General features: G+C 39.9%; 3 protein-coding genes across 4 annotated transcripts; 1 reads left to right on the top strand and 2 right to left on the bottom strand.

Annotated features, from left to right (window-relative positions):
• Positions 1 to 27,646: 27,646 nt before the first annotated feature.
• On the bottom strand, positions 27,647 to 79,337 carry CENPI (centromere protein I; the record flags this gene model as incomplete). 2 transcript variants are annotated; one of them, XM_079727775.1, is made up of 21 exons in its annotated part: positions 27,647 to 27,748; positions 28,433 to 28,474; positions 35,440 to 35,658; positions 35,788 to 35,836; positions 36,849 to 36,973; positions 37,865 to 38,000; positions 40,883 to 40,974; positions 44,247 to 44,311; positions 44,395 to 44,512; positions 46,399 to 46,490; positions 47,624 to 47,744; positions 47,894 to 48,061; positions 48,297 to 48,419; positions 48,766 to 48,855; positions 53,051 to 53,097; positions 53,363 to 53,411; positions 71,925 to 72,032; positions 72,319 to 72,437; positions 76,796 to 76,933; positions 77,555 to 77,790; positions 79,246 to 79,337. In XM_079727775.1, 21 exons carry the CDS (start codon positions 79,335 to 79,337, stop codon positions 27,647 to 27,649), a joined length of 2,331 nt encoding a protein of 776 aa, XP_079583901.1. The 2 variants fall into 2 exon arrangements, with proteins under 2 accessions (XP_079583901.1, XP_079583902.1); XM_079727776.1 differs by lacking the exons at positions 28,433 to 28,474; positions 79,246 to 79,337 and having other exon boundaries at positions 77,555 to 77,777.
• Positions 79,338 to 82,734: 3,397 nt separating this feature from the next.
• TMEM35A (transmembrane protein 35A) lies at positions 82,735 to 92,707 on the bottom strand (the record flags this gene model as incomplete). The annotated part of the gene is made up of 2 exons (XM_079727097.1): positions 82,735 to 83,148; positions 92,588 to 92,707. The coding sequence occupies 2 exons, from the start codon at positions 92,705 to 92,707 to the stop codon at positions 82,735 to 82,737; spliced, it is 534 nt and encodes a 177-aa protein (XP_079583223.1).
• A 14,311-nt stretch (positions 92,708 to 107,018) lies between these two features.
• TRMT2B (tRNA methyltransferase 2 homolog B) lies at positions 107,019 to 142,361 on the top strand (the record flags this gene model as incomplete). Its single annotated transcript, XM_079728074.1, is given in 18 exon segments — positions 107,019 to 107,061; positions 110,445 to 110,628; positions 111,329 to 111,383; positions 112,705 to 112,713; positions 112,717 to 112,839; positions 113,646 to 113,690; positions 113,694 to 113,745; positions 115,345 to 115,415; positions 128,714 to 128,860; positions 130,265 to 130,359; positions 130,624 to 130,804; positions 130,806 to 130,839; positions 131,010 to 131,044; positions 131,048 to 131,111; positions 132,500 to 132,604; positions 132,607 to 132,618; positions 132,848 to 132,947; positions 142,235 to 142,361. Coding segments are annotated over 18 exon segments (1,482 nt in total).
• Positions 142,362 to 144,179: the final 1,818 nt, after the last annotated feature.

Below are 144,179 nucleotides of genomic sequence, written 5' to 3'. Positions count from 1 at the left end.
TTTTTACAGAACTAGAACAAAAAAATCTTAAAATTCGTATGGAGACACAAAAGACCCCGAATAGCCAAAGCAGTCTTGAGGGAAAAAAGTGGAGCTGGAGGCATCAGACTCCCTGACTTCAGACTATACTATAAAGCTACAGTAATCAAGACAGTATGGTACCAGCACCAAAACAGAAATATAGATCAATGGAACAGGATAGAAAGTCCAGAGATAAACCAATGCACCTATGGTCAACTAATCTATGACAAAGGAGGCAAGGATATACAATGGAGAAAAGACAGCCTCTTCAATAAGTGGTGCTGGGAACATCTGGACAGCTACATGTAAAAGGATGAAATTAGAACACACCCTAACACCATACACAAAAATAAACTCAATATGGATTAGAGACCTAAATGAAAGACCAGACACTATAAAACTCTTAGAAGAAAACATAGGAAGAACACTCTTTGACATAAATCACAGCAAGATCTTTTTTGGTCCACCTCCTAGAGTAAAGGAAATAAAAACAAAAATAAACAAATGGGACCTAATGAAACTTAAAAGCTCTTACAAAGCAAAGAAAGCTACAAACAAGATGAAAAGACAACCCTCAGAATGGGAGAAAATATTTGCAAATGAATCAACAGACAAATGATTAATCTCCAAAATGTGCAAGCAGCTCATGCAGCTCAATATCAAAAAAACAAACAACCCAATTCAAACACGGGCAGAAGACCTAAATAGACATTTCTCCAAAGAAGATATACAGATTGCCAACGAACACATGAAAGGATGCTCCACATCACTAATCATTAGAGAAATGCAAATCAAATCCACATTGAGGCATCATCTCACACCAGTCAGAATGGCCATCATCAAAAAGCCTACAAACAATAAATACTGGAGAGGGTGTGGAGAAAAGGGAACCCTCCTGCACCATTGGTGGGAATGTAAATTGATGCAGCCACTATGGAGAACAGTATGGAGGTTCCTTTACAAACTAAAAATAGAGCTACCTTATGACCCAGAAATCCCCTACTGGGCATATACCCTGAGAAAACCATAATTCAAAAGACACATGCACCCCAATGTTCATTGTAGCACTATTTACAATAGCCAGGTCATGGAAGCAACCTAAATGCCCATCGACAGATGAGTGAATAATGAAGATGTGGCACATATATACAATTGAATATTACTCGGCCGTAAAAAGGAATGAAATTGGGTCATTTGTAGAGATGTGGATGGATCTAGAGACTGTCATACAGAGTGAAAGTCAGAAAGAGTCAGAAAGAGAAAAATAAATATCATATATTAACGCATATATGTGGAACCTAGAAAAATGGTACAGATGAACCAGTTTGCAGGGCAGAAATTGAGACACAGATGTAGAGGACAAACGGATGGACACCAAGAGGGGAAAGTGGGGCGGGGGGGGTGATGGTGGTGTGATGAATTGGGAGATTGGGATTTACATGTATACACTAATATGTATAAAATAGATAACTAATAAGAACGTGCTGTATAAAAGATAAAATAGGATTTTAAAAAAGAAAGAAAGAAAATGTCCCCCGCCACGTGCAACACACCACTCCTTATTTTAAAACAGAATCTGTTAACATTCTTTCCTAACAGTGTTCTGTGGAACATCGGTTTGGTAAATGTCATCCTAGAAGGATTTATCTCACTTGCTCTTTCAGTTGCTGATGGAGGTTTAGAATCTTTTTTAAGAGTGGAATGTAGTCTCCTAGTTTAACTTCCACAGAGTGGGTTTCCTTTGAGTGAGTGCTCCTGGCCAGTGTAGAAGGCTATCTTCTTAGGCTTCATTAGTGAGAGCCCATCCTATCTCACACTTTGGCAGATTTAACATGAGAAACTTCTGAGTATCTTTGGTTAGAAGTGCTGCATCCCAGATGTGCCCTCTGCACCTGGCTCTTGGGTCTTTGCTAAGTTTGCTGCTTCAAGCCGTGCTCCCTTCCTTTGGGTGACTGCAGAGCTGAGGAGTGCTCTGGCCCGGAGCTCAGGGCCGAATTCCTGGGGGACAAGTCTCAGCAGAAGAGGAGCCCTAAGTGCCTTCATTGCCCAGCACTGGTTTGCAGTAGACAGGACTGCAGAGCCGAGGCCAGTCCACCCAGGAAAAGAGGGGCTCCGACTTCTTTCAGGGACAGGACACTTATCACTTCCACTGGCAGCACTGCCTTTTGGGGGGAGGGGTTCCTTAAAAGATCCCAGGGTTCTCTGGAACTATCTCCCTATCCAAATCCCAGAGGGGAAATCTCCTGAGGTTTGTGGCTCCCACAGGGCCTTTTAAAAGGTGATTTACCTGAGGGCCTTTAATCTAGAAACAAGGATTCCTTTGGAAAAGTCAGATGCTAAGGTGAATGAGGCAGAGAGATTTTTTTTTAAAGGCTTTTGTTCTTCTGAACAATCAAAAAGAAAACATGAGAAAAGTATGTTATTTTCCAGGCAGCTGCTGCTGCTGCGCTTCCTCCTTCTCTACCCGACTCCACCCCAGCCCGGCCCTGCCCAGCTACCTGCTTGGACCGAACACCTCTGAGGCCTGGCTCTCCCTGCCTACCAAAGGCAAGATAAGCCTTAACTACCCACACAGTGTCGGGCCCACTTACCAGGCTGGGGCATTGGGCCTGATGCTGCGGAAAGCTGAAGAGAGCAAAAGGAACAGGGTGTTTGATGCCAGAAGGGGTGAGCCCCATTTCAAAGCTCTCCAAGCTCTGCTCTCAAGAATGGAGAGGAGCCTGCTGGTTACAGGGGGTAGAAAGGAAATCAAGGGAAGCAAACAGAGGAAAACTGCAACGGGGGAAGTGGATTGAGCCAGGAAGTAAATGCAGAGATTAGGATGCGCCTTCAACCCCAGGCTCCTAGGTCAGAGCCCGGTTTGCTCCAAGGAAGTGCTCCTGTGTCCTGTCTGCTGGCCAGACACTCATTTGTTCAGGAAACCTGCTCCGAGGTCCCGCGTTTCCTCTCTCCTCCTTTTTCAGCTAATGCTTTCCACACCCCTTCCCTTCCCTCCCTCCAGGAAATCCATCCATGGACAAAAAGCCTGTCATTGAGAACAGACATAAATAAATAAACAAACATGTAAATAAATAAATACCCCTCTCCTCTCAAAGCAGCAAACTGTGGACCTTCCTCTCATTCATTTTTAGACCATAGTTGCTCAAATTGGATGGAGTTTCTATTCCTGGGCATCTTTTTTTTTCCTTCTATGAATCCAAGCGGTGGCTACTTCATTGTGGGCATTTTTTAAATGCAAGTTTTCCCCTAAAGGCACAAGCAGGCGGCAGGCAGGCAGGCAGGCAGGTGCATACACACATACACACACACACACACACACGGGCACACACAGAGTACCTCTGGAGCTTCCCCTCCCTCAGTCATTTCCCCTCAGTGGGCTGAAAGAGGGTGAGGCTTGGAAATCATTTCTCTGTGGCCTACCTTCTGATTCCAGCAGGTCTGAGGAGCAGGCGACAACCGGGAGCTGGGCGGCCAGGGCTGGGTTGCCTGTGTGAATCAGCAAAGAAGTCCCTGAGACAGGGATGCTGACAGCTGCTGTATGCACACTCTCCCTCTGTTTCTCCCACCTCCCTGCCCTCCTTCTCCTGCTCCTCCTCCCCTCTCGGAACCGCTCTGTGTTGCTATGCAATCATATCACAGGACTAACAGCATCACTCCCACCTCAGGCAAAGATACCCTTGACTGGGCAAATGCAGGAAGAGCAAGGACAGTTTTGTAGAACTACCGGAGCCTTGGCAGCTCTCTCGGAGATTTCAATTTATTAGAAGCAGAGAAGGAAAGCGGAAGACGCTGAGAGGCAGAGGGGGAGAGGCTTCCACTGGGGAGGAGGAGACAAAAGAGGCTGAGAGATCAATACAAGCTGCTGAGCGAGGAGCCTGGGCCTCAACTTCCACAGATCTAGCTCAGAGCCAAAGCCAACTTCAGAGCCAGCAGCTGGCAGGGCCCCTCGTTAGCCAGTCCAGGATTCAGTTTCTGTGTTAGAGGTTGAAACACTCTGCTCTAGAATCATCACTTGTACCCAAGGTAGAGTCCTGGGCCCAGAGCAGTCTGCCAGTCACCCGTAAGTTCCATCCTTACCTCCTCTTAGATTTAAATGTAGAGAAAGCCTTGACAATGAGAGCAGCAAAATGTACCTTGAATGATTTAAGAAAATACAGCTCGGGCTTCCCTGGTGGCGCAGTGGTTGAGAGTCCGCCTGCCGATGCGGGGGACGCGGGTTCGTGCCCCGGTCTGGGAGGATCCCACGTGCCGCAGAGCGGCTGGGCGCGGGAGCCATGGCCGCTGAGCCTGCGCATCCGGAGCCCGTGCTCCACGGTGGGAGGGGCCACAGCGGTGAGAGGCCCGCGTACCGCAAAGAAAAAAAAGAAAGAAAAGAAAATACAGCTCCTCCGTGCTTCCCCTTACCCACTACCCCAGTCACTCTCCTTCCTTCTGTCCATACCAGCCCTTACAAATTTAACTGTCACCCCTGTTAAAGAGAAGAGGGTATGAACGCCAAACACACTGAGAGACCTGGGAGAAGCCACTAAAGGGATGGAGGGGATTATACCCCTTTACGGAGTGCCCAGCACACAGTACGTTAACTCAATAAATATTTGTTGAATGAGTAAATTGAAAAGATGGATGGATGGGTGGATAGCAGTCAGAAGGCCCCCATCCCCATCTTCCTACACAGACATACTCATACTTAAAGCCCCAGCAGCTCCAGGCTGGGGCAAAGGATAAGAGAAGCATTCTTCTTTCCTCTCTCCATTTCTGAGAACAGGGTGTGTATGAGAAGGAGGAACACGTTGGTTTGGGGGTGGGTTGCTTAACTTTACTGATTTGCCTCTAAGAACTCTATAAGCTCTGATGGCAATGGAATTTAGAAGACAAAATACTTCCTGGCCCAAAGAACTTGGGACTAGTGTTTACAAATTTTCTACAAAGACTGAGAATTATTATTATTATTATTATCTTTATGGAAAACCCTCAGGTAGGAAATAACTAGTGTGTATGTGTTTTCTTTTGAGATAAAAATGTTAAAAACTTAAGCTGCTTGTTTCAGTAAAAGATTAGCCATAAGGCCTGATCTCCTCTTTAAAACGAGCAAACAAAATGGGAACCAACTGCTCCCTCCCCCAAAATGAGGCTTTTAGAGCTGTGTGAGTGGCCCCCCCTGCCCAACCCCCATGCAGGCGCAGAAAGGGCCTTTGATTTCTGAAGGGGTTTTGGAAGCACATCCGGCTTCTCAGTCTACACACCCCCGACAGAGCAGTTCTGAGCTCCCCAGCCTCACCCGGCCTGGCCCCAGTCTTAGCCCTGGCAGCGTGCAGGGTTTCTCAGTACCATGCAGATCCAGGGCCCCAGGAGTCCTTTACTACTGACTCAGAATGACTTGGAGGGGGCAGTTGGCTAGAAGAAAGACCAGAGGAACGCTCTGAGAAACTGTTTGGGCTGGCACAGCACAGAACACACACCAAACACATGGGGACCTGACTCCATGCTCACTCCTGGCACCAGTGCACTGGCACACCAAGTCAAAGCCAAACCTGGGTTTCGAAGGAGGAAGGAGAGTGAGCCAGATGGGGTACTTGCTGCCCACTTTTTTTTAAATTTATTTATTTTATTTATTTATTTTTGGTTGCATTGGGTCTTCGTTGCTGCGGGCAGGCTTTCTCTCTAGTTGCGGTGAACGGGGGCTACTCTTCGTTGCGGTGTCAGGCTTCTCATTGCAGTGGCCTCTCCTGTTGCGGAGCGCAGGCTCTAGGCATGCGGGCTTCAGCAGTTGTAGCACGCGGGCTCAGTAGTTGTGGCTCGTGGGCTTAGTTGCTCCGTGGCATGTGGGATCTTCCCGGACCAGGGCTCGAACCCGTGTGCCCTGCATTGGCAGGTGGATTCTTAACCACTGCACCACCAGGGAAGCCCTTGCTACCCACTTTGACTGCACCTGGACTGGCCCAGATCACCATGAGCAGTCAGAATCCTCCTTAATATTTCTATCTCTAGAGAAATCGTTCAGGCTGCTGTTACAAAAAGACAATACCAGCCTCCAGGAAAATAAACCCGCAGAGTTTGTTTTGAGGGATACAACAAAATCTTTCCCTAAATCTCTCTCCCGTTGACCCAGTCATGATGGAAAAGACCTCCCCTCCTTGTTCCTTTGCTTTAGGCACTCAAAGCTCTTGTGTAAAATGAGGGTATTACCAGTGAGACAAAAAACGTTACGCTATTATCAGCTAGCAACACCTAAGATTTAATTACTAGATTATAATTATGGCTAACATTATTGAGCATTTACTCCAGGCTAGGCACTGTTTGAAGTGCTTTGAACATGTTATTAGCTCATTTCATCCTCATAGCAGATTAAAAATAGCTTCTATTATCCCCCCACACACTTTATAGATAAAGCACTGTAACACCGTGAGGTTACATGACTTGCGCAAGGTCACACAGCTATGCATTATGGAACTAAGACTTATCCTAGATCTCTCTGGGCAATGCCCACATGATTAACCATGATGCTATACTGTCTCCATCTATCTTGTAGTGGCCTGATCAGATGTCAAGCCTAGGTAGGTCATTGAGACAAATGTGACTAGGGCAGAAGTCCCTGGATAGTTTTTCTAATCTTTTGTGTCTTTTCTCAGGCTATTTCCTCTACTCAAAATGTCTCCCTTCCCTTTAGAGGTCAGAAACACAAGGGACATTAGACGTAAGATTTCTCTCTTTGAGAAGTCCCAAGTGAGCAGACTCCACACAAATTTTGGTTAAGGCTATGAATGGAGTATGAAAGGGAAAAGACAAATGACCTTGAGAAGAGGTGGAGTGCTCCAGTTTGCTATGGTTCCTACACTGCCCACTGTACTCTAGTCGTTTATATTACCTGTTCAGCTCCTGTGGCTTTTCAGTGGGTGCCGTCTCATAGGCTACCGAAGGTACATTCCTTACTGTCATTGGTCTTCTGGTGTATTTAGAAGAGGATTGTTTGGTTTTTGTTTCCTGGAGAGTGTCAGGATGGGTAGAGTCTCTAGCTGTGTTTCAGGAAAGGTAATATCTTGGCTGGAACATAGCAACTGGATAGAAAAGTTCACTCTGACATTTAAATCCCAGGGAGACCCATTTTCACCCAGGAGACATCTCAACAAACCAGAGCAAGCACACAGGCTAGCTTCAACTAGTTTTCTGATGAGGACAAAGAAAGATGAGAGGGGGTCAGGCTACAAGCTTTGATTGTATCTCCACCCTGGTAGCCTATAGGAGGATGTTTGAGACCCATCCTAGCATCACTGAGCAGGACTTTGCTCAGTGGACAAGGATAGGTGGGGTGTTTCAGGCAGAGAGAAAGCATGTGCAAAGGCACAAAGCTGAGAGAACACAGCTTGCTAAGGGACTGTAAGTACTAACTCATTTTGACTAAGCTAAGATGGGGTTACAGGTGGGAAATGGCAGGATGTGGCAGGAGATGAAGCTTTGGAAGCACACACAGAGGCACTAGGGTCATTTATGTTTTTGTTGTTTTTGTTTCCAGCAGGGAAGTGGCATGGTCAGATTTATGTTTTAGAAGTATCATTCTAATGGCTTTCATTGAAAGAAAAATTTTTTTAATTGAAGTATAGTTGATTTACAATATTAGTTTCAGGTGTACAACATAGTGACTCAATTTCTTTTATAGATTATACTCCATTTAGAGTTATTACAAAATAATGGCTATATTTCCCTGGGCTGTAAAAGATATCCTTGTTGCTTATTTATTTTATACATAGTAGTTTGTGTCTCCTAATCCCCTCCCCCATCTCACCCCTCCCACCTCCCCACTGGTAAATACTAGCTTGTTCTTTGTATCTGTGAGTCTGCTTCTTTTTTGTTATATTCACTAGTTTGTTGTATATTTTAGATTCCACATATAGGTGACATCATACAGTATTTGTCTTTCTCTGCCTGACTTGTTTCACTTAGTATAATACCCTCCAGGTCCACTCATGTTATTGCAAATGGCAAAATTTCATGAGCACTTAGGTTGCTTCCATATCTTGGCTATTATAAATAGTGCTGCTATGAACATAGGGGTGTATGTATCTTTTCTTATTAGTTATTTTTCTTTTAATGTATACTCAGAAGTGGATTGCTGGATCATATGGTTGTTCTATTTATAGGTTTTCGGGGACCCTCCATACTGTTCTCCATAGTGGCTGCACCAATTTAGAATCCCACCAACAATGTCCTAGGGTTCCCTTTTCTCCACATCCTCGCCAACATTTGCGAAGAACAATTATTTATCGCCTGCTACATGCTAGGTCTGTGCTAGACCCCAAGAGCACAGAGAAAACTTGAAAACTACCTTCAAGTTGCTCAGTCTAATGGGTGAGACAACTAATGAAACATAAATACAATCGAGTGCAATGAAGGATGAATTGGAAGGGAGGAAGGCTGGAAGCTTGGACACCTAGTAGGAGGTGGTTGTAGCACTCATCTGATGAGGGCCTGAGCAGAGCAGTTGGTAGTGAGGGTGGGACACTGCCCCCATCCTTAATGGATCTTCCTCATATTCTCCTTTCCTTTTATCATTTCTTCCTAGCCTAGCTTTACTACTTGCCAAGTTGCTAAAAGAGAAATAAACTGTGAATAGCTTTTTTGTCCTTGGTGGGTGGGGGAGAGGTAGTATAGGTAATTCCCATTGTCATTCCACAACCTTATTCATTGCCCCCCGACCATGTTTACCAAAAGTATTACTTCAAATCATTTCTACTCTTCTCAAACACCCAACCCATGCCCACCTACCTCAGCAAATAACCTCCATTCTTGTTTTGCTGAGAACGTGAAAGTTATCCCTGCAAAAGTCTTCTCTGCCTCAGAAATTCTTTCTATCTTCTTCCCCTTCCATTATCCCCAGACAAAGGACCTCCCCCTGCTTTTTCCTCACCAAGGTCTATACCTCTGCTCATGACCTCACACCATTCTCTTCCTATCTTTTCTGGGAACTTCATAAATTTTTGTCTCTCTCTGGCTTTCATCTTCAACCTTTTCCTTGCTTTTGACACTTTTCCCTGCTTTCTAAAAACATGTGAGGAGAAGGATGTTTGCTGACTCCTGTGAGCTGGGAAGTGGGAAGAATGTTCCCCCACTAGAGAAAGCCCTCCCCTCTGCCCTATAGGAACCACACACACACACAACCAGGTCAAAACTGTCTTACCAACAAGTTTGGAGGGAAGAAACATCATCAGGGCAAAGAATTCCCAGGTTTCAGGTAAGGCTAGGGCATAAAAAGTAGAACTAAGAAAATGCAGAGAATAAGAATAATAAACATTTTTACCAAAAGGGAAAGGAGGGAAGGATAAATTGGGAATTTGAAATGAACATATACACACTATTATATATAAAGTAGGTAAACAACAAGGACCTACTGTATAGCACAGAGAACTGTATTCAATATCTTGTAATAACATATAATGGAAAAGAACCTGAAAAAGTGTTTTATATATATATATATATATATATATTTATATATATATATATGTATGTATGTATAATTGAATCACTTTTCTGTACACCGGAAACATTGTAAATCAACTATACTTCAATAAAAAATTAAAAGTAAAGAATAATAAACCTTTGCCAGTTATTTGAAGAGTGCTTTTTGCCACATTGTTTTTTATTTTTATTTTGGCTTTTTTTTGTTTTTAAATAAATTTATTTGTCTTTGGCTGTGTTACTGCACATGGGCTTTCTCTAGTTGCGGAGAGTGGGGGCTACTCTTTGCTGCAGTGCGCGGCCTTCTCATTGCGGTGGCTTCTCTTGTTGCGGAGCACGGGCTCGAGGTGCGTGGGCTCAGTAGTTGTCACATTGTTTCATTTATCTAGCAGAGATTGCTTCCAACGAATGGGAATTTCATGTAGCAAAATAGAAAGGATTAAGTAGAGGGGCAGACAGAGGTGAAATGCCTGAGAAGTTGGGATTGTGAGAATGAGTCAGAGAGTAGGGGGGAGGGAGTTTCCCCAAGTGTGTATGACATAGACAACGGAGCAGGAAATTGGGTGATAAGTTAGAGGAACATATTAGGAATATAAGGGTGCACTGCTGAAAAGGCTGGATTTTGTCATTGAAGTTGGTAAGGAATAAGGCGAAGCCACAACAGAGAAGGGCTGAAGAATCAGTGTTGTCCCAGTCAATGTCCTGAGCACCCTCTGATGTTTCTGCTGAACATCTCAAAATGTGGAACTCATCTTACACACTTGGTTACCTCCCACCCTCTTCTCCTGCTTTTCGAGCTTCTGCTACACCAGACCCAGCAGCTGGGATGTTATATAACCAAATATTATGTTCTATTTATGTTTTAAATATATTCCATTTAGATCAAAACCATTCAAGCTACAGTAAAAATGGTACAGTGGAAAGAACACTAATTCAGTGTTCTCCTAATTCAGGAGTCAGAAGACAAAGGTTCTAGTCCCCATTTTGCTATTAAATTGCTGTTAACCTTTATGAGCCTTAGGGTTTTTTCCTCCACCAGAAAGAGGGTAATATCTGCCCTATTCACATGATTAGGTTGAGAATCAAACAGGATAATGGATATGAATATATATTGAACATACTGAAGTTATAAAATGCTATTTAAATGTAAGAGATTACTATTTCCATTGCTTCAATGTCCTGGTGATTCTTCTATCTGCGGAAGACATAAAGACCCAGAGTAGTTTATAGCAGCTAAGGAAGCAGAGCCAAAAAGGTAATTAGCTCCCTGTTTCCATGATAGATCAGATACTATAGTGCTTTAAGCAGACATACCAACAAGGCAATCAGAGTCTTAGTCACATCCTTCACATTATCAACCTTCCCATCCCTCCTTCCAGCCCAGAAGGCTAGATATACACACACACAGTAACAACCTTCACATATGAGATTCTAGGCTAGGATGTACAACCCGATAAGATTGGTTTCCTAGGCTAAAGGACACTGCTACTGACTTGTACCTTCATTGTGTTTAGGTTGCTGGGCCAAGATGAGCATTTCTTGCTTGTAACTTGCATTGAGAGGAGAAGGGAACTAACATTTTTGGAGCTCATCCTCTGTGCCAAACACAGTGTAAGACACTTGACAGCTATTACCTCCTGTAATACTCACAACAACTAGGTGAGGTAAGGATTATTGTTCCCAACTCTATAAACAAGGAAACTGCATCTCGGAAATGTTAAGTAACTTGTTCAAGTTCATTAAGCTAATAAGACATGAAAGCTGGAATTCCATCCCAAATCTATCTGACTCCAATGCTGATGCTCTTCCCACTTCTCTCCTTCTTCTAGGCAGGACATCAATATTCAAAGCAGGGCACATCCTAGAAATTACCGCTTCTTGTTGCACTCAAAAGTACATATTGGCATAACATCTGGCAAGTACCTTGGCCAACAACAGGTAGAGTCCCCTTTCAGTGATGCCTCTAAATCCTAAAGTTGTTTTGGAGTCTAAAGAAAGCCAGGACCTGGATTTCCCTGGTGGTCCAGTGGGTAAGACTCTGCACTCCCAATGCAGGGGTCCCAGGGTCGATCCTCAGCTGAGGAACTAGATCCCACATTCATGCTGCAACTAAAAGATTTTGCATGTTGCAACTAAAGATCCCTCATGCCACAATGAAGATCCCACACACAGCAACAAACATCCCACGTGCTGCAACTAAGCCTTGGCACTGCCAAAATAAATAGATAAATAAATATATTTTTAAAAAGAAAGAAAGAAAGCCTGGACCTAACAGACAAGAGCTATCTTTTACATCAAGTAGTGAGCTCTACACATCTCGCAAGACAGGCAAGATATTTGCTTGGCAGGCAAAGTGACAATTTCAAGGTGAGACTGTCAGTGTTAAAAGGATGCCTCACACAGTGTTCTCTGGCCAGTAACCAATCAAACTCAGAGCTACCACACTGGCCCCTCCTTAGATTCAACCTTATAGAGGTGAATAGAGTTGGTAGGTATCTACCTGGTATGATATGAGGAGGACTGAAATTCTATCACTAATCAAAATGATTTCCCCTGCTGGCCTTGCCATGAGACCTGCAATTTCCTACTAATCACTTCTTTCAGGTTAAGGCATCTGTCAAAATGTAAGTGCTATCTTCAGTCATGATATATTATAATCATTCGTTTATCACTTTCATTCTAATCATCAGACAGGTATGGGATACAGGGCAAATCATATTGAAGGAGAAGGCAGAGAGGAAGCTTCAGTGTGATGTATAATGGACAGCTAGAGTCGAGCAAGTCCAGATCAAGACATTTAGAAACCCTAAGCACCGAAGAGCTAGTGTTACAAACTGTATAAACTAAACATAAGATGTAAACCTATAAACTAAGCATAAGATGGTTCAACAGAATCTGACCTTTCCCGTAATTACTACTGCAATTCTTTTTTATTGCCATATAATTCAGTCGTTAAAAGTGCACAATTAAATGGCATATAATATATTCAAAGTTGTGCAACCCTCACAACAATCAATTTTAGAATATTTTCATCACTTTCCCCCCCAAAAAAACCCATATCAGTCACTCCCTTTACCCCCTACTCCCTCCCAGCCCTAGGCAACCACTAATCTACTTTTGGTCTATGTAGATTTTTCCTATTCTGGACATTCTACATAAATGGAATCATACAATATGTGGTCTTTTGTGTCTGGCTTCTTTCACTCAGCATAATGTTATTCTCAGCATAATGTTATCAAGGTTATTCTTTGTTGTAGCATGTACCAGCACTTCATTCCTTTTTATGGTTGAATAATATTCCCTTGTATGGATATAACACATTTTGTTTAGCCATTCATCGGTTGATAGACATTTGGGTTGTTTCCACTTTTTGGCTATTATTGAGTATTGCTGCTATGAACATTTGTGTACAAGTTTTTGTATGGACATATGTTCTCAATTCTTTTAAGTATATACCTAGGAATGGAATTGCTGGGTTATATGGTAACTCTCTGTTTAACTTTTGAGGCACTACCAGACTGTTTATCAAAGTGGCTGTACCATTTTACATTCCCACCACACCAACACTTGTTATTGTCTTTTTGATTATAGCCATACTAGAGGGTATGAATTTGTATTTCATTGTGTCAATTCTTTTTTGAAATACCAAATATCCAATTCTTTTAAAAAAATCTTTAATGCCTCTATTTAGTTGGTTTCCTAAGTATATGCTTGATCTGCCTATTATTAAAGCATCCAGGACTGGGATCAGCTAGAATTGATTTGGTTCCTCGGGTTGGAGGGCTATAAGGGAGGGCCTATCAGGTAAAACATTTCTAACACCAAACCAAGACACAAAGATGACTAAGCCACATCTCCTGTTTAATAGGGGAGCCAGTCACCTACCCAAAACAACTACAAAACAAAGTAGAATGAGGGAAGTGCTATAATAAGGCAAGGGAAGTACAGAGGGGTATCAGGGCAAACCAGGTGCAGTTCTCTCAAAATGCAGTGCTAAGCAACCCCAAACATCACCAAAGCAAACTGGCTCTCCACCCCTACCCAGCCACAGCATGAATCCAGTCTTCTTGGAAACAGTTACAAGAGCAGGGAACAGGGCTCTTAGAGATATACTGTACTGAGCCTGAGAAGTATATTTGTCATCTTCTCATTTCAATTACTATTCATACTTACTACCCACTGGCTGGCTCTTTCAGACTTGGCCTCATTACTTTCAGTCTTACATCAATTTGTAAGACTGCACTGAAGAATGGTTGTAAAGTACTTTGTAAATCTAAAGTGCATTATAAATAATAATCTCCTATTGCACCCTTCTTAGCGACAACAAACAAGTCCTATTCCGGCAGTTCCTCATTGCCCTCTCCCCAATCTACAATTTTACCTGAATTGTTCCCATCACACCTCTTTGCACCAGTACACCCCAGCTTCTGGAGATGATGCTTACATCAGCTAAGCCTTCAGAGAACCTTTGCAGTCTTAGAAGCATTTTGATTCTGTATTTTGCTTTGGAAATAGAAAGCAAGCCAAAGAGATTGCTCCCATTTCATCATGGAGAGGCTGAGGCACATGAAGATTAAGTGACCCAATAATTTTAAAGAAATCATGTTATCAGTTCTGATAACATGATAACATAATCTGTGTGTCCTCCCTGTTTTACTCCTACCTCTACCCATGAGAAAACTGCAGCTATTGGGGTTGTGGGTTTGGGATACATATTCCCCAGATCCCAAGCCTTTCTCCTGAGAGTAGCTAAGAGTAAGCAGGCTGCCTGAGCACAGCTCACTCATATTCAACAGACCAGAGAAGGTAATTTCACTTTTTTTTTTTTTTTTTTTTTTGCGGTACGTGGGCCTCTCACTGTTGTGGCCTCTCCCGTTGCAGAGCACAGGCACCAGACGCGCAGGCTCAGCGGCCATGGCTCACGGGCCCAGCCGCTCCGTGGCATGTGGGATCTTCCCGGACCGGGGCACGAACCCATGTCTCCTGCATCGGCAGGCGGACTCTCAACCACTGCGCCACCAGGGAAGCCCAGGTAATTTCATTTTGAACTGCTCTCTACTTTTCTGAAGTGGAACTCAATTGTGCTTGAAAAAGTCAAGCACAACCTAATTGCCCTCAACCATCTGTCTAAACCCTGCTCAGGGCAATGGGCCAGGGCGTTGTAAAAACACGTGATTCTGCCTGAGGGAGGACTTGGAGGAAGCTCTTTGGAAAACAGAGACCTCTAATCACTTCTTTGTTTATTCAAATATTTATTGAGCACTTACTAATCTGAATACTTCAGAGTAGTATTAGCAGAGGGGTCACCAGCACAGGTTCTGAAGGCCAACTGCTTGGGCTCAAATCCTGACTATAATGCCTGCTTACTGACTTTAGTTTCTCTCTTGGTAAAATGAAAATAAAATTACTCATGCCATAGAGTAGACATGAGGATGAAATGAGATCCACATGTGAAGTGCCTAGCGCATTCCTTGGCCCGTGGGAAGTTTTCAGTAAATGCTAGCTAATATTGCTATTCATGCAGAATCAGAGCAAACTTGTCAGGGATCAATGGATGAGAGTAAAATTTTACAGCCCTTCGGCCAGTTTCATGGGCCCATTGCTAGAACTGCTCTGGGGAAGAAGCACGTGCTGAGAAGAGTGGTAGGAAAAGTGTCATGATTGGAGGAGGTAAAGCAGAAACAACACTTGGATTTCAGGGAACTACTTGTTGCACTATGGAAGTTTCAGAAGAATATCAACACCAAAGAAGAAGTTATTGCACATCAATGCATTCTGCTCTAGGGTAAATGATTCCTGCTAACACAACCCAGCCCCTCCCTGTCCAGTTTTCCATCACATGACAAAGAGGACAATGCAGACTTAGGAAAGTGATTGTTAGGTGCAAAGCCCGGAACCTAACAAATTATTTTAACTTCCTCCCAGCAACACTTTTCCTGGAATTAGTCCTGTGAGTTGGGATACCCAATTGACCCCAAGGAAAGACAAATATGGCAGAGAGAAAATCCAGTTGATGAGCCAACTGAGGAGAAGACTGATTTAGGACTAACTTGAGGGAGTAGAGGGTCTTTTGCTGAGACAAGGCTCAAAAGGAACTAGGGAGAGTGGGGCATGAAGGTGAGAATACTGTTTTGACCATGCTAATGGCTGTCAAGCAGGAATCTTTAAAACCCTTTCCTGGCTTTCACGTTTATCGAGTGTTTCCTGTGTGCACAGTAATGCTGAGTATTGCAAGGGTCCCAAAAGTAGCAACAAATGTGCTTCCTGCTTCCAAACTGTGATTAAACTGAAGTGGGAAAAATAGTCTACACTTTCTGCCTGTAACTTAATTCCAGATTGGAGAGTACAGTGGTAACAGCTGCACTAACTGCTCTTATTTTACATACAGCGCTTAGAGTCAGAACCTCTTGAACTCAACTCACAGAGTGACATAAAATCATACGTGGGCACTTCTGTTTGTTATAGGATTGTAGCCAGAACTGTATTAAATTCTACGTTTATGTTCTCTACTGCACCAGTCTCTCATTGAACTGGCATTCCATAGTCTTTAAACAACAACCAACCCAGTGAAATGTCTCTGGACCTCCCAGGGAAGGGCTGGAGGGCCCCAAGGGCATACACACAGTGTGTTAACATCATTGGGCGTTCCTGTGCCAGGTCTGCTGTTTTCTCTCAATCCCTGTGCCATTTGAAGGCCCTGTTTTTGTTTTCCACTCATGATGGGCTGAACCTCAGAAACAGTGGGCTGGTGAACAACCATTTGTGACCAATCTAATTGTGAGGGAACGAAGGCAATGGCAGACTGAGCAGAATGAACCCAAAGCTCCAATGAGCTACCAACCCACGCATCGGTACACTCTCTGGATTCCTGTATCCCAGTTCCTCACACCTCCCACTTAGGGTAAGAAGGCTCACAGTGAGGGGGAGGTAGCAGGCAAGGCAAGTAGTTCGCTAGGATTATTTTTCTCTTCTATAGGACATTCTCAAAAAGTTCTCCTTTGCTTGTCTAAAGTGGGTTAGGTGTAGTTCAGCTGAAAGCAAAGAGGTGGCCCCTTCCAGCCATGTGAATCTCTGGTTATACTTCCTGACCCCCACAGAGATGAGCCACCTTGTTTAGTGTTCATGCTGTCTAGTCTTTTTTTTCCTGTTTAAATCTACCAAGGACCAAGCTATCCAAAAGATCTCTGCTTATTGAAAGCTTGCTGCTACTGCTATTACTACGACTTTTTTTTTACATCTTTATTGGGGTATAATTGCTTTACAATGGTATGTTAGTTTCTGCTTTATGACAAAGTGAATCAGTTATACATATACATATGTTCCCATATCTCTTCCCTCTTGCGTCTCCCTCCCACCCTCCCTCTCCCACCCCTCTATGTGGTCACAAAGCACCGAGCTGATCTCCCTGTGCTATGCGGCTGCTTCCCACTAGCTATCTATTTTACGTTTGGTAGTGTATATATGTCCATGCCACTCTCTCACTTTGTCACAGCTTACCCTTCCCCCTCCCCATATCCTCAAGTCCATTCTCTACTAGGTCTGTGTCTTTATTCCCATCTTACCCCTAGGTTCTTCATGACCTTTTTTTTTCTTAGATTCCATATATATATGTTAGCATACGGTGTTTATTTTTCTCTTTCTGACTTACTTCACTCTGTATGACAGACTCTAGGTCCACCAACATCACTACAAATAACTCAATTTTGTTTCTTTTTATGGCTGAGTAATATTCCATTGTATATATGTGCCATATCTTCTTTATCCATTCATCCGATTATGGACACTTAGGTTGCTTCCATCTCCTGGCTATTGTAAATAGAGCTGCAATGAACATTTTGGTACGTGACTCTTTTTGAATTATGGTTTTCTCACAGGCCCGCGTACCGCAAAAAAAAAAAAACTAGTCTTACGAAATTCTTAAAGAAACCTAATAACACAAAAATGCAAAATATGAAACGTTTAACCTGTCTAAGTTAAACCTATTTGGTGTTAGAATAAGACAAAATGCTAAGAAAAAATTAACCCTTATTAATGTCAAGGAAAAATCTGAGGTCCAGGGTAAAAAGAGCTAATGTAGTTATTAGTCAATATGTCTCAATATGTCTACTCTTATGTAAATGGCTGATAGGGGTAGGGTTTTTCAAGTGTAGGTCCCAGCCAGACTCAATTACTGTCTGACCCGTAGTCCCTAAGTCATAGGCCAAGAATCCTCAAGCTGAGGGAAGCTCAATTCCTTTCCAAACACAAGGGAAGTGGATCTTTGAAGTCGGGAAGGGCAGAAATCAGAAGAATTGTACTCTAGCTCCCCATTCAGCTCAACACACTCACTTCCTCTTTGCACTAGTAGAGGCTAAGTAGCAGAGGTCGAATTCTTAATTCCTTGTAGTGGGGTAAACGTCCAGCAGGGGGAGATGGTAGGTTATCCTAGATTCAATAGTAATAAGGAATTCTAAACACAACCAATTTTTTTTAGAGTTTTATTAGCAACTAATCAAGATGCTTTTTTTTTTTTTTTTTTTTTTTTGCGGTACCCGGGCCTCTCACTGTTGTGGCCTCTCCCGTTGCGGAGCACAGGCTCCGGACGCGCAGGCTCAGCGCCCATGGCTCACGGGCCTAGCCGCTCTGCGGCATGTGGGATCTTCCCGGACCAGGGCACGAACCCGTGTCCCCTGCATCGGCAGGCGGACTCTCAACCACTGCGCCACCAGGGAAGCCCCAACCATGAATTTTTTACACAGAGCATCTTAGAAACTCGGTTAAATAATTGAAATAAGGTTAACTTTTACAATTCTCACCTGAAATTAAATAGATTAATAAATTTTTCTTTACAATTATCCATATATAAACGTGAAAATTGGACTTCCCTGGTGGCTCAGTGGTTAAGAATCTGCCTGCAAATGCAGGGGACACAGGTTCGACGCCTGGTCCAGGAAGATCCCACATGCCACGGAGCAACTAAGCCTGTGCACCACAACTACTGAGCCTGCGCTCTAGAGCCCGCGAGCCACAACTACTGAAGCCCACGCACCTAGAGCCTGTGCTCCACAACAAGAGAAGCCACGGCAATGAGAAGCCCGCGCACTGCAACAAAGAGTAGCCCCCACTCTCTGCCACTAGAGAAAGACCACACGCAGCAACGAAGACCCAATGCAGCCAAAAATAAATAAATAAATAAATCTATTTTTTTTAAAAACGTGAAAATTTCCCATTTCTATTTAAAATATCATTCACTCTGGCTGTATCCTCATTCAGAATAAGGAAAATTAACTAAATATTTTGTTAGAAATTCAGTTGCACTTTATTTGTTTGAATACATCCATTATAGCTATATTATATTTTTATTTTTGGTAGAAAAATATGCAAATACCTCTAAAATTGATCAGAAACCTTTTTAAAGAGAAACAATATTACAATGATTTTTACCCACTATTTCATAACCTACTTCCTCTTGCCTATCTATACTTTAGAAAATTATGCCAGCCTATCTTTTTTCCTTAATGACCCTAAAATATCTCAAATAAACATGTAAATCTGGTATCTACCTTTAAAAATTCTTTAAAGTGCTTGATGGCTGCACAATTACCACATAAAATTCTCTTTGCATATTCCTAATTTCCTAGACTGGAAGAGGACAAGGTATGATATAGAAGAGAAGCAAATAATGATTTTATGACTATAATTATTCCAAATTTGTTATTATACAGTTAAGATAATCATTATACAAACATGCGATCTTTAAGATTACTCATCTCATCCTTTTCCAAAACAGGAGTTCAAGCAGTTCTTATAAGTTTTTTAAAGAGATTTAGTGATATAATTTAATAACATAAAATTCAGTGTTTTTTATTATATTTACAGAGCTTAGAACACTTTTATCATCTTAAAAAGAAACCTCATACCCATTAGCAGTCACTTCCCGTCTTAGTCCTTTGGGGCTGCTATAACAGAATACCATAAACTGGGTAGCATATACACTACAGAAATTTATTTCTCACAGCTCTGGAGGCTGGGGAGTCCAAGATCAAGGTGCTGGCAGATTCAGTGTGTCTGGTGAAGACCAGCTTCCTGGTTCATAGACAGCCATCTTCTTGCTATAACCTTACTTGATGAAAGAGGCAAGGAAGCCCTCTGGGACACTCAACCCATTCATAAGGGGTCCACTCTCCTGACCTAATCATCCCCAAAGGCCTCACCTCCAAATATCATCACATTGGAAATTCAGCATATGAATTTTGGGGGCACACAAACTTTCAGTCTATAGTACTCCCCGTTACCTCCACCCTATCCCTGTCAGCCCCAGACAACCACTTAACTACTTTCTGCCTTTATTAATTTGCCTACTGTGGACATTTTCATGTAAATGGAACCATACAATATGTGCTCTTTTGTGACTGGCTTATTTCACTTTGTATAATGTTTTTGAGGTTTGTCCATATTATAATATGTATGACTTCATTCCTTTTTTTTTTTTTTTGCTAAACAGTACTCCATTATATGGAAATAGCATATTTTATTTATCCATTCATCAGTAGGACATTTGGGTTGATTCCACTTTGGGGCTATTATGAATAATGCTGCTATGAACACTTGTGGTCAAGTTTTTGTGAGGACATGTTTTCATTTCTCTTGAGTATATATCCAGGAGTGGAATTACCATATCAGTCATGGATATGGAATACCATATCAGTCATATGGTATCTCTATGTTTAAAATTTTGAGGAGCTGCCAAATTGTATCCCAAAGTGGCTACAACCATTTATAGCCCAGGCAGCAATGTATAAGTTTTAATTTCTCCACATCCTCACTTCTGTCTTTTTTATTATAGCCATCCTAAATGGTGTGAGGTGGTATCTCACTATGGTTTTTATTGAATTTACCTAACGACTAATGATGTTGAGCACCTTTTCATGTTCTTATTACCCTTCTTTTCTGGGAAGAAATATTCAGATCCTTTGCCCATTTTTTAATTGAGTTGTCCTTATTAGTGAGTTGTGAGAGTTCTTTATGGACTCTGGATACAAGACATTTATCAGATATATGATTTGCAAATATTTTCTCCCATTCTGTGAATTTTCTCTTCACTTTCTTGGTGGTCTCATTTGAAGCACAAAGTTTTTAATCTTGATGAAGTTCATGAATTTTTTCTTTTATTGTTTGTGCTTTTGTTATCAGAGCTACAAAATCAATGACTAACTTAAGGTCATGAAGATTTACTCCAATGTTTTGTCTAGGAGTTTTATAGTTTTAGACATTACATTTAGGCTTCTTACCCACTTTAAGTTAATTTCTGTATTTGACGTGATAAACAATCCAACCAGACTCTTTTGCATGGGGATATCCAGTTCTCCCAGCACCACTTTCTTTCCCCATTGAACTGTCTTGGCATCCTTGTTGAAAATCAAATTGACCCTAGATGAATGGATTTATTTCTGGACTCTCGATTCTATTCCATTGATCTTTGTGTATCCTTATGCCAATACAACACTGTCTTGATTAGTGTAGCTTTGTAGTAAGCTTTGAAAGCGGGAAGTATGAGGCCTCCAATTTTGTTCTTCTTTTTCAGTATTGTTCTGGTTATTCATAGTACTTTTCATTTCCATTTGAATTTTAGGATCAGCTTATCAATTTCTGCAAAATGCCAGCTGGGGTTTTGATAGGGATTTCATTGAAACTGTAGATCAGTTTGGGGAGTATTACTATCTTAACAGTATTCAGTCTTCTGACCTATGATCATGGGACGTCTTTGCATTTATTAGATGTATTTTTACTTTCTTTAAACAACATTTTGGTATGGTGTATTACATTGATGTTAAGCCAACCTTGCACTACTGGGGTAAATTCCAGTTGGTCATGGATTATAATCCGTTTTATATGTTGCTGGATTTGCTTCGCTAGTATTTTCCCAAGCTTCTTGAATGTATAGAGTGTTTTTCATCAAATTTGGGGCATTATCAGCCATCATTTCTTTAAAGATTTTTTGTCCCTTTGTCTCCTCCTCTGGTATACCCATCATGAGTGTGTTTGTGTGCTTAATGTTGTACTACATTTTCATAAGGCTCTGCTCATTTTTCTACACTGTTTTCAAGTCCAGCACTTCCATTTGGGGTGTGGTGTGTATGTATTCGATTCTTTACTGGTATTTTCTTTTTGATGAGTCATTGTCATTACATATTCCTTTAATTATTTAAACATGGTTTAAGTTCTTTGAACACATTTATAATAGCTGCTTTGAAGTCCTTGTCCACCAAGTTCAATATTTGATCCCCCCTCAAAGGCAATTTGTCTTTTTTTCCCCTGAATATGGGTCACACTTCCCTATTTCTTTATTAATCTGAACAATTAGGTAATAATATTGTAACAGCACTGGATTGTCCCTGCTCCAGAGTCTTATAGCAACTTGGCTAGACTAATTCTGTGAAATCAGTTCCCCCATAGTGTGTAGCCTCTAATTTTCCTGCTTGGATTTTTTATTTTTCATCTTGACACCTGGGTTCCTAAGGGTAATCCCTGGGTCAGTATAGTTTAGCAGTCATCCACTGATTGATTGGAGTTGTACTTAAGCCCCTGAGCCAATAAGGTTTTCATTTTTTGCTGTTTGACCTGTGTGGCTTAAAGACTGCTTTCACACTTCAGGGAGCTTTTGTCTCAAGTTTGTCTCACATTTAGTCAAGGACTAATAGTAAAGCAGTTTCCTCTCCAGTTGCTCCTGAGAAAGTGTGGCCTTAGGTATGTGGACACTCTTCCTTATCGCCAGGCCTCCTTTGCTGGCTCTTTCTCTGGTCTGTTAAACTTCTGGCTGGTCTGCCTCTATTAGTATCATACCATGCTTTTGGCCTCCACTGATTGTTTGCTGATTTTTATTTTGGACAGTTCCTTTGAGGCACAAATTGCTCCACAATCCAAATAAAGTCAGGTCCCTCAGGCAGGGCCAGGGTGTTGCCAGCCTTTGAGGTTTTCTCTGACCCTGTTGGAACCTCTATATTATGGAACAGTATCTGGGGGAGATAGGAGCTGCCACATGGCTGCCAAGCTCACTGTAGTACCTCTTCTGCAACGCAGAGTTGGGTGGGAAAATGGGTGTAACCTCTATCTCACATGTTAAAGACTCCTACTACTATTACTGAGTTTTGTAGATTTTGAATAAATGATTTTCAATTTGTTGCAAATCCCTTTATCATTCATTCTCCAGAGACTTTGAATGACTGTTTTGACCAATTAGGTAGATATTTTTCTGGGGAGAAGTTCCATTGAGCTTGACTATGCAGAAACTGACGATCAAGTTTGTGAATTTAACCTAGTCCACAAAACTGATTACAAATAGAAAAAGGATTCAGTTCTATTTTTTTTAAATTCACATCTAATTAAACAATTATATACTATCTTCTTCCTCACTACCCCAGGTAATAGAAAGTTCACGTACAAATAGATACAAGGGGAAAGTACAGCATATTAAAAATTCAATCTTGTTCAATTTCATATGTGATATTAACTATGCTATTGTATCCAGGGCTGGAATACTCATAAATGCTTAGGATGTCAAACTATTAAGTAGGTGCTTATTCATTCATACTTTCAGCACTTTTCTCAGAAAGGCTCAGAAAACCTCTGTTCACACAGAAAGTAAAGTACAGAGAATGCGCATTACTTCAGTAAGCCAATACCTCCTGGGATAGTCTTTAATTGCATTTCTGTAAGATATACTTTGATCAAATACAGCTTCCAAAGTAGGAAAAACTTTTATATCTCTTTTCCCCTTTGTGGGTTTTCAATGAAAATTCTACAAATTTTCTATCATTTCATATGCCAAACCTTTGAAAGACAGACATCAGAATCTAAATTTTACCAAAGAGAGAATCAAGAGGCAAAGTATGTAAGTGACTTCCAAGGTCGTACAATTCACTAATGATGAATGATGAACCTAAAACTAGAACCAATTGAAGGACTCCTTAACATCCAGCCTCCAGTTCTGTGTACCAAATCTATTTAGATAAGCTAATATTCTTCCTGGCAAGCTGAAAAATGTTGCATTCCTGTTACATACTTTAAAATGGACTTTAATTCACATGTACTATTATGCTCCTTGGGAAGATATCCTCTTCTGAGTATTATAAAAATAAAGCACTAATGACTCTGGTCAACAGTATATTCTGTTAAACACGATTACGCATTGTCTTAGACAGATCAGGCTGCCATATAACAAAAATACCACAGACTGGATGGCTTTAAAAAACAAATTTTCTTCTCACAATTCCGAAGGCTAAAAGTCCAAGATCAGGGTGCCAGCATGGGTCCTCTTCCTAGCTTGTAGACAGCTGCCTTCTTGCTGGATCTTCACACAGTGGAGAGAAAGATCGTATATCTCTTGTCTCGTCTTATAAAGGCACTAATCCCATTAATGGAAGTTCCATCCTCACAATTGAATTACCTCTCAAAGGCCCCATCTCCAAACACCATCACATTGGGGGTTAGGGCTTCAACATATGAATCTGAGGGTCACAAACATTCAGTCCATAGCAACCATCTTTAATAGAAACAGATTTTTTTTACATGACAGAAACAGAGGCTCTCTATATTAAAAAGCCTAATAATTTAAACAAAGTGAAAAGTAGTATCAACTGAAAAAAAATCTTAAAAATATAATACCAATTTTAGAGAATAATTTTTCTTCTATCTAGTAAACCATTTTGTGATTAAAAAATGTATCTGATATAAAGAGAATTTCTACTATGTTAATAAAAGTTATGTGAGGCACCATAGACTTATCTACTTTTCTTTCCAGATTGTCCCCACGACCAAAGGAGAAGGTATGATAAAAAGAAAAATAAAATGTTAGAAATCTAATAGCAGTGTTATTATTGAATATTAAGTCAATATTTAAGACATAAACAATTTTACACAAATACTGGGTAAACAAAGTGTTCTTTTTGTACAATTGGGAAAATAAACCACATTTTCTATTTCTTTTCTTTTCTAGACTTGTTTGGTACTGAAACAAAATAGCTATTCTTATTTAAATTTTGTTTTTCTTTGCCATGAAGATTCTTCAAAAAAGACTTTTCAAATAACTAGATTTGGCATACTTGCATAGCTGTATATCTAATCTTAAGTGGGGTAAAAAATTGATCAAGAGAAGAATATGGTCAAAAAGGTACCCAGGGAATCATTATTGAATAAAAAGGCAAACTAAAGGAGAAAATTTTTTTCTCCCAGAACATAAACTTAAGTTTAGAAGTTTCTTCCATGATCTGAAGATTGTTACTGGTTAAATTTCCAAAAAAACTAATCAAACCCCTTCTCACAATTTAAAGTTCTACATGATCTTAAGGATCAAAATTCCATGTTCTGAAAAACAATATGGGAAGTTATTTGGAGTACAAACTTAAAAACAAAAGAGAATTCTCTAAATAGTTACCCATTGGGGAAGCTATCAGATTTACTTCAAAGCAGCTAAAGCTTCTTTTATCCAGGTATATAGGCTACATTCCACACCATTAAATAACCCTTCCTTTTTGAAACACTTTCTGTACTTGGCTTCCAGCACACCAGTCTCCTGACTTTTCTTTAAGCTCACTGGTGGGTCCTTCTCAGTCTTTTGCTGGTTCCTCCTCTTCTCCTCTACTTCTTAACATTGGCATACTCCAGGGCTCAGTTCTTTGCCATTTTCTTTTCAAGCTGTACTAAATGATCTCATCCAATGTCGTGGCTATTCAGTAAAGATTCCCAAATCAATTTTGTCAGTACCAAACTGTACCCTGAACTCTAGATTTGGATAGCCAACTACCTATTTAGCATCTCCAAACTAACATGACTGAAAAAGAACCCATTATTCCACATTCCTCCAAATCTGTTCCTCATCTCTCTGTTCCAGAATTCACCCAGCTACTGTTAAAAACCTAGGAGTCATCCTTTACTCCTCCCTTTCTCTCTCCTCATATCCAAGCTATCAGCAGATCCTATCTTCTTTACCTTTAGAGCTTGCATCCAGTATCTAACTACCACCCCCCCCACTCTCCATCATCCACCACACTAGTCTAAGACTCTTGCCTGGAACACTGTAATAACCTAACTGGTCTCTCTGCTTTCACCCTTAATCCTCTTCAGTCTAACCTTCACACTGCAGTTCCATACAGGTAAGTAAAATGATGCCACTCCTCTGCTCTCAGTCCTTCTAATGGCTTCACATTACGTATCCATCAGGCTATAAGGATCTTCATGAACTACTCTCTGGCTTTCTCCCCTATTTCTTTTCTTACCATGTTTCTCCCTTAATCACTATGTTGTAACCTTACTGGCCTCTGCTATTCCTCAAACACACCAAGTAAGTAAGTTAACATTTTTAAGCCTTTTTACTTGCCTTTACCTCTTCCCAGAATGCTCTTTCCCCAAATATTCACATGGTTCATACACTTATTTCATTAGGGCCTCTGCATATGTCACCTCTTCAAACAGGCCTTCCCTAACCATCTTATCTAAAGTAGCAACCCCCTCAAACATGTATATCTTTTTATGTATAATTTGGTGGAAGGCAGAGTCTGATGATGAAGTCATTATTCCCTAGTGGACTAAAGAATCTAGATCCTGAAAAAATAAAATTAGCCACATTGAGGCTCTCTCTCCTGAGCCATGGATAGAAAGACAATCCAAGCACTCCCTAAGGATGGCAGTGTATTGGTGATGAGTATGGAAACTCAAGTGGAGCCACTTGGCCTCTCTACCAGTGAGGAAAGAATTTAGTCCCATACGCTCAGTTTGTTTCTGTCCCTATTCCTTGCTTTTTCACCTGATATTGTACGTTTGTTTACATCTGTATTATCTGTATTCTCCAATGGAATGTAGTAAATTCCACAAAAGCAGATACTGTATAACCAGCACAAAGAAGAATACATGGTATATGGCAAGCTCAATAAATATGTATTAAATCAAAAATGAATGAAAAAAAATGAATGAATAAATAGTATTTCTAGTTTGAACACCATCCAATAATATAGTTTAGGGTTCTGTTTTGCTTTAAAAGAAAAAAAAAAGAGCCACAATGTGCACTTAAAAATAAAAATAGGGCTTCCCTGGTGGCGCAGTGGTTGAGAGTCCGCCTGCTGATGCAGGGGACACGGGTTCGTGCCCCAGTCTGGGAGGATCCCACATGCCACGGAGAGGCTAGACCTGTGAGCCATGGCCGCTGAGCCTGCATGTCTGGAGCCTGTGCTCCGCAACGGGAGAGGCCACAACAGTGAGAGGCCCGCGTACCACACACAAAAAAAATAATAAATAAAATAAATAAATAAATAAATAAAAATAAATTCAGCTTGATTTCTTTCAAATGATACGAATTTTATTAAAAGAGGGAGAGTTATTCAGTAGCGCTGAAGCAAAATTTTGTAGTCAATTTTCAGCAAGATACTCTAGCTATTATACAATTTTTAAAAGCTTCAGAATTATTCCTGAAAATAGTTACAGTTAGTTTATTTGGACCTAAACACTCAAAAATGGGATATATACATACACATACATGTGCGCACACACAAAATAGAGCAGTTTTGTGAAATCAAACTGGTATAAATAGGAACGTAGATTATCCCACAATCCTCTTCCCTTCCTTATCTCATCAAACTGCTATCAGTGCAGGCCCAGAAATCTACCAACTACTTAGAGCCACCTTTTAGAGCTAGAAATGTATCCTCTTAACTTGGTGTTGGTGTGGCTGTTCACAATAAGAAAAATGGAAATATCCACAGAGGTTTTACAGAGGCAGCTGAGTATTTTGCATGAATATGTCTGTAGCTTAAATGCCACCATATATTATTTACCTGCTCTCTTCCATCAAAAATGCAGCTCATAGTCCACAAGAATGTGAAAAATCCCACCACATAACAGATATGTCTCTTTATGTATAATCTGGTGGAAGTCAGAGCCTGATGATGAAGTCATTTTTCACTAATGAGCTAAAGAATCTAGATCCTGAAAAATAAAATTAGCCACATTGAGGCTCTCCTGAGCCATGGATAGAAGGCCAGTCTAAGCACTCCCTGAGGATGGCAGTCTGTTGGTGAAATGAGTATGGAAACTCAAGTTGAGCCACTTGACCTCTCCAGCAACAAGGAAGGAATTTAGTCCCATATGCTCAGTTTGTTTCTGTCAATATTCATTTAATGTTGATCAGGTGGTTTATGCTCTCTGCTCAGGGGACAGAAGAACGATGAATACTGCTTCTTATGAAAAGTTTCAAGCCTTGTAACCCCTCTGAAAATAAATAGTCCAAATACCAGTTCCATTTCTTCCCCTGCAGGCACAGAAAAGGGAAAATTACTTATCAAATATTTCGTTTGCTTATTCTCTACCTCCTCTTCTTTGCCTAGGAAAAGTTCCCAGCATCCTGGATGTACATACCAAGAGTTAGCTCGAGTGGCCAGGTTTGTAACTGAAACTCAGTCACTAAGTAACAGTCAAACCGGAGAGTACCCGAAGTTTAAGGGCTAAATATTCCTTTTATTATATTGGCAAAAAATTCAGCTGTTCAAATGAACAAGTACTGTGAAATGGAAATGGGTCATCATTCCCGCACTCTAGGAATTTAACATCTAAAACAGACAACACAGACATTATTATATTACTTCCTATATTAAATATATACACAGCAGAGTTTCTATACTGAGACAACTGTGCTTGGCTTTGTTAACTAAGATGCATTACAGTGACATTTTGACTACATGCAAGTGTATTATAAAATAAGACGATGCACAGACACAACAGCAAGAGTCAAACTATGAATAGTTTTATCTATGTAAAGGGTATGTGCCAACGAAGTCACATAAAAGTCACTGGAATTAATTCAGAAGGCAAACACTTCACTTTGACTTTGTCTAGGCATCAGACTTGGGATTTGGGAAAAAGTAAAGGTATACATTCTTCTGATGAAATGAAGCTTTACGAAATCCCTGTACATGATGAAAATAAATTTACTTACCCGAATAGAGCTCACGTTTACTTTCCTTTCTCTTGGCCATTGCTTTCAAAACAAAAACAAAAAAGAAAATGGAGAGAAATGGGGATGAAAATATTTGGTTAGCAAAAATTACCAGAAAATTAAGATGGCTCTTCACTATCTGATTCATTTGCTATGTTCTATTCCTACCAACACTCTTGGATTCCTTTTGAATGAGCACCCACTATAACCTTCCATATTTCTCCCTAGAAGCACAAACAGAAAAAAAATAAAATCACAGTGGATAAAGTGAGCACCATTTTGCTAATATTTGGCTTCATTTTTTAAAATTCTGTACTCAGCCACTGGGGTGGAGATGGAAGGTGGGCTTTTTCTGAGGAATATGATTAACTGAATTGAGCTTTGAAGGATGAGGATGAAGCCTGGTGAGGTAGTCTGGGTACCCAGTAGATTCTGTGAATTTGTAATTCTTTATAAAAACTCAGAGCTAGGTGAGCTAGCTAGTTATTCCCCGGCTTTAACTATCACCTACTGTACTTCACTGAAGAGCCATCAATTCTAACAACTTTTTTTATGTATCACTAAGAAAAAACTCTGCCTATTAAACTACATATAAGACAATGCATTTTTAACACTTAGAAGTTTTTATTTTATAATGATTGAAAGAGTTTTAGATGTAGGCAGATTTTGATCATATATCATTTTTATAAACATGAAATGGTAAATATAAACAAAATTAAGTGGTGAAAGTATTTCTAAAACTTCACATTCAGAGTCCAACTCTTGTGAATTACTTTTCTACTCAAGCGTTGTGGATATCTATGTTTTTTCACACAATATCATCCTCTGTGCCAGAGTATTGATTATGTAGCATTTCTTAAAGGAATTAATAAAGGCTATGGTGCTTGGGTCTCAATTGCATAAATCTAACCTACTTTTGGCCCTTACTTCAAGGAAAGTCCATAACATATATGGTTCACCACTTCCCTCCCTTCTTCTTCCAAGTCATTTGGTTTTGAGAGCTTAAAACAGTGCTCCAGCATCATCTCCAATCTTTCCCCCATGCTGCTGATATCCAATCTGCAAGGTCTGTTTCTGGCAATCTGCCTGCACACACTCAAAAACAGCAAATGACAACTATATCATGATTGCTGCCTGGATGACAACGATCACAAGATGCATCTTGATCTCTGAGAAGTTATAAAAAGTGGGAAAAAATGTGTGTTTTTGAAACAGATGAAGTATAGTCCATGCTGATGAATTCCATATTGATTTCTCTCATTCCAACCACTCTCTTGAGTTCTAAGCCCCTATTTCAAACTGCCTACTTACACTTCTTCTTGGATATCTAACAGGCATCTCAAACTTAAGTACGTCAAAACGAAACTTGATTCTCAACTTGTCCTCCACAAAAAACAAAATAACCTATCCTGTTCTTCTATCAGTATTCCTCTTATTAATAAATGGAACCACAATCAACCCCCTTGCTCAATTCAAAAAACTCAAAAGTCCTTTCCTTTTTCTCATTCCCACTTCTGATCAAGCCATCAGGCCCTGTCTGCTCTATCTCTGCAGTACATCTCCAATCAGTCCACTTCTATGCATCTTCACTACCACCACTTGCATACAAATCACTATCAATCTATTTTGTCTAGACCAAGAGCCTCCTAATTGGTGCCTCTGCTTCCACTCAGGTCTCCTCTTATAACTCTATCCTCCACTAAAAAGCCAAAGTGATCTCCACTAAACATCAACTCAAACCATACTACAACCCTGCTTAAAAATATTTCACAAAAGACCCTGAATAGCCAAAGCAGTCTTGAGGGAAAAAAAGGGATCTGGAGGAATCAGACTCCCTGACTTCAGACTATACTATAAAGCTACAGTAAACAAGACAATATGGTACTAGTACAAAAACAGAAACATAGATCAATGGAACAAGACAGAAAGCCCAGAGATAAACCCATGCACCTATGGTCAACTAATCTATGACAAAGGAGGCAAGGATATACAATGGAGAAAAGACAGTCTCTTCAATAAGTGGTGCTGGGAAAACTGGACAGCTACATGTAAAAGAATGAAATTAGAACACTCCCTAACACCATACACAAAAATAAACTCAAAATGGATTACAGACCTAAAAGTAAGACCGGACACATAAAACTCTTAGAGGAAAACATAGGAAGAACACTCTTTGACATAAATCACAGTAAGATCTTTTTTGATCCACCTCCTAGAGTAATGGAAATAAAAACAAAAATAAACAAATGGAACCTAATAAAACTTCAAAGCTTTTGCACAGCAAAGGAAACCATAAACAAGACCAAAAGACAACCCTCAGAATGGGAGAAAATATTTGCAAACGAATCAATGGACAAAGGATTAATCTCCAAAATATATAAACAGCTCATGCAGCTCAATATTAAAAAAAACAAACAACCCAATCCAAAACTGGGCAGAAGACCTAAATAGACATTTCTCCAAAGAAGATATACAGATTGCCAACAAACACATGAAAGAATGCTCAACATCATTAATCATTAGAGAAATGCAAATCAAAACTACAATGAGATATCATCTCACACCGGTTAGAATGGCCATCATCAAAAAATCTACAAACAATAAATGCTGGAGAGGGTGTGGAGAAAAGGGAACCCTCTTGCACTGCTGGTGGGAATGTAAATTGATACAGCCCCTATGGAGAACAGTATGGAGGTTCCTTAAAAATCTACAAATAGAACTACCATACGACCAAGCAATCCCACTCCTGGGCATATACCCTGAGAAAACCATAATTCAAAAAGAGTCATGTATCGAAATGTTCATTGCAGCTCTATTTACAATAGCCAGGAGATGGAAGCAACCTAAGTGTCCATCATCGGATGAATGGATAAAGAAGATGTGGCACGTATATACAATGAACTATTACTCAGCCATAGAAAGAAACAAAATTGAGTTATTTGTAGTGAGGTTGGTGGACCTAGAGTCTGTCATACAGAGTGAAGTAAGTCAGAAAGAGAAAAACAAACACCGTATGCTAACACATATATATGGAATCTAAGAAAAAAACAAAAAAAGGTCATGAAGAACCTAGGGGTAAGATGGGAAAAAAGACACAGACCTACTAGAGACTGGACTTGAGGATATGGGGGTGAGGGGTAAGCTGTGACGGGGTGGGAGAGTGGCATGGACATATATACACTACTGGGAGTGAGGTGGATAGCTGGTGGGAGGCAGCCACGTGGCATGGGGAGATCAGCTTTGTGCTTTGTGACCGCCTGGGGGGGTGGGATAGGGAGGGTGGGAGGGAGGGAGATGCAGGAGGGAGGAGATATGGGAACGTATGTATATGTATGGCTGATTCACTTTGTTATAAAGCAGAAACTAACACACCATTGTGAAGCAATTATACTCCAATAAAGATGTTAAAAATAAATAAATAAATAAAATTAAAAAAAAGAATTAAACAATAACCAAAAAAAAAGAAATAAAAAGTATTATCAAAACAACAAGTTCCTACTGTACAGCACAGGAAACTATATTCAATATCTTGTAATATACCATAATGGAAAAGGAAAGAAATTTTTATTAAAAAAAAGTATTATCAAGAAATTACATAAATGGTATAAAATAGAGAAATTTTAGAAAAATAAATGTTGAGAGTGACTCAAGAAGAAATAGAATATCTGAATAGACCTATAATAAGAAAAGAGGTTGAATAGTAATTTAAAACCTTCCCATTAAAAAAAGCTCATGACCAGATGGCTTCATGGTAGAATTTACCAAATATTTAAAGAAGAATTAATGCCAATCCTTCACAAACTCTTCCAAAGAACAGGAGAGAGAATACTTCCTAACTTATTTTTTGAGGCCAGAATTAACCTGAAACCAAAACCAGACAGACATCATGAGGAGAAAACAACATCCCTTATCCTCCACAATCTACTGAAAGACCAAATCTGCAGGAAATTATGCTAGGTGAAATAAGCCAAACACAGAAGGGCAAATACTACAAGATACCACTTATATGATGAATCTGAAATAATCAAACTCATAGAAGCAGAGAGAAGACTGGTCATTGCCAGGGGCTGAGGGGAGAAGGAAATGAGGCATTAAAAAAAAAGCACAAGTGATAAGAAAAAATTAATAGAGTTCATTAAAATTTAAAACTTCTGTGCTTCAAAACATACCAACCAAAAAATGAGAAGACACCCCAAAGAACAGGAGAAAACTTTGCAAATCATATATCTGATAAGCAACTTGAATCTAGAATATAGACATGAGTCTCATAAGCCATTAAGACAAATAACCTAATTTAAAAATGGGCAGGGCTTCCCTGATGGCGCAGTGGTTGAGAGTCTGCTTGCCGATGCAGAGGATACGGGTTCGTGTCCCGGTCCGGGAGGATCCCACATGCCGCGGAGCGGCTGGGCCCGTGAGCCATGGCCGCTGAGCCTGCGTGTCCGGAGCCTGTGCTCCGCAACGGGAGAGGCCACAACAGTGAGAGGCCCGCGTACCGCAAAAAAAATAAAATAAAAAAAATAAAAATAAAAAAAAATAAAAATGGGCAAAGGACTGTTGGTGGGAATGTAAATTGATACAGCCACTATGGAGGTTCCTTAAAATAGATAGTTCTAAAAATAGAACTACCATATGACCCAGCAATCCCCGTACTGGGCATATACCCTGAGAAGACCGTAATTCAAAAAGAGACATGTACCACAATGTTCATTGCAGCACTATTTACAATAGCCAGGACGTGGAAGCAACCTAAGTGTCCATCGACCGATGAATGGATAAAGAAGATGTGGCACATAGATACAATGGAATATTACTCGGCCATAAAAAGAAACGAAATTGAGTTATTTGTAGTGAGGTGGATGGACCTAGAGTCTGTCATACAGAGTGAAGTAAGTCAGAAAGACAAAAACAAATACCGTATGCTAACACATATATATGGAATCTAAAAAAAAAAATAGTTCTGAAGAACCTAGGGGCAGGACAGGAATAAAGACACAGACATTGGGCTTCCCTGGTGGCGCAGTGGTTCAGAGTCCGCCTGCCGATGCAGGGGACGCGGGTTCATGCCCCGGTCTGGGAAGATCCCACATGCCGCGGAGCGGCTGGGCCCGTGAGCCATGGCCGCTGAGCCTGCGCTCCACAACGGGAGAGGCCACAACAGTTAGAGGCCCGCGTACTGCAAAAAAAAAAAAAAAAAAAAAAAAAGACACAGACATTGATTGACATGTATACACTGATGTGTATAAAACTGATGACTAATAACGACGTGCTGTATAAAAAAATAAATAAAATTCAAAAATTCAAAAAAAAGAAAAAAAAGACACAGATGTAGAGAATGGACTTGAGGACACAGGGAGGGGGAAGGGTAAGTTGGGACAAAGTGAGAGAATGGCATGGACCTATATACACTACCAAATGTAAAACAGCTAGTGGGAAGCAGCTGCATAGCACAGGGAGATCAGCTCAGTGTTTTGTGACCACCTAGAGGGGTGGGATAGGGAGGGTGGGAGGGAGATTCAAGAGGGAGGAGATATGGGGATGTATGTATGTGTATAGTTGATTCACTTTGTTACACAGCAGAAACTAACACACCATTGTATAGCAGTTATACTCCAATAAACATGTTTAAAAAAAAAACAGATCCTGGATATCACCCCAGTTAGTAAATCAAAATGTCAGGGTGGAAGCAATCAAGGATGTATACTTTTGAAAAGCAGCCCGGGTACTTCTGCTGCTGAGTCAGGGTAGAATCCCTGCTCAAGCCGTATAATTCTGCTTAAATTCCTCAAACATAGCATGCTCTAACATAGGGGTCCACAAACCACATCCAGTCCAATGCCTGTTTTTGTAAATAAACTGTTGTGGAACACAACTATGCCCATTTGTTTACTCATTGTCTATAGCCACTTTCACGCTTCAACAGCAAGGTTGAGTAATCTTGACAGAGACCATGTGGCCTACAAAGCCTGAAATATTTATAGTCTGGCCCTCCATAGAAAAAGTTTGCTGTCCCCTGTTCTAGCTTTACACTTTTTCTCAAATACTGCTCCTGTCTTGACAAGCTCATACTCATCCTTCAAAATTCCAATTAGCATCACTTCTGTAAAGCCTGAACTGGCATTCCAGAAGCCCCCCTGTATATTTTTCATCATTCTCTGTACTTTCCCTATATTATTCATCATTCTTTATTGTAAGATGTCTGTTTAATGACTGCCTCCCTGACTAGATTCCAAGCTCTATGAGGGCAGTACTCAGATGTGTCTTGTTCACCACAGTGCCTGGTTCTTACATGAATATATTAAACATTTACTCAATGAATATCTCCCCCGTTCTATACACTTTTTCATTTTGTTACATTTCTCAGTGTTCCAGTCTGTTCAGGGAATTCTGAATCCAGATTCTATCAGTGTATTTGTAATCCCATCCTGTTGTGTCATCCACACATATGATATGCACACCATTTGAGTTCTCTGAGTCACTGATAATGTTGAAAATGACAGGGCTGGTGTAAAGTCCTGAGAAGACCCCCTTGCTTACATACTGATATCAACCCATTAAATCAGCAGTCTTTGGCTAAGACTCCAACCCTAATTATAACATCATCTAGCCTACATTTTCCATCTTGCCTAGAAGGATTTCACTAAAGCTTCAACTTCTCTGTACCCTTTTCTTACCTGGCACCACCTCTACCCAGGTAGAACTGAACTAATATTCACTCCCCCATCTTTCTCACAATTGTATCTCTTCTCACTTCACCTAACTGTATTGCAGTAATGTTCACAAATTTGTCTCTGCCACAAGCCCAAGCTCTTTGTGGGTAGAAACTAATTACTTAAGTTAACTTTGAATCCCCAGAGCCTAGCACAATGCCCAGAAGTTAGCTGATACTCAAAAAGTATGACTGAACACATGTCTTGCAATTCAGACACGCTAAATTTATGGCATTTCCTATTTCTGCCATCATAGTATTCTTATAGAAAATCTAAAAATCATTTAAATACTCTTACCTGTAGCAGAAAGAAAACAGCATAACCCAAAAGAGCAGGATGATGGACTAAATTTAAACTGTTTTTGTACTCTGCTACTGAAGCTTTTGCTAAGACTTTGGGGTCAATATATAATCCTTTCTGGAAGGGTTTGGATGTCCACAGGCAACCAACCGTGGCTGTCAAATAGTGATTAAATTCTTGATAGGTCTTGCTGCTGAAGCTGAACTCTGATTTTGTCTATTGGGAAAGAAAAAAAATTGTCATTATCACCTATTCTCCCTTTCCTTCTTATTCCCAACAGATCATATATCTCTACACTCAATTTTTAAACAATGGTGATTTAAAACAGAGATTCATCATCCATACCTTTCGTACCAACCCATTTTTCTTTGCAGCAGTCAAATTTTTACGATACCTAAAGACAGAACAAAGAGAACTTTTACCATTAAATGCCTTTGATATGTAAACATAAACAAGTTTACATTTTAAATGTAAATATATGCACATACATAAATATCCAGCTGTCTATTTACGTTTTTTTTTCCTTTTGTGGTACATTTTCCTCAAAGAATAAAAATTAATAGAGGCTCAAATATATTGAGTTGTACATTTAGGATAAATACTTGTAAATTTAAGATATGCATTTAGGATATGACTCTGTAAATTATACTTCAATAAAAAAGGAAATGCTTTTAATGTTTCACTGTTAAAAATTAACAGAGGCTCAAAAGCAGTCACTGATACAAAACATATTATAAAACATATTTTCCTAATGTGGAAAAAAAGGTGCAGTAGAAAGGATAAAGGGAAAACTTAGAGATGTAATCTTTTCTTGCCTGAGAACTATTCTAAGTAGCTTTTCAACATTTTAACCTTGGCATAGTCTCATAAGTTACGCCAAAAGGGTCTACACTTATGGGCTAAAAAGAGCAATTTCAGTCCATAAGTGAAAAAATTAGAAGAGATCAGAAATAATACTTACAGTTTCATATAATTGGTAATAGCTCCCCTTATCTCCCAGAAAATGTTCTTTTTACCAGAGAAGCTATGTAGACTTAAACCAGTTGTCAGTAAATGACTAATTATTCTTTGAGATACAGCAATGAGAATTAACAATGCTGAGTGCAACGGTACCACTGCACAAAAGATCCTTAACTGTGAATTCTTTTAATCCATATCCCCCACAGTGACATTTTAAAAACACAGTTAAAATAGTCCCATGTTGGAAGGTCATTCCCGAAAGAAAGCCATGTTTCCTTTTTCCAAAGGTCCTGGCAGAAAATGGATAACAGTTTTATTGTATTTAATATTTCACTGTATTATATACAATAAACTTATTGTAGTATATTCATAAATTATTGTATAGCTGGAAAATGAAGATGGAATTATGATGTATTAATTCATAAAATGGTAAAAAGGCTTTGTACCTGTCCATAATGTAACAGAGCTGGTTCAGGATACTGGAATCCAGGCTGAGGAGTGCGGGATAGAAGACCCCAGGAGGAAACAACACCACCAATGGAAGGTTATAATTTATATATATGTCACACACCTTTTGGGAAGAATGACAACACCAGTATATAAATTACTCCTCAGAACTCCTCAACCAACTTCACTCAAAGAATCACCACTAGAGAATAAGCAATAATATAACATCAGGTTTGGGCCTGCCTGATTCATAAATAGAATACGTAGCCACAACCTGCTTAAAAATGTACCTCACCAAACAGCAACCTTACAATAGAGGATTATTTCTGCAAGGTAGTTATTAAAATCTTTTATTTTCTTCTGGGGAGAGATCTTAGAGTTAGGGAGAAAGGGGAAGGGAGCATTTCTTTCTTCTGAAGTCCTATAAATACTGAATTATCATATTAGTTAGCTGTCAACCTGGAAAACAAAGGAGCATGCTTCCAAGCAAATATAACACAAGACAACTAGGTATCAATGAAGGGAAGAAGCCAGGAAAACTGAGATTAGTGGGTACTTCCTGGATAATAGTTCTGTCTAGGTTGAATACTATAAAACAATAGAAGAGGACCAGAATCATAGGTACTGGGAGAAATAAGGAAGTTGAAGGGTGGGGGTGGAGAGCTAAAGAAATAAAAGGTATTTTGTTTTTTTACCAGGGGTTGGAAATGTACCATGGATGAGCAAAAAGTGATACTAAAGACAGACTTCTGTCTAGGGCCAGCATTATTCAAGGGAACGTCTATTAAAGTGGTACCTGGACTTCAAAAAAAGCATTTGCTTTGCTCCTTTGTTTTATGCATGTCAACTATTCAGGCCAGAATACAATCATTAACTTCAAAATACATAGCTTATCTCAAGTATGCTAATAAGGTCATAGCCCAACTTAATAGCTGTGCATAAAATTTAAACAATAGACTAGTAAAGCAGACAGCCATCACAAAAATCTAAGTAGCGAAAATGGGATGTGTACTACCTTCTCATAGAAATCCAAAATAAAGTGCAGCAAGAAAGTACTGTTGTTTTCCAAGAGCATTGCAGTAGTGGACAGCCACCCTACATAGTGAATCAGTTTAGACACAGAGTTCATGGATCCACCTAAAGTTGTCTCTCTGCAATAAGAAACCAAGATCCATATTAGCAAAAGTCCTCACGTTTTCCAGGCTAAAGCTGGATTAAATATACAGCAGAAAGTCGGTGGGAATTTCAGAAAACAATCAGTGCTCCAATGTATAATTCACATTTTTTAAACTGCAGTAATTAATCATAAAACTATACAGCCCTCTAGGGAACCATTAAGATCGATTCAAAGAACATCCCTGAGCAACCATTCTACTAGTAAATACCAGAGAAAGAAAGGATTAAGCTCCAGACTTTAGATAATATCACCAATGTCCAGGGACCACAGCAGTCAGCAAATTAGTTTCTAAGTACACAAATCCAAACCCAGTTTTGCCTGAATTCCTGAACTAAAATGCTGTTAAAAATATTTTCACTTTAATCTAACTGGAATTCAATTCTAAAACTGAATGAGTAAAATTTTTGGCATCTTTCATTCTTCTAGTAAAAACCAGATCTAGATATTCTTCCCAAATCAATGAACCATGTCTCTTTAAATTACACATGGGTATAATTGGTTCAATCCATCCATCTCCCCACCCCTCTCCTTCAATCCACTGTTGAGTGGATTAGGAAAAGACTGGGAAATGTGATTTCATAGCTTTACCCTCAGATCTAGGTAGCCAACAACGGTTATGCACAAGGAAAAAGGAATAGCATATAGTCTTAGAGCCTGAGATGATGATAACTCTACCATTACCCACCACCATGATGATTCTGTGCCAGAGCAAGCAGGGAAAGATTAAGAGACCGTTCAAATAGGTGGGCATACATACAGTCAGCCCATCACTTGCAAAACTGTACTTTATGATTTCTGGCAGCACCTGACAAATATGTCTGAAATAATTTGTACAATGATGATTGCTCAGGTAGCATCTTTGAAAGTGTTTCTCCACAGGACACTACTGGCATTTTGGATGACACAATTCGCCATTCAGGACTGCCTCCTACTCCCCACCCACTACAGAACATTTAGCACCTCTGGCTCCTACCTACTAAAAGATGTTAGCACCCTCTTCCCAGTCACTGTGCCAACCAAAAATGCCCCCTGGAGAGCCACTGCTGAGAATGGTTTCCCACCCTTCTCTCCTTGTGATCTACAACTACAATTTACTCCTTCTTTGACAGTCATATGGCATATGGTCATATGATGGAGACATAGCATTACACTCATATCTCCAAGACAGAAAAAATTATTGAGAACTTAAGAGCTATATTATATAATGCCAAGTAGTATTATGACAAGCAAAGTTACCTACAATTATGTCCATTTATTTGTTTTAAGAATTTTAGAAAGCAGAGCCCCTTTGTAAGTGCCCTCTCAAAATTTATGACACTAATTAAAAAGGATCCTAGGATTTTTAGAAAGAAAATATAGAAATTATAAAGCACCTGTATTAGGGTACCTAAGACTTACATTGCAAATTGGCCAAAGATTATAAATGCAAACATACTATTCTTAATAGAATTGAGGTGTTTGAAGAGGTTAACTATTCAAACGAAATTTCTTTATGATAGTAGTTCTCAAACTTTAGCTTGCACCAAAATTATGGAAGCATTTGTTAAAACACAGATTACTGGGCTCTACCTCCAGAGTTTACTTCAGTAGGTCTAGGGTAGTACCTGAGAATTTGTATCTCTACAGGACCCCCGGAGATGCTGATGCTGCTGGTCCAGGGACCACACTTTGAGAAGCACTGCTTTACAAGATATTTTCACTACTCACTAATGCTCTATTTCCTTCTAAAAGTGATCAGATATACATGATATATGGAAGCACTGCAATAATGAATATGAAGAATAAAAAATTTCCAGGTAACTCCCAAGAAGCTTCTATTCTCCTAACAAAGTAGGAGATAACTATAGGGAAAAGAACATATAGAAAAATAGACCTGGGCTAATCTAACTAAGCCAACCACCAGCTACTTGTAGTTGGAGCTAAGGGCTCCTTATCTTATAAAGTAAGAATGTGACTGATAATACAGGGAATTTGAACATCCATTAGATATTTGAACATATTAAGAACTATTAATTTTTTAGGTGTTATACTGGTATCATTTTTCAACAGCTGAAATGATGTCTGGGTTTTGCTTAAAAAATATCTAGTACAAAGGAGGAGGAAAGTGAGGGGTGTTATAGATGAAAAAAAGTTAACCATGAGTTGGTAACTGTTGAAGCCAGGTGATGCGTACATAAGGGTAACAACTGTACTATTTTCTCTACTTTTGAATATGTTTGTAATTTTCTATAATATAAAAAAAATTAATGTTAAAAAAGAATACAGGAGAAGCAAAAGACTCTAGGTAGAAAGAGTCAAAAAAACCTGATCAGGCAGTTCCTTGAAATTCAGTCAGTCTTTTACTTTCACTTTGAGGTTTCACATTTAACAGTAATGAACATAATGGAAATTCAGGGCTCTTTTTTAATTACAAAGTGAAAATAAATTAACATATATAAGCAAAATACATCAGAGAAACATTAAAAAAAAATCTGTACAGCAAAATTACAGATCTTCCTAGCCATCATCAAAATTGACTTCACATATAAGCAAGAATACATTTTATAAAATGAGCTAAACTGAATGGAAGTCAAAGTTGCAAGTTCTAACGTCAGCTGGCCAATGTTTTGCTATATTAACTCTTGCAAGTGACTCAGAGGCTTGGGGGTTGCTTTCTGACTTACAGAATGAAACTTGAAAAATTAACTTTCCTCACAGGATTGTGGGGAAGAGTGAAAAGTAACAAAAAACATTTTTTTAGAAAAGTACAATTAAGCATTTACATGAAGCAATTAGGTTTTACGCCACACTATTAAACTCCATATGCAAACAGTTTTGTAGAGGTCAACTCTTATGGAGGGTTATAAGATAACTCACAGAGGACTGTTCACAGATTTCATGTGGATGTCCATAGAGAGCCACAACAGCCAATTCTGCAGTAGCTCTTTCAGACAGTGAAGAACACTACACTGTAGACACAAAACAAAAAAATCATCAGGCATACCATAGTGCTGAGAACTAACAGACTAAACCAGAGGCTTAGAGGTGGAAGGGACTGTGGAGATAACCACATCCAATTCAGAACCCAATAGCTGCTGCTCCAACCTAATCAGTCACCAAGAGACAGATTAATGCAAGTACAAGTTTATTTTACCATTTTCTCTACAAGCCTGCCCCCAGCTTATCAGTGAGTAACAGACTCTTGTTTCTCTAAATTACATTCATTCATAACATATATTACATCACCCACCCCTTATTATCTCCCCTCAGAGATCCTTTGAAGTTGCTACAAATAGGAGCTTCCCACCCTTTTCGCCTTGTGTCTACAACTGCAATTTACTCCTTTTGTTGGTCATAAAATTTATCTTCTGTGATTGTGGAAAACAAACAATCCTATAGTTTTCCTTTGCTAGGCCTTGCCTTGATTTCCCAGGGACTCATTCACATACAAAAAAATATAGTCTTGAAATAAGTGTGCCTGGAACACTTAAGGATAAATCATAATACCTATAAATTTGAAAGCAATCCATACCATCCCAAAACCTAACACAGGAAACCTTTCTTAAATATCCTTAATAAATGATGGTCTAGATACTGTTTATATTTGAGTATCTCCAGTGATAGAATGCTTACTGTTACTTCATAGCACAGTTCAATTAATATTTTTTTTAGGGACTTCCCTGGTGGCACAGTGGTTAAGAATCCACCTGCCAATGCAGGGGACACTGGTTCAATCCCTGGTCCAGGAAGATCCCACATGCCGCAGGGCAACTAAGTCCGTGCGCCTCAACTACTGAGCCTGCGCTCTAGAGACCGCGGGACACAACTACTGAAGCCCACGTGCCTAGAGCCCGTGCTCCTCAACAAGAGAAGCCACCGCAATGAGAAGCCCACGCACCACAATGAAGAGTAGCCCCAGCTCACAGCAACTAGAGAAAGCCCATGTGCAGCAACGAAGACCCAACACAGCCAAAAATAGATAAATAAATAATTTTTAAAATATGGTTTTTTTTTTTTAGAAATTGAGACCTCACATTCAGGTTATAAATATGTTCAAGTTGAAAGCAACCTTGGAATCACCTAAAACAATCTTCTATTTTGGTGTCAATTTAACACTTGAAAAGATATTCGATATTACTATGACATATTCAGAAAATCTCCACTCACCTACTCTACCCCATCCAGCCTCCACATTAAAGGAAGGCATGAGAGTCTTACGTTTATGAGAAGGGGGCATGGGCTTAAAACAAAAATGGTTGAGAAGCACAGCTCTACACTCCTAAGTTATGGTCTCCAACTTCATCTGGGCCCTTAATGAAGCTCAATAATCCTTTTACTATATTTCTCTTCAATTAGCTGTCTCTCTCTCCCATTCTTTTTAATGGCTAAGCACATAACACCGTCTTGAAGCCCCCTACTCAATTCTGTCCTACAATGCACTTCCTATTTTGAGAAATTTAACATTTTTAGGCACAAGTATTTCAATTTCTTGCTCTTTTTTCAAACTGTACAAATATATCTATATGTCCACCTATCTCTACGTCCTCATCCCCAATCTTAGAGAATAAGTAGTACCTCCCAACCTCTTACCACCCATTCAAGCAAATCCCTCTACCTAGTCTTAAACCAATACCTTCATGCTTTTTCTGAAACCCTGCACTGTCAATTATCCCTCATCTTTCCCCCATTTTCAACCTCTCCCTCTTCTCATCTGGCTCCTTGCATCCTATCTATAAACATGTGCAGGTTTTTCTCACTCTGGGGACAAAGAAAATTACAACCTTCCCTGATTCAAAGTCCCACTATAGCTCTCTCTCTCTCTCTCTACCTGTTCTTTTTAGCCAAACTTTTGGAAACACAGTCAATACTTATTGTCTTGTCTTCATTTCTCATCAACTCCTCAACCTCCACAATTTGGTTTTTACCCCCACACTCCACTGAACCTGCTCACAAAGGTAGCCAAGACCTCTGTATTATCAATTCCAAAAGAAACTTTTTTTTGGTCCATATCTTTCTGGACCCTCTTGAGATATGTAGCAACATTATCCCTTCACTCCTTCTTGATAGCCTGTATTCTCTCTGTTTCTTTGGCACTACTGTTCTCCTGGTTCTTTTCATACCTCTTGAAAAGGTTCCTTCATAGACACCTCCTTTTCAGTGAGAATTAAACAGTGAGCATTCCCCTGGTTTCTGTCTTTGGCCTACTGTCTGTTTCCCTTCCTCTCCCCACCCCCCACTCTCAAATATAAATATATGCATGTGTGTATAAATGTATATATACTTATTAGGCTGGAACATATGAAACTGCCAATTGTCAAACATCTTTGACCTATTAGGTTAAATCTATTCATATGGTTTAACCTAATATTTACAGATAAATAGAGCTCTAGATTGGTGGAATAAGAGAAGAAATAAAGAATAACTGAATAGAAGATCAGAAGAGAATCACAGAAAGTTGCAAAATGAAGTCTCTGAAAATGTGTTATCTGGGAGAAGCAGTGTGTATTGTCATGTGAATGACATGACATGGTAAGGTAGAAAGTTACAAATAATATAAATAAAACTTGAATCCAAGTTAATGTGATAGGTAATTATAAAGTACCACTTGATTATGACAAACACTAACCAGGACAATATATTTTTCCTGTAAATGTGGCGAACAGTAAGTGATTTAAGGTGAAAAAAAGTTATAAAAGAAACATTACTTATATTGTCACTCTTTTAGAAAAGGAATAACCATTCTATAAGAAAGTGGCTCTCAAACTTAGTCCTGGAAGCCACAGTGGTTTTTTTTTTTGGAGCACACCGCAAAACAGTAACAACTTTTAATTTTATTATATAAGGCTAGAACAATTTTATTAGCAGAAAATGACTATATTATAACACATAGTGGGTGCTCAATACACATTTGAGAAATGAATAAGTGTATCTACAGAATTATCAACCACAACAATCAAACTAAGTATGCTTAAGTTATTTCCCAGTTTGTTTTTATTAATACTCATTTGCCACCTGTTCATTCACTTTGTCATCTGTTACAGTTCAGGAAAATTACATGTAACAAAACCTTAAAAACAGAAGATTCTACACATTAACTTTGATTTGAATGATGCAGCACCTCAAGTCCAGGTCCAAGCAACTCCTGTTACAAAACACTGCTATAGTGTGGGTTTGAAACTGTGTACCACCAGCCACAGACTAATATTTCCTATTGAATCTAAGCAAGACAATTTTTTTTTACCTTGAAATAAATAGTTGATGTAAAGAAGAGCCGTGATAGGTGGTCAAAAAGAAGTGGTTTCACCTCTAAAAATAATAAAAAAAGTTATTCAATCCTTTTAATTAATATTACATTGAATTAAATGACTCCAAATTTTCGTGATACATACCAGAGAAGTTACTAAAAGGAATCCAGCTCACAAGTTGAAGGAACTGTGATCGGCAACAGAGGCCATCCCAGAGAGGAAGGCTCTTATACAGGAATGCTTCACAGGAATAAAACCCCTCCTATAACACAAGTTGATAGTAAAACCTTGCATGGAACTCTTCAGTCATAATTACTCTTGAAACAACCAGTTTACTTTGTGCTATAGTTGTTTTACCCTTAGACTAATGTTTTTTGTCATAAATATAATTAAAAGCCTTGGATTAGGTGCCAGACTTTCTCATAAAAAGGATCAGATGATTAATATTTGGATACATTACCATCTTTATCAACATAGTTTTCAAACACCATAAAACTTTACCAATTGGAAAAGAAGGTAAGAAGTCAAGTTATGGAATATTTTTAAAGATAAATGAAATTGTATTATTTTGGAGTACATGATAGTCAATAGAGTGTATACAATGTATACACTTATTATACAGTGTATAATAAGGCTGGAATTTCATTAGGGGCCATAGACCAAACCCAAACTCTGGGCAGCACCATCCGGAGAGGCCTGAATGTCTAGGCTGCCTCTGTTTTTACCAGAGTGAAGATCCAGGGTTTTCCCTTTTAACTTTGTCGTCCTGAGCCTTAAATAGTGGCATGCACCAAGACTCTATTCTGGACCTTCTTTTCATGACATTAATTCTCTGGACAATCGCATCTGTAACATAGCTAAAACCACCACCTATATCATGAGGATATCCTAAATTTCTGAATCTCTAGCCCAAATCTCATTCCTGAGCTCTAGACTCATTATCTAACTGCCTACTGGACCTCTTAGATATGCCACAGGCATCTTTCAAATCAAGTATATCTTTCCTTCCTAGCCTGCTTTTCTTATATTCCCATCATCATCCTCCCAAGCAGGAAATCTAAAAAATCAACCTAAATTCATCCTTTTATCCTCACCACCGTTATCCACACCCAACTTCTAATTCAATGGTTTCACACCAAACCCTTAAGATTTATTCAACAAACATTTATTGAGAATCTCTTTTGTATCAGGTACCAAGTTGAACACCCATACATGAAGAAAAGTTAGACATGGTTCCCACCTGTCCAGAGCTCATAATGTGTGGGAAAACAGATGCTGAAAGTACCACGCTACAGGTAAACACAGAGAGCTAAGGAAGTATGTAGAACAAACATCTAACCCAGACTGAGTAAAGGCTTCTTGATGGTGCTGATACCTGAGTGGCAGCTTAAAAGTACAACTCAGGGTTACCCAGGCCAAATAATTAATTGGCTGGAACATATTCGACAATCAAAAAATGTTTGTTGATTATAAGGATACAAGTAGTGACCCTATGAGCTTTATCTTACTGGCTAATTCAATTAATTTAATGCATTCAATTACATCTTCAGTTTGTTCTCTTAAATTATAGACCTTTCTCTCTTTTTTGGGGGGATGGGGGGCTCACGGGATTTTAGTTCCCTGACCAGGGATTGAACCCAGGCCCTCGGCAGTGAGAGCGCTGAAGTCCTAACCACTGGACAGCTAGGGAATTCCTTAGACCTTTCTCTCTTATTTGCATAATTTAACAAATTCTTTCTTCAAATCCAACAGTACAAAGATAAACGACAGTGCAACTTGGCTCTATTTATCATGAATTTTGAATTGAATAAATATTGTTTACAAAAGACGTCAAGCACTAAAGAAAAGGTTTTTAATGGATATCTAAATAAATTAAGAAGTGGTGGGACTTCCCTGGTAGTCCAGTGGCTAAGACTCCACGCTCCCAATGCAGGAGGCCTGGGTTCGATCCCTGGGTTCGATCCCTGGGTTCGATCTGGTTCCTCAGGGAACTAGATCCTACATGCCTCAACTAAGAGTTCACATGCCACAACTAAAGATCCCGCATGCCGCAACTAAGACCCAGTGCAGCCCAATAAATAAATAAATAAACATATATATAGGTTTTTTTTTAATGGTGAAGTGTGTAGGAAACAAGCAGAATCTTACTTGTAAGAAGCATTCTGCCTTGAGGATAGTGTCCAGGAAGTTGGGAAATTCTTTTCCATGTTCATAATTATTCACCTTGTACCAAATACATTCTGGAACGAAAATATTAAACATAATGCTCTGGTTGCACAACAGTAAAAACTACACAAAACATAACCACTACAACTCTAAAGTGACAAATAAATGACAAATATAAACAAGTTATCTGTCTCATACATCCTAGCCAACTCACACTGGAGACTATAATATATATGTGGAAGTGATAGTGTGATGTTTCTCAAGAACTTGGTAATATAGGGGAAAAGCTTACAGTGAAAAAATAAACTAGTAAATGTCACATATAATGAATGTGATTAGCTTTATGCCACACAGTAATCCAAAAGACTATAAGTGTTTGAATTAAAAGTTTGAGAATGCCTAAACTTCAATTAGAGTGAGCTGGGGGTAATCTAAGGGTGCCAGAACTTTAGTTAGTGGAAATCTAACAAACTGTATCATATCCTATGTAAAGAAAGACTGAGTAGGAAAAGGAGAGTTATCCTGGAACCGACTAAAACTGACCTTAAACACCTGAAGAGTCGGGATTTACTTATCCAGGAAAGAAATAATCTGGTGAACTCAATACTATGTTTAGAGAAATCGACCTCCTTGGAGGAATGAAATGATCAGGCTTTACTATGGCCTGGATGAAAAACTCCCTCACGGGCTTTTCCTTCAGTTCTATAATTAAGAAACTTTCTGATGACTAATGTGGCCCCCATATATATTGATAGCAGAGAGGAGCTATTCTAGTCGGCAAACATGAAAATTTTGGTCACCAGAAAGAATTACTTCTACTATGAAATAAAAAGTTGGCATTCTGGCTTACACAACAGGCTCTGAGTTTGGTTAGCATTAATCTGATAGTTCTGGGGGCTTAACAGCAAGTTTCTGAACATACAAAGATGAAGAGGCCTTGGACTGACAGTCATCAAAGTGGAGCCACCCAGTGAGTTTTGGTGGCCATCCAGCAGTGTTTCCTTAACAATACACCTCCTTTCTTACTACCCCTTAAAATTACAACAACAGCAGCATTCAGGCTCTGAATACATGATTACCGGAAAAATAATTACAGCATATGAAGGCTCCTCCTGTCTAGAAGTTGGCACCCTTTTAAAAGAAATCCATTTGTAAACCATCTTATTCCTTCTTCATTCATCTAACACTTCTAAGTATCAATTTTTACCTTCTTGTAATGTTTGACTCAACCAGTGATAGAGCCTCAGTAACACTGACTCATCTCTGACACAGTTAATATAGTGTAGTAGCAGAGAGTTGTTCAGCACTGCGCCCATCTGAGAAGGCAGCTGCAAAGACAGAACAATCGGTCAACTGTAAGTATATAAAAAGGAGATCAGAGCAACAAGGAAATCATCAGATAGGGAATATATAACAAAAATAAAGGCCATGAAGATCAAATGGAAAATGCAAATAAGCACATGGTCCAGTCACATACCTCTAAGCAATGGATGTTCTGTAAGAGTTGAGGGAAGCTTTTAAGCTGTTCCAGTGGAAATGATCCATTGCTACTGAAATAATCAGAAAGATTCATCCCCTTTTTCCCACTTTCTTTACTGTAGTTACGGGAATTTAGCACTGGTATAACTGAGTGAGAATTCCATTTCTAAAAAAGAAAGATAATAAAACAATCTATCAGTGGACTAAGCAGATTACAAACTATAAATGTAAAAGCACTTGTTAAGGTGGTTTAATGAATGGAGTCTGAATATAGTTTGCATAGAATACTGGGTAATTAAAATGTACTTAAATATCTATAATCTCTTCCAACATCTGAATGGTTATTGTTTGAATTTAATAAAAGAAGACTGTGCAAGTCACTTGGGGTTTTAGATACTTACTCTTTTTATAGGATGGACATTAGCTAACATCAACTTTAGAGGTTCTGGAGGAAGTCCCTGATTCCTTTGCCTCACAGCAAGTAGAGCTGTCTTCCACAGATTCTCTGAATTCTTAAAATAGATCTATAAAATTGAATGTAAAGTACATGAGAGGAGGTATCCATAAGTCGGAGCAGCATAAAACCTAAAACTCTTCATTAATTGAAAGTATATTAATTATGAAATATTTTACACCCATGCAAATCCATTAAAATTTTTTTTTGTCTAATCAGGAATCTATTACATTGAATGGAATATATTGAATGGAATCAAAACGAAGTGCTAATCCCTAAAAAAACTCAGAAACAGCGCCACAATATTGGATCTTAAAACAGTATGCTATAAACATTTTAGTCCAAATCTATAAATTAGCTTACTCAAAACAACATATTTCTATCTCAGTATGACTTACTGCTCCTTAATCCCTTACCTTCTTCCTCATAGGCAAAGATAAAGAAATCAAAGTAGGAACAAAGAATTTATATAGTGACAACAAAGCCTGGAGATGAGGCTGCATTCCCTGAAAAAAAATAAGAGTTTTCAATTTTGTGGCCAGTAAGAAAAAAAAAGTAATAAAAGAATAAAAAGATTAAACATATATTCAGACCCTAATTTTATTACGTGATATAGCTATAGGAAGATGCTATAGAAAATCAAGGAACAGAAACTCAAACATTTATTTATTTTTATTAGTTTCTGCTTTATAACAAAGTGAATCAGTCATACATATACATCTGTTCCCACATCCCTTCTCTCTTGCGTCTCCCTCCCTCCCACCCTCCCTATCCCACCCCTCCAGGCGGTCACAAAGCACCCAGCTGATCTCCCTGTGCTCTGCGGCTGCTTCCCACTATCTATCTACCTTACGTTTGGTAGTGTATATATGTCCATGCCTCTCTTTCACTTTGTCACAGCTTACCCTTCCCCCTCCCCATATCCTCAAGTCCATTCTCAAGTAGGTCTGGTGTCTTTATTCCTGCAGAAACTCAAACATTTAAATCAACTATCATAAAGCAACCCTCGCCAACTTGTCATCTTCTCTTTTATGACCTTTTTCCATATTTTACTTCTTCCTTATATTTTCTCTCTTCTTCTCTGCCCGTGCCTTAGGCTTACCAGTCATATCTGCTAGCACGGCTTACTCTCACTGGTATAATACTCAGGACTCAAAGTTTACTCATTCTTGATTTAGACAGGAAGGTGGAAGGACAAAAAGGGAAGCCAAGAAAACAGAGCAAAGGAAATACTAATACCTTAGCATCATGATTCCTGGAAAATTCACTAGGATATCTAACAATTGGTATGCAGAAGTCAAACAGCTTGATAAAACTGAAAAAGTCTTTACAAAAACATTAATTTTATGACAGAAGTCCTTACTGCTGGATACCTGTGTTTGATATATCTGGCTATCCAGAGGAAGCATACCACTAAAATTCCAAGGAAGAAACCCAACTGTTTTATTATATTACTATTTTGTTGAATCAAGTACTATACAAAATAAGGAAGGCAGAAAATGGGGATTAGAAATACAGTATTCTTATTTTATAATAGCTTCCTGAAATTAAATTTATGATAACAAAACCAAAATGACCCAGGCTATCTATGCTGAAATATCTTCTGATCTCTGTACTCATTATCAATTAGTATCAGAGTGTTTGCTTTGAGTTGGAATGTTTTTGAAAGAGCAAATACTTAGGAGTGGAGAGACCTTTAGAACTTATTGTCTAGTTAACTAAACCTATCTTTATTGTTAAAAAGTTAACACTTTCTTAAAAGAAAGAGAGAGAGAGACTTCCAGTTAAACATGGCATACTTAACATACATGTTTAATTCTGGGTCCTCATAAAGCCCCACTAAAAAGTAAAGGAACGGAAAAAGGCATAAAGCACAAGTTCAAAGAGAACAAGAAGGCAAACGATAGCACATGTGAGATCTCAACAAGGTTTTGGAACCTCAGATGAAGATGCACAAACAATAACCAACTTAGCAGAATAGAGAAAATGAAAGCTAAGGCAGCAACATAAAAAGCCTCAAAAGCAGCAGATTCATGCTTGAGAACTCCCAGAAAGGCTCAGGAATTTGAGGGATCAGATACCTCTGAAAAGTGGAGGTGCAAGAGGGCTGAAAAACAGAAGGACTAGTTGAAAGCCAACATAAGAAGCAGTTAGAACCCCAAATTCCTTCACTACACTGGCAAACATCAGGGTTTTACTCACTGAAGATAAAAGCTGGACTCATACAGTTTGCAGAACTGAGGGAGTGTACCAGAACCTTTCCCCAATCTTTTCTACTGCTTAAGTCCCAGAGTGCTAGTAGCCAGGTTTATAGCCCTGTGGCAAGTAATTTTACATGTCAACTTTGCTGGGTCATGGGGTGACCAAATCAAATGTTCTGGGTGTTTCTGATGAGATTAACATTTAAATGGGTGGACTCTTGAGTAAAGCAGACTACCCACCATAATGTGGGTGGGCCTCATTCAATCAGTTGAAGGCCTATACAGAACAAAAAGACCAGCTCCCCCAAGCAAGAGAGTATTCTCCACCAGACTGCTGACTGCCGATGAATTCAAACTGGAACATCAGCTCTCCTGGATCTCCAGCCTGCAGGCCCACCCTGCAGATGTTGGACTTATGAGTCTCTATAATCATGTGAGCCAATCCCTTATAAAAATTTTTCTCTATATATACACACATCCTAGTGGTTCTGTTTCTCTGGAGAAGCCTGACTAATACAACCCCTAGTCAGGAAACAGGAGATTTTTTTTTTAATTTTATTTATTTGTTTATTTTTTGGCTGCGTTGGGTTTTCGTTGCTGCACGTGGGCTTTCTCTAGTTGTGGTGATCAGGGGCTACTCTTTGTTGCAGTGCACAGGCTCTAGGCTCGCGGGCTCAGTAGTCGTGGCACACGGGCTTAGTTGCTCCATGGCATGTGGGATCTTCCCAGACCAGGGCTCAAACCCGTGTCCCCTGCATTGGCAGGCAGATTCTTAACCACTGTGCCACCAGGGAAGTCCCCAGGAAAATTTCTTAGGAAAAGTGACACCATCATCTGGGGAATTTCCCAATGAAACATAAAGATCCTACAAAGAACAAGTCCTGCTCACGTACACAAGTTTCCAATGACCATTTTAGTGCTTTATTATTAAATATGGGCAAACAAGGTTTACCAGGTATTTGAGAAAAGCCTCTACCATGAAATACCAAACAAACAATAAAAGAACTCTGAGGAAACAGAGACAAAGCTGAGAACAGGAAAAAAAAATCAGCGCAAATCACACAGGTTCATGCCTGGTAGAGGGAGAATCCCAGAAACCACCCTTACCAACCTTGAACACGAGACCTAACTCTCCCTTCCTTTTCCAAAGACTGCTCTCAAAGGGCCTGGTGCATATAAGATAACAACATGCCTGCTCCACTTCCCACCATTCATGCTTGCCACCAGAAAGGCAATTTCTCTGTTCTGTGTCCATCATGATGGGAAGTTATGAGGCGTGGATGGGTATAGAGGGGACACATGCCTTTGCAGGTATCAAAAATTCATGTACCCAATACATTTGCTTACATGGGCTGATTATGCCTGTTACCATTTTACATGTTCAGTTACATGTGAGCATGGCTATGTCTTCTAGGCTCGGTATTGTTGGATGTGATCAAAGTCACCAAAATCCAGCTTATCAAAACAATTTTATGAATGCATCTTTATAAATAGGCATTGATAATGGGGTAATTTAGTAATGTACTATATAGAATATTAATAATGAAGCCATATATTTAATGTCTGGGTTAAAAATCTTTAGACACTGTACTGAGTCATTTTTTTAAACTTGAACATATACTTGTCTCAGTTAATACAAATCAACAAGGTCTTATTTATGGTAAGATTTTCTTATTCCATTGAATTGTTTTGCTGTTAACATGGAAAAATGTACATCTTTTTCATAATTTCTATTAATATGAAATAAAATTAAATTTGGACAAAAACATTATCATTACTATCCTCAGAGAGCTACGAGAAGATACTGCACCCAGAGAGCCAAAATAGGAAGCTATAAAACAAGAACAATCATTGACCAACAGGAAACCTCACAATGGAGAAGCACACATGTGCGCATGTGTTTGTGTTTTTCATGAAATTTGAATGTCTCTACATAGGTTACACAGGTTTCAACAGTTAGGCATAGGCACTGCAACTTCCTATTGTTTTACACCCAAAGCTTCACAGACTTCTGTTACCTGGCAGGTATAGTGGAAATAACAATGCAAGAGAGCTGTAAGGACAAGAGATAATAGTCAGGGAATATACTGAAGTTTAAGTATCCAGAAAAGAATGTTTTCCTAGGTCACAGCCACAAAATAAATAAGCTAGTCACTTTAATAAAATAGTCATTTTTGACTACTCCCTAACGCTTATTTTCCAGCCATACCAACCTAGTTCCGTAAACGGTTTCTGCTATTTGGTATCGACCTGGCTTTGCTCATGCTGTTCCCTCTGCCAAGAGTGCCCTTCTCTTCTTTCTTGGCCTAGTTAAATTCGACTCACCATCACCACTCCTCCTTGACCCCAGTCTGATTCTGATTTTTTATTTTGTTGACTGAGCTCCCCAGGCAATTAAGTTCCTTGAAGGTAATGACTCATTCGATTTTACATCCCCAAAGCCTAGCTCGGTACCTAGCACAGAGTACACTGGCCAGTCTTAGGTCTTTTCAGTACTCACCATTTTGGCCTGAAGATCAAGCAGTTTTCTCACACGAAATGGTTTGACTAGAAAAGGTAAAGAAAAGAATTACTAGTCTGTGGTTCAGGATAAAAAGAAACCTTGTTCAGGTAGCTTCTCCTTACAACACATCAAGAATATAATTACCCTGTTCAGTTAAGCCATTAAGCAGATGCTCTTAGATAAAAGTACTAAAAAGGAATCCCACAAAACCCTGTCACAGAACTAATACTAACAGTTAACTTTATAAAGGCTGATACAAATGCTAATTCTACAGAGTGAATGTAATACAATTGGAATGAAAATACTCACCATTCTCTTTTTTGGTAAGTAAATACAACAAATGGCAGACATAAGGGCACTGTCAAAATATAAAAAATAAAGAAAAAAATGACAATATATCTTGAACAGAGCAGCAATGCATTTTCCTCAAATGTCAATCTTATACTAAGAAAAAAGGCTTCGGGACTTCATTGAACAATAGTTTTACAAAGCTTCTCTTTTTCATACTACATAGTAGTGATAAAAAATACAATAGTTTTGGGCTTCCCTGGTGGCGCAGTGGTTGAGAGTCCGCCTGCCCATGCAGGGGACACGGGTTCGTGCCCCAGTCCAGGAAGATCCCACATGCTGCGGAGCGGCTGGGCCCGTGAGCCATGGCCGCTGAGCCTGCGCGTCCGGAGCCTGTGCTCCACAACGGGAGAGGCCACAACAGTGAGAGGCCCACGTAACACACACACACACACACACACAAAAACAAAAAACAATAGTTTTAACTGGCATCCCTTTATGCCATTTTAAAAGTTATTTTTGGAATACAACGACAATGCAATATGAAAATCAGAAAAAGATTCTTCTACCTAACAAAAATTCATGTATTCCTTCTAGTAGGTCCATATTTATTAAGATACAAACTTACAATTTTTATCCTGATTTTCCACTTAAAAGTATTTTCCCATGTTACTTGATCTTCAAAACGATCATTTTCAATGATCTTAATATTCCAGTGAGTGGATATACCAGAATTTAATTAATCATTTAGCCCTCAGTTTGGCAAATATCACATAATAAATTTGTTAAACTACTAAATGATTCATTGGTTCCCTTACACCACTTCATTTTGAGCGTCCATTTGTTGAGGTTTTATTCTAGATCAGGGGCCAGCAAACTACAGTCCACCTGTTTTTGCAAATCAAGCTTTACTGGAACATAGCCGCAGTCCCTCATTTATGTATTGGCCATGGCTTCTTTCTCACTACAACAGCAGAGCTGAGCAGTTGTGACACAGACTGAGTGGCCTGCAAAGCCTAAGATATTCACTATCTGGCCCTTTACAGGAAAAGTTTGCTGATACCTGTTCTAGAAGAAAAATGGAGTAGAATATCTTCAGGACCAGAGGGTGGCAGTGTTTTTCTTTCATTAAAAAAAATGATAACCATAAAATAAAACATAAAAAAACCCCAATAAATTAGAGTTCATTAAATTAAGAATATCTGTTTATCAGACAAGGAAATAATACTCTATTGGAGGGATGGGTAAACAACAACCTGTGGGTCAAATCCAGCCCACTGCTGGTTATTGTGAATAAAGTTTTATTGGAACACAGTCATTCATTTATGTATTTATTGTCTGTAGCTGCTTTTGCACTACACAAGCAGAGTGAGTACTTGTGACAGACAGTATGGCACTCAAACCTAAATATTTACTACCTGGTCCTTTAAGAAAAAAATTGCCAATACCTGCTTTAGATGTTAGGAAATTGAAAAAGTAAATTATTAAATAGGACTAGAGAAGGCAACAAAAGCAAAGATTTTCTTTAAACAAACTCATATTTTAGTAGTCTTGATTCTAAACTTTGAAGTACAGCATTCCATATTGCCACTCGTTTACTTAGAAATGGGTTGATAAAGACTGAACATACTTGTAATAAGCATGGATTTATATATAGGATCTTCTTGTTTTTAAGGGAAGAATACATGTTATGACCAAGTCTGCCACATTGTACACAAAATATAGTAACTTTCTTTTTTTTTATTAGTTTCTGCTTTATAACAAAGTGAATCAGTCATACATATACATCTGTTCCCACATATAGTAACTTTCAGTAAAACAAACAAACAAACAAAAAACTCACTGCCTCACATCCCTAGGATATGAACCATTAGCAATACTGTTTATCATGTTGGGTATGAAACGAGTGCCACCCTAGGCCCCAGCATTCTATCTGACATTCTCCTTTAATCACATCTAGAAAGGAAAAATTCATGTGCATCTAAGACTTTACAATTGCTTTTCTGGCAAATAGTTAACCACCACATCTCAGTCACTACAGAGTGAGGCGCCTGCCAAGTTGTGACTTTTAATGCTTTTGAAAGTTAGGATCCCTATTTCTTGATCTGGATGATATTTATACAAATATGTTCGGTTTATAAATATTAATTGAGTTGATCACTTATAAGTAATTCTGTGTATGTATACTTCAATAAGTATTTTTTAAAAGATAGAAAAAAAGAAAAGAAAAAGAAAAAAAGCAGGCCCCCTTCCCCCCTGCCATTCTGAGCAAGAAACTCTCTAGTCAGCATCATGAAAACTACTCAAGTATATTGCAATTATTTGACAAACATTTATGAATAGTTCCTATTCATTCATTCACTCATGAAACAAGTACTTATTAAGCAGTGGATAAAACAGACAAAAAGGTCTGCTATTATGAAGCTTACAATACTCAATACCTGGGTTATAAGAGGCTCAGTCCCTGCCTGGAAGAACTCCTAAGTATGTATCCAAAAGAATTCTAAGCAGGGACTTGCATGCCAACGTTTACTGACGCATTATTCATGTTAGCCAAAAGGTAGAAACAACCCAAGGGTTCATCAACAGATAATGGATAAACAAAATGTGGTATAAGCATACAATGGAATACTATTCAGCCATAAAAATGAAGTTCTGACACATGCTATAATGTGGATGGACTTTGAAGACACGCTAAGTGAAAGAAGCCAGACACAAAAGGACAAATACTGGATGATTCCACTTATATGAGGCACCTAGAATAGGCAAATTCATAGACAGAAAGTAGATTAGAGGTTCCCAGGGGCTGGGTGGAGGAGGAATGGGGAGTTATTGCTTACTGGCTAGAGAGTTTCTGTTTATGATAATACAAAAGTTTTGAAAATAGATAGCAGTGATGGTTGCACAACATTATGAATGCAATTAATAACAATTAATGACAAAATTAATAACACTTAAAAATTTATAACAATTAATAACACTTAAAATAGTTAAAATGGTAAATTTTACGTTATGGAAAAAACATAACAGGTTAAAAGAATGAAGTACTAATACATGCTGACAACATGGCTGAATCTTGAAAGCATTATGCTAAGTAAAAGAAGGCAGTCAAAAAAGACCCCATATTAGGGACTTCCCTGGCAGTCCAGTGGTTAAGACTCCATGCTTCCACTGCAGGGGGTCCGGGTTTGATCTCTGGTGGGGAACTAGGATCCTGCATGCTGCGCAGGGCAGCCAAAAAAAAAAGAAAAGAAAAAGAAAAAAAGACCCCATATTGTATGATTCCATTTATGTGAAATGTCCAGAATAGGCAAATCTCTAAAGACACAAAATAGATTAAGAGTTGCTTAATAGCCTCTAAATAGGAAGATGGGGGTGATAGCTAAAAGGTATGAGGTTTTTTTTTAATAAAGTGAAAGAATGTCACAATAAAGCAAGGCACACGAATTTTTTAGTTTCCCAAGGGGTATGAGATTTTTGAGGTGATGAAAATGTTCTAAAACTGACTCTGTTCATGGTTGCACATATCTGTGAACATACTATAAACCAGTGGATTTTACTTTGAGTGGACTGTATGGTATGTGAGTTACATCTCAACAAAGCTGTTTTAAAAAGTATCCAGTGAGAAAAGAAATGACATACTACAATTAGACTGATTTGACAACAATGGAAAGGAGGTGCCAGTGCAATATTGTCAGTGTCCTGAGAGAATTTCACTGTCACCCTAGAGTTCTACACACAGCAGAACCAATTTTCAAGAGCAAGGGCATAGTAAAGATATCTTTAGGCAAAGACAGAGTTTACCATCAAAGATTCTACTGAAAGAATATTCTAGAAAATGAGCTCGATTGAAGGTCTGAGATGCAAAAACAAATGATGAGCAAAGATATTGGCAAATATGTGGGCAAATCTAAACAAACACCAACTGCGAAGAAAATAATAATGTCTACTGTATGTGTATGTGGAGGAGGATGGAGAAGAAAGAGCCAGAACTAAAACCAGATAATAGCATATAATCTGGGAGGGGTGTGATCAGAGTTAAAGCATTCTAAACTCCTTGTATCATTCAAGATGAAGGTAAAGATATTAGTTACCTTTAGACTTTAAGAAAAAAACATTAAAAATTTAAACTGAGAACATTATAAAGTTATTAATTCATTAAAAATAATAAACCCATTATATGCTAGATGACATATTTTATGAAAAATAACTACATTTTCCAAACAAAAGAAAAACAGTAAGAAGGATGACACTGTGTTACATTTTACACTATATATGCATGTTAAAATAGGTACAATAACAGCTAAAACAACACACACAGAATGTGTAATTTCCAACCAAGAATGGGGGGAAACCACAATAAATCCAAAATAAGAGGGATGAGGGAAAGAATCAGAAAAAAGCAGATCATTTAGAAAGCTCAAAATAAAATATTGATATTTCAATTCATTTCTACTGTATCAACAATCACTACAAAAGTAAATAAACTAATTTTCCAGGTAAAAGTGAAAAATCGTCAGACAGGATTTAAAAATAAAATCTAGTTATATGCTATTGAAAAGAGGCATCTAAGGGATTTCCCTGGTGGTCCAGTGGTAAAGAATCTGCCTTCCAATGCAGGGGACGCAGGTTCGATCCCTGGTTGGGGAGCTAAGATCCCACATGCCATGGGGCAACAAAGCCCACACTGTGAGCCTCAAAGAGAGAGCCTGCCCACGTGCCACAAACTACAGAGCCCATGTGCCCTGGACCCTGTGCGCCACAACTACAGAGCCCACGCACCCTGGAGCCCGCGCCACAACTAGAGAGAAGCCCGCGCACCACAGTGAAGAGCCCACGCACCACAACGAAGAGCCCGCGCCGCAATGAAAGAGCCCAAGTGCCGCAACTAAGACCTGATGCAGCCAAAAATATAAAAAGAAAAAAAGAAAATAAATTGTTTTTTAAAAATAAATAAATAAAAGAGGCATCTAAGACATGAGGGCAAAAGATTTTTCAAAAAACCAAAAGATGGTAATATACCAAGCAATATACTAGCCAATGTCAATATCAAACAAAATGACTCAAACAAAAAGCATTTCTAACAAAGGGCAACTCCATGATAAAGGTTTGATTCAAGAAGATGGCGGAAGAGTTAGATGCGGAGATCACCTTCCTCCCCACAGATACATCAGAAATTCATCTACACGTGGAACAACTCCTACAGAACACCTACTGAACGCTGACAGAAGACCTCAGACCCCCCAAAAGGCAAGAAACTCCCCACATACCTGGGTAGGGCAAAAGAAAAAAGAACAAAACAGAGACAAAAGGATAGGGATGGGACCTGCACCAGTGGGAGGGAGCCGTGAAGGAGGAAAGGTTTCCACACACTAGAAGCCCCTTCGCGGGCGGAGACTGTGGGTGGCGGAGGGGGAAAGCTTCCGAGTAGCAGGGGAGAGCACAGCAACAGGGGTGTAGAGGGCAAAGCGGAGAGATTCCGGCACAGAGGATCGGTGCCCTCAGGCACACACCAGCCCGAGAGGCTTGTCTGCTCAGCCGCTGGGGCTGGCGGGGCTGGGAGCTGAGGCTCGGGTATCAGGTTTCAGTGGGAGCGCAGGGAGAGGACTAGGGCCGGCGGCAGGAAGAGAGCCTGAAGGGGTTAGTGCACCACGGCTAGCCTGGAGGGAGTCCGGGGAAAAAGTCTGGAGCTGCCGAAGAGGCAAGAGACTTTTTCTTCCCTTTTGTTTCCTGGAGCTGCCGAAGAGGCAAGAGACTTTTTCTTCCCTTTTGATTCCTGGTGCGAGGAGAGGGCATTAACAGTGCTGCTTAAAGAAGCTCCAGAGACGGGCGCGAGCCGAGGCTAAAGGCGCGGATCCCGGAGACGGGCGTGGGACGCTGGGGCTGCTGCTGCCGCCGCCACAAGGCCTGTGTGCGAGCGCAGGTCACTGTCCACCCCCCCTTCCGGGGAGCCTGTGCAGCCCGCCACTGCCGGGGTCCCAGGACCCAGGGACGGCTTGCCCGGGAAAGTGCACGGAGCGCCTCGGGCTGATGCAAAGTCACGCCGGCCTCTGCCGCCGCAGGCCCACCCCGCACTGCGTGCCCCTCCCTCCCCTCTGCCTGAGTGAGCCAGAGCCCCCGAATCAGCGGATCCTTTAAACGCGTCCTATCTGAGCGAAGAACGGACGCCCTCCGGCGACCTACGTGCAGAGGTGGGGCCAGGTCCAAGGCTGAGACCCGGGAGCTGTGAGAGCAGAGAAGAGACAGGGAAATCTCTCTGTGCAGCCTGGGAGGCAGCGGATTAAAGAAAGCTCCACGGTCCGCTTGATGTGCCCTGCGTCTGTGGAGTGCATGAATGGACAGCGAATCATCCCAAATTGAGGAGGTGGACATTGAGGACAAGATTTAAGATTTTTTCCCCTTTTCCTCTTTTTCAACGAATTATCCCAAATTAAGGAGGTGGACTTTTGAGAGCAAGATTTCAGACATTTTCCCCTTTTCCTGTTTTTACAACGAATTATCCCAAATTGAGGAGGTGGACTTTGAGAGCAAGATTTTCGATTTTTTCCCCCGTTCTCTTTTTGTGAATGTGTATGTGTATGCTTCTGTGTGAGATTTTTCTCTGTACAGCTTTGCTCCCACCATATGTCCCAGGGTTCTATCTGTCCGGTTTTTTTTTCCAATAATTACTTTTTTATTTTAATAATGCTACTATATTTTATACTTTATTCTAGTTTATTTTATCTTCTCTCTTTCCTTTTTTCCTACCTTCCCTTCCTCCCTCCCTCCGCCCCTCCTTTCTTTCTTTCTTTCCTCCCTCCCTCCCTCCCTCCTGTCTTTCTTTCCTTTTTTCTTTCTTCCTTTCTTTCTTTCCTTCCTCCCTCCCTCCCTTCTTCCTTTCACTTTCTTTTTCTTTCCTTCTTTCCTCCCTCCTTCCCTTCTTCTTTTCACTCTTTCTTTTTCTTTCCTTCCTCCCTCCCTCCCTCCTTTCTTTCTTCCCTTCTTTCCATCCTTCCTCCCTCCCTCCCTCCTTTCTTTCTTTCCTTCCTCCTTTCTTTCTCTCTCTTCTTCTTTCTTCTACTAATTCTTTCTTTCTACTTTTTCTCCCTTTTATTCTGAACCGGGTAGATGAAAGGCTCTTGGTGCTGCAGCCAGGAGTCAGTGCTGTGCCTCTGAAGTGGGAGAGCCAACTTCAGGACACGGGTCCACAAGAGACCTCCCAGCTACACATAATATCAAGTGGCGAAAATCTCCCAGAGATCTCCATCTCAACACCAGCACCCAGCTTCAGTCAACGACCAGCAAGCTACAGTGCTGGTCACCCTATGCCAAGCAACTAGCAAGACAGGAACACAACCTCACCCATTAGCAGAGAGGCTGCCTAAAAACATAATAAGGCCACAGGCACCCCAAAACACACTACCAGACGTGGACCTGTCCACCAGAAAGACAAGATCGAGCCTCAACCACCAGAACACAGGCACTAGTGCCCCCCACCAGGAAGCCTACACAACCTACTGAAACAACCTTAGCCACGGGGGACAGACACCAAAAACAACGGGAACTACGAATCTGCAGCCTGCAAAAAGGAGACCCCAAACACAGTAACATAAGCAAAATGAGAAGACAGAAAAACACACAGCAGGAGAAGGAGCAAGATTAAAACCTACCAGACCTAACAAATGAAGAGGTAATAGGCAGTCTACCTGAAAAAGAATTCAGAATAATGATAGTAAAGATGATCCAAGATTCTATTTCCAAGATCCAAAATCTTGGAAATAGAATAGACAAAATGCAAGAAACCGTTAACAAGGACCTAGAAGAACTAAAGATGAATCAAGCATCGATTAAAAACACAATAAATGAAATGAAAAATACTCTAGATGGGATCAATAGCAGAATAACTGAGGCAGAAGAACGGATAAGTGAGGTGGAAGATAAAATAGTGGAAGTAACTGATGCAGAGCAAAATAAAGAAAAAAGAATGAAAAGAACAGAGGACAGTCTCAGAGACCTCTGGGACAACATTAAACGCACCAACATTTCAATTATAGGGGCTCCAGAAGAAGAAGAGAAAAAGAAAGGGACTGAGAAAATATTTGAAGAGATTATAGTTGAAAACTTCCTTAATATGGGAAAGGAAATAGTTAATCAAGTCCAGGAGGCACAGAGAGTCCCATACAGAATAAATCCAAGGAGAAATACGACAAGACACATATTAATCAAGCTGTCAAAAATTAAACACAAAGAAATCATATTAAAAGCAGCAAGGGAAAAACAACAAATAACACACAAGGGAATCCCCATCAGGTTAACAGCTGATCTCTCAGCAGAAACTCTACAAGCCAGAAGGGAGCGGCAGGACATAATTAATGTGAGGAAGGAGAAAAACCTGCAACCAAGATTACTCTACCCAGCAAGGATCTCATTCAGATTTGATGGAGAAATGAAAACGTTTACAGACAAGCAAAAGCTGAGAGAGTTCAGCACCACCAAACCAGCTTTACAACAAATGCTAAAGGAACTTCTCTAGGCAAGAAACACAACAGAAGGAAAATACCTACAATAATGAACCCAAAACAATTAAGGAAATGGGAATAGGAACATAGATATCAATAATTACCTTAAATATAAATGGACTAAATGCTCCCACCAAAAGACACAGATTGGCTGAATGGATACAAAAACAAGACCCATATATATGCTGTCTACAAGAGACCCACTTCAGACCTAGAGACAAATACAGATTGAAAGTAAGGGGATGGAAAAAGATATTCCATGCAAATGGAAATCAAAAGAAAGCTGGAGTAGCAATTCTTATATCAGACAAAATAGACTTTAAAATAAAGACTATTAGAAGAGACAAAGAAGGACACTACATAATGATAAAGGGATCGATCCAAGAAGAAGATATAAAAATTGTAAATATTTACGCACCCAACATAGGAGCACCTCAATACATAAGGCAAATACTAACAGCCATAAAAGGGGAAATCGACAGTCACACACTCATAGTAGGGGACTTTAACACCCCACTTTCACCAATGGACAGATCATCCAAAATGAAAATAAATAAGGAAACACAAGCTTTAAATGATACATTAAACAAGATGGACCTAATTGATATTTATAGGACATTCCATCCAAAAACAACAGAATACACATTTTTCTCAAGTGCTCATGGAACATTCTCCAGGATAGATCATATCTTGGGTCACAAATCAAGCCTTGGTAAATTTAACAAAATTGAAATTTTATCAAGTATCTTTTCCGACCACAATGCTATGAGACTAGACATCAATTACAGGAAAAGATCTGTAAAAAACACAAACACATGGAGGCTAAACAATACACTACTTAATAACGAAGTGATCACTGAAGAAATCAAAGAGGAAATTAAAAAATACCTAGAAACAAATGACAATGGAGACACGACGACCCAAAATCTATGGGACGCAGCAAAAGCAGTTCTAAGGGGGAAGTTTATAGCAATACAATCCCACCTTAAGAAACAGGAAACATCTCGAGTAAACAACCTGACCCTGCACCTAAAGCAATTAGAGAAAGAAGAACAAAAAACCCCCAAAGTTAGCAGAAGGAAAGAAATCATAAAGATCAGATCAGAAATAAATGAAAAAGAAATGAAGGAAACAATAGCAAAGATCAATAAAACTAAAAGCTGGTTCTTTGAGAAGATAAACAAAATTGACAAACCATTAGCCAGACTCATCAAGAAAAAAAGGGAGAAGACTCAAATCAATAGAATTAGAAATGAAAAAAGGAGAAGTGACAACTGACACTGCAGAAATACAAAAGATCATGAGAGATTACTACAAGCAACTCTATGTCAATAAAATGGACAACCTGGAAGAAATGGACAAATTCTTAGAAATGCACAACCTGCCAAGACTGAATCAGGAAGAAATAGAAAATATGAATAGACCAATCACAAGCACTGAAATTGAAACTGTGATTAAAAATCCTCCAACAAACAAAAGTCCAGGACCAGATGGCTTCACAGGTGAATTCTATCAAACATTTAGAGAAGAGCTAACACCCATCCTTCTCAAACTCTTCCAAACAATTTCAGAGGAAGGCACACTCCGAAACTCGTTCTACGAGGCCACCATCACCTTTATATCAAAACCAGGCAAGGATGTCACAAAGAAAGAAAACTACAGGCCAATATCACTGATGAACATAGATGCAAAAATCTTCAACAAAATACTAGCAAACAGAATCCAACAGCACATTAAAAGGATCATACACCATGATCAAGTGGGGTTTATTCCAGGAATGCAGGGATTCTTCAATATACGCAAATCAATGTGATACACCATATTAACAAACTGAAGAAGAAAAACCATATGATCATCTCAATAGATGCAGAGAAAGCTTTTGACAAAATTCAACACCCATTTATGATAAAAACCCTGCAGAAAGTAGGCATAGAGGGAACTTTCCTCAACATAATAAAGGCCATATATGACAAACCCACAGCCAACATCGTCCTCAATGGTGAAAAACTGAAAGCATTTCCACTTAGATCAGGAACAAGACAAGGCTGCCCACTCTCACCACTCTTATTCAACTTAGTTTTGGAAGTTTTAGTCACAGCAATCAGAGAAGAAAAGGAAATAAAAGGAATCCAAATTGGAAAACAAGAAGTAAGGCTGTCACTGTTTGCAGATGACATGATACTATACATAGAGAATCCTAAAGATGCTACCAGAAAACTACTAGAGCTAATCAATGAATTTGGTAAAGTAGCAGGATACAAAATTAATGCACAGAAATCTCTGGCATTCCTGTACACTAATGATGAAATATCTGAAAGCGAAATCAAGAAAACCCTCCCATTTACCATTGCAACAAAAAGAATAAAATATCTAGGAATAAACCTACCTAAGGAGACAAAAGACCTGTATGCAGAAAATTATAAGACACTGATGAAAGAAATTAAAGATGATACAAATAGATGGAGAGATATACCATGCTCCTGGATTGGAAGAATCAATATTGTGAAAATGACTCTACTATCCAAAGCAATCTACAGTTTCAATGCAATCCCTATCAAACTACCACTGGCATTTTTCACAGAACTAGAACAAAAAATTTCAAAATTTGTTTGGAAAAACAAAAGACCCCGAATAGCCAAAGCAATCTTGAGAACGAAAAACGGAGCTGGAGGAATCAGGCTCCCTGACTTCAGACTATACTACAAAGCTACAGGAATCAAGACAGTGTGGTACTGGCACAAAAACAGAAAGATAGATCAATGGAACAGGATAGAAAGCCCAGAGATAAACCCACGCACATATGGCCAACTTATCTTTGATAAAGGAGGCAGGAATGTACAGTGGAGAAAGGACAGCCTCTTCAATAAGTGGTGCTGGGAAAACTGGACAGGGACATGTAAAAGTATGAGATTAGATCATTCCCTAACACCATACACAAAAATAAGCTCAAAATGGATTAAAGACCTAAATGTAAGGCCAGAAACTATCAAACTCTTAGAGGAAAACATAGGCAGAACACTCTATGACATAAATCACAGCAAGATCCTTTTGGACCCACCTCCTAGAGAAATGGAAATAAAAACAAAGATAAACAAATGGGACCTAATGAAACTTCAAAGCTTTTGCACAGCAAAGGAAACCATAAACAAGACCAAAAGACAACCCTCAGAATGGGAGAAAATATTTGCAAATGAAGAACTGACAAAGGATTAATCTCCAAAATGTATAAGCAGCTTATGCAGCTCAATAGCAAAAAAACAAACAACCCAATCCAAAAATGGGCAGAAGACTTAAATAGGCATTTCTCCAAAGAAGATATACAGACTGCCAACAAACACATGAAAGAAAGCTCAACATCATTAATCATTAGAGAAATGCAAATGAAAACTACAATGAGATATCATCTCACACCAGTCAGAATGGCCATCATCAAGAAATCTAGAAACAATAAATGCTGGAGAGGGTGTGGAGAAAAGGGAACACTCTTGCACTGCTGGTGGGAATGTGAATTGGTATAGCCACTATGGAGAACGGTATGGAGGTTCCTTAAAAAACTACAAATAGAACTACCATATGACCCAGCAATCCCACTACTAGGCATATACCCTGGGAAAACCATAATTCAAAAAGAGACATGTACCAAAATGTTCATTGCAGCTCTATTCACAATAGCCCGGAGATGGAAACAACCTAAGTGTCCATCATCGGATGAATGGATAAAGAAGATGTGGCACATATATACAATGGAATATTACTCAGCCATAAAAAGAAATGAAACTGAGCTATTTGTAATGAGGTGGATAGACCTAGAGTCTGTCATACAGAGTGAAGTAAGTCAGAAAGAGAAAGACAAATACCGTATGCTAACACATATATGGAATTTATGAAAAAAAATGTCATGAAGAACCTAGGGGTAAAACGGGAATAAAGACACAGACCTACTTGAGAATGGACTTGAGGATATGGGGAGGGGGAAGGGTAAGCTGTGACAAAGCGAAAGAGAGGCATGGACATATATACACTACCAAACGTAAGGTAGATAGATAGTGGGAAGCAGCCGCAGAGCACAGGGAGATGCAAGAGGGAAGGGATGTGGGAACAGATGTATATGTATGACTGATTCACTTTGTTATAAAGCAGAAACTAATAAAAAAAGGTTTGATTCAGCAGGACAATATGAAAACTATAATTGTGCATATACCTAATAATATACTCAAAATATATAAAGTAAAATTTGACAGAACTTTAAGGGAAAACTAACAAATCTGCCTTCATAGTGGGAGATTTTCAACATACCTCACTCTGTAATTGATAAATGGGCAGCAACAACAACAATAAATCCATAAGGATAGAGAAAATTTCAACTCCAATAACCTTCATTCACTCACCCTACTTCAACAACTCACCCCTCTGTCACTCTGAATCTTGTCATCACATTGAACCATCCCCTCCTGAAATCTTAAACTCCAATGCTACAATTTCTATCATTCCAGTTTTTAACCCCAATACATTTCCTGAATGTCACCAAGGCATCCTGAATCTCAGCTGCGTGTGCTCCCAATCTGCCCTGTTTTGTCTTCATCCCCACCCTTTTCTCTCTAGACTCCCTGATCCATCGGCGGTCACTCCCGCCTCCTTGTCCCACCCTGGAGAAATTACCTATCACAAATTCGTGCTCCCTAAACTCATCTGGGCCTTCAGAACTGTGTCTCTAAGCTCCAATTTCTATTTCCACCAAAAGCTATTTCAAAATGTATACTCTCTCCTCAAACATAATATTCTATCTTCCCATCCTCATTCTCAGCAGAAGACCTTGCCTCCCACTTAAGTGAAACTTTGAGGAAAAAAAAATCACTAAAAACACTGGGCAGGAATTCCCTCAATCACGTCCCTTACTAACCCACAAATTTATTGACATCAACACCCATGTCTCTCTTCCTGTTGAAAACAAATTCCTATGACTTTAACCCTGATCCCCAGTCTTATTTTGATACCTCTCGTTTATACTCACATGGAACTCTGTGGATACTATCACAGGATTTATCACACTGTACTTATCTTCTCTCCTACTATATTTAAAGATCTTCAAGGCTCAGCCTCTTACTAGATAGCTTACCTTAGCAAAGTTACGTAACTTTTCCAAGCCTCAGTTGTCTCATCTCTAAAATGGGAATATCATTTTCCATAAATCCTGGCTTTAGTCACATGACTCTGGGTAATTATTTGACTTCTCTGTGCCTCAGCTTCCTCATCTCTAAAATGGGGATAAAAGTGTGTACCACATAAGGCTGGCAAGAGGTTCATGTGAGTTAAAACCACTTATCTGGTGTGTGTTTTACACTTACAACACATTTCAGTTTGGCCTAGCCACATTCCCAGTGCTCACTTAGTCAAATGAATTTAGTGGCTACTATACTGGTAGCACAAGTATAGAAAATAGTAGGTGCTCAATAAATTTTTTTAAGAATATTGAGGTAAGAAAAGAACTTTCAGACCCTCAGAACTGGGAAAAAATACTTTACATAGTCTAACATTCCTTTCTCTACATTTTAACATCTCTGAAAACGAACTAATCCTAAAATCCATATCATGTGATAGTTTTAATGGCAGCATTCTACTGTAATGGTTCATAAGATAATGATGCATCTTAACACTGATGGCATCTTAGAGATGATGAAATACTGTGTATATATAGTATACTAGTGCCTGGCATATAAGCCTCATATAAGTTAATTATATGAGGCTTATAGTTAACTTATTCTTACTCATATTTGTAGTTCTAATACTAGTTCAATGCCTTTCATATTATGTGGTTAATAAATGTTCATTGAGTGAATTTCTAAAGGATGTAGCCTCAAACTTTGTACATCTAAAGCCAAACATATTATATTCCTTCCAAAACTACCTCCTTTTCACAAATTTCCTTTTATGGTCAAAGGTACCATCATTCTGAGTCATGCTGCCTTAAAAACTTGGATCTTTAGCTCTTGACCCTTCCCTTAATCCAATATAGGTACCAAGTCAATTCTACCTTCACAATTTCCCCTAAAATTTGTCCTTTGAATTTTTCATTCCCCTTAGTCTAGGATAGTGATTCTCAAACTTTTTGGTCTTGGGACTCTTTACATTCTTAAAAATTAGAGGACCCCAAAGAGCTGTTGTTTATCTGGTTTATATCTGTTGATATTTACCATATTAGAAACTAAAACTTGGAAATGTTTAAATGTTTACTAACTCATTTAAAAAATAAGACCAGGGCTTCCCTGGTGGCGCAGTGGTTGAGAGTCCGCCTGCCGATGCAGGGGACAAGGGTTCGTGCCCCGGTCTGGGGGGATCCCACATGCCGCAGAGCGGCTAGGCCCGTGAGCCATGGCCGCTGAGCCTGCGCGCCCGGAGCCTGTGCTCCGCAGCAGGAGAGGCCACAGTGGTGATAGGCCCGCGTACCTCAAAATATAAAAAAAATAAGCCCATCACATGCTAACAATAAATGAAATATTTTATGAAAAATAACTATATTTTCCCAAAAAAATGACTTAGAGTGACACAGTTTTACATTTCTACAAATTTCTTTAACGTTTCTGACTTAATAGAATACAGCTGGATTCTCTGCTTCTGCATTAAATGTTACAATATATTGTTCTGATTGAAGTACATGAAGAAAAGCCAGCCTCACACAGATATGTAGTTGGAGAAGAAAGTAATATTTTAATAGCCTTTTCAGAAAATCGTGGATATTAGTCTTTGATACTTCACTAAAACTTGGTAAGTGATAGTCTCTTAGGGAACAGCTGCAATGTGGAATCTGAAATCTTATCAATGAACCCTCTTTGTACTCTGTTCCATTAAAATTCATTGATATATCTTGCACTTTGGATGGCTCTTTTACCCATGCATAATTTCATAATATCATACTTGATAATTTGGAAATTAGTTATACCAAGCTTCCAAATATTGACACATTTCATTATACAATATCTAAAAATCACATTCATTAATATTGCTACCATCCTCATCAGGAAAGTCTTTAAGTATTGGGAAGCTGTCAAGTTCACAGTAGCAGATACAAATTTTCCAAACTTGTAATTTTCACTTAAAAGCTCAAATTTTATCACTGGCAAAAAATAGTGCCAGTTGTTTTCTTTGAAGTGACCAGCTCACTTTGTTCATTTTCAAGAAAACATCTGCCAAATACCCAAGTCTGAATAACCACAGTTTATGTGTCAGTCACTCTTTGAAGTAAAAATGGTATTCTGTGAAAAAAGCAGCTGGTTTAGCTCACAACTCAATCACACAAGTGCTTTTCCTCAGGACAACTGTTGTACTTTAGTATGCAGAAGGGATTTATTTGTACTTCCCATTTCATCAAACATAATATTAAAGATGTGTCTCACAGGTTGAAGTTTAATATAATTAATGAAGTAATTTTTACTGCTTCATTTGGGACATTATTAAGTGAAACTAGCATTTTTGTTTTTTACTGCAGTGAAGAACACAATGACCACTAGTACAGTCTGGCCCCACTGCCCTGATTTGTGCTAAGGTGCCGGCAGTTTTATCCACCATCAGTGCAAATTCAACACAGTGAAAATAGCTAATAACATCTTGATATTGCTATAAAGATAACTTGAACCACTGAGACCTCCTGAAAGGTTCTCAGGGAGCCTCAAGAGGTCCACAGAGCATACCTGAGAACTGCTAGTTTAGGATGTCATCATCATGTTAGTCTCCCAACTAGTCTTCCTGACTCTAGCCTCCATCATAATTCATAATGTTTGGCACTACTAGATACAACTTCCTACAGTGTTGCTTTCAACATGTTCTGCCCCAACTTTTTCAGTGATTTCCCCACTGGATAGAGGATAAAGTTCAAATTCCTTACCATCACATTTAAAGACCTCTACAATTTTTCCTCACCCAATTTTTTCAGCCTTACCACCCACCACTGCTTGACACCAATTGTAATTAAGTCAGTCTGATCTATTTAAGGTCTCCTGAAGTACAATTTACACAGTTCACAACTTTGCTTGAAATATTCCTGTCATATCAAACATCAAATCTCAAATCCTACTCAACCTTCATGGCCTAGCTCAATGCCTACATACTTTATGATGCTTTTTCTAATCACTCTGGTTTACAGTGTTCTTTCCTTCCTGGAAATATCACAGCAATTATTATCCTCATGTTAACATATACTGTCTTTGATAATTTAACTTATACGCTGTTATTTAACTTTATCTGCTTTCCTTAGTCCCCCAACTGGATTATAAACCCCTGGAATATGGAAACTCTCTGCTAAACTTTGAATCTTCTACGTTGCCTCGATCAATGCAATGAACACAGTCAATTTTTTAAAAATGAAATCAATGAATGAATTCCCTTTCCAGAAGCAAGAGGAATTCAGTTAGATGAATGGTTCACATGGTCTGTGAACTACTGATGGTCCTTGCAAGTCTTCCATGTGGACAGTAGATTGATTTCTTAGAGTTATTAACGTTTTCAATGGGAATAATTATGCTCTTTAATCAAAATCAGCCCATTGGCATCTCATGAAAAGTAATCCTCTCCTCATTAATTCTGATGTGGTTTTCACAGTGTTAATCAAGAAACTGGAAACCATAAACAAGACCAAAAGACAACCCTCAGAATGGGAGAAAATATTTGCAAATGAAGCAACTGACAAAGGATTAATCTCCAAAATTTACAAGTAGCTCATGCAGCTCAATAACAAAAAACCAAACAACCCAATCCAAAAATGGGCAGAAGACCTAAATAGACATTTCTCCAGAGAATATATACAGACTGCCAACAAACACATGAAAGAATGCTCAACATCATTAATCATTAGAGAAATGTAAATCAAAACTACAATGAGATATCATCTCACACCAGTCAGAATGGCCATCATCAAAATGTCTAGAAACAATAAATGCTGGAGAGGGTGTGGAGAAAAGGGAACACTCTTGCACTGCCGGTGGGAATGTGAATTGGTACAGCCACTATGGAGAACAGTATGGAGGTTCCTTAAAAAACTACAAATAGAACTACCATATGACCCAGCAATCCCACTACTGGGCATATACCCTGAGAAAACCATAATTCAAAAAGAGTCATGTACCAAAATGTTCATTGCAGCTCTATTTAAAATAGCCAGGAGATGGAAGCAACCTAAGTGTCCATCAACAGATGAATGGATAAAGAAGATGTGGCACATATATACAATGGAATATTACTCAGCCATAAAAAGAAATGAAATTGAGCTATTTGTAATGAGGTGGATGGACCTAGAGTCTGTCATACAGAGTGAAGTAAGTCAGAAAGAGAAAGACATATACCATATGCTAACACATATATATGGAGTTTAAGAAAAAAATGTCATGAAGAACCTAGAGTAAGAAAGGAATAAAGACACAGACCTACTAGAATGGACTTGAGGATATGGGGAGGGGGAAGGGTAAGCTGTGACAAAGTGAGAGAGTGGCATGGACATATATACACTGCCAAACGTAAAATAGATAGCTAGTGGGAAGCAGCTGCATAGCACAGGGAGATCAGCTCCGTGGTTTGTGGCCACCTAGAGGGTTGGGCTAGCGAGAGTGGGAGGGAGGGAGACGCAAGAGGGAAGAGATATGGGAACGTATGTATATGTATAACTGATTCACTTTGTTATAAAGCAGAAACTAACACACCATTGTAAAGCAATTATACTCCAATAAAGATGTTAAAAAAAAAGAAAAAAGAAACTGTACAATAAGTGACCCAAAGGACCCTGTTGAAGTGGTTTAAAAGGGAAAAGATGGCAATCATTGCTCTAGATCAGCAAAGAGACTCCAATGTGAACTCAATTCTATCTGTTACAGTTATTTCCTTAAAAAAGATATAAAGCAAATGCATTAAAAATTTTATTTGTTAATCTGAGAGACAGGTGTAAAGATGTTTGTTATGTTACTCTTTATACTTTTCTGTGTGTTTCATATATTTTAAAATAAGTAAGGAAAGTTGTGTGGCACTTTGAAGCACATATGGTGCATTGATATACAAGCACATACCATTTGATCGATGCATGATGCTGTCCAATTTTTACTTACCAGTGCATCATCTTGCAATGAAGCAAAAAAGAAGCCATAGAGCAAGTTAATTTGCTCCTTGTGATCAATGAAGTCAAACATTGCAACCAGCCAACGATAAAAAAGTACCTATTGAGAGACAAAATGCTTATCTTTAGAGAAATATAACTTGCAGAGGAGAGAGCTTAATTCCCCCCTCAGGGCTGTTTTAGAAGCCTCTAGCACAAAGAAGGATAACAGATTTTATCTCTCAGTAAAAATTTCTGTTTGAACAGACTCCTTGCAACAAGCTACATTGTTCCAAAACTACAGGCTTTGCACAAAAGGCCACTGTCATTACTCCATAAGTGGATCTTCCTTGCCAGCCCTTAAGTGGTTCTGAAGGACTTATCATCAAAGTGTTTAAAAAGATTACCTTGGTGCTACCAGAACACCTGCCAACACAAAGCCAAGAGACCGCCTTAACCACAGAATCTTCTGATATTAGAGTTGCTGGAATCATACACTTGAATATCCGAGTGTTTACAGCACTCCCTGGAAAGCAGAGAAACTCTAAATCAAACTACATTTTAGGATCTTGACTGTTTCCTTACTAACATTAACTCTTAGTCCTAAAAATTTCACTTCACATTGAAGGCAATAAAATAATATTCAATATCTCTTATCATCATTACAAAACATAGTTTGAAACAAAAATGTACCTTTAACTTTTAATATAAACTATAAAGCAAATTCTTTGGTTCTAATATTTTTATCTAACAATGGAGGATGAGTACAGGATTTCTTCTTGGCATGATGAAAATGTTTGGAAATTAGATAGTGGTGATGGTTGCACAACTCTATGAATATGCTAAAAAAACAACCCTGAATTGTATGCTTCAAAAGGGTGAATTTTATGGTACGTGAATTACACCTCAAAAGAAGTCTTTTACTCCTAGGAAAATTTCAAGGACTTTTTAAAATGGCATAATAGATTCTGATTTATTTAAAGCTACTCTAAGATATCTTGCATGAGCTGCTACATTTAAGAATAAATAGATATATTTCTAGTCTCCATCCCCCCCCAAAAGTGGGAAGGATAGCAGAATTAAACAACTGTACTATTAGCTGGTAGTAATATAATTCTATATTGGTCCAATCTTTCCATCATACTCTCTTGGCTTCTATGGTATCCTCCCATCTGCTAATAGAAGTGAGTTTGCAAGTAGTTTTGTGTATACCCTATGTCAACTTCTGCTTATTAAGGCTTCAATAATTAAATATACATGTATATCATCAATTTCTTTTTGTATTTAAACATTGTTTTATTTGCATTATACAGTGGTGATCACAACCATTCACTGAAAAAACAGTGTTCTCAACTTCTCATGCAAGTAGAAGCCTCAACAATATCTTGGATACATGTGTCTTTAACCACTGTTTTACAGGTATTATAGCATGGTAATCACATCCATTCAGTATAACACTGTTCTCAACTTCTCCCACAAGTAGCATTCTTAGAAACATACAGGTCTTTAAACGCTGTCTTACATGCATTATAGCATGGTGATCACATCCATTCACCAAGATAACACTGTTCTTAACTTCGCCTGCAAGTAGCATTCTCAGAAACATCTTATACATCTTTTCTTTTCCTACTAATGTAGACCTCTTATTTTTTAAAATAAAAATTGTATATATTTAACATGCACAACATGATGATATGATATAATCAGCCCTCCATATCCATAGGTTCTGCACCTGTGGACTCAACCAACCACAGACAGAAATTATTCGTTTAAAAAAAAAATTCTAGGGGCTTCCCTGGTGGCGCAGTGGTTGGGAGTCCGCCTGCCGGTGCGGGGGATGCGGGTTTGTGCCCCGGTCTGGGAGGATCCCGCATGCCGTGGGGTGGCTGGGCCCGTGGGCCGTGGCCCCTGGGCCTGCGCATCCGGCACCTGTGCTCCGCAGCGGGAGAGGCCGCAGCGGTGAGAGGCCCGTGTACCACAAAAAAAAAAAAAAAAATTCCAGAAAGTTCCAAAAAGCAAAACTTGAAATAGCCACACAAGACAACTATTTACATGGCATTTACATTGTATTTACAACTATTGACATAGTGTTTACACTGTATTAGGTATTATAAGTAACCTAGAGATGATTTAAAGTATACAGAAGGACGTGTGTAGGTTATATGCAAATATTATGCCATTTTATCAAGGAATTTGAGCATCCTAGGATTTTGGTATCCGCAGGGGGTCCTGGACCCAACACCCGGCAGATACTATATACCTATATATAATAAAATGACTACTACAGTCAAGTTAATTAACATTTTATCTCCTCACATAGTTACCATTCTTTGTGTGTGGTAAGAGCACATGAAATCTATTCTCTTGCAAATTTCCAGTACTCTATACAATATTACTAACTATAGTCATCATGTTGTACATCAGATCTCTAGATTTATATATCCTACATAACTTCAACAATATATCTCATCAATTCCTACCCCATCATTCTGTGGAGAAGAAAGGAAGCAGTGATGGCAGGTAATGAATCACAAGAATAAAAATCTCTGTTTTCCAGTCTCATGGTATCTTGTTTTTACTCCTCTCTTCTCCCCTACTCCCATACCCCAACACTTGTAAAGTTTACAACAGTCTGACCACTAACGCTTTACACATGTACCAAATTCAAAGGGAGAATTCAATATAGACTCTATTCTTACTTCCCAGTGACTTTTCAATTACTAAAGAGTCCAAAGTCCCTTTGTACCTAATTATGACATTTCTAGCACACCTGCCCCTCAATATGTATTTCAAATTAGCAAAAGAGCTACATATAAAGATCTGGTAGTGATAACTAAAAGGAGAAATACAGAAATAACTGTATTATTTATAATACAGTTATTATTATTATATATATTTATAATATAATGTTATTATCACAGAAATAACTAAAAGGAGAAAAGCAATTAATGAGGCTACATATAATGTCACCAAATTCCAGCTTAACAGAAAAATGAAATTAGACTAGAAAGCCAAAGATTATTTTTTAAATTGTCACATACAAGTTTCTAAGTCTAAGGCATGCATTTTGAAACATGCATGCATTTGCAACAAGACCTGGCAAACATCATGAAAACCTTCTAAACGTGAATTTCTGAGATATCAAAAAAGAAAAGAGAAATTCCAAAATAGAAAACATCTGTACATTCTATACATGTTTTAAGGGGAGAAGCGATAGATAGAATTGTTCTCGATAGACACTAATCAGTTAAATATGAATTCCTAGAAATTTGTCAAAACCAATCTGAAACCACTTAGAAGAAGACCAATTTTATTAGGTCAAATGTAACTTTGTAGGAAAACAAAGAGAACTAATCAGGTAAAAACAGAGAACTAGGGACTTCCCTGGTGGCACAGTGGTTAAGAACCCACCTGCCAATGCAGGGGACACGGGTTTGAGCCCCGGTCCAGGAAGATCCCACATGCTGCGGAGCAACGAAGCCCATGCGCCACAACTACTGAGCCTGTGCTCTAGAGCCCATGAGCCACAACCACTGAGCCTGCGTGCCACAACTACTGAAGCCCATGCGCCTACAGCCCGTGCTCCGCAACAAGAGAAGCCACTGCAATGAGAAGCCCACACACCGCAACAAAGAGTAGCCCCCACTCGCCACAACTAGAGAAAAGCCTGCGCGCAGCAACAAAGACCCAATGCAGACAAAAATAAATAAATAAATAAAAATTTAAAATATAGAAAACTAAAATTCCTGGAAGTCATAGACTGAATTCGGCTAGTAATGTGTTGTCTCTCTTTCTCAGACACACACACACACACACACACACACACACACTTGCAAACATGATAGGGTATGCACAAAGGAACCCAATATGCAAGGGCTAGAAAATGGTATATAAAGTATTCAATTTTGATAGTTGTCTTAATTTTTTAAAAAAAGGAGAAAACCCAGTAGCAGTGTGGTGCAGCATAAACACTAGAAGGGGAGTTAGGAGATCTGAGTTCCCCAGTTCTAGCTCTGAGATTAAGCAAGTCTTTTTAACCACTCTGGGCTTCAGTTTCCTCACCTTTAAAATGAGAATGTTCAAGGGCTAAAATACTCTCTAAGTCTAAATTTGGGTGAGGGTAGGTTAAAAGGTTCTTCTCAAGTAAAAAGAATAATGGACAGATATTATTTCTTTCTAAGAATCTCCCCCCACTTCCATTACAAATGAACTTAGAAGAGGAAGCATTGGCACAAAAGAAAAAGCATCTTGACTATTAAGGCCACAGACACTGGAATGGAGACAGTATCAACAGGGACTTGCCATAGATAAGTGAACCTAAAGGCAATAAAATAGACCAAGTGATCTCTTAATGTGCCCTCCAGCAACACTATTTAAATTATTATCTATCCTTCCTAAGAGAAATACTAAAAATGGCTCCCATGTATTTGGTGACAAGAATCCATTTTATTGGGGCTTCCCTGGTGGCACAGTGGTTGAGAGTCCACCTGCCAATGTAGGGGACGTGGGTTCGTGCCCCGGTCCGGGAAGATCCCACATGCCGCGGAGCGGCTGGGCCTGTGAGCCATGGCCGCTGAGCCTGCGCGTCCAGAGCCTGTTGCTCTGCAACGGGAGAGGCCACAACAGTGAGAGGCCCATTTTATTTGTAAAGATATGTGATAACTAGCCATTTTCAGCATATGCTCATAGAAACTTTTAGTTCATAAGGTAGTCTGAACACAAGAAAGTCCCATTTTATTGATATAATCTTATCAGATTGGTTTTATGACGAGAATAGGAAAAATATATAGTTCTTTAACTGCAGCTGATTCCAATCAACAATCTAACTCAAAGTCTGAAAGGCAAAACAAATATCAAACTGAAAAATTTATCCCCTTGACATACCAGATTTGCCACTGAGTGCCACATTTAATAGAGTGTCGATTCCTTCTGGAGCTAACCCATTCTTCCATGCCACATTTTCCACAGTTTTCAAGTGTTTCTCCAAGGTTTTATCTTTACTCTGTGAAGTTTTAATGGGACCTGGAAGAGGAACAGTATTAAATAGTGAGGATTTTAAAACTCTCTCACTCCTCAGCCTCAACAGTTACAATTAGGATTCTTCAAAGGAATAGCTTTACGTAAAAGATGTCTTCCTAAAAACCCTTCAAAGCCTTTAAAACCCTAGAATACTTCACAGCAAAGCAGGAAAACTGAATCCTGCCCTGGCTTATCTGCTCTAAACTAACTAAAAGCACTGAACTTAGACTAAGCTGTTTCAGAAACTAGGGCAGTGGTTCCCAAACTTTGCTGCACATTGGAATCACCTAAGGAGCCATTAAAAAATCCCAATGCCCAGCTTGTATCCCATACCAATAAAATCAGAAAGTCTAAGAGTGGATGCCAGGTACCAGTGGGTTTTAAAGATTCTCGGGAAATCCCAATGTGCAACAGTTTGGAAACCACTCTGCCAGGAACATGCTTTGTCGCTATATCCCTAGTACCTAGCATACTGATATGTAGTAAGTGCTCAATAAATGTCCATTAAATAAACAAAAATCATGAATGAACAAAAATATGCTTTCCTTTAAAAATCCTTAAGAAAAAAAGTCTGAATATTTTTACAGGAATAGGACTTAACATAAGGAAAACAATCTGTCTTACCTTTCTCAAAGTATGCCAGTGCTATTTGCAGAGCGCCTTCTGCTTGATCATCAGCATGTTCATAATCTTCCACTGGATTGTTTTGTCCATGTTCTGAGATGCTCTTTGAGTCACTCAGGTCCTCTTTTACTTTCCAGGCCGAGAGTCTAGTCTGATAGCTATTACTACCTTGTGAAGTCCTCTTTTGTGCCTGAGAGTTCTTAACTTTCCTTTGAAGTGACATTACTGCACGTGTTCTATACAGAAACAAGTGTCAAGTTACCATTAACCAGCCAAACTGTCCCTCCCTTTTTACTCCACAAAGACAGGGATCACACATGCCTGTATCCCCACATTTAGTACAGAGGACCTAGCATACAAGTACACAATAAAAAAACGGACAGCAATCCAGGCAACAAAATCTATAGGTTAACTTTCTCAAAAAGCCCTTGACCTAAATAGGAACAGAAACAACTCTCCAAGGTAACATTCACTAGCTGGCCTTGTGAGGGGAAAAAAAACAGTAACAGTACAGGCAACATAAATTCTCTTAAAAGGGCTATATCACATAAGTGAGTCCAAAACTAATCCATCTCATGATCTCAATGTTACTTTCTCCACTCCTATTTTTCTCCACCCTGCCTTGATTTTGCTTTTAATCTTTAATGCTGCCTGCTTTGTCAGTGCTAAGTTAAAGACAAACTGGTGGCCAAACTAAGGATTCTCAGAACAGAAACATGCCCCGATAATTCACTTATTCAATAAATAATTACTGAGCATCATCTACAATATATGCCACGCACAATTCTACTCACCAGGGATAAAATAACAAAACAGTCAAGGTCTGTGCTCTCATGAAACTTATGGGGGTGGAGTGAAGAGGAGTTGTGAGAGTCAATAAATAAGTAAATAACTAATAGTGAACATAATATACAGTGATGTCATAGAAAAGAGGTGGGGGTGAGAAGCTACTTTGGAATAAGTGTTCAGAGAACGCCTCTCTGATGTGACCTTTAAGCTGAGATCTGAATGCCAGAAGGAACCAACCATGTTAAGAGCTGGTGGAAGGGTATTTCATGGAGAGGAAAGAACAAGACATGCTAAGACCTTAAAGCAAGAGCTCTGTGTGTTAAAGAAACAGCAACAACACCAGTAAGAGGCGAGGGTCAGTGGAGAGGTGGCATGAAAGAGGTACAGAGTAGTAGGAGACGAAGTCAAAAAGGCAGACAGGGACTGCTATATTGGGGTTTGTAAGCCAGAACAAGGAATTTGGTTTTTAAGTGTCATAGGCAACTATGGGGGAAGGCAAGACTGTTACAGAGGGGAGTGATACCATCTGATTTATGTTTTAAGATCATTTTAGCTGCAGTGCGGAGAACAGAATGTTAGGGGTGCAGGAGTGGAAACAGACAATTAAAAGGGTCTAGCAAAAGTTCAGAAGAGATATGACTGCAATCTGAACCTGGCTTAAGGTGTAAATGGTAGGAGAGGTAGAAAATGATGGTATTTGTGAAATGTTTTGGAAGGAGACTGGGCAAGGCCGTAATAAAGGAATTGGATGTAGGGGAAAAGAAAGAGAGGAAGCCAGAATGACTTCTAAGTTTGGGGCTTCAAATAGGAAAAACTAAGGGAATGGTCGTAATGACACTCAACCCCACCTCCCTAGAACAGATGAGGCTGGAGCAGAAGAGCAATATGCATGTCTAAGCCACCGAGAGGTTCCAGGTTCCGAGTTGTTTCCTCGGGTCCTATGAAAGAAGGGCGGGCGAGCAGCTTCTAGCCCTTTCCGGTGGAACCGTCCCATCGCTCCCCAAGGACCCCCTTTCACAGCCTGCCCCAGCAGGGACCGAACTTGGCCGCGACAACTAACCCACTGGGCAGATTCCCGGTCTGGGGGAAAACCCGACACCCTGTAAGACAGTCTTGCTCAGAAGTCAGGAGATTGATTCCCTTCGGCCTCGGGGCTCCCACTTTGCCCGGTGTTTAAAAGCACCTCACCTAAAAGGCTCCTCGGTCCCAAAGCCTCTGGAGTCCAAACGTCACCTCCCGGATTCGAATGAGCGGGCTCCGCCCTGCGCATGCGCTTCCCAGGCGACACAGGGGGCTTCTGGGCGGAGCCGCGCGCTCTGCTGAAGCCTGATTGGTTGGGTCACAGCTCAATGGCGCGAGGCGGCGCGCGCGCCCACGCTGACGCAAACGCAATTCCGCAGAGCCGCCGGCCACACCCGCCCCGCCCGGGGACGCCTGGCTAGCGGGCAGTTGCTGCTTAAGTCAGCCGATTGGCTGATGCTCCCACTGTTCTAATATTGTTCCCATTCGTCACTGTGCCTAAAACGGAACAGCTAGTGTCTCGGTTCTTGAGTTTAACAAGACCAATTACAGTGATCCATTTGCTCAGATTGACCCCAAATGTCGGGACTTTGAATCTGTAGGAAAATATGACACTGCAAACTTCTCAATAAAGGCTGCTTCTCCCATGTTGGGCAAGAGAATTAGGTTAAAGGGTCTGACACCTCTGAAGCTGTCGCTAGGAGGTGGGAGGAAAGGATGGCGGCTAAATTTGCCCTCCTTTTACCGAGGATGGGCACGCATACCTTCTAGAGTATGCTGGAAACGTATGTCCTGAGCCAGATGTGGCATCTTGTAGGTAGCCAGCCAGTCAACAAGTAAAGATTCCTAACTTTGAGGAATCGATGGACCTTAAGGAAACTGGCTAAAACAGCAGCAAGGGCTTAGTCTGAGACCTGAACTTAGTCCCTAGTTTAGTCTCTTACTAGAGTAGGAACTGGAGAGGAAAGATAAAAATTTAATGACTCTCACTGATTTTTTGAGGCCAAAATATACCCATAAACTATAGACAAAAGTGGGGGAGGGGGCTTCCCTGGTGGCACAGTGGTTGAGAGTCCGCCTGCCGATGCAGGGGACACGAGTTCGTGTCCCGGTCCAGGAAGATCCCACATGCCGCGGAGCGGCTGGGCCCGTGAGGCAGGGCACCTGAGCCTGCACGTCCAGAGCCTGTGCTCCTCAACAGGAGAGGCCACAACAGTGAGAGGCCCGTGTACCGCAAAAAAAAAAAAAAAAAAGTGTGGGAGGAAACTTTGCAATCTTGGGGAGAGATGAAGAATCAGACTAAGTTGATGTATTTGGGAAAGACTACAGCAAAAAATGATTATTTACCACATCTTACATTGTTTTCAAAGTACTTTCAAGAAATCATATTTAATCATGCATGAGAACTGAGTGTTCAATATTTTCTATGGTAGCTGATCTTCCTTATCTAGTAAAACTGAAAATTTCTCGAGTCATTTTTTCATAATCATTTCATACTCAAATGTAAATTGGAAAGAATTTTAAGCCTTCAATCCCCTTATTTTTGTAAATGAAATTGGGGCCCTGAGTGGTAAAATAACTTGCCTAATGTGACAAGTCTGTGGCACTGGAATTTGTGCCAGTTTGTGGATGCATATATAGTGAGAGACACTGGTTCATCTTGATTTAATATACCTGCAATTATTTCTGAAATCATTCTTCTACCTTCCCTTGGCATCACCTAATAAAGCAGAACTCCCCAAACCTGGGAACTGTATTGAGATCTAATTTTGTGGCTTTCTGTCTTATGTGCTGACATCACAGAAGTGTGAGGAAACTTAAATGAGATTGGAAAGTTAGTAACCTCATTAGTATATTAAGTTATTGTACTTCCCCTTCTCTTTATTCTCCTCCCTCATCCACTCAAAAATAAGACAACCTGAATCCCATGACATGACCCTTTCTTTCCAGATTTTCATTATTTGTCCAAACCATTTCCTCCAAACTTCAAAAATTTTTATTTTGAAAGAATGAGAGAAATAAGACAGAGAGGTATCAATCAACAAGAACAATGATATCAAAGAAAATACAATAATTTGTACTCCCCCCACACACAACACTCCCACCCCTTTCCCCATCCCTGGCACAATAATATTAAAACCATCAAAGCACATCTAACAAGGAGAAGCAGCAGTACGTAATGAAGAAAGCAAATTTTCATACTGCTCAGTCCAACTAACTTATATCAAATGTCCTTCCCCCAGCTAAACTCCACTCACTGGAATGATAAAGAGGTGTAGAGGAGACAGCTGTGGGGGGTAACTTGGATCTCTGCTTACACTAGCAAAGCTCAGTGAAAATTCAATAGGAATAGTGAATCTGTTTGGCAGCGAAACACTGGATATGGCTCCTCTGTCAAATTTCAGATGATTTAAGAGAACAGCTAGTTTGAGATTCACAGACTTCTAACGGGACTAATCCTCGCTCCCTCAACCGCAACAGTGGAGCAGCTGCCAAATTCTGGTTAGCTGCTGAGAATAGTGGAAGTGAGGCAGCTTTTGGCTTAAGAAAATCCAAAAAAGATGTCCGATATAAAGTTTACTGTTTCAGTTTCCAAGTGTGAGTAAAGGAGCTTAGTAGGTCGGGCTCCAACAAAGGCAAGGTGAAACTTCCAATTTTATCACTTGAAGAATTAGATTATCTATTGACTGCACATTTCCCTTATTTTAATTAAACTCAGTATGGAGTATTTACAATTTAAACAACTGTTAAAGTAGAAGTTAATTCATTTTACATGTAACTCAGTGTCTCAAATTGAAGGAAATTTTTCCTAAAGTGGTAGGTTTAAGTTTTCAGCTTAATCTAGTGAGGGATTCCCCCATCCCATGGGAATACATAGTTTGTTTTATACCAAGAAGTAGCATTCTCTTTATAGGAGATTTATTTTATTCTGCCTTCACTAGAATCAGTCTATAAAGGGAAGGATACCTATGCAGGATTAGTTCAAGATCAGAGCCTTCTCCTTCGAACGTGTATGCAAACACGCAAACACACACACACAGTAAGTAACATTTTCCCACACTTAATCTCACAGTCACATGCTTGCTGGAGTCCATCTCACAAATACACTTCAATAGTTAGCCATATACATGTACATGCAGCAAGATGTGAGAGTTGCCCCAGAGTGATTAAAGGTGGTGCACATACATCTATGTGGGGAGGTCATTTTAGGGTATAGGTGTACACAAGCCAATAGGGCCATTAATTTGCAGGTTATATTTGTCCCTTTTCCCCCAAGATAAATAAATCAAATGAAAAACACACACTGACATCTTCCTGGGTGTCATGGAGGCAACTGCCTGAAAGGTCCACATTTTTGCACTTCCGCTTTCCTACGACAATTTCATTTTGCCCTGAGGGGCCTTCTCATATAAGGACGGCTGCTCCTCGGTACTTCCTGCATTGCCGGTACTCCCCGCATTCCCTGGAAGCGAGGATTTCTTCTCAGAGGACCGGTCTTCGGGCTTTCGGGCAATCAGTAGGCGGCAGGTGAGCAGGATGCCGAACACCAGGGCATGGGCGTAGCGTTTGAGAGGATCACCGACTAGCTGGTGGAAGAAGAGCACAGCCAACACCAGCAAAAGTAGGAAGAAGTTGGCCACATCTTTGGGACGCCCAGGCACAAGGGTCATGACAATGCCACAGGCCACCTCAAGAGCACCAATGCTTTTGCGGAGGAGAATGGAATTGATCCCCATTTTCTTCAGCAGAGGGAGGGCTCGGACATAGCTCTTGTAAGCACGTTTCTAGAGTGGAATACCATAAGGAAATCGCTGCATTAACCATGGTTTTAACGTTAGAATGAAGAAAACACAAGCAAGTTCCTTCTTCCCCACCATTCCCTTTCCACACCAGCCAAGGGTGTCATATTCTTTTTTTACTGTGCCCCCTAAATAAAAGCCTTGTAATTAAGGAAAAAAGCAAGCAATCTGCTGAGATCCCTGTGATTTAAACCTTAGTAACAGCACCAAAGGTAAGATAATTTGGCTTTATAGTTTAAAAAAATATTTTTTTGGGGGGGGCCACACCATGTGGGCAGAATGTGGGATCTTGGTTCCCCAGTCAGGGATCAAACCCATGCCCCCTGCAGTGTAAGCACCTTTTATTAAAAAAATTTTTTCTGATCATAAATCATAAACAACATTAAGAATTTAAAAGAAAATTCACTGGGCCCATAAAAACTGGTACTGATTAGCCATATCCACATTTTCTAGTGCCTACATTGTCCAAACCCAGATGCATATGAATACCAACAAAAATGAGACAAGGCGGTAAAGCCTCACTAATTTGGACTTCCCTAATTTGGAATCTGTGTTAATTCAAAAAAGAGCTGAGTTGGAGTTTACATTTGTGGAATCTGTAAAAATTAAAAAAGTGTGTGCTAAGCAAACAGAAAAATTTAAATGTACGCAAATGTTAGCCCCTTATATATCTTTAAAATATGGTTAAGACAAAAATTGTTCTTATGGTCATTGAGATAAATCCCTAGGATTCTACAAGACACTACTTTGATTAGCCTGGTTCAAGTTCATTAATTTTAATTCAATAAACATTTATTGAATACCTATCATGGATTATGTGATGGAGATATAGAGATGAATATGATAGGGTCAAGAAGCTCTCAGTGTAGTTGGGGGAAACAGATGCAGAAACAACATTATAAAGCAGCATGGTTAGTGGTATATAATGGAGTACTGTATAAGGTCTAATTGTAGCCCAAAGGCATATATCATGGAACAGAGAAGGGAGGCACTGGATATACTACAAAGTAATAGAATTATACTGACCTTAGAGTAATAGATAATCATATTTTTCACTATTCAGATTGACCCAATCCTCATTTTGTAGTAAATTGATGAGATTTTATCAAGTGTCTTTCTGGTTTTGCCCACTACTTTGTTTTCATGAAGTATCCATTAATTCATTCAATATTTGTTAAGTGCCTCCTGTGCTAGGCATTGTACTCGGTACTCCGGATACAGACATCAATCATTCAAAAGCCCTGCCTTCCTGAAGTTTGAGTTTATGAGAAGAAAAGTTATGGAAGTACATAAGCGCAATAAAGTGTTATGGGTGCTGAAATAAACTATGTAGTAGGTACAGTGGAGGCACACCTGAGTGGTCAAATATCCCTAGATGGGGACTGAGAAAAGCTAGAGTGGAATCTTAAAAGGAGAGCAGATGTTTGCAAGATCAATAAGGGAAGGGCATCGAGGGCAGAGGAAGCTGGATAAGCAAAGGCCCTGAAGCACAAAATAGACTGGCGTGTTTCGAACACTGTCCCAGCTCAGCATAGGTTGGGGGAGGAAGGGGGAAAGGGTGAGACATGAGAGAGAGAAGACAGATATGAATCAGATCATGGAGTGTTATGTTGTGGAGCTGGACTTTATCCTATAAGCCAGGGGAACAACATAATTTGCTTTTAAGGAAGGTCCCTCAGGAAGTAGCATGGAGGATGGATTGGGAGGGGTGTGCCTGGAAGCGAGGAGATCAGGTGAGAGAACTGGACTAGAGTAATGACAGTAAGGATAGAGGGAAGGGGAGAGACTCAAGGATACTTTGAATGCACAATCAACAGGAATTGATGTCTCATTGGATGTGGACACTGAGGGAAACGGAGAAGTCAAGAATGCATCCAGAAGAAGAGGGGGATGGGACAGGAAGGAATAAGGAACTCAATTTGGAGTTTTTTAGTTGAAGTGTCTCTAAGACACCTAAGTGGAGATGTCTGGTAGGCAACTCAATAATAGAGGTCTGGGGTAAAGATACAGAATTGACAGCTATCAGTATGCCCAAGTAGAATGTATACAGTGGGAAAATGTGTGACAGATATTTAAAAAATGGAAGGAGGAAGAGAATCCACAAAATAGACAGAAGCAAGTGTGGTCAGAAAAGTAGGAGGAAAACCAGGAGAGATGGGGTCATAGGGGCCAAAAATTTTAAGAAGAGAATAGTCAAAAGCACCAGATGCAAGACAAGTATTACAAGAATCAGGCAGAAAGCCAACTTGACCTGTCAGGAGCATCTGGTGCTTAGAATAGTGTTCACACACTCTAGTTTGGAACAAATGTTAAGTCATTTCTCTAGTGAATGCACCTTTATTTCATGGATTAATTATCATGAGTAGCACAAGATAGTCCTTTATGAGTACTGTTTCAAGACCAGTGGTTTAGTAAAAAAAAAAAAAAAAAAAAAAAAAGAATGGATTTGGATTCAAACAGGCTTGGCTTCAAATCCCATCTCCGTCATTTTCTAGTTGCCGTCCCTGGGCAAATTATTTGCCCTCTCTGAGCTTCATTTTCCTGAGCAGGGCTGGGACTAAGATAAAGTAAGCCTATGTCCCCTGAGTGTAAAATTTAAGAAGGCACCAAAACACTCATTGATTAAGGTAAATAATATCCACAACAAATAAAATATCACAACTTTAAATAGAGGCAGGATCTGATTCTGCACTTGCACAACACTGCCTCACACCTCTTCTTAATCCTAGCCCTGTCAGATCCTGTCTTTATTTACCTTTATTCACCTCTAGTCCCTAACCTGTTCCTGAGCATATAGTGAAGCACAAAGTATCAGTCGTTCTTCCTCCCTCTTCCCATTTTAGGTTAAATCGGGGATTTTCAGAGAGAAATTAGGAGAGAGGTTGACTAGTAGGCAGAGTAAAACCCTGGGCTGAACTGAGCTAGACCCATGTGGAGCAGAGCTGAGCCGAGGATTAGGGCATCTGGTAGTTTCTTCTCACTATTAACCTAGATGTCACCAGCCCACTCTCTCTCCCTCAGCACTCTGGTGATGGTAGCAGGGGGACATAAGGGAATGAAATCTAGACCCAAGAGTTTTCCTTAACACTTTTAAGCTAGGGCCTTTTTAAATGAGCAACACAAATCTCCCCAAGAGGCAGTTCCTAAATCCTAAGTGTAACCGTCTGACATAATAAACACAGGAAGCAGGATGAGCTTCTTACAGCCAGTGCAGAGCCAAGATTTCCAGATGCTGACTGAATGGCTTCTGGAAACATTCCTTTTTTGCCTAGGGCTAACCACCCATCATTTAGGAATAGATTTTTATCTGTACTATAGTGAAATCTGTAGGCCAAATTCCAGGTCTCTAAATCAAGTTCCTATGACTTCAGTGATCATTGTTCTCTCCATTTGCTCTAACTCCATATTACTTTTTCAGTTGTTTGTCTAACCTCTTGAACTGCAGCTGTAGGTATTTCTATGCAGCAGTTGCCTCTTTCTTTCCTTCTTTTCTCAAGAGGAAACTGCATGTGATAAGCCATTTCATCAAATCTTTAGTTCAAAGCTGAGGAGGTACAGATAGCATCTATTCTCCATGACTCCAGACAGGGAATGTCTAACTTGTTAGAGATGGGACTAAGCTTGGATGAGGTTTTGACAGTCTAGGAAGCCCTTTATTCTTTCTCCTGTGGAGTAGGATAGAGACATCAAAAGTATCCTACTATTGCCAGCAGCAACAATACTTGGTCTGGGCCACCTCAATTCCAACAATAGAAGGGTCATGTGTCTTAAGTCTATAGTAATTAGATCTCTAATGACTTTAATTGTTCTGACAGTAAGAATAAAGGGAGTTGACTGAGTCACTCTCCCAAGAGGCTCTGGAAGTTCACTTTGTTATGTCTGTTTCTTTTTCATTGCCAGGACCCAGACCCTGAAACCATAGTTTCCTTATAGGGGAAGGAAGCAGGAGACAGAAGGGTTTAGTCAAATGTTTCAAATCCCTTTAATCAAAGGCAGTCATCTAGCAATATCCTTGGGCTAAGATAAGCTAAATTCCAATTTTAGTTTTGCCCCTAAATTGCTTGCAGAAAATTACTAAGTATTTTATTACCTCAGTTTCCCCTTTTGTAAATTAAATGAGCATTTTGGAGATTTGGTCAAAGAATCATAACGTCATAGCATCAACAAAGGGCCACACACACATATTTTATCATTAATGAACCACACAATTAGAAATCCATATGTTTGCAAGCCACAGTAATTATTTTAAGGATAATAGCAATGATTCAAGCAGGTCCGTTTTTATAGTATGAGACTATATGATTCAGACATGAGTCAAAAGCATATGGAGCCTTTCTTTAGTTATACCTTTTTTCTTTTTATCATTTATTCTTCACAACACCCCAGGGGCCATGATCTCAAATTAATTACATTAAACTTGAGCAGCTCACAACTGGTTTACTTTAGTTCACTTATGCTAGTTAGGTAAAAGAAAAAAAATTGGCTAATATACTGTATAATTCCATTTATATAAAGTTCAAAAACAGGTGAAACTAACTTATATTGTTGGAGTTGGGATTTACCCTTGGGGAGGTAGTAATCGGAAGGGGCCAGGGGGGAGGTTTCTAGGATGCTGGTCATGTTCTGCTTCTTGATATGGGTGCTGGTTACACAAGGGGATTCTGAAAATTCCTCAAGCTGTATACACTTAGGCACATATTTCAGTATGTATGTTATACTTCAATACAATTTACAGGGAAAAAACTATATGAAAGCAAAAGAGGGCACTGACAAAAATATATTTTGGCTAAAAATCTCAGCCTGGTTGATATCTTAGATCATAAAGGTTACATAAGTGCTGCAAAATTTACTGTTTCAAGTATGATTTTCCTGAATCTCTGTAGGAAAAATAGCCATATGTGAATCATATATCATTTCTTAAATGCAATAATAAACCATCACATGTTTAATTGCCAAATATCCATGTGAATGAAAAACACCTTTTAAGCAGTTCTACCTTCCACTGTCATATAATACCCACCAAGCTAGCAAACCTGGTCCTACTAACCAAAGTGGATTCCTCCCAGATTGCATCTAAGGGGAGAAGGGTCTGACTTCCACTGACAGTCAAAAGTCACTCTGAAACAAGCACAGCTGTTGGCCATTGAGAGGCTATAAGCTCCCTGGCATAAATTTCAATGTAGTTTAGCTTAGGATGGCTAGCTGTGTGAACTAAGCAAAGTCATTTCACATCTCAGGGTCAGTTGCCTCTCTGGGGGAATAAACATACTGTACCACCTCAGAGAACAGTCTAAGCATCAGTAAATTACTATCTTATTATTATTATCTTAGTATTATTACCTTATCATTCCAGCTATTATGTAGTTGGAAAGTAATTAATAGTGCGATTGGAAGTATAAAAGATCACCTATGGACATTAAATAAACTGCCCAAACCTATCTGGAGTATTTTCCTAGGGCTACACAAACCCTGGGGAAATACTGGAGGGCATTTAACTATAAATAAGCAAATCATCCAAATCAACAACAAACCTTCCCTATAAGGGGATGCAAAGAAGTGGCAGAGACCTGCCCTGTCAGAGACTTGCCCTCTCTTCCTCAGGGTCAAAATCCTTTGGCTTCAATGTGACAGGATTTGTGGTGTTTTCTTACTATTCCATTTGTGGCCCTTTGTGCTTACAGGATAGAACCACTGTTACAAAGAGCTGAATACCAAATTTAGAGCAAGTCAACCACTCATATGTTAAACTGCTTAGCAGCCTTTGTAAGTGCTGTCTCACAATTTCAAGTGAATTAATGAAGGCATTTAGTCAGGGGAGTGGTCAGTCGTGTTGAATTCACGTGGGATTTAGAGTACTCTATAATGACACTTGCTAAATTGGGAGGAGGTATGAAGTGACACATACCAAACAGGCTATTCAAGAGAGGCATCCGGAAATTCTGCATGGGATCCACTGTGTGTTACCCAGCAGCAAGTGTGGAGTTTTCTATATTAGCTGACTGCATAGAGGTCTGTTCACCATGGCATAAGGAAATAGTATCTTGCTCTTTTACATGCCTGATTTCAATCCCTTAAACTGGCCATTCGAATTAGTCAGGAAACCACTACGTAAAGTAGAATCAATTATCATCACCTCAACCCAGAGCATTTCCTGAACACCTACCATATTCATACACTGTACTAGATGCTTCCATATGTAATCTCAGTTAATATTTACAACTTCCTGTGGTAAGTTGTTATCCTCATTTTACAGATGAGGAAAACTGAGACAGACACTAAAAGTGTCAGGTCTTGAACCCAAATCTACATGACTCAAAGTCTGTACTCCTTCCACTAACCTTTCCTGGCTTCCCCAGTAGAGACAGGAAAGAAGTTCATAGTCATTTGTCTGTCTGGTTTTTAGCAGTGATTTTCCATGGAGGGGATAACACCTAAGCATAACACTAATGGCCTTAGAACAAGAAAAAATAGTTGATAGAAAAGCAAAAAAAAAAAAAAAAAAAAACCTCTAAATTTGAAAAATTGGTTTCGAAGTAAAATGAAACCCAAAAATATGGGATTGGGGCAGTTAAACTGGTACCAAAAAAGGAGAAAAAATGTGCCAGATATTTTCAAGAATCAGTTGTAAGTTCTGACATCCAAAAAAGCAGTTGTAACCATTAATGACTCCTTCACTGGGAATACTGAGTCACAGACTTGGTTTCTAATCTCTGCTCCAACAGCAGCTTACCCTAGGATCTTGGATAAGTCATTAAACTTGCTCTGTTTCAGTTTATCCATCAGTAAAATAAGCATAACTTTAAAAAATGAATCTACCTCACAGAGATGTTTTAAAAAATAAACAACAAGAGCAACAACAACAGCTTGAGATTTTATACAAAAAGCCACTGCAGTCAATACATGACTAACTCCATCAATGCAGAGGAATCACTCCTAAATGCAAAACAGAAAATCCCATAGAGTCATCCCAGCTGATCTCTGGTTGGGCAAGAAATGGCTTCTGAACTGCATCATCAAGAGCCAACCAGAGAAATCTGAAGGGTGGTGACAAGCCAAGACAATGCTACAATGACTCATTCATTCACCCAGCCACTCAACAAATATAAACTGAGCAACTTCTTTGTACTAGAACTGAATTGTCCCCACTCCCTATGGATTCAACAATAAAGCTGGGCCGGCCCAGGCACTATGCAGTGGGCCCTATGCCAGAAAGCCATCTCTGGCCTGGGGCCCAATGCTCAATGCAGGAGGGGACCCTGGAAAACGGCGGTCTGAAAATCCTCCTCAAGCTTCATGCTACTGTGAAGTTTACCTCCCAGCTAGATATAGTTCTTCCATTGCCTCCAGATGCCCCTGAGCACAGAAGCACGGAATTGTGCATACATACACACACACAATGGTTCTGTACTGCTGTATTAGATTATACCTATTTAAATATGTTCCTTTGTATGATATGGAATCTTCATATATTTCTTCTGCCTTTCATTAAACTGTAATAGACAGCTCCACACCCTAGGAAGAAACCTACTGCAAACCCATCTGTGGCTGGTCCTCCTCATGAGCTCCTGCCAAGCTGACGGGAAGCTTCCCGGTGACTCCATCTTAGTTGGATTGCCTGCAAAACCTAACACTGTACTTAGGGTGCAGCTTGGGCAGCCTATAAAGCAGCTGAGCAGGATATAGGGAGACAGGGAGTATACTGAAGAAGGGTACTATGTCCCTAAGGTAACAGAAAGCTTAAATATACCCAAGGCACACACACATAAACGTATAAATGTATGCATATATGAAAAGGAAAGAAAAGGAAGAGCATATGCATTTATTTATAATCTAACGCCAAACTACTGCTGCCAAGACAAAAATATAGTGGCAATTCCCCTCCACCCTTTCCCTCTGCCTTTGGTGGCTTCTGCTACCCCACTTCCCCTCCCCTCCCCAATGCAGGCTGCCTTGGATACTCATTTTGACCTGATTTCAATTCCATCTGGTCAAATGGGAAAGGGGGAAGGAGAAACACATTAGGATTTGCAACCGGGGCTAGACCTTGGCCCCTGAGTCCCAGCCACCCTCCCCGACACCAAGGTGATCCTGTGGTGAGAGAGACATGGGAAACACCAGCTCAAACCCTGAGACAGAAGCTGGAGCTGCCTGCAAACATTTCTGAGCATCTACAATTTGCCAGACTCCATCCACTTGCAGCTCACGTTGAGGGGCTCTGGAAGGCTCCGCAGTGAGCTCCAGGAGAGCTATTTATTCCTGTCAACTGTCAACGTGTGGGGCTATTCCTCCTTGCCTTAGCCCTAATGGGGAATCCCTCTTGCCTTTCTTCTCTCTCCCTCCTGTTCCTCCCCTAAGCTCTTTTCCTTCTTGACCTTGAGAACCCATTAATGGGCTCCCTCCCCTTACTGGCAGCCTGGCAAAAGCAGTGAGAAGCAGGTTCTCTTCAGCTGGGGCGGGGAAATGAAGAGGCAAAGTGACAGGGGGAGAAGCGAGAGCAGAAGTGCTGGAAACATCCCCTGCCATCACCTCATACTCCACAGCATAGGAACAAGTCTTCTTCACACCCAACTGTGGAGAGCAGCCCAGCCCCCAGGTTGCAGAGGAGATGTTTTGGCCATTCACCTTCAGGTGATTCTAACTCTGTGGAGGGGAAAACCTTCAGAGGGTCTGGCCCTGGGCATCCACGGGAGACAAGGTGGGGATTAAGGACTATTTTGCAGGAGAGGAAAAGCAGACTTTGCAGATTTTGCAGATTAGCCCATATACAAAACAAAATAAAACAAAACATCCAGCTCTCCCTTGAGAGAAGGGGAAGAAGCAGGCTCTCGGTGACCTTTATTTGGGCCAAGTCGGCTTTGTCTCAAGGATATAGACACACACCCAGGCGGCTAGGGGAACACCATCAGCTCTCCGCCAGGGATGAGGAATACCTTCCCCGCCCCTAAAAATTGCTTGTTTCAGTAGCGCATTCGCCCTCAGCTCTTTCCTCCTTGCCTTTGTTCTTCTCCAAGATAAATAAACTCTCCAGCTTGCTAAACTCTTGGCTCCAAGGGAAGGAATCAGACTTGCAGACTGGCTGCCGGGACTTTGGGTGTGCTGGAAGGAGGGAAGGGCTCCTGCCAATGACAGGTGTTACGCAGGTCTCAGCCCTCCGGTTTACTTGGGGGTGGGGGTACTCACTGGGCAACCCCTCCCCCAACTGGCATTCAGTGGCTCCAAAACAGTTGCTCCCCGCATAGCCCGCAAATGAAATCGCTCTCGTCCAGCTGCTCCTTCCCAGCTGCAAAGTTGTTGGGGAGAAGGGAGGGTCTGGGGTGGGGGTAGGGGTGAAAGGGCTGGGACCGCGGACCGGGAAGGAAAGAAGGGGAGAGGTACTCGCCATCCCTTGGGGGTGCGCTCCTCATCACCCGTTTGCTTCACTTACCATCTCACTGTAGGCATCCTTGCTGAGCCTGGGGGTCAACTTGATAGTCCCCATGAAAACAAAGAAGAGTCCCAGGGCCACTGAGAGTGCCACGACGGTTACGGTTCTAGGGGATGCCATGGGGTCACCAAGGCAGGTCCCGACTAATACTGCTGCTTTGCGCACCCTGTGTGTCTAAGGCGCAGGCACTTAGCACAGAGAGAGCAAGAGGGACGCTGCGGAGGCAGCAGGCAGCTAGAATGACAAAGGGAGAGGAGGGAGCTCGAGGGAAAAATTAAGAGACCGAGATTCAACCTCTCTCACTACAACAATCGCTGGGTCCTAATGCCCTACGCTTGCTCCGCACTGGCCAAAAAGCACAGTCTCGATATTAAAGGAAGTCCTAAACTGAGGTGGAAACTTCAAGTCTTAAATGGGGGAAAAGGTAGGTTATGCTTCGAGTTCAGTCCCTGGGCTGCCTCTGCAATGAGGAATTAAGGAAGACCGTTCTAACACTTCGCACCAGGAATGCTTTTCATCTGTACAGTCCTTTAATTATTCACTCCCGTTTTCCAAACTCTCCCCTTCTCCTTTCCCTCAGTCAAAACATTAGTCCTCAGAGTTGGTGGTTTCTGCAGTTGGTAACACTCGAGGATAAATCTGCAAAGTTGCCCAGCCTGATTGCTGCCAAAGAAGGCTTTATCTTCCTCTTCCTCCAAAACCTTTCATGGCTCCCATTGCCCCGTGGTTAACTCCAGAATTTTAAATTTGGCATTTAAGAGCCTCCACGTTTTGACCTCTGCCTCTCTTTGGAGGCTTATCTTCCAGTAATTCCCACTGCCACCCCTCATTTCCTATCCACTCATGGTCCCATCCAACCTGAGATTTCCTACCTCCCCTACATTCCCTTTCCCTGCTCTATCACTCTTCATTAGCATTCAGCCTTTTCTTCAATGTCACCTCCTTTGCCTTCCCTGATCCACTGCCAACTGGATATGATTTCTCCCTCCTCTGGTTTCCTGTGATAGTAACCAATATTTATTGACCATTTACTAAGTGCTAGACACTGCCCTTGACTTGTATTAACTAATTTCATCTTAACAGCAACACTTTGAGCTAGATATGAGTTCCTATTTTATGGATGGGACACTGAGGCACAGGGAAGTTAAGTAACTTGCCCAAGAGTATATGCTAGTAAGTGGAGAGACAGAATTCAAACCTGGGCAGTCATTTCCAGAGCCCAGATTCTTATCTATTGCTCTACTGCCTCTCTGTATAATATTTTGCATCGTAAATATGGCACTTACCTGATACTGCCAAGCACTGTAATTACACAGTGTGCACATGCACGCGCGCGCGCACACACACACAAACACACACACACACACACACCTTTTTGAGAGGCAGTGTTCATTAAGAGAGAGACAACAGTCTGGCATCAGACCCTGAAGGTCCAGGGTTTCAATCCCAGCTCTACCACTAACTCTGTGAACTTGGATAAGTCATTTATCTGAGCCTCCATTTCCACATTTATAACGTGAATGAAAATTCTGCCTCAAAGGTTTGTTGTAAGAATTCCATGTTAGTAAATTGCCTAGCACAGTGTCTAACATAATGATACCTCAATGTATGTGGTTCTCTTTTTGCTTCTTCTGCCTTCCTAATCCACTCCACAACTAGTTTAGATTATAAGCATTTAAAGGGGAGGAACAACTTCTGTATATCCCCCACAGTACCTAGAACAACCCCTGTTGTGCACCAGATCCTAATATATATTGATTGGGAAAAATTTGGTGAATTAAATGCAAATATCCTGGGGAGTGGTAACACTTTAAGATTTAGCAATCATTTATATCTTATAGTGGAAGCATTTCAGACTCTTTTCTTATTATGATTCGACCTATAAATTAGTGAGTGACTACAACGTGCATACAAGTGAATTAGGCACTGTAGGAATGCACAGATAAATGAGGCATAGACCCTGCTCCCAATGGGCTTGTTGCATAGTAGAGAGTAGGATTTGTTAGAGAGGAGAAAATTTCTTCATACATAAAAGAAAGACTGGAAAGAATAAACCAAAATGAAATGTTTGTCTTTATAATTTGTCCTACATTGAATATGGCAGTAAAATGAGTACTTAGGGAAGCACATTCACATACTTAAGCAAATGATCAAAATATATATATGCTATTTTCTTTTCAAATTGCATGATAATGGGAATAACACTATTAATTATAAAAATGTATAAAATACTGAATAATAAATATTACAAGGAAAAAATAACTCATGATCCCAGTGTGCAGAGATAAACATTCTTAATATTTTGATGGGTCAATATTTTAATTGACCTTTTTCTTAAATACCTATGTACAAAATATATATAAATTATTTTTCGAAATTTAATCCTACTATAAAGTCAGTTTTATGCCCTGCTTTTTTTCAGTTGTTAGCAATTTTTCTGTATCATTAGACTGTCTTCAAAAACACAATCTTTTAAAAATGATTGTATAATGTTCCAGCATCATTTGAATATACTATAATTCATTTAACTATTCTCCTATTGCTAGATATTGATGTTGTTTCCATGGTTTTTCCTTCTGCATATCCTTGTATATCAGTCTTTTCTGAATTCCTGAATTTTTCCTTAAGATAAATTCCTAGAAGGTGAATGGGTCAAAATTATGAATTTTTCATATATACATATGCATTTGTATACAAATTTAATAACAGCTAACATTTACTCATCACTTAGAGGATGCCAGATACTATGCTAAGTGACTTGCATGTATTGTGAAATTAGTACTATTAATTCTCTCCATTTCGTGAGTGAGGAAACTGAGCCAGCAGGGAAGCAGCTCCCCAAGTCCAGAGCAGGGCTGCCGCCTGTTGGGGTACTCAACTTAAACCTGTGTTGTTCCTCAGTTTGCTGCTGCTGCTGCTCCTTTAATTCATTTAGAAGATATGAATATTTAAAAGACTCGATCCGTATTACTAAAGAGCTTTCTAGGAAAAAAATTTACCTTCTGATCAGCAGCATAGAAATATATATGCATCACCACATCAGATCTGCATTGAGAGTATCAGTGCATTTTTCATCTTTACTAATTTCATTATTTAGAATTTTGTATTTTGTGGATTATTTGTGTGTTAGAACATTTTTTCATATATTTATTAGTAGTATGTATATCTTCTGTTTATGTCCTTTTTCATTTCTATTTTGAGTGTTAGTGTTTTTTGATTGATTCATAAGAGATCTGTATGACATCAATCATGTTTTAAATATTTTTCCAGTTTGTGTTTGTCAATAAATTTGATAGAGTCAAATCTAACAATATTTTTGATTTTTTCATTGCTTTTATGCTTAGAAAATTCTTCCCAATCTGAAGATTAAATATTTGCCTATATTTTCTTAAAGCAGTTCTATTCTTTCATCTATTTTTACATTTAATATTGTTGACTAACTCTATCCTCATTGGTCTGTGATGCTTCTTTTATTGTATATCGGGTTCTTGTCTTTTTCTAGGTGAGTCTCAAGGCTTTCTGTTCAGTCCTACTGATTTGTTTGTTGATTCTTGTGACAGTATTACGTTTTAAATATTATAACTTATGTATACATGTTAATATCTTATAAGCCAAGTCTCCCATCACTATTATTCTTTTTCTAAAATTTCTTTGCCATTCTCCCCTATTTATTGTTTTAGGTGAACTTTAGAATCACTTTATCGAGGTAAAATAACTTCAAATTTTGACTGGATTGAATTAAACATGTAATTAATTTTAAAAGTTGATATCTTACAAAATTTAGCTTTCCCATCCAGAAATATGGCATCAGTTTCCATTTATTCAAATCCCAGTTACTGAGAGAGGTACAAATATCCTTGTTTTCTTTGTGTAGAGCCTATACATTTTTTTAAGTTATCCCTATGGATTTTATGCTATTTTTTTGTCATCATGAATGGATTTTTTTTCTCCATTATATCTTCTAACTGGTTGTTGCTGACTTACAGGAAAACTATTGATTGGTATTCAACCACTCTGCTGAACTCTTTTCTAAACTCTCCTGTTAAATCTATGAGTGTTTCAATTGATTCCCTTGGGTGTTCTCTGGATAGACAACTGGATCAGCTGCAAATAATGATGATTTTTTCTCCCTTCCAATACTTATGCCTCCTTTCTTTTTCACATCTTACTGTGTTAGCTACAGGCCATCTTCTAACATTTGCCTGGCCTGGGGCAAGAGTACAAATGGAGGCCCACTTACCACATGTCAAGGAACCATGATTTGGAGCACAAAAAGAAACATGAAAGCCAATGCTTGTTACTACTGGGAAACAATCATTGTTATGAAAGAATCTATTGCTATTGAGAGAGGAAGGACTTGACAAGTTAATTTGTGTTTTCTCTTACTGAGCACTTCTGCTGCTCAAATTCTCCCTGTACACCAAAGCAGTGTCTGACATCAGCGGCAGTGTAACTCACATCATGGCATTTGGATGTATTTGCCTTTTGTTTCAAGTTAGTAAAGAGCTATCATTTACTGAGGGCTTACCACATGTCAAATGATATTCTAGGTGTTTTACATACATAATCTCATTCATTTCTTATAGCAACCCTAAAATGTAGGAACTATCATTGTTAGATTTCGATTAAGTAACTTACTCAAAGTCACATGCCTGTATGTCCCTGGGCTGGCATTTAAAACCCAGGTAGGGGGACCAACCACTGGTGGTCCAGTGGTTAAGACTTTGCCTTCCTAATGCAGGGGGTGCAGGTTCGATTCCTCGTTGTGAGCTAAAATCCCACATGCCTCGCGGCCAAAATATCAAAACATAAAACAGAAGCGGTACTGTAACAAATTCAATAAAGACTTTAAATATGGTCCACATCAAAAAAAATCTTTAAAAGAATAAAATAAAACCCAGGTAGGTCTGAAACCAAAAGTTCATTTTGTTAACAACTACATTATACTAACTTCTATTTTATCATTTATCATGATGTTGGCTATTGGTTGAGATGGATATTTTTTATCTGGCTCTGGAGGTGAAATAGAATACTGGATTTTTCTACTTGAAGTTGAAACTGAGCTGAGACCCTATACCTGGTTCCTACAAAGAGGTGGCCCTCTTTGTTGTCTCTTAGGGCCTGAGAAATTCTGTTCTTGATCCATCTCATTCCTTACATCTTACCACTTAAATATCTGTAGGTTTTTGCTTCAACTGTAGAGGTCTCTGGATGGTGACTTCCCAAGGGTTCACAAACTCACATGCCTGCAGAGAGTGAAGAGTTAACATAAATGTGTAAATTAGTGAGACACTAGGCAACAGAACTGGGTTGTTTTTTTTTTTGGATTGTGACCCCTGAATGCTCTGGAAATTCTGGGGTAACTGCTAATGAGGTGACCAGTTATAGCACAGATCATCCCGCATTCTTTTGGTGGTTCTCAAAGTGTGGTCTGAGAACCCCAAGTGGTCTATTATTCCCTTGAGGTATTTTGTGGGCTGCTCTCTTAGACTATTAATGTTACTTTGTTTCTGGTTTGCATTTACTTGTGTCATTCAAATAAGCATCATTTCCTCAGTTTGTTATGGGAGAGGTTTGCTGTAATGTACGGTAGATGTTCTGCAGAGTCATTTGCCTTGTAATAGCAGTCCTGATTGAAAGACTGTGAGATCCACCCAAGAGTGGGTACAACACCCACATCTCCCATAGGGTCACAGTCTGAGGACTTGCTCTGTAGACTGAAGTGGGATGCCTTAATTTTATTACTGGCTACCATCTAGAGAGAGATGGCTCTGTGCTAGGCACTGTATCATTACAGTGCATTATATACACCAGCCCATTTAATCCTCCAGACAGCCCTATGAAACAAGTCCAATGGGGTCAATTATTATGCCAGTTTTTACAGATGGAAGAAATCGAGGCTCGGAGAGGTTAGGCCATCTTTTCCTAAGTGGCAGAGATAGAAATGGAGTCTGCCCCATAGCAGAGCCTATATTTTTGGATCATTATTGGTCCTTAAACTTGGCTAGCATTAGAATCACCTGGAAATGTTTTTAATTCATATTAGTGGGGCCCATCTGCAGAGACTCTGATTTAATTGGTCTGGGGTGGGGTCCCCAGCACTGGTATTTTTACAAAACTGTCCAAGCGATTCTAGTGTGCAGCTACACTAATGAACACCTCACTCCGCTGCCTTGAAACTCAGTGGCCTCAGCTGTATCTCAGGAAACTACAAGGCACGTGGTGGAAAAAGTGAAAAGAGAAATAACGTTATGGTGGGGTAAGTGTTATGTTCAACATGTGCCTCTGTCTACTGTAGGCAACATGTGTTCTTTATAAGGTAGGTGTGAACAACCAGCTCTAAGGAGAGCTTGCAAGGTAATGGCTCTTTCCTCAGCTTCACAAGTGGTGCTACTCGAGCCCCTCCGCAGCCTCAGACTGAATGTGTGACATATCAAAATCCCAACTGACAGGTAGCTATACTCAGCAAATACTGAGCTTCAATTTTAACCCTTCAGGTTACTTCCAAAGGAGAACCAAGATCACATGATACATGCAGCAGGTTTTTATAGCTGTCAGGACTAAGTTAGAACTGAGCCTAACTCAGGATATGTCCAGTTCTTTCCAGAAATATTGTATTCTATGAAGGCAGCCTATGCACTGTGTACTCCCCCAGGGTGAAGTCTCTAGTCAGTTGTCTGGTCTTCCTGGAGAGGCAGAGGTAGTGACTGAAACCTGCAGATCAGAACATCCCCAGGATCCCTGAGTACTGAGCCATGAGGAGAGCGCAAGCCCCCTGTGCTTCATTTCAGCTGTAGGCTCTTCTGCTCTTGACCGGAGGCAGTAGAGTACAGAGTGCAGGTCCTATGCTCCAGCAGCATCAGCATCAGCATCACTTGGGAACTTGTTAGAAATGCAAATTATCAGGCCCTGCCCCAGACCTACTGAATCAGAATCTCTGGAGATGGGACCCAGCAATCTGTGTTTTAAGGAGCCCTCCAGGGAATTTTGATGCACGCTGGCATCAAAATTTGAGAACCGCTGGCCGAAAGTTAAAGGATTAAGAGTGGAGATGTGGCACCAGACAGTTGAATTCAAGTTCTGGTTCCATCACTTACTGTGTGACCTAGGGCAAGTTACTGATCCTTCTCTAAGTCTCAGTTATCGCATCTATAAAATACAGCTGCCAATTTTCTTATCTGTAAAATAGGTACTTACATGGAATAATGCACATAGAACACAGAGCACAGTGGGAGGCACAAAGTAAGGATTCAATAAATGTTGGATACTCATTATCTTCTTAAATTAATTAATAAGTTAATTTTTGGTTGCTTTGGGTCTTCATTGCTGCGAGCAGGCTTTCTCTAGTTGTGGCGAGTGGGGGCTACTTTTCGTTGCGGTGTGCGGGCTTCTCATTGCGGTGGCTTCTCTTTTGCGGAGCATGGGCTCTAGGCACATGGGCTTCAGTAGTTGTGGCACGTGGACTCAGTAGTTGTGGCTCACAGGCTCTAGAGTGCAGGCTCAGTAGTTGTGGTGCACGGGCTTAGTTGCTCCGCGGCATGTGGGATCTCCCCGGACCAGGGCTCGAACCCATGTTCCCTGCATTGGCAGGCAGATTCTTAACCACTGCACCACCAGGGAAGCCCTGAATACTCATTATTATTATGATATTGGCTGTTCTGGATAATCAACTTTCATTTCCAATGTGATTGGGTTCCTCTGGAAAAGATCCTAATTATAAGATCAGAAACCAAATAGTGTATCTTAAACAACTCAATGGGAATGGGGCAGAAAGTATTTCATCTACCAGTTTCTTCACAGAATCATGGAACATAAAAGTGGGTGCATGCCTAAAAGCAGCCTAGTTCTACCATTCCATTCAACTTAATAATGGCTCTTAAAAGAAATCCAGGTGCATAGCATCAGGAAAGAAAGTAGAGATGAGTCTCTTTATTATTGAGCATTTGCTGAGGATGGTGATTTGGAAAGGACTGAAATTTTAGCCTTTAGGTAATTTGTAGAATTTGTGCCCTCAGTGCTGAGTCCCAAGCATGAAGCCAAGGTTCATGTACTGATGGCATTCCAATGTAGAGCAGGACATGGGATAGGTGTCCCCATGTTATTTCTCTACATCTAGATCTAAGGGATGACTGTCAGCGCTGGGATGCTACTGACATTGAACTGCAAATTTCAACACTATAAAAAGCAAAGGGTTGAGACATTAAGTCAGAAAATGAACATTAGCACCAGCCATGTAAATGTGAGGTAGTAAGTATCTGCGTTACCCTGGAAACCAGAACATAAAGGTAGCTAGGTAGTTTGGTGACAGTTTCCAGGGTAATTCCTCCCACCTCCAACATAAGAGCTTTCCTATTATGTTAACTCTTTCTCTACATGCTCACTGGACCTTCACTCGATGTTGCACTATCATCTCCCTCTCCCAAAAGATTCCCTGATTTCCCTAAGTGCCAGTGCCATTCTCCTAAGTACTATTGTCAAAAACCCTTAACGTTTATCAGGGAAATGAAGGGCCCCAAAAGTAATGTGTATCTCCAAACCTAAGAGGTAGACTTTAGAAAAAATTAGACACATAAATCAGGAAATGATAGACTCTTCAATTGAAAATTTAAAAAAAAATAAAAGCTCACAGTGGATGAAACTAGCCATCTGTGACTCTTCCCTGAAGTGGCTTCTTGTAAATATAATTTGTACATATACTGCAGATGAGATTAAGATGCTTCCCAATATCTCACCTGGGAGCTACTAACCTGGAATGTAATTCATGTAAGATGAGCTGTTACCTTGGCAACTGTGACATGTAATGAGGCTAGGAGGCAGTTAATATTGCAATGACAGAAGATTCTGGCAACTAGTTAGAGATGGTGGAAAAAGAACATTGGAGTGTCAGTGTTTATCCAGCATTGTTCAAGTAACAGGAACACTGATCTGGTAAAATGTGTTACAAATAACCCAGCCAAAGAGCTCCCTCAAAACCATTCAGCTCCATATATTCAAATTACAAATGATCATTAGTTTGGTTTCTCAGGTACATTAATAGTACGTAGGTATAACCTTGTACAGGAGATAAGAATATGTCAGTCACGAGATACTGTATTCCTCACTGGCATTTGGCTTGTAAGCCAGTCTCCTATTAACCTGCTTAGTGTAAATTAGTCCCTCAGAGTCTAAATCACTTCCACGGGAACTGATGAAATCTAGTTCTCAGTACCATATACTGGACTATGGGAGCTTCACCAAGATTCATCAAGTCACTTTTTTTCTCTGATATTTTAGGTGTTTTTCTCTCCCCCCTAATTTTCAATGTAATGACTTTCTATTGTATAAAAAAATAGAAAGTACAGAAATGGAAAAAAAATTTTGCAAATGATCACCCCAAGCCCACTCTCTAGAAGCAACCACTGAAAACAGCTGGCATATTGCCTTCCAATGCATTTTTTTCTTTACAAATTTAAAATCATACTGAATGCACAATTCTTTATCCTGCCCTTTTCACTTAAGGTTGCCTTCTACACATATTTCTATGTCATTATAAACTTTTTAAAGACAATTTTAAGTTAAAAATTTTTTTTAATTAATTAATTAATTTTTGGCTGTGTTGTGTCTTTGTTGCTGCGCGCAGGCTTTTCTCTAGTTGCAGCCAGCGGGGGCTACTCTTCGTTGAGATGCGTGGGCTTCTCATTGGGTGGCTTCTCTTGTTGCAGAGCACAGGCTCTAGGTGCGTGGGCTTCAGTAGTTGTGGCACTCGGGCTCAGTAGTTGTGGCTCGCGGGCTCTAGAGTACAGGCTCAGTAGTTGCAGAGCACGGGCCTAGTTGCTCCGCGGCATGTGGGATCTTCCGGAGCAGGGCTCGAACTCGTGTCCCCTGCGTTGGCAGGGAGATTCTTAACCACTGTGCCACCAGCGAAGCCCTAAGTTAAATTTTTTATTGAAGTATAACACATACAGAAAAGCACACATATGAAGAGTATAACAATGAATTTTCACAAAGTGAATACATCTTTATAACCAGCACCCAGATGAAGAAATAGAATACTACCAGCACCTCAGAAGCCTCCTCATACCCCTGCCAGCTACTCCCTGCACCAGAAAGGTAATGCCATCCTGACTTCTAACACCATACTACGAGCATAATTTTTAGTGTCTAATAGTCTATGGACAGACCATATTTTACGTAACCATTCCCTATTTTTCTAATGTTGGACCTTGAAGATGGTTTCTTATTTTTAACTTTGAGAGCCTCTGGGCATATATCTTTGTTCACATCTCTATTTCTTTAGAATAGATGCCTAGAGGTGGAATTTCTGGGGCAAATAGTATAAAATTTTTAAAGGCTCTGGATTCTAATTGCTTTCCAGGAAGTTTGTATCAATTTACAATCCCACCAGCAATGCCTGAGAGCATCTGCCTCACTGTCCATGGTCTACTTTGAGGAATATCAGTTCTTTTTAGAATCTTCATTAACTTTATAGATAAAATAGTATTATCTACTTGATATATAGTTTGCATGTTCTGTCATTATTAGTGAGGTAGAACAAAGCATTTTTTGACCAGTTATGTCTCTTTTCCTGCGAATTACCTCTCCATGTCTTTGCCAAGGTCTCTATTGTGGTCATTGGATTTTTCTTATCAGTTTATATAGCTTTTTATGCGATAAAGAAATTGACCTTTTGCCGTAGTCGTATATATTTTTCTGTTTGTTTATGACTGAATTTAATTATATTTTTGTCATATAGAAGTTTTTCAGATTTATGTAGTAAAATCTACATATGCGGTGGTTTTTTCCCACTGCTAAAGTTCTCCTGCCTCCAAATTTCAGATGTATAATCATCTATATTTTATTTTAGGGCTTTATGATTTGATTTTTTTTGACCTTCAACTAATTCATCTGGAATTTGAGTTGATGCCTGGTAGTAGGGCTCAAATTTTCACAGGCATCACTGGGGTGCTTGTTAAAAACCCAGATATTCTTGGGCCCTATCCCCCTCCCCCCTCAGATTTTGATTCTGTAAGTGTGGGGTGGGGCTCAAGAACCTGCATGTGTTACAATCACCCCAGATGATTACGTTGCACACGGGCCCCTGTGCACATTTTGAGAAACTCTTGCAAAGTGCAGTGTAGCCTGCCTTAGTACAGAGACTCAGCACCTCCCATCTGGATGACTGTAGCAATCTCCCTCAGCTTCCAAGTCACTACACCCTAAAATCCATCCTACACACAGCTGCTAAAGTTCACTTCCAGAAACATCTCATGAAAAATTCTTCACTAGCTGCCCTGTTAAGGGAACTAGATCAAACCCCTCATCCCAGCACCACAACTCCAGGCCCTTCTTTTTTTTTCTATTTAATAAAAATGTTTAATGCTGCCCAAAAGTATAAAAATACAGTAGGAATGGCTCCAGGCCCTTTATCTTCCTGGACCTATTGATCTCCACTGACTTTGGCACCACAGTCCCTTCCAGCCGGGCCTGCCTCCTTCTGGGCCTCAGACATATATTTCGCTCATTCCCCTTTTCATGCTGCAGCCCCCACCTCCTCTCAGGTGATTAAAATTCTATGCATTAGTTCAATTCTCATTCTCTTCCTTCCTTAATTACCAAGAAGATCCTCTGCTTTTCTAGAATTACCAAAGCCCATGGTTGTGTATTCTGACTTTGTGAGCCTTGTCTTTCCATCAGGTCACATACTCTCGAGGGCACAGGCTATGTCTATCCCTCATGGCCTCTAACACAGGCCTAGAGGCCTGGGAAGCACACCTGAAGAACATGGCTAATGGAACCAAATCAGCCCTAACTGCCGAGTGATTTTATTTGTTTATTTATTTTTCCAAGTGATTTTAATACATGTTATTTCTGAGAGCTAATGCCGTAGCCTCTCAGAAATCCTTTCTTTGGTCCAAAATGAGAATATTTGACAAATTTCTAGAGATTTCACTTTGTGGGGATTTGGTTTGCTGGTAACAAAGTTAAGCAAAGGTTATCTTGGTTTCGGCTCTTATTTAATTCAACAGTATTTCTTATCACCTATGACATGTTCATTTATTGACTTTCCTGTTGAAGAGTCTAACCTTTTCTATAATATGGGATATTTCCCCCCTCTTACAAATGTAATGATTTCACTTGTAGAGAAGAACATGGTTTATCAGATTAAATATATATAGAAGTGTTAAGGCTAAATAATTACATTATAGCTTCCTTAATCTCTTTTCTCTCATCACCCCTCAGTGTTCTGCCTTCTCAAATGACAGACCTTCTTTAAATGCGTTTGATTGGATGCTCAGAGCAGGTGAGGGTGGGGGTGAGCGAAGATATGCCCTCTTCCTTTCAGTAGACAAAGTGGGATTCAAATCAATTCAACAAATATTTATTGAGCTCCTATTGGGCACCTGGCTCTGGGCTAGGCACAACAAAAGATGCCAAGATGAGAAATGATAAAGGAGCAGAAGGGCATGGGAAGAAGAAAGGGGAAGAAGAGGTTAGGAAAGGAGTAGAGCTGGTTTTCTGAATAAGAGGGGATTAAGAGGAGAGAAAGGGAGAAGAGACCCAAAAGCACACTCTCTGGCCTGGTTTCACCTGCTAGCCCAGTGCAGGCCTAGAAACCTGAAGCAGTGGTTTGCACTCCAGTTTTGCTCAAGAGCCATTAGAGCAGTTAGGAAGGCCACAATCTGAGTCAAGCACTTACCTGCTCAAGTCTTTAGAATGGGAAGCAAAGATCTCTCTTCTTTTCTTTTTTTTTAGTGGATTAAATTTTTTTTTCATTAGGGTATAGTTGATTATAATACTCTATTAGTTTCAGGTGTACAACATAGTGATTCAAAGCACTTATAGATTATACTCCATTTAAAGTTATTATAAAATATTGGGTGTATTCCCTGTGTTGTACAATATAACCTTGTAGCTTATTTGTTTTACACATCGTATAAAGATCTTTTTTAAAAAAAGGTATATATGCACATGTGTGTGTATATACACACAGTATATACAATTATTTTTGAATGATAATAGCTAACATTTATTGAGTGTGTGCTTACTCTGTTCTAAGCACTTTGCATGCATTAACTTCTTTAATCTTTATCAAAACCCAGTGAGGTAGGTACAATTGTTACGGATATTTTTTCAGATGAGGAAAATGAGGCACTGAGCAATTAAGTAACTGGCCCAAATTCACACAGCTTATAAGTGGCAGATCTGTGCTTTGAACCTTGGTCAGGCTGACAATGTTTGCTGTTATGTGAGTTACTGGTCCTTGTTTAACTTACTGCTGTACTCAATAGGGTTAATGCATTGCCTTGCACATAATAGGCATATTATGCTTTGAATAAATAACTGAAATGTTGACTATAAAGTGCTTTCCATTTAAGCCCAATTACTATTAAGTATAGAAATCTAGCGTCATAAAATGTAGATTCACTTTGCTGTAAATTTTATTCTGTTAAAGTAACAGAATAAAAAATTTTTTTTACAGCACATACGTGTGCATTCTTCAGCGCTGCGATTTGAGGAAGCTACCCCGCTCTTCATCTCCCAATCTTCCAATCCATTATGGATCTGATGCCTGCAATTCTACCATTAGAAAACTATTCTTTTGGTTGTAGGCTACCCCTATAGAGGTAGCGCAGTTTACGCTACAGTAGTGCGAATTTCTAAGTGATTTAGGAGATTTATCCAGATCCACCAATGGGAGGGTGAGGAGAGCAGGCAGGGGGCGGGGTCGCGCGGCGGGGTCGCGCGGAGGGGTGGGGAAGGCGCCGGGCCTTAGCGCAAGGAGTGCTTCAGCAGATTTCTAGAGAAGCGCCCGGACAAAGTCGGGGGAAGGGCTCTCGAGACAAGCTGCACGGTGTCGGGCCAGCCAGCGCCCAGGGGGAGCCCAGCGTCCCGTCGCGTCTGTCCCGGGAGTAGAGGCGCTGGACGCACCAGAAAGTGACTCTTCCCAGCTGCTGCGATGCGGGCCCTTAGCTGATTTTGTGGTTAACCGCCTCCGGTTTGTAAGAAGATTTGTAGGTTACGAAGGTAAGAGGGGTACGTGGAGTGTCCGAAAACCCGATTTATTCCTTGCAGTAGAGAAAACTGCTTACTGCGCCAAGCTGCGCCCTGGGCGGGGAGTTGGGAAGGCAGGCGAGGTGGGGGAGGGGACGACCGGACGCTGGCTGCATGTGGTTCCATCGAGCTCTGCGTCCGCCTGTGTTCTGACCTCCCCCTGCTTCCCCCTTGCCGGCTCTTCCGGCCCTGCAGCCCGCCCAAGTTCAGTGGTAGCCTTTCCTAGTGTCTCTTCCTCGTTACCCTTCTTACAAACACGGTGGGCAGAACTTGCCCAAAGAAGAGAGGGATGGAAGGGCTGGTGAGGGGGGTCTGGTGGGGGAAGGAAGGACCTGACTGCACGTGGGCTGCAGTCAGGACGTAGCAGTACCCATCTGTCCGTCTGGTTTAGTCAGGAACCATGTCTGGGGCCAGGCCAGCTGCAAGAAGGGTGAACGGAGAGTGTAAGCAGGATCCTTTTCCGTGGGTGAACATTTGCTCCAAGGAGATCCTTGACTCTGTGAGGATTAAACCTACTACGTAGTCTCTGCTTTGAACCTCTCTGAGTATTTCGGGCTGGTTAGCTATTCAGCCCTAGAGAGTTAGTATACCTTGCTCTCTGGCAGCTCTGGACCTTGGGTCTCTTTCTGATCAATTCCTGAGGCAGAAATAGAGCAGTTGTCACATTCTTTTTTTTTTTTTAACCCAAGCATTTATTTAAAACAGGAAACACTATAAAAACAAAATATAACTCACTTTGACTGGTATTAGTGTACTGCCTTGAAAACTATATTTCACTTGAGAAATTACTAAGTATGATGAGAGGCTCTTTACCAGGAGAGATGTCTGGTTGGCACCCTGAAATAGTAGAATCCTATTGTAGACTATATCTGACCATTTGGAGAAGTGTAGAAGGACAAGGGGTACAGGGTAAGTGGAGCACAGTCATAGTGGCAGTCACCAGGGAGAGGGCCCACACTCACAAAAAGTCTAAATATCATGGGATAGAGATAGCTGTACTCAAATTCCTCAGCTCCCCTGCCCCTCTGCCAACCCCCAGTGGGCCTGCAGTTTCCTTCTTCCTTCCCTGCCAGCTGGAGGGACAGGGCCCCTTTCCTGGAAGAGCACCACCCTCTCCCCCTGTAGTGTGGGCCTCCTCAGTGCCTCTCTCCATACCATTCTTTATTCTTTGTCTCCTGCCCCTTGGCTCGTTCCTTTCTCTGGTTTTGCTTTTCCTTATATCAAATATACACATTTGTCTCACCTTGGAAAAAGGTCTACCACAGGTCACACATTTGGTAGCATTAACAGGTGGTCCTGAGAGGGCCTTACGTTCACCACACTCCAGCAGGCACTGAGGTTAGGAGAGTTTGCGTGTGTGTGTTGTTTTAAGTTTTCACATAATTGTTCTTACGCTCACAGCACTCGCATGCATTATTATATCTCGCCAGGTTTACAGGTTGGACACATTGAGGCGCAAAGAAGTCAAGTGACACACCTCGAATCAGAGCCTGAGGCAGGGCAGTGACACATGTTGAACAGCTGCTGTTGGGATTAGAACATGGCCCCAGAGCCCATGTTCTTAATGACTTGTCCCTTCCTGGGAGCTGGGTGGAGTGTGTTATTGTTAACACCTGAACTCTAGGCCAGCTTAAATTTATTCTGTTAGAAATTTGAAATGCTCAGAATGCTTCCAAGCTATGACAGTTACTTTCTTTAGTACTTTGTAAACATACAAAATACTGTATGGGCTAAATATTACAGCACCCATGTCAGCATCCTCTAAATTATGTAGTGATCATGCGTACTAATTTCACAGTAATAGAGGGAGCCATGGAAGAATCTTTTTAATTTTTAAAATAAATTTATTTATTTATTTATTTTTGGTTGCATTGAGTCCATGGAAGAATCTTTGTTAATAAACCTATTCCATACATTGGACTTGAAATGTATTTCATTATGAATTAAGGTACGACTTAACATTGGGATGAAATCCAAGGTAGAGGGCAAGGGCAAAAAGGTAATTTCATGGCAGATCGGTGAGGTGTCTGGCCAAGTCCATTCATGTGTCCTGGGTACTCAAAATAGTTAAACATCAATGATCAGGCACCATTAGGTAAATAGGCAACAACAGAGAGTCCTGTGTTGGAGGAAGAGGGGTTCCTTCCTCTTTCCAAAGTGAGACCCTTCACCTGTTCTAACTCTTCAGCTTTTAACTCATAGTTACTCCCACTATTCCTTCCCCTTGCTCCCTTCCTTTAATATTGCCACCCCCATTCAGTCCCATACGGTCTTTAAACATCATGACAGTTGCAATTAACATGTACTGAGTTTTTCCCAGGCACTGGACACTGCTCAGAGCTCTACAAACATCATGTCTATTTAATCTGCTGAGTGCTTTTTTTTTTTTAACATCTTTACTGGAGTATAATTGCTTCACAATGGTGTGTTAGTTTCTGCTTTATAACAAAGTGGATCAGCTATACATATACATATATCCCCATTTCTCCTCCCTCTTTCGTCTTCCTCCCACCCTCCCTATCCCACCCCTCTAGGTGATCACAAAGCACTGAGCTGATCTCTCTGTGTGTGCTATGCGGCTGCTTCCCACTAGCTATCTGTTTCACATTTGGTAGTGTATATATGTCCATGCCACTCTCTCACTTTGTCCCAGCTTACCCTTCCCCCTCCCCGTGGGCTCAAGTCCATTCTCTACATCTGTGTCTTTATTCCTATCCTGCCCCTAGCCTCTTCAGAACCAATTTTTTTTTAGATTCCATATATATGTGTTAGCATACAGTATTTGTCTTTCTCTTTCTGACTTACTTCACTCTGTATGACAGACTCTAGGTCCATCCACCTCACTACAAATAACTCAATTTCGTTTCTTTTTATGGCTTAGTAGTATTCCATTGTATATATGTGCCACATCTTCTTTATCCATTCATCTGTTGATGGACACTTAGGTTGCTTCGACATCCTGGCTATTGTAAATAGAGCTGCGGTGAACATTGTGGTACATGTCTCTTTTTGAATTATGGTTTTCTCAGGGTATATGCCCAGTAGTGGGATTGCTGGATCATATGGTAGTTCCATTTTTAGTTTTTTAAGGAACCTCCGTACTGTTCTCCATAGTGGCTGTATCAATTTACATTCCCACCAGCAGTGCAAGAGGGTTCCCTTTTCTCCACACCCTCTCCAGCATTTATTGTTTGTAGATTTTTTGATGATGGCCATTCTGACTGGTGTGAGGTGATACCTCATTGTAGTTTTGATTTGCGTTTCTCTAAGGATTAGTGCTGTTGAGCATTCTTTCATGTGTTTGTTGGCAATCTGTATGTCTTCTTTGGAGAAATGTCTGTTTAGGTCTTCTGCCCATTTTTGGATTGGGTTGTTTGTTTTTTTGATATTGAGCTGCATGAGCTGCTTGTATATTTTGGAGATTAATCCTCTGTCATTTGCTTTGTTTGCAAATATTTTCTCCTATTCTGAGGGTTGTCTTTTCATCTTGTTTATGGTTTCCTTTGCTGTGCAAAAGCTTTTACGTTTCATTAGGTCGCATTTGTTTATTTTTGTTTTTTGTTTTTTATTTCCATTTCTCTAGGAGGTGGGTCAAAAGGGATCTTGCTGTGATTTATGTCATAGAGTGTTCTGCCTATGGTTTCCTCTAAGAGTTTTAGTGTCTGGCCTTACATTTAAGTCTTTAATCCATTTTGAGTTTATTTTTGTGCGTGGTGTTAGGGAGTGTTCTAATTTCATTCTTTCTCATGTAGCTGTCCAGTTTTCCCAGCACCGTGCTAAGTGCTTTTTATTATCCCTTATTTAACTCTTGCAACCACTCTATAAGGTAGATGCTATTATTATTTGCTCCCCCGGTGTGCCAGAAAACCTCCAGGTTGGTCACAACTCTTTCTGGGCTCAGCATGTAAGGGAAACTTCACCTACATGATAGCCAAGAAGTGTCAAAGAAGACAGAAAAGTCAGAAGAAACCAAGACATCTTGGACCACTAGATGATTCCTGGCAGGAAAGGTAAGGCCACGGGTGATATCCCTTCCCCTTAACAAATCTGAATCTCTGGGCCTACTGAAATTCTGTATGCCTGACGTACAGTGTGGCATTTGCAGGGATTCAGGGGGGCACCTCAGGTAGGATACCCAGGGCAAACTTAAGACATCTAAGGAATGTTGGTGGAAATGCTTTGTGATTGCAGAAAATGTTCTCCTTGCCTTTATGTGTGTTTTTGGCAGAAAGAGAATATTAAACTGGGACTTTGTGTCTCAAAAGGTCCAGGACAGGTATACTGAAAACCAGAGACTTAGAGATGAGATGAATTAGAAATGAGTAGTCCCACCGCAGCCATGCAAACACAAATATACCTCATTTTATGCAACAACTGTATTTTCTAAATCAAATTATATTTTAAAAGTGTTAGGGAGGTGAGCTATTTAAAGGAACCCAACAGTGAAGCCTTTTTGTAATATGATTAATTACCTCCTGATAAATCTGGATTTTTCTTATGTTAGGTTTGCCCATCTGTTCGGCTTTGTTAAGTAGACAGCACCAAAATGGGCTCTTCTCCCAGAGTCCATCTCCCCAGGGGCCTGAGAGTTAGGTCTTCTGAATGATAAGTAAAATGCCAGAGCAAATGGTGACAGGAAGTACTTATGCGTAGTAGGTGCTCAGTACATATTTAGATAATGAATGAGGTGTCTGGATTATTTTATTCAAGGCTGGCTGATGTTGTGACGCCACTCTGGAGGCTGAGCCATGAAGAACAGCTCAAGGTAGGTACCCAGCTTAAGTCTTCACTCCTCCATTCTGTCAGGTGCTAGACTTGTAGGAAGCTTGGCTGGACAGGTCTACCCAGATGCCCCAATGTGTCCTTAAACTCAATATGCTAATGAGTCTGAAATTTTCACTTTAGGCCAGTCATGTCTTCCAAACTCTAGAGCCTTATATCTGAATGCCTGTTTCCTTTCTTCCTTGCTTTTTTTGGGGGTTATTCTTAAAGCTCTGTGTGTGTGAGTAGCAAGTACTCTTGCTGCTTCATATATAGCTGCACTTTCCAACACGGTAGCCACTAGCTACATGTGGCTATTTAAATTTAAATACAGTCAATTCTCCTCTAATGCTTGTTTTGAAAATGAAAATTTGTTCCAACAGATTGATGTATTAGGGAACAATTTGAACAAAATGCAGATTTCATGTTTGCTTAGGAGTGATTTTGTCCACAAGAAACATGAGATGAAAGGGGACCTGTACCCGGCCAAACTGAACTGGGTAAGAATTTATAAAATGAACACCCACACACACCTCACACATCTCCCAGCTCCCTCAGATCACTGAGTGTGGTATGAGCCACACCCATTCACATCTGCTGTGAGAACTTTCTGTTCCACCCCCATAACCCTCCTTTCACCACCTCATGATAACTCGTAAGTAGACAGCCACTTCCACAAGCAAGTTTCAGGTCTTTGTCAGGGTAATTATTGTAGTGTTTATACATTGCTTAACCATTTAACATGGGCAAAACTTTGCTATGTTTATTAATTTCCTACCTTTTTTGTGTGTGTTACTGATAAATTTTTGGAATGTGTGTGCCCAACCCCATTTTCCCATGAGCCCTGTGATTTCTTTTGAGTAATTTTGCATAGTATGCTTCAGGAATGCTTGTGTCACATGATAGCAGAGCCGACTGTTAATTAAAATGAAATAAAATTAAAAATTCATTTCCTCAGTCACATGAGTCACATTTCAAGTGCTCAGTAGCCACCTGTAGCTAGTGTAGGCTGCCATATTACATAGAACATAACACCAATAGAGAACATTTCCATTATCACAGCAAGTTCTACTGGACAGCACTAACATATAGCTGGAATGTTCAGTCTGAAAGGTCAGTTGAAATGGTGAGCTTACACAAGAGCTCACTTGACCTTTTCCCAGTACCTCATTAGGTCTGTTGCTGTTCCATCATTCTGAGTTCCTTATCTGCTGAGACCGTGACCCAAGAATCCGTGAGACAACCTTCTTTTATCCTGTTTGTTTTCTGTTCTTTGAGGTGATACTGCAGAAGTCTTTTGTTTCACTGCTTATCTTCTTTTGCAGGTGAAATTCTAAGCTCAGAAGAAAATTTTACAGAGACCAGAATCTTACCTACAAATGCTCAATGGAGTCAATGTGACAACAGCTGCACCCAGATCTGAGGGGCTCTGTTACTTTCTCCATCCTATTATACCTTCTGTAAACCCCTACTTCCCTATCCTTTATCTACCAAGTCTCCTTAATAGCTAATACTATCAGCCAATACTTAACCAGGCATTTGCTGGGGACCAGGCCCTATGCTAAGTGAGTAACATGTATCATTGTCTTGTTTACTATTTACAGTCACACTGAGGGATAGACAGTGTCATTTTACAGATGAATACTTGAGGCTCAGAGAGATTAAGTGATTCGACCAAGGACACACATCTAGAAAGTGCCAGAGCTAAGGTTTACACTCACGTTGATCTGATGCAGAGCCCACTTTCTCAACCAGTATGCTACTGCTTCCTTAGAAAGATTCCAGACTTTGGAAAACTTCTAATGAGGCCACAGAAAGGCAGAATTTAATCTGTGGCAGAGGTTGGCAAACTGTGGCCCTGAGGCCAAATCTGCTCTGCTGCTCGACTTTGTAAATAAAGTTTTATTGGAACACAGCTGAGCTCACTTGTTTATGGATTGTCTATGGCTACTTTTGCACTACAGTGGCAGAGTTGAATAGTTGTGACAGGGACCATATGGCCTGCAAAGCCTAAAATGATTTACTGTCTGGCCCTTTACTGAAGAAGTTTCCTGACTCCTGCTTTACGGCAAGATTGGAACTCCTTTCTCCTATGGAGTGTCTATGGAGTAGTTTGATCTTAGTCATGGAATTTCACCTATACCATACCTTCCAAGCAAGCATCATTTATTTTTTCTCATCCAGAGAACATTCTTTCATTCTTTGTATTGTCCTCCTTGGTTTTATTTGACCTGTTGTCCCTCTCCTGTCCTTCTGCCTTCTCCAGCCTGTCATCAATGGCTACCAAAATAAGTCCACCTTCTCTGTGAACTGAGGTCCAGATGGCAATCCAAAGACTGGGGGGTACTACCTGGGAACTTGGAGAGGTCAGTCAAAGGCTGTGACTAGTAGAAATAACAAACCAAAAACTGAGAGGAAAGGGGAGGGTGCAGAGAACAGTGTCTGTGGGAGTGGAGAGGAGTGGGAAACATGGTGGCTTTAAAGGAGAAAGTTGAATTGGAAGCCTTTGATGCAGAGCGTGATCAGAAGATTAATTGGAGATGTGATATATATATATACACACACACACACACACACACACACACACACACACAGTGGAATATTACTCAGCTACGAAAAATGAAATAATGCCATTTGCAGCAATGTGGACCTAGAGATTATCATATTAAGTGAGGTAAGCCAGACAGAGAAAAACAAATATCATATCGTTTATATGTGGAATCAAAAAGAATGATACAAATGAACTTACTTGCAAACCAGAAATAGACCCACAGGCATAGAAAACAAACTTATGGTTACCAAAGGGGAAAGTGGGGGAGGGATAAATTAGGAGTTTGGGATTAACATATACACACTAGTATATATAAAATAGATGACCAACAAGGGCCTACTGTATAGCACAGGGAACTATACTCAATATTTTGTAATAACCTATAAAGGAAAAGAATCTAAAAATATATATATATATATATGTATATATATACATATAAAACTGAATCACTGTGCTGTACACCTGAAAGTAACACAACATTGTAAATCAACTATACTTCAATTTAAAAAAAGCATTAAAAAATAAGGTTAATTGGGGATACTTTTTGGTGAGTAGTCATTGTATTATAGTGCTAGGAATCAACCTCCCCGCCCCTCCAGCTTTCTTCCTCTAAAAGCCATATGCCTGAGACCTAGTAAGCACTTCATAAATTTTGACGCTGCTGCTGCTGCTCTCTCATTATCATCATTGTTGTCAACATCATCATCATCATCGTCGTTATCATTTTATGTTACTTTCTGTACTGGGAGCAGTCTCCTGCTTATTAGAGACATGCCCTTTCTATTTCACAGCCCCATATCCCTGAAAATTAAGAGCTTTCTGTGATAAATCTGCCTTAAAAGAACTGGTAGGGGAGGTGAGTGCTGGTGAGAGAGATCACAGTGGCATATTTCTGAGACTTAATTCCAGTATCCATTCCCAGATTCCATTCCTGAGCTTACCATTTTCAATAAATCCACTTGAAACACCATCATTTTATATTGGTCACAGTGTTTAATATCCATATGCCTTAAACTACAGTTCATTAGGGTAGGCACTTGGCTTTCTTTTTTTCCCGTGTGCTGAATTAAATGAGTATATGACGTCAGCGTTCTGTTATTCACTAACAAAAACAAAACCCATTATATTTTACTTCCCTCTTAAAATCTGAACAGAAAGCAGACATTATCATATCGCACATTTGTGGCATGAGAGAAAATATTGCGGACTAGCTCCATTAAGAAAAAGCTTTTTAATGGCCGGACCAGGAAACAGGTTTTCTCTGAAAAATGGCCTTGAGCATGAAATAGGTACTTTGCTTCTTCGTATTTGCATATGCCTCTTTGGATTAGGGGATTTGAGTTGCTAGACATTTTATTCTAAATAATCTTTTAGGAAGAAAACCATGTAATTCAAATTCTTTTTCCTTCCATAGACAGGAACATAGTCTGTGTACTGTCTAACCATCTGAAAAACATCCCCAAGAAACACAGTCAAGTGGCACAGGTAATAAGGAACAAAGGCTGGTTGAAGATGACCCCAGGCATTGTAGTCTATAACAGCAGCATGCCTGACATTTTAATAATAGAGCTCTTCTAGTGCTACAGGGGAAGAGGGGTTCTGTTCTGAAAGTGTACTTCTTAATGGTGGAGAGAACATTGCTAGTGTTTCACTTCAGAGAGGGTGGAGAGGAGGAGAGAGAACTGCATCCATTATTGCAAATGTCAAGCATCCAAGGAATTTAATACAAGGGAAATTTAGGACAGAGAGATACTGATTAGGGCAGGATAGAAAATGGCAGGTGTCTGTATTTGGAAGGCTAGTGTTTTCAGCAGAACAAGGTTGAAACATATCATGAGAGATGTGGGAGTGGGCGTAAGGCATCTACATCATTAGATTGGCCTCTGAGACATTTTAGTATCCCTCTGTTTCATGCACCCACTATTTATTGAGTACCTACTATGTGTCAGGCACTGGACTAGGTCCTGGGGATCCAGTGGTGACTCAAACAAACATGGTGCCTGCCCTCCTGGAACTTAAAAAGGCAAAAGAAACAGGACTTCCAACTGACATACTTGTTCCCTGTTTATACTTACAGCACCCATCCTCCTAATGATTCAGCTGTCTGACACTTGGGTGGTGCCTTCTCATAGGACACATCTTGACCTCAAAGATTTCCTGGCTAGAACACGGCTCCCATCATAGGATCATTCTCCAGAAATCTTCCTACATGACCCTTGTCAGCTTCTTCTCCTATTGTCTTCAGTGACTATTCCAAACTGTTACCTCTCCTCGAATTTCCTATCCCATCACCTTTACCCTTGCTCTTGACAGATGGCTGTGCCTGGTTCTTCACTGGAAAATTAAGACCAACAGATGAGAATTCCCTTAGCTGCTTCCCCTACCATCTACCAATTTCCCTGAAATCTTACCCCTCCTTTCCCTCCTATCTCAGTGAAATGCTGTTAGTCTTCTACCTGTCCAAGGCTATTCTTCTTCCCTGAAACACTATCTTGGACTCATCTCCTCTCTCCTCAGTTCCCTTATGCCTTTTTTACATTCCCTCTTTCTCCCGTTTCTTTACCTATTTTTCTCCATCTCTATCGGCTCTTTTCTTTCAGTTCATAAACATATTCAATAAAAAAAATCTGATGGTTCTTGCTTCTGCCCCCAACAATTCCTAGAAATTAATCTTGCCAAAGTCATCAGTGAGCTCCGTTTTGCCAAATTAAATGGAAACTTTCTGCCCCTAACTTACTCAACTTTTCTCTGCCTTTGGTACCACTTATTATTCTTATTTTCCTCCTTGGGAACACTGTCTTTGTTTGGTTTCTGTGATACCATTCTCTGATGGTTTTCCTCCTATTTCACTGGCCACTTCTTAGTCATTCTCATGGGATCTTTTTCTCCCTTTCTTTCCCACGATAAGTGTTGGTGTCCTCCAGGACTCTGTGCTTGGCCTTCTTTTTGAATATATTCATGGGAGATTGCACACCACTGTAGCTGATGATTGGGATGACCACCTGTAAATTGACAACTCCTAAACTTACATTTGCATACCAGCTCCATCTTGAGCTTCAGGAGGTGGAGTTCCAAAGGCTACTGAACATCCTCGCCTAGTTTTCCTGTAGAGGTCTTCAAATCAGCATTGGCCCAGATCCAGATTTCTCAACCTTCACACTATTAACATTTTGGGTTGGATGATTATTTATTGTGTGGGGCTATTAGGTGCACTGGAGGATGTTTAGCAGCATCCGTGGCCTCTGCCCCTAGAGGCCGTGAGTTGTGACAACCAAAAATGCCTCCAGATATCTCTTGTGGGGCACAATCGTCTCCTGTTGAGAACCATTGCCCTGAACTAAATTTACCCTCTTCCCTTTCCAAATGTGCCCTTTTTTTCTCACCTTAGTAAATGGTAGCAACATGTACTAGAAACATATGTCCTCTTAGACTCCTCTGTCTTAATCCTACCACTTCCTCCTCAGCCACATATAATAAATCTCCACGTCCTTTCAGTTTTCCTTTCTTTTATTTTTGTTTTCTTATTTATTTCGTTCAGTTTTCCTTTCTAAAAATACTTTGACTCTACCCTTTTCTTTCTATTTCCACCACCATCATCACCACTCCAGTCCAACCAACCGGTCTCACTGATATTTAGCATCTGTATTGTTATGACTGTAGATATTCACTCCTGAGCCAAGTAGATGTACTAAGATTTTGTTTCCTTTATTGTACTTGTTTTTTTTCTTTCATTTTATGTTGTGGAAAATTACAAACGTATAAAAGTATAGATGGTATAACAAACCCCATGTATCCATTACCAGCTTCAGTAACTATCATGGCCCATCTTGCTTTCACTATACTCTCACCCACTTTCCACCAGCCCCTTTGGATTTGTTTGAGGCAAATTCCAGACATTATATCATATAAGATATAAATACCACAGCATGAGTTTTAACAGAAAAGACTTAATTTTTTAACATAGTTTCATACCATTGTCACACCTTCAAATAAACATTTATCCCATAATATCATCAACTACCTAGTAAATGTTCAGATTTGGCACTGTTTTATCTCATAAAAAGCTTAATTGATATAGTTGGCTTGTTCAAATCAGGATTCAAACAAGGTATATACATTGCATTTGATTAACATGTCTCTTTAGCCTCTTAATTTGTAAGTACCCCTCCCTATTAATTTTTTTGTCCCTGCAATTTACTTTTTGAACAAACTGGTTTGTTTTCCTCTGGAGATTCTCCCATTCTGGATTTTGCTGATCGAATCCCCTTGATATCATTGAATGTTCTTCCTCTATCCCCTGTATTTCTTCTAAGCTGGTAGATCTAGAGCGTTGGTCAGATTCAGGTTTGATTTTTGGCAAGAATGTTTTTATATGTAGATGTCTAATGGGCTCTCTTTTTTGGTGATGTTAACATTGAACAGCAGATTCAGGTGTCATCAGTCTGATCCACTCATTGAAAAGTTCCCTGTCAGCTTTTTGCTTAATGGTTTAGCTGTCATTAGTGATCAGTGCCTAGATCTCTTATTTCGGGGGGGGGGGGGTTGCAATGCAGTTATGTTCTAAATCTATCATTTATTAGCTGGAATTCTTCTAGAAATAACTTTTCCCTATCAACCCTTTGGTTACTCTAAGGTACTCTTACAGGTAAGGCAGGATAAATCCTTGATTCTTTCGCCTTCCTCAAAAGATGATCAGTTAATGTGTTTGTTTTGGTATCATTAGGAACTCATAGTTTTGTGTTTTTTTTTTTCTTTTGCGGCACGTGGGCCTCTCACCGTTGCGGCCTCTCCCGCTGCGGAGCACAGGCTCCAGATGCGCAGGCTCAGCGGCCATGGCTCACGGGCTCAGCGGCCATGGCTCACGGGCCCAGCCGCTCCACAGCATGTGGGATCCTCCCGGACTAGGGCATGAAGCCGTGTCCCTTGCATCGGCAGGCAGACTCTCAACCACTGCGCCACCAGGGAAGCCCAACTCATAGATTTTTAACATACTTGATATGTTTCAATCTACTGCAGATACTAGGGGTTTTTTGGTACTCCAATTGCTGCATTTTGGGCTAATTGGAACCTCTTTAAATTGGCTGTGAGACCTAGATGGCCGTGATAGTTCTGGAATGATAAGATATTTCTAGCACATCTAGTCCATTTTATGTCTGGGAGCTGGAATCAGCCGTTTCTTTAAGGAATCCTTGTCTCTTTTAGTGGGAAATGGCAGGGTTCTAGCTGCGTGCTTATTTATACTGAGTTGGTCATATTTCAGTGCCTTTTTAGTGGACAGAGTTAGGAAATATTTTTTAAAAGAAAATATATCATGAGTTCACAGTAATATGTCCAAATCAAATTAAAAATTATAGAGTTTTTACTTAAATCCTTTGACTTTATATTTTTATCTCTTGTCTTTTACCATTAAAACTTTAGTCCTGACAACATTAGCATACTTACAGTTGACCCTTGAACAAGGCCATGGTTAAGGGCACCAACCCCCGTGCAGTCGAAAATCCACTTCGTATCTGTGGTTCCACATCTGTGGATTCAATCAGCCATGCGTCGTGTAGTACTGTAGTACTGTAGTACAAGTTTAGTGAAAAAAATCTTCATATAAGTGGACCTGTGCAGTTCAAACCCGTGTTGTTCAAGGGTCAGCTGTACTTATTTATTCTATCCTACTCTTTACATATAATTTCAGAACAACAATACTAGTATTATTACTAACAAATGATTACTGAAAAGAGCTCAAGATTTCTGTCCAGTTCTTTTTGTCCAATTATTGTGGCTCTGAAGGAATTCATCTCTTTGTAGTTACATCACCAACTTGACATGATACATGGATTCTTTTTTTTCCTTCATTCTTCTTGCTTTCTAATTTTAGGGATTGTTTTTTTTTCTTTTTTCTTTTGATTACATTTTTGTTTTATAATTTTGTAAGATATTTACATGGTTTCAAAGTCACATCTACAAAATAAAGGTGTATTTTCTTTTTGTTTTGTTTTTTGGCTGCGCCACATGCAGGATCTTAGTTCCCTGACCAGGGATTGAACCCGCCCCCCCTGCAGTGGAAGTGCAGAGTCTTAACCACTGGACCTCCAGGGAAGTCCCATAAAGGTGTATTTAAAGAGGTCTAGCTTTCACTTCTGTCCCCTCTGCCCACTTCCCTTCCTCCTTCTATGGGTAACATTTTTATTCACTTATATTTATTTTAAAAAATGGAAACATATTTGTATCTCCCCTTTTCTTAGCTAAAAGGTAGCTTAATACGGACACAGTTCTGTACCTTTTTTTCCACATAATAATATGCTTCATTTTTAAAAATATTTACAGTTGTTATATCTTCTTCTTGGATCAATCCTTTGATCATTTTTTAACATCTTTATTGGAGTGTAATTGCTTTACAATGGTGTGTTAGTTTCTGCTGTATGCTTCATTTTTTTAAAAAATAACTGCTTAGTCCTATGTAATATGATGGATTTTATAACTTTTAGTTTTCATTGGCTTGAATAATTACCTCATTTTCTCATTGGCTTATTTTTCTGTGAACCTATTGCTAATTTTTTTTCTGAGTGCTCTAAGAACTCTGTCAGACATTCATCAATATTCTCCATATGGTCAAAAACTTGAGTTTAGTATTTTCCCTGAAGACCTTTTTTCTGGAGTCTCCATCCTAGGCTCCTGAGGCCTTCTGCCTAGCTGTTATCTTGGGACTCCTTTTGCTGTTCTTCTGTCTTTCCCCGTTTCTCAGATCCCCTGTCTTCCTTTTTCTGGTTTACATCCTCATTTAGCTGGGATACAACCTCCATTAGCTTCCTGAGGAAGGGTGCCTACGAGTAAACTTTGAGTCTTTGCATGTCTGTAAATGTCTTAGTTCTTTCCTGACATATGACTGAGAGTATTTCTAGATTTCAAATTCTAGGTTTGAATCATTTGCCTTTATAAATTTGAAGACATGGTTTCATTGTCATCTGGCCGCTAATATTGTGTAAGTCTGGATGCTACTTTAAGTCCTATTCCTTTGTAGATAATCTCTCCTCTCTTTTTTTCTCTAGAAGCTTTAAGGGAATCTCTGTCCGTGAAACTTCATGACCATGTGGCCCTTCTTTCATTCATTGTGATGGGCACTTTCTAGTCCTTGTCAAGCTGGAAACTAATACTTTCAGACATGGGAAATTTTCCTGTATTATTATTCTTTTAATTTATTTTTTATTTTTATATTTTTGGCCATGCCACGTGGCTTGTGGGATCTTAGTTCCCCAACCAGGGACTGAACCTGGGCCCCTGCAGTGAAAGTGCCAAGTCCTTACCACTGGACCACCAGGGAATTCCCTATTTTTATTTTTTTAATTGAAGTATAGTTGATTTACAATGTTGTGTTAGTTTCATGTGTACGGCAAACTGATTCAGCTATATATATATATATATTCTTTATCAGATTCTTTTCCATTATGGGTTATTATAAGATGTTGAATATACTTCCCAGTGCCATACAGTAGATCCTTGTTGATTCTCTAGTTTATATATAGTAGTGTGTATATGTTAATCCCAAAATCCTAATTTATCCCTCCCCTGCCCCTTCCCCTTTGGTAGCCATAAGTTTGTTTCTATATCTGTGAGTCTGTTTCTGTTTTATTTATGTATATATTTATGTATGGCTGGCTGTGTTGGGTCTTCATTGCTGTGCGTGGGCTTTCTCTAGTTGCAGTGAGTGGGGGCTATTCTTTGTTGTGGTGCACGGTCTTCTCATTGTTGTGGCTTCTCTTGTCGCGGAGCGTGGGCTCTAGGCACACAGGCTTCAGTAGTTGTGGCACATGGGCTCAGTAGTTGTGGTTTGTGGGCTCTAAAGCTCAGGCTCAGTAGTTGTGGTGCACGGGCTTAGTTGCTCCATGGCATGTGGGATCTTCCCAGGCCAGGGCTCGAACCCATGTCCCTTGCATTGGCAGGCAGATTCTTAACCACTGCGCCACCAGGGACGCCCTCTGTTTGGTAAATAAGTTCATTTGTATCATTGTTTTAGATTCCACATATAGGTGATATCATATGATATTTATCTTTCTCTGTCTGACTTACTTCACTTAGTATGATAATCTCTAGGCCCATCTATGGGTTACTGCAAATGGCATTATTTCATTCTTTTTATGGCTGAGTAATATTTCATTGTATATATGTACCACATCTTCTTTATTCGTTCCTCTGTCGATGGACATTTATGTTGCTTCCTTGTCTTGGCTATTGTAAATAGTGCTCCTATGAATATTGGGGTGCATGTATCTTTTCAAATTAGAGTTTTCTCCAGATATCTGCCCAGGAGTGGGATTGCTGGATCATATGGCAACTCTATTTTTAGTCTTTTAAGGAACCTCCATACTGTTCTCCATAGTGGCTGCACCAATTTACATTCCCACTGACACTGTAGGAGGGTTCCCTTTTCTCCACACCCTCTCCGCCATTTATTATTTGTAGACTTTTTTTTTAAATTGGAGTATAGTTGCTTTACAAAGTTGTATTAGTTTCTGCTGTACAGCAAAGTGATTCAGTTATACGTATATATATATATATCCACTCTTTTTTAGATTTCCTTCCCATTTAGGTCACCACAGAGCGTTGAGTAAAGTTCCTTGTGCTATACAGTACATTCTCATTAGTTATCTATTTTATATATAGTATTTGTAGACTTTTTGATGATGGCCATTCTGACTGGTGTGATGTATTATTTCTTTAATTACTTCTTCCTCTCATTTTCTTTCTTCTCTCTATACCTCCTATTATTTGGATTTTGGACTTCATGAATTGATTCTGTAATCTGCTACTCATTCCTCTTCTATTTTCCATCTTTTTCCCTTTTGTTCTTCTTTTTGTGAAATTTTCTTGAAATAAATGCCAACATTCTTATTGACTTTTTTCTACCACCTTTTAATTTTCAAAAGTTTTTGCTTGTTCTCTGATTGTTCCTTTTGTATAGCATCTTCTTTTTTTTAAATACTGTAATATATATATACACATATATATATATATATTTTTAATCTTGTTTTTGCCTTTTTTTTCCTGTTTTTTGAATTGTCTGCTTCCTTCAGGGATTTTTTTCCCCTGTTTGTTTTGGGTATTGTGTTTTGCAATGAAGGCTTTAATCAAATAGCTGGTGGTAGTTGCCTGACTGTTCATGTTTAAGCATGAGGCTTTAAATTGATTGTCAATTCAGCTTGAGTGGGTTTGTTGATTCTTGGCTTCACCGCTGGTGCTTGTGGGTGGGGGCCCATATCTCTCTCTTGGGAGATCATTACTCTGGGACTATTCGGTTTCTTGAGAGAATTTACATTGAATCTTCCTGTTTCCACCCCTGTGCCACCACTCTGCCTGGTATTTCCTGGTATTTGTGTGTTCATTTTTTCCTAAGGGAAAAAAAATCCCCAACCTCCTGCTACAGAAGGATAGAGGTTTTTAGTAGGATGAGGTTGTTTACCAGTTTTATGTCCAGACTTTCAACCAAACCCTGTTTTTAACCCTGTACCTTATCCCATCTCTGTCTCCTTGCACTTCAAGTTTGAGCCTTTCCAGGCTTGTGTGGAGCAGATAAGCCTTACCTCTCATCTGATCCCCCTTTGTAAGCAATCCGGATGTAGCTTCCTTCATCTTGCTAAGTCAGTTGCCATTCCAGCCTTTTATCTGGTTTGCTCTTGTTGTCTTCTCTTCCATTATCTCTGTTCTTTCTTTCATTTATTCATTCAACAAGTACAACTGAGTACCTACAAATGCCAGGCACTATTCTAGGTGCTTAGGATACAATAATGAAGAAAATATCCCTTCCCTTGTGGAACTTATATTTTAGTGGGGGGAGACAGATTTTAAAAAAAACATAATAAAGTAAATTATATAATATGTTAGAAGGTGATAAGTGCAGTGCTGGTCTGAATGTTTCTGTCCCTCCAAATTTCATATGTTGAAATCCTCACCCCCAAGGTAATAGTATTAAGAGGTTGGGGCCTTTGGGCGGTGCTTAAGTCATGAGAGTGGAGCCCTCATGATTAGGATTAGTACCATTATAAAAGAGGCCCCAGAGAACTAGCTTGTCCATTCTTTTCATTTATTTATTTATTTGTTTGTTTGTTTGTTTAAATTTTTTTGGCTGTGTTGGGTCATCATTGCTGTGCGCGGCCTTTGTGTAGTTGTGGTGAGTGGGGGCTACTCTTCGTTGTGGTGCGTGGGCTTCTCATTGTGGTGGCTTCTCTTGTTGCAGAGCACGGGTTCTAGGCACGCAGGCTTCAGTAGTTGTGGCACATGGACTCAGTAGTTGTGGCTCACGGGCTCTTGAGCACAGGCTCAGTAGTTGTGGTGCATGGGCTTAGTTGCTCCGTGGCATGTGGGATCTTCCCAGACCAAGGCTCAAACCCGTGTCCCCTGCATTGGCAGGCAGATTCTTAACCACTGCGCCACCAGGGAAGCCCCTAGCTTGTCCATTCTGCCATGTGAGGTTCCGGCGAAAAGACAGCAGCCGTCATTGAGGAAGCTGTCACCAGACACTGAATCTGCCGGAACCTTGATTTTGGATTTCCCAGTCTCTGGAACTGAGGAATTTTTGTTGTTTATAAGTCACCCAGTTTATGGTACTTTTGTTTTAGCAGTCCAAACAGACTAAGACAAATGCCATGGGAAAAATACAGCAGGATAAGGAGGATGAGAAGTCATAAGTTTGGGAGAAATGCGGGTTGTAATTTTAAATGGGATCAAGGTAGGCTTCATTGAGAAGGTGATATTTGAATAAAGCAGTAGTTCTCAACTGGGATTAGTTTTGCCCTACAGGGGACATTTAGCAACGTTGGAGACATTTTTGGTTGTCACCACTGGGGGATGGTTGGATGGTGCTACTGGTATCTGTCTAGTGAGTAGAGGCCAAGGATGCTGTTAAACATCCTGCAGTGCACAGGACAGCCCCCCACAACACAGAATTGACAATAGTGCCAAGGTTGAGAAACTTTGGAATTAAGACTTAAAGGAAATGAGGGTGTCAGCCATGTGGAGGTCTGAGGGAAGAGCATTCTAGGCAAAGAGAACAGCCATGGCAAAGGCCCTAAGGTAGGAGTATGGCATGCTTTCTGGAGGAATTGAAGGTAGACTCAGAAGAGTAATAGGAGAAGAGGTAAGATAGTTAATGGGGACCAGATCGTGTAGTGCCTCAGAGGTCATTGTTGGGACTTTGGCTTTTATTCTGAGCTACTGGAGGTTTTGATTGGGGGGCGGGCACCTCATGATATGATTTAGGTTTTAAACAGGATCACTCTGGCTATTGTATTGTGTATGGATTGTTGTAGGGAAAGGTAGAAGCAGGGAGAGACTAGTTAGGAGGTTCATGTGGTAATCCAGATGTGAGATGATATAGCCCAGTGGGAGGAGAAGTGGAGGTGGATATATCTTGAAGACAGGACTGCAGGATTTCTTGATTGATTGGGTGAAAGGTATAAGAGAAAGAGAGGAGTGAAAAATGGCTCTAGGTTCTTGGGAGGAGAAAGTGGAACAATGGAGTTACTATCTACGGAAATGGAAAAAGCTGTGGCAGAGCAGATTTGAGTAGGGGGAGGTTAGTAGCTCAATTTTGGACATGTTGCATTGAGATACCTATTAGGCATCTGAGTGGATATGTTAAATAGGTAGTTGGATCTGTTAGGATGAGGTTCAAGAATTAGAAATCTTGGAGTTGTTAACATGTAGATGTTATTTAAAATCATGAGACTGGAAGAGATGACCAAGGGAGTGAGAGTAGATAGAAAGAGAATAGGAACATGGACTGAGCCCAGGGGCATTCCCATTTTAAGATGTCTGGGAGGAGAAGAGGAACCAGTAAAGATGACTGAGAAGGGGCAGCCAGTGAGGTCAGAGGAAACCAGGAGAGTGTGGGATCCTGAAAGCCTAGTGAAGACAGCAAACTGAGGAGGAGGGGCTCATCAGCTGTGCCAGTGCTGCTGGTAGGTCAAATAAGATGAGGAGTGTGAATTGACCTTTGAACTGCATGACACGGAGGTCGTTGGTGACCCTAATGGGAGCTTTTTAGGTGGAGTGGTGGGGACCTGATTTGAGTGGGTGAATAGAAGGAGAGGAATGGGAGGCAGTGAATATAGACAGTTCTTTTGAGGAGCTTTGCTACAAAGAGGAGCGGATAAATGGAACAGTGGCTGGAGGGGAAAGTGGGTTCGAGAAGGTTACTTTTCTTTTTAAAGTTGGGAGAGTTAGAAGAACATGCTTGTGTATTGATGGGAATGATCCAGTAGTGAGGGAGGACAATGATGCAAGAGAGAGAGAAGGGAGAATTGGTGGATCAATGAGTTTAAATACGTTTATGTCTTTTTTATTCCTTTATTTCATTTTAGTAGGATTTTTAAGAGGAATAGTCTTATTTTAACCAGAAGGCCCTTTCACTCTTTTTAAAAATTTTATTTTATTGAGGTATAATTGACAGGCAACATTGTGTAAGTTTAGGGTATACAGTGTGTTGATTTGATACATTGATACAGTTGACCCTTGAACAACATGGGGGTTGGGGCGCTAACCCTCTGCACAGTTGAAAATGCACCTATAACTCTGTAGTTGGCCCTCCATATCCTTGGTTTTCCCGTATCTGCGGTTCCATGTCTCGAGTTCAACCAACCCAAGATTCAACCAACCACAGATTGTGTAGTAATGTAGTACGTATTTACTGAAAAAAATCCACATGTAAGTGGACCCACACAGTTCAAACCCATGTTGTTCAAGGGTCAACTGTATATTGCAATATGATGCTTAGGCATTCCCATGTAAGAATAGGAGTTTCAGGCTCTATTTTATAAAAGAAGAAACCAAAGCCTTGGCTCATACAGTGGAGAAGCTGTATTTCATATTTACTTACCCATTATCTTCCAGGTCAGACTCAGTTTTTCAGTTCCCATCCTTCTAGGACCTCAAAGACATTTGGATCTTCTTCCAGAAAACATTCCTTTCCAACCAGCAAGTAAACAACAGTTGAACCAGTCTTTCTTTAAATCACCAACTTCAAAATTTGGAAAAATATGTTCAGTATAAGTATAGTTAAGCATCTTATGTTGCATTTATATGAAATTATAGCAGAAGTGGTCAAGTGCACCCTTAATTGATTTTTACCCTCTCAAGTGGCACTGTTTTTTGGTGTAACTCTCCCTTCCATGCACTATTTTGGGTTTGTGTGAAAATACAGTGGATCCAGAACCCATGCATTATGAAAACAAGAGGACCTAGTAAATCAGATAGTGTGTCCTGTTGTGGCAGCAACTGGCTTGTGTTTGAAGTTTGGCTTTAAGGATTTTTGATATCTCAACACTGAATCAGGATTGCTTTTGACCTGTATTTACCAGGGGAAGATGAAGGATCCAACTAAGCTAGTTGGCACCTGGTTATATGAAGAAATACAGAAACAATGGGCTTACATCAGGAAGTTATAAGCAAGAATGGAATTATAGCAGCTTAGTAGTGTATTAGGAATTGCTGCTAGGAGGAATTCACAGAAATGGATGATTATTGTATTCCACATTGTGTACACAATAAGCTGAGATTCTTCACACAGATACCTTTGCTGTTCTTTCATACCTTCTTTCAATAATAATTATTGAGCACTGGTTATGTGCTAGACTCAGGATACAACTCTGAGCCTTCCTGGAGCATACTTTTTGGGCTCTCATGGATAGGATCCCTCAGTAAGGTTGCAGGGCAGTGATCATGTTTCTTATATCACTGCATTAGTTTGCTAGCACTGCCATAACAAAATCCCAAAGACTGGGTGGCTTAAACAACATAAACTTATTTTCTCACAGTCCTGGAGGATGGAAGTCCAAGATCAGGGTGTCAGCAGGTTTGGTTTCTTCGGAGGCCTCTCTCCTTGGCTTGCAGATGGCTGCCTTTCTGCTGTGTCCTCATGTGGGCTTTCCTCTGTGCACCTGTGCATCCCTGATGTTTCTGTGTATCCAAATTTCCTCTTCTTATAAGGACAACAGTCAGATTGGATTAGAGCCCACCATAACTGCCTCATTTTAACTAATCACCTATTTAAAGGCTCTATTTCCAAACACAGTCACATTTTGAGGTACTAGGGGTTAGGACTTCAATGTATGAATCCTAGGGGGACACAGTTCAGCCCATAACACTCTCCTCTGGACCCCCAAAATTCATGTTCTTCTCACATGGAAAATACAGTCACCCCCATTCCAACAGCCCAAAATTCTTAACACATTCCAGCATCAACTCTAAGTCCTAAATCTCATCTAAATGAAGTGTGGATGAGAGGTATCAGTCAAGGTATAATTCATCCTAAGACAGAATTAGCTGTGAACCAGTGAAGCTGGGCAAATTATCTGCTTCCCAAATACAATCGTAGGACAGGCATAGGATAGACATTCCCATTCCAAAAGGAACAAATCAGAAAGAAGAAAGGGGTCATGGGTCCCAAGCAGATCTGAAATCTAGCAGGGCAAATTCCACTAAAGTTTAAGGCTCGAGAATAATCCTCTATTGGTTGATACTGTCCTCCAGGCCCACTGGTGTGGTGGGCCCACTGGGGTGGCAGCGTGGCTGACTGAAACCACAGCATTCGGACCCACCCAAATGGCCTCATTTTAACTTAAACACATCTTTAAAGACCTCGTCTCCAAATCTGGTCACATTCTGATGTACTGAGGGTTCAACATATGAATTTGTGTGTGGGGGGGATACACTTCAGCCCATAACAGTCGCTCAGCATGAATAATGAGCTGTCAAACTTTGTTAGTTTTGCCTGTGTTATAGTACTGTTTTCTTCCTAGTACTACAAAGTATTCCTTCGACGGTCCCCATTGGAGCCCTGCCTTCTGTTTCATGAAGGTGGGTACTGGTGTGAGCACATAGCCCACACCAATAGCCGAGGGCACACAATGGCCATCATCACTTTCCATCACCAGGAATTAAGGCAGGTGAGACTCAAAGGATGATAAGGAGCAGCTTCTGTAGCAGCCCTTACTATCAATATGCTGCAGTTGGTGGGCTTCCCTGGTGGCGCAGTGGTTGAGAGTCCGCCTGCTGATGCAGGGGACACGGGTTCGTGCCCCGGTCCGGGAAGATCCCACATGCTGCGGAGCTGCTAGGCCTGTGAGCCATGGCCACTGAGCCTGCGCATCCGGAGCCTGTGTTCCGCAACGGGAGAGGACACAACAGTGAGAGGCCCGCGTACTGCAAAAAAAAAAAAAAAAAAAAAAATGCTGCAGTTGGTATTTGGAGGTTTCAGGGCAGATAGCAGAAAACGCATCCATATAATGTATGGGTTGGAAAGAAGCGTTGGGGATGATGATGAGGAGATGGCAAGGATCCTGTTAACCATGCTGCTGGCATAATGAAACCAAAGAGACTGAAGCTAGGTTACCAAGTGAGTTATCATGTGAGGACTCCTGAGGATTTTCACAAGAACTTTGCCCACGGAACTTATTAGGTGTTCTACTAATTCCAGAAGCCAATTTAATAGAGACTAGAATATGGTCAGAATTTCATAATCTACATAATACTTTTACATTTGTAATACACTTAGAGCTTTCAAACATGCCTGTATCAAAATATTCCAATACTTATGTGATCATCTCAATCAACTTGTGAAGTAGGCTGGAGAGGGAGAGGTATTGTTCCCTTCATTTCACAGCTGAGCAAATGGAGGCATAGAGGTACCCAAGGTTAAAGAGCTAGTAAATAGCAAAGCTATAGGGCTTGAACCCAGGTCGTTGATTCCTGGCCCTTTAACTCTATAGCTCCAACGTAGTTTATTGTCATATGTCCTTGTGTCGAGCTAATGGATAGGGCTCTCTGTAGTGACGTAAGAATTTTAAAACGTTTAGAACTCGAAGAAAGGATTTAGTTACCATGCTCATTCTGTTCCGTGCCCTTTCTTTCCTTTCTCTTAGGACGCGTGTCTTCTGAGGTGGTGTTTGGATGGGTGGATGGGATGTTTGAAGTAGAGAAGTATGAAAGGAATTGAAAGGTTATTGCTTGTTCGTGATGGGACAAAAGCTTAGTTTAGCTCCTAGGTTACAACAAGAATAACTCTCACACTTTCTTTAGAGAACTATTAAAGAGGCTCAAACCAGAGAAAGTGCCATGTCTGTTGTATAGCATTTGTCAAAAGCCAATAAGCAAAGCAGTGCTTCTGCTGAGATGTGAAAATAGCTTTTTTTTTTTGTTCTACAGAACATTGCTTTAAGTGTTATCTATAATAGGATTTGAGTAATGTGCCTTCTTTTCTGACTACTGCAGGGCTGATTACCATAGAGCTTGGAGAGAAAATTTGTCAGAGGTGGGCTTTTGCTTGATTCCTGATTTTGTGGTCTGGGCAGGCGGAGCTCTGTGTTCAGAAGGAGACTGTAAAGAAGTTTTTCACCAAAGGGCCAGGAGCAGTCTGTGACTTGACATCACTTTACTTCCAGGAAAGGTAAACCTGGGACAGCCCAACAGCAAGCCGCACTCTGATGGCTTGCCATAGTCTGGGTTGTGGATTACTGAGGCAGCACTGCTGATGGCCAAGTGTTTGCATGTACCTCCATCCCCTGAGAGGGGAACTCCTCCAGAACTCTCAGGGCCATACCATGGAGGCTTTGTCTCCTAGCCGAGATGCTGGGGCCTCCCTCTCCAACCAACCACTAGAGATAGGTTGGCCTGCCATTCCAAGGTGCTTTCTTCTTTTATTCTTTTCTAGCACTATGACCCGTCGCAGCCATCAGCAGTCCCCCTACCAGCTCCTGTTTGGGGAACCCCACATCTTTGAAGATCTCCTGGGGTTGAAGATCTGCATCTCTCCAGATGCCTTTTTCCAGGTTAACACTGCTGGTGCAGAGATACTGTATCGGACTGTGGGGGAGCTGAGTGGAGTGAACTCTTAACACCATCCTCCTTGACATCTGCTGTGTAACTGGCAAGTGGCAGCCCAGGGCAGAATCAACATGCAGCTTATCTCCCCAACACCATCCATGCAGCACCCAGGGCCCTTGCAGCCGAGGTGGGGAGGTGGTGGTAGTGGTGCAGGCATAACCTCATTGGTAATACCCTAAAATACCCTCCTCTTATTCTCTCCTACTTCCCCAGGTGTGATTGGCCTCTCTCTGGCTCAGTATACCTCCTAGGTCCTTGGGATTGAGTTGGTGGAGCAGGCGGTAGAGGATGCCAGGTGGAATGCAGCCTTCAATGGCACATTCTGGGGAGAAATTAAGAGCTGTAGTTGTTCTGTACTATGGGAACGGTTGTGTGGGAAAGGGCATCTACTGTATCCACGACTGGGGAGGAAGGGAAGGTGTTCTGGAGTGCTCAGAGTTGGATTCCGATGACTTTCTAAAAGCGGTCGCCTTTTTTTTTTTTTTTTAAATTGAAGTATAGTTGATTTCAATGTTGTGTTAGTTTCAGGTATACAGCAAAGTGATTCACTTATATGCATATATATATGTGTGTATATATATATATGTATATATATATATATATATATATATATATATATATATATTCTTTTTCAAATTATTTTCCCTGGGCTTCCCTGGTGGCGCAGTGGTTGAGAATCCTCCTGCCAATGCAGGGGTCACGGGTTCAGGCCCTGGTCCAGGAGGATCCCACATGCCGTGGAGCAGCTGGGCCCGTGCGCCACAACTGCTGAGCCTGCGCTCTAGAGCCCGCAAGCCACAACTACTGAAGCCTGGGCTCCGCAACGGGAGAGGCCACAGCAATGAGAGGCCCGTGCACTGCGGCAAGGAGTGGCCCCCGCTCACCACAGCTAGAGGGAGCCCACGCACAGCAACGGGGACCCAACACAGCCAAAAATAAATAAATAAATAAATTCATTAAAAAAAATTATTTTCCCTTATAGGTTATTACAAAATATTGAGTAGAGTTCCCTGTGTTATACAGTAGGTCTTTGTTGGTTACCTATTTTATATATAGTAGTGTGTATATGTTAATCCCAAACTCCTAATTTATCCCTCCCTAATCTTTTTTTTTCTATCTGGAAAAAGCCTAAGGGAAGGAATAAGCCTAGCTGATAGGAAGGGAACTTGGCAAAACTTTGAATAATGTAGAAGAGCCTTCTTGACATTAGACTCATGAGGCATCATAACAATACAATAGGTTTCAAACTATTTTTAGCAATAGGACCTTTTCTTTGAACAAAGTCTTAGGCCAAACTGCAACATAGAAAAAAGATTTTCTTTCCCCTCTGCCTCACCTCTAGACAGCTTCTGAGGCTCCATGTGAAAGCCTCCAATATAGCAGAAGGAGCACTTGAGTTATAGTCAAGGTTCTCTTCTTGGAATAGGTCCTTATGTGCTGTGTGAGTCACTAAGTTGTAAAATAACACGTCTAGTCTCTCAAGCTGAAAGGCCTACAGACATATTGCAAGGGAAAGTGCATTGGAAAAAAATGAAGCAGGTCTAAAAGCATTTCTTTCATTGTTACGCAGAAATACGTTAGATCCAAAGGGAAGATGGCAGAGCCCTCCCTGCTTTCTGTACATTTCTATAAAGCTGAAGCTCCCCACCCCCAACTGCTTGGCTTGCATTTTGAGTTATGGCACGTGGGCCTCTCTTTTGCAGGCATCACCGACTGTGAATTACATACCGGTCGAGCAAAGAAGATTTTGCCACAGCTACTGAAGTCAAAGGAAGATGGGCAGTTAATTGTTGCTGTAGTGAACCCAGCCCAGCGGGACTGCGTAAGGATGACTAGCTTTCCTGCTACAGAGCTAGTTAGGTATTCCCATGATGTCCACCAGCTTTGTTCTCTCATTTCTACACCATGTTAAGGCTGCTCTCAGTGAGCTGGCTCTGAACCTGCTTCTCCTGTATTCCTAACCAGTCCTATGTGCCGGCCAGTTGCAACTTTGTGATAACCTGGACCGTGATAGTTTAATTATATTAATAGCAATGTGTTTCTTCCTTTAGATTACCAGGTGGTTCAAGCCATTCAAAACTGCGGGGCCATCCGCATACTAGTTTTTGTTTCCTGCAAGCCCCATGGTGAAACTACAGGGAACATCATTGAGTGAGTCTTGACTTCATTTTAAAATTATTTTTCCTGTGCTTCCCTGGTGGTGCAGTGGTTGAGAGTCCACCTGCTGATGCAGAGGACACGGGTTCGTTCCCCGGTCCCGGAGGATCCCGCATGCTGCGGAGCGGCTAGGCCCGTGAGCCATGGCCACTGAGCCTGCGCATCCAGAGCCTGTGCTCCGCAACGGGAGAGGCCACAACAGTGAGAGGCCCGCGTACCACAAAAAACAAACAAATAAATAAATAAATAATTTTTCCTGATGGTCAAAGTAATCCTTATTGTTATGCTTATTGTGCAGAATTTGTAAAGTGTACAGAAGTATAAAGAAATAAAAAAGTCATTATACTGTCATCAAGAGTCAATTATAGGGCCAGGTCTTGGATGAGGCAAATAAAGCAACCCACATCAGGTACAAAATTTAAGAGGATGCCCCAAATCTTAGTAATCAAGATGCATTTTTTTTTTTTTTTTTTTTTTTTTTGCGGTACGTGGGCCTCTCACTGCTGTGGCCTATCCCATTGTGGAGCACAGGCTCCGGACGCGCAGCCTCAGCGGCCATGGCTCACAGGCCTAGCCGCTCCGCAGCATGTGGGACCCTCCCGGACCAGAGCACGAACCTGTGTCCCCTGCATCGGCAGGCGGACTCTCAACCACTGCGCCACCAGGGAAGCCCCAAGATGCATTTTTAATGCAGTATTTTCAAAAATTAAATTGTCCAAAATATCTGTGAACAAAATATTAAGTTTTTTAAAAAAGTGAGATCCACTCCTGTACTTGCTAAGCCATGCCTCAGTCACCTTAACTCTAGTCCTGGCCCTAGTTCCGATAAAACTGTATTTATAAAAGCAGGCAGCCAGCCTGTCGGCCATAATTTTACAATTCGATTTTCCAAATTATTGCATCAAGATATCATTTGTCTTGATTACTGAGTTTTTGGCACCCTCTTAAATTGTGCACCCATGGGGAATGCCTTCTGCTTCACTCCCAGTTCTGGCCCTGCTCAATTATTTTGATTTTTGAAATGTTTTCTTCTTGTAATCTCTCTCTCTTTTTTACATAAATAACACAATTTCTTTGTAATATTCGAAGAACATAGGTGGGTATAAATTACAGCTGAGGGAATTCCCTGGCGGTCCAGTAGTTAGGACTCTGCACTTTCACTGCCAAGGGCCTGGGTTCAAGCCCTGGTCTGGGAATTAAGATCCCACAAGCTGTGTGGCACAGCCAAAATAAATAAATTAATAAATAAAGTACAGATGAAATACCTAGATGAAACAAGTGAGAATTAAAAAGAAATAATTTAAGCTTTCAAGTCAGTGAGCTAGAAGAACAGTAAAGCTAATGAAAACTGAAGGAAGAAATCAATAACATTTTAAAAATCCAGAAATTAATGAACTACAAAGGCAAGGCAGAAATAGAGACACAGAAATAGAGGACAAACCTATGGACACTAATGGGGGGAAGTGGGTGGGGGGATGAATTGGGAGATTGGGATTGACATATATACAATAATATGTATAAAATAGATAACTAATAAGAACCTGCTGTATAGCACAGGGAACTCCACTTTGCTGTACAGTAGAAACTGAGACAACATTGTAAAACAATTACACCCCAATAAAAAAACAAAACAAAAAAAACTAAAAATCCTATAGACTCAACAAATAAACCAGAAGGTGTTATTGGAAGAAGAAAATAAAATAGATAAGTAAACCTAATCAAGAATATAAAGTCTTAAATGAGAAAAAGGAGCATAACTACAGATATGAAGAAATTTTTAAAAATATAAGAAAGTACTTTGTATAACTCCTTCCTAATACGTTTGAAAACCTAAATGAAATGGGAGATTTCCCGGAAGAATGAAAATGGCTAATATTAATTCTAGAAGCTACAGTAAACCTAAACACACCAGTACCCTAAACCTAAACACACCAGTACCCATGGGAAAAAATTGAGAAAGTTGTCAAAGAGCTTCCTCTACCCAAAATAAAATCATGAGGCCCGTATATTTTCACACTTATTTCCTTATCTTTTCCTGCATACTCTTCCAGTTGTCCTTTATTTTTATTTTCATTATACAGTTTAAAAGTGTTTTTGTATACATATCATGAAGGTGACACCTCAAATCAGTGGGGAACAAATGAACTATTTAATAGATGGTGGTGGACAACTGGGTAGATAAGGCAAAAAAAAAAAAAGGTTGGATCTATATCTCATGTTGCAGACCAGGATAAATTACAGAAGAGTTAAGAGATTTAAGTGTAAACAGAGGAAATCATAAATGTATGCTAGGAAATCAGAGGATTTTTTTTATAATCTTGGAGTGCAGAGGCCCTTTCTAACTATGAAACTTCAGAAGACATATAATAAAAGGTTGTTAAATTTGGCTACATAAAACAAAACTTCCTTCGTTACACCATACACAGAAATGAATTCAAAATGGATTATATAAGTAAATGTAAGAGCTTGAAACATGGGAGTAAATCTTTGTGAACTTGGGTTAGGCAAAGCCTTCTTACATATAACATCAAAGACCCAAGGAACAGCTACAAGAAAGTGTGTGTGTGTGTGTGTGTGTGTGTGTAAGTGTGTAATTGAACATCATCAAAGTTAAAAAAAACTTTTTGTGCTGCAAATGATACCATCAAGAAAGTGAAAAGATGAAAAGACAACCCACAGAATGGGAGAAAAGATTTGAAAATCATTTACCTGATAAGGGACTGGTATCCAGAAGCCAGACACAAAAGGCCCCTTATTCCGTTTACAGGAAAATGTCCAGACTAGGGAAATCTCTAAGAGACAGACAGTAGATTTATGGTTGTCTAGGGCTTAGGGTGGGGGGTTTCGGGAGAAATGGGGAGTGACTGCTAAGGAGTTAATGAAAATATTCCAAAATTGATTGTTGTGATAGATGCATAACCCTGTGAATATACTAAAAACCACTGAACTGAATAAGTAGTTGAGCTGTGTGAATGATATTGCAATAAAACAGTCTTAAAAATCAATAACTTGCATGATAAAAAGCACCAAAAGCAAAGAGAGGAAACAATGTACAATCTGGAAAAAAATTTGCAGTTCATATTACAAAGACTTTTTTCCTTAATTTATAACAAACTCTTGGAAATCAGTAAGAAAAACAACAGCCCAAAAGAAGAGTGAATGCAAGATATAAAAAGAAAACATAAATGTGTTTATGAACCATGAAAGGATGCTCAGTCTCTTCCATTATATTGGAAATGCAGATTAAAAGTACCCTGAGATACCACTTTTTGTATCTCAGATTGGCAAAAGTTCCAAAGTTTGATAATGCACTGTTGGCAATACTATGGGGAAACATGAATTCTAAAAAATTACTGGTCACAGTGTAAATTGGCACAATCCCATGGAGGGAAATTTAGCAATATAGATTAAGATTATAAACGTATATATACCTTTTGACCCAGTAATTCCATTCCTGAGGCCTTATCCTACAAATAATACTGACACACATGTAAAATGACATGCATTGATTGATTGATTGATTGCAATATTGTAACAGCAAATGATGAGATATCCTAAAAGTCCATCAGTGAGGAACTAGTTAAATCAAATATGCTACATCCATACAATGGAATACCATGCTGCTATAAAAAAGAATGAAGATGTTCTCTGTTTACTGATATGGAAAGATCTCTAAGGTACATTATTTTCTGTTAACAACTTTTTTGAGATATAACTCACATAAAATTCAACCTTAATTAAAATGTACAATTCAAAGGTTTTTGGTACATTCTCAGACTTGTGCAGCCATCACTACTGTCTAATTGTGAACATTTTCATCACTCCAAAAGAAACCCTGCACCTCTCACCTGTCACTTCCCGTTTTTCCCCAACCCCCTGGCCCTAGGCAACCACTAATCTACTTTATGTCTGTATGGATTTGCCTATTCTGCACAATTCATACAAGTGAAGTTCTTTGCAAATGTGGTCCTTCACATCTGGCTTCTTTCTCTTAGCATGATGTTTGTAAGGTTCATCTGTGTTGTAGCATGTAGCAGTACTTCATTCCTTTTTATGGCTGAATAATATTCCATTCTATGGATATATACCACATTTTATTCACTCATCAGTTGATGGACACTTAGGTTGTTTCCACCTTTTGGCTATTATGAATAATGTTGCTATGAGCATTCATGTGCTAGTTTTTGTGGGGAAATATGTTTTCATTTCTCTTGGGTAGATACCTAGTAGTGTAATTGCTGGGTTGTATGGTACCTATTTTAACCTTTTGAGGAACTTCCAGACTATTTCCAAAGCAGCCTCCCATCTTAAATTCCCACCAGTGGTATATGAGTGTTCCAGTTTCTCTACGTACTTGTTAACTCTACTGTCATATTTTTTATTATACACATCCTAATGGGTGAGAAGTGGTACCTCCTTGTGGCTTTGATTGCATTTCCCCATGGTTAATGATTTTGAACATTTTTTCATATGTTTATTGGCCATTTATATATATATCTTCTTTGGAGACCTGTCTATTTAGATCTTTTGCCCATTTTTCAGTTGGGTCATCTTTTTATTATTGAGTTTTAAGAATTCTTTTAAAATTCTAGATATAAGTTCCTTATCAGATACATGATTTGCAAAAATTTTCTGTTCTGTGGGTTGTCTGTTCACTTTCTTGACATTATCATTTGAAGCACAAGATTATTTGTGATGATGTCCAGTCTGTGTTTTCTTTTGTGGCTTGTGATTTTGGTTCTGAATGGAAATAGCAAGGTATGCAGAATTGTTGATATAATGATAACTGTCTTTGTAAAAACGGACAAAAGGTGAAGAGAATATTGATTTGTATTTGCTGTATATGCATATAGAAACTGGTAAGTTTTATAAGAAACTGATTAATAGAAAAAAATTAAGAAAACAAAAAAAGGATTTCCCTGATGGTTCAGTGGTTAAGTCTCCGTGCTTCCACTGCAGAGGGCACCAGTTTGATTCCTGGTCAGGGAACTAAGATCCCACATACTGTGATGTGCGGCCCAAAAAAACAAAAACAAAAACAAAAAACTGATAATAGTAGTTATCTATGGTGGGGGAAACTGCAGGGATGGGAGTCAGAGGTGTGGAGAAGCTTTACTATATACCCTTATATGTTTCACTTTTGAATAAAATGAAAATATTTATTTTGCAAAACAATAGATTAAAAAATGCAACAATTAAGAGTAAGCGTAGGATTCTGCTAACACTCAGACTGAGTAAAACAATAAACATGGCCTCAGAACAGCAAGAAAAATTTATTTTGAAAAGACAGTATGTGCATATGGTAGGAAAAAAAACAGTACATAAGAGTGCCATGTACATGCAGTGAATAAGGAGTCTTCTTATTCCTGGCTCCTAGTCCTTCAGATGTCACCACTCTTCCTAGTTTCTTGTGTAGCCTACCAGATATAATCTGTGTGTGTGTGTACATCGCTCTTTCTCTCTTTTTTAAACAGATAGAAACAGACTATAAACACTGTTCTGATGGACCTAGAGATTATCATATTAAGTGAAATGAGTCAAAGAAAAAAAATCATGATATCACTTATATGTGGAAACTAAAAAAGTGATATATAAACAAACTTATTTACAAAACAGAAGTAGACTCACAGACATAGAAAACAAACTTATGGTTACCAAAGGGGATAGCGGTGGTGGTGGGGGAGATAAATTAGGAGTTTGGGATTAACGTATACACACTACTGTGTATAAAATAGGTAAACAACAAGGACCTACTGAATAGCACAGGGAACTATACTCTGTATCTTGTAATAACCTATAATGGAAAAGAATTTTAAAAAGAATATATATATATATGTATAACTAAATCACTTTGCTGTACACCTGAAACTAACACAACATTGTAAATGAACTATACTTCAATTTAAAAATTTTTAAAAACCCCACTATTCTGCACCATGCTTGTCACTTAACAATAGATTTTGGAGATTGTTCTACAATCATGTAGGATCTGCATCAGTACTTAAAGGTCTACTTAATTTTTAAAATAGGCTGTATAGTTTTAACTTACATAAATATATCATTTAACTTGTCCCTTTGAAGGGACATTCATCCTAATGAATTTTGAGGTTGTTTCTACTCTATTGTTACCACAGTGCTGCAGTGAATGTCCTTGTTCATATATCTTTGCATATTTGTGCAATGACTATGTATATGTATATGTGATGAATAAGTGTATGTGTATGTATATATTTATTAGATAAATCCCTGATGTGGAATTGCTGGATTAAAGGATATATGCTCTTAACGTTTTCATGTATTTTCTAACAGAGCTCTAGAATCAACTTATCAAAAATATTCTTTTGGGCTTGTGATTGGAATTTATTGATTCCAATTAATTAAGGAGAATTGAAATCTTTACAGTATTTTTTCTATACAGGTATGTGACCTATGTCTTCAGTTACTCTAGGCTTATGGAATTCTCTAAATATAAACACGTATTTTTTTCCCAATACAGGTCTTTTTTCTTAAGATTAATACAAGATATTGGAAAGTTTTTATTGCTTTTATGAAAGGGACCTTTTTCATGATATTTTCTAACTGGTTATTGCTGATTTTGTGTCAAGCTACCTATTCTTTTATTTGTTTTACAGGTTTTCCAGTTGATTCTCTTTCATTTTCTTGGTAGCTGGCCATATGATCACCATATAAAAGCAGGTTTGTCTCTCTCCTTCTAATACTTTTTTTTTTTCTTATTACATTGGATAAGAAGATGTTCCAGTGTAGGAGTGATAGTGAGTATCTTGTCTTGTTCCTTATTTTAATAGTACAGTGCTACTGAAATGACTGAGTGTTAGCCAGGGAAACAAGAACTCATCTGGTTTGTTGGTTTGAGTGTAAATTAGTACAACCTTTTTTAACAAGGTTTAAAAAGGTTTAGTTGTACATATCTTAGGGCCTTAAAAACATACAGGTCCTTCAACTCAGCAGTTCCACTAAATAACTAAAAATGTAAGCAAAGATATAACTATAAGAATATTCATGAAGGGACTTTTTGAAATAGCAAAAGGTTAGAAACAGCTTACATTTCCAATAGCAAGGAATTAGATAAGTAAGCTACATTACATTTATTTAATGAAATACCATATAGCCAATAAAAGTGAGGTAACTACATATAGTGGAGAGATGCTCATGATGCATTATTATGTGAAGAAGCTGTTGTAAAACAGTGTGTATAGTATGTACAGTGTGACTCCACTTTAAGAAACCAATTTAAATGTACATATTTGGAAGGATATATCCTGAAAATTTAGCAGCAGGTATACTTCTCTGAATGGTGAGTTTATAGGTGAATTTTTGTTCTCATTTTTACTTGACTTCCTGTGATAAGGGAAAAAGTAATTTGCTTAGAAAGTTTTCAATAGAATAATTCAGTAATATATATATTAATTACCTATTGTCTGCAAATCATACAGAAAAGTGTATGACTCAGGCCCCTTGCTCCATTCACCATTGAACCCCTACTCTGTGTCACACACTGAGAACACAGAGATGAATAATAAGCAGTTTTTGCCTTGTTTCTAGCCTCAAAAAGATTATATACTCCCATGAGGAAGATGGTTTAAAAACTGCAGGTAGTTACATTAAATGTGATAAATGCTGTTATAGAGAGAAACACAGGGGGCTGTGGGAACACAGAGGAAGGGCTTAAATTTTAAGGAATTGTGTTCCTATAGTTTCTCCTTGGTTTATCAAACTGAATATTTTTTTCTTTGAATTTTATTTTATTTATTTTTTTATACAGCAGGTTCTTATTAGTTATCATTTGCCTTATATATTGAGGTGCTTCTATGTTGGGTGCATATATATTTATAATTGTTATATCTTCTTCTTGGATTGATCCCTTGATCATTATGTAGTGTCCTTCCTTGTCTCTTGTAACATTCTTTATTTTAAAGTCTATTTTATCTGATATGAGTATTGCTATTCCAGCTTTCTTTTGATTTCCATTTGCATGGAATATCTTTTTTCCATCCCCTCACTTTCAGTCTGTATGTGTCCCTAGGTCTGAAGTGGGTCTCTTGTAGACAGCATATATATGGGTGTTGTTTTTGTATCCATTCAGTGAGCCTGTGTCTTTTGGTTGGAGCATTTAATCCATTCACATTTAAGGTAATTATCAATATGTAAGTTCCTGTTACCATTTTCTTAATTGTTTTGGGTTTGTTTTTGTAGGTCCTTTTCTTCTCTTGTGTTTCCCGCCTAGAGAAGTTCCTTTAGCATTTGTTGTAGAGCTCGTTTGGTGGTGCTGAATTCTCTTAGCTTTTGCTTGTCTGTAAAGCTTTTGATTTCTCCATCAAATCTGAATGAGATCCTTGCTGGGTAGAGGAATCTTGGTTGTAGGTTCTTCCCTTTCATCGCTTTAAATGTGTCATACCACTCCCTTCTGACTTGTAGAGTTTCTGCTGAGAAATCAGCTGTTAACCTTATGGGAGTTCCCTTGTATGTTATTTGTCATTTTTCCCTTGTTGCTTTCAATAATTTCTTTGTCTTTAATTTTTGCCAATTTGATTACTATGTGTCTCGGCGTGTTTCTCCTTGGGTTTATCCTGTATGGGGCTCTCTGCGCTTCCTGGACTTGGGTGGCTATTTCCTTTCCTGTATTAGGGAAATTTTTGGCTGTAATCTCTTCAAATATTTTCTCGGGTTCTGTCTCTCTCTCTCTTCTCCTTCTGGGACCTGTATCATGCGAATATTGTGTGTTTAATGTTGTCCCAGAGGTCTCTTAGGCTGTCTTCATTTCTTTTCATTCTTTATTCTTTATTCTGTTCCACAGCAGTGAATTCCACCATTATGTCTTCCAGGTCACTTCTCCATTCTTCTGCCTCAGTTATTCTGCTGTTGATTCCTTCTAGTGTATTTTTCATTTCAGTTATTGTATTGTTCATTTCTGTTTAGGTGTTTGTTCTTTAATTCTTCTAGGTCTTTGTTAAACATTTCTTGCATCTTCTTGATCTTTGCCTTCATTCTTTTTCCAAGGTCCTGGGTCATCTTCACTATCATTATTCTGAATTCTTTTTCTGGAAAGTTGCCTATCTCCACTTCATTTAGTTTTTTTTTTTCTGGGGTTTTATCTTGTTCCTTCATCTGGTCCATAGCCCTCTGCCTTTTCATCTTGTCTATCTTTCTGTGAATGTGGTTTTTGTTCCACAGGCTGCAGGATTGTAGTTCTTCTTGCTTCTGCTGTCTGCCCTCTGGTGGATTAGGCTATCTCAAACTGATATTATGATTTGTTTCTACAGGTTGTGCTGTCCTCCAAACTCTGCTAAGAAGCTCCTTGGCAAGCCTTTCGTCCTAAGACAAGCTGTGCCTGTGGATCTGTTCCCCCACACCCCGTGCTGTGAGCTGGTGCTTCTCTTCACTCAATAAGCAGCCTCCTACAAGCCTGCAGGTTCTTTGTTAAGGCTGAACTGTCAGTAACTTCCAGGTCTAGCATATTGCTACATCGCTGACCCTGAGAGCATTACTGTGGAAACCAATCTTTGGACCCTGAGCAGGAAGAATATCGTGGACCTCCTACCTGAGGTAGATTTATAACCTTAGTTTTCACGTTTGCTGCCTCTCTTGCTTGTTTGCCTGGTTGTGACCACTCCTTGGCCCTGGATCTGGACTGTTCCTTCTCTTTGCTGTCAGCCTATCATGGCTCCCTTGATCCTAGTTTACAGTCTGTCTCCTCTGTCTAGCTCTGCCTGTGGTGGAGTGATGACTGAGCTTTTCTCCGCATCTGGTCATAATTTCACATTGAGTTGGGTTTCTGTATTTGCCTGGAAATTTTACTAGATGTGTTCTGCATTCATGAGGTAGCCAAGGATTAGAGCTAGAAACAAGTCTACCTTTTTTTAAAAAGCAGAGTAAGCTATGAAATGATTGCAGAGTGACTGTGTGATCTCAGTAGAGATTCATTCCTTTGGATTTTCTAGGCCTTGAAGCTTCCAGAACAGCTTTTAAAAATGTGGTTACCAGGGCTTCCCTGGTGGCGCAGTGGTTGCGAGTCTGCCTGCCGATGCAGGGGACACGGGTTCGTGCCCCAGTCCGGGAGGATCCCACGTGCCGCGGAGTGGCTGGGCCCGTGAGCCATGGCCGCTGGGCCTGCACGTCCGGAGCCTGTGCTCTGTGGCGGGAGAGGCTGAAGCAGTGAGAGGCCCGCGTACCGCAAAAAGAAAAAAAAAATGTGGTTACCCTTAGGAGCAATATCACCAATTAGCTCTCACCTGTGGAGGGAGAAGTGGTTGTAGTAGAGACCCTATGGGAAAGGAGAGCTTCAAAGAAGAAACTGGATACCTATAATTGGGCTCTGTAGTATGGGTATTGAAACTGACCTTCTCTAGTCATGATTTCTTCAACTCTGGAGTTGTTCTTGGATACGTGCCCAACAATTAAATTATGTTTTGAATCTTAACAGACTAAGGATGTGTAACTTAGTGAGCACTGTCTGATTTACAAACTGATATCAGGTCAGCTAGTGTTTTTAATTTTTCTCAATCCTAAATACCTCTAGAGAAGCTGCTTTCTCAGAAAAATATGGCTCTTAAAGCTACTATATAAATATCCATATAAAAATATTAGAAGGAAATAATCTAAAATGACAAAAAATGTTGATTAATGGTAGTCAGATAAGTTTTATTCCCATTTCCCTATTTTTCATTTTATGTAAATAATATTATATATTTGTATATTATATACATTATGTTTCCATTTCCCTATTTTTTATTTTATATAAATAATATTATTTTTATAGCTGAGAAACCTTAATGTAAAGCAACTTTTATTTTCTCCTCCTTTGTTGCCTATATCTGTAAATGGCAATCCCATCTATTAGTTATGTAAACCGGAAGCTGGAGTTATCTTTCTCATTCTCATATCCAACTGCCGACAAGGTGGATTCCACCTGGATATCTTCTAGGTACTCTGAGCTCAACATATCTAATGTTGCATGCTTCACATCTTTCCCCCAAACCTGTTCTTGCTCCTATATTTCCAATCTTGATGAATATACCAATCTACTTGGTCACTCAAGCCAGAAGCCTGGGAATTATATCTGAGTCCTTCTTTTCCCATACCCTCTGCCCACATGCAGTGTATCACCAAGTCTCCATCCCTACAGGTTACCATCATCTCTCACCAGATTATTACTGAAAGGGCCATGTTCTTAACTTGTGCTGCTGTCTTCATTCTTGCCCCCACCCA

The sequence above is a fragment of the Hyperoodon ampullatus genome (assembly GCF_949752795.1).
Source record: "Hyperoodon ampullatus genome assembly, chromosome: X".
NCBI lineage: Eukaryota > Metazoa > Chordata > Mammalia > Artiodactyla > Ziphiidae > Hyperoodon > Hyperoodon ampullatus.
The sequence above is the reverse complement of the archived record's forward strand: the minus strand, read 5'-3'. Positions and strand labels throughout refer to the sequence as shown.